This window comes from Aricia agestis, chromosome 4 (genome assembly GCF_905147365.1).
Source record: "Aricia agestis chromosome 4, ilAriAges1.1, whole genome shotgun sequence".
Classification (NCBI taxonomy): Eukaryota; Metazoa; Arthropoda; class Insecta; order Lepidoptera; family Lycaenidae; genus Aricia; species Aricia agestis.
The window spans coordinates 19,791,476-19,912,601 of NC_056409.1; the positions used below are offsets into that span (position 1 = coordinate 19,791,476).

Here is a 121,126-nt window from a genome sequence, read left to right on the forward strand (position 1 = left end):
CTCGACACATCATTATGCAAGTGTAATTCAACAGTACATGAACATCTTTATAGTAGTATTACTGCTATATTTTAGGGATAATATGGGTTTTAACTGTGGTAATAATTGTTGCTTCCCCGTCTTCTGGTAACTACAAATCGTCCTGACACTTAACCGAACACCACCGGAAATACGGACATTTCCCTCGTCCCGAAGTAAATGTAGACCGGAGTATTTCTAGCTTACTCTAACGGATATGAGGTTTGAACTAATCGTATCGACACTTACTTCCATCGTTCCGTGGAACCGATGCGACCGTCATGGTTTGCGACTCAATTCAAAAATATACTTACATCGATTTATTAATACATAACACATAATATAATATATTTGTATATATTATTAAATTTATTCTATAATAATTATAAACTAATAGAGATAATCTAACGAGACGACGTCCCTAGATTGTTCACATCGATAAAGTATGTAGATTACTCATCTTTGTCATGGAAATAATAATTTACAATTTAAAAAAGCATCTTAATTCAAAGATCGGAACAAACACGTAATACATGTAGTTCATAAATGAGATTACATAGTGTCAATATCAATATCATCTGACTGACCAACACTCAACAGCAAAAAACTGCTAAAATGCAAAGTTATCTCTTATATAGTACGATACTTTGGTATAAATACAACCTATAAAAATAGGAGTAACGAAAGTAACAGGTGGAATCGCATGCCATTTATCCGTGATGTCGGCCGTCCGTGCGTACGTGTTACTCTGCGTGCACGCCCGCCAATGTGCGTGCATGCCCGCTGGCGCTACGTACGGCGTCTAATGCGAGACGTGGAAGCACTGGCACTAGGTGTGCGGGTGTCAGGAAGCGGCGGGCGCGGGGGCGCCGGGGGTGGGAGCGGCCGGCCACACCGGCCCGCGCACAGCCTCGATGTAGTCCTTTATCAACGTCGCTATCTGGTACGCCTGAACATCATACATAGATCTTGTTAGTAAAAATAAAATCCGAACTTCAATCATAATAAGCTAAATTTTAAGACAAATCTTATAAATGAGCTTACTTCCTTCCCCGTCCATATGTCTGTCAAATTTTATTACAATTGGTTTATAAATTTCGAGGGCTATTCGATGCGAACAAACATTTTCTCTTAATAGTATTATCTCTTTGTAGTTCATACCTGATCCGTAGACAGCACGAGTTTGGCGTGCTTGGCGTCTGCGCGCGTGACGAGCAGCAACGCGCGCGGCGCCGGCGACACGGCGAGCAGCTGGTCGTGGTCGTGCGACACGAGCGCCGCTCGCGAGCCGCGCCGCAGCAGCGTCAGCCCGCGCGCGTCCACCGCCAGCCACAGCGCGCGCGGCCAGTTTGATGTGAACGATTGCTGCAATATGAGTCGTATGATAGAGTGCGGACGTGGAAATCTTGGTATTTCGTACATTTTTACATTCGAACCTATGAACAGTTCTAAGTATCTCCTTCTTTTTATGTATGTCTTATATTCATAAGGAACAAACTAGGAGAATGTTTCTCAATTCGTCCTTATATTATATGATTTTTTGTTTGTTCGCGGATAATTTCGTCATTTATGAACAGATTTTGATGATCCTTTCTTTGTTGGAAACAAGACATTTCAAAGGTGGTCCCATGATAAGGAAATACTGTTTGAAGTTTATATTTTTTTTCGTTAAAATTATTATAAACTATGTCCATGCATTTACGTACTTATGAGCGCTAATACACCGTTCTCACTCACCATGACGTCGAAGATAGTAGCTCTGGTGAGGGGCCAGGAGCTGGCGAGAGTGAGTGCCCGCTGCATGGCCGCGTGGGGGGGCGTGCCGCGTAACGCCAGGTGGTGGAGGCGGACAGCGGGGGCGGGCAGCGCCGCCAGCCGCGCCGGCAGCACTGCGCCCGCCGCCGCCGCGCACTCCTCCCCGTTACACTCGCCGGACACAACTTGTGCGTGTAGAGCCGCTAGCATCACCTAGTAATAGATAATAATTTAAGCCCACTTGTTCGGCTTAGGTTAAGGGCTCCCACACATGACTGCGAATTCGCATCGCATTGCAAATATCTGCGATATAATACATAATAAAATGACATTGCGAGGCGATGCGATGCAAATTCGCTGTTTTGTGTGGGAGCCATAAAGTTTTATTTGAATTAAATTTATGTCCTTCTCGTTTTTCATGTGTATGACATGTCAAGAAATTATATTTGATATCATTGCTTTCTCCTATATAACGATAGCAATAACCAAGACGGGTCCTAATATTTATTATTATTGGGCCATATAGTAAATTTAATGTTAATAGTTTTAGAAATGCGCCGTTTGAAAATGGCCAAGCACACTTATGTAGTATGTTTCCGCACACAACAAACTGCAGAACAACATTGCTAATGTAGTAAGTTAAATAAGATGAAAAGTGTGTAGTTTGAAGTTGATGAGGTGACAGTTATTACTACTTTTGCTCGTATGATTTCTACTTAGTATGTAAAAGCACGCCATAGATACTACATTCCGTTAAGAATAAAAGCCAGATAGGATAGAACGAAAATATTCTGTAGCGTTTAGCAGAAAATCAAACACGAAATAACCGTATTAACGTAAACGCTTACTTAGTTATGCCGATGACACAGCCTATGGACGATAACAAAATAAATAATTTTTAAAACTTATACCATTTTATAACTCTTAACACTATAAACGAAAATCAATGCTCACTTTAATTTATTTATGACCAAAGGTTGAACAAATTAAAATCCTGAAAGTCCACCAAAGATTCAGAGCACAATAACCCTTGCAGTCTCGTCGACAAGATGGGGGACCTACGTAGTTTGGTCGCGTTACATCAAACCCAGCTGACAGATCACAATTAACATTGAATTGTCATGATCCGACCAAATGCCGTTGGTCTGTCAACTGCCTATGAATCAATTTCCTCGATGGTACGAACGTGATACTCACAGCCTCATCAGTCTCAATGGGCAGGCGGTCGTGTCGCACCGCGTGCAGCACCTGGTAGTACAGCAGCTCCATCTCCGCCGCGCACGACGTCTGCAGCGGCCGCTCGCCCAGGAACAGACGCTTCTTGAACACCAACCTAAATATACGTAAAAACTCACTTATTAAACATTTATAACGTCTAACGACACGAAATATGCGAACTTGGTAAATTATTAACACAAGAAGGTTTCAAAGTGGCGCAGTTATCTTCTTTACTACCACTTCCTTACTAGTTACACTTCTTTAATAATATTATTTACGCAGATAATTACTATTCAATATCACTTTGTCAGTCATGTGATGTTTCCAATATACTAGGCAAAGACGAGAAGCAACTTTTAAGCTTTGTTCATATATTTTGTATTAGTAAGGGGGTAGAACGTAGGTGCTTAAAGCCTTGTCAAAGTATACCTGCAAGCTGCGGCGGTGGCGCCCGCCTTCTCCCAGCGGGCCAGCACGTCGCACACCCGCTCCGCGCCCGCCAGAGCGCGCTCGCCCGCACCCGCCGGGCTCGAGTTAGCGCACACCTCGTATAACGCGTAACCTGTACAAAATATAAAGATCAGTTGAAATATCTATATATTAAAAATAGACAAATATTTTTGAAAGTAAATTAATACCAGTGGCAGAGTCAGTGAGTCCGATCTTGTCCCTGAGCATGGCGATCAGATGATCGGCGGTGGCGGCGGGCCCAAACACCAGGCCGTGCTGCTTGCCGTCCAGCAGCAGCACGCGCGCGTGCAGTGGGCGGCGGGCGGCGGCGCACAGCAGCTCCTCGCGCGACGGCGCCGCCAGCCGCCGGCCCACGCCCGCCGTCGCCAGCGCCACGGCCTCGGCGCGCCGCGCGAACTTGCCCGCCTCGCCGCCCTGCGCTGCGCCGCGGTACCGCAGGTGCGCCACCAGCAGCCGCCGCAGCGGCTTGGCGGGCGGCAGCGCGGCGCCGACGGCCGCGCACAGCAGTGCCCAGTGCCGCCCCGCGACCGCCGACCCCGGCTCTGGGTGCTCCGTGGTCTGTTTGATGAGTTGCGCGTACAGCTCGCACAGCAGCGTGTCCTTCTGCAGGCAGCGCTGCAGCAGCGCCTGCGCCAGCGCCACGCGGTCCTCGCCCTCGCCCTCGGCGCTGCCGGAGCTGTTGTTGTTGGCGAGGTTGCTCGTGCTGCCCTCGTTGCCGGTCAGCCCCGCGTGACTCATTATGTCCTACAAAAATTAAAAACCGTGTAAATACCCATATCAATATTTTTAAATGATTTATCATGCAATAATTGTCCTGGAGTGGAAATAAATTAATTGAATTACCTTGAATATTTGCATGGCAGCGACCTCCTCGGCCTCGTTGAGGCGCGTGAGGCTGTGCGGGATGGAGCGCGCCCAGCACCAGTAGGAGGCGGGGAAGCCCTTGTAGGTCTCGGCCTGGGGGTCGGCGGCGACGTCGAGGCGCACTCGGTCGAGACGGTGCTTGCTGAGGCGGCGCAGCGTGTTGCGAAGGAAGCCCGAGGCGGAGGCGTCGGTTGGGCGACGTAACAGCGCGCTGTCGACTAGCGCGCGGCGTGCTGCTCGCAACGCGGACGCGAGGCGGGCCCGTTCGGGCGCCGGCGCACGTCGCCCGCCCTCCTCGCTCAGCCCGCTGCCCAGGCTCGGGCTGTACGCAGCCATCAGCCACGCCGCCTCGCTCTTGGCCGCGCACTCCAGCACTATGCATCTATAGAGAATACATCGTAAGCAATATTGTCCACCTGGATACATACATGTTTATAATCTGCATAACGGCCGATTTATACGGAGTAAGTAACTGGCGTCAGTGCACAGGCAAGACAGCGCTGACCGCACACTGCCATCGTGTAAATGATTTTCGAGACAGTTCAGTACTGTCGAACAGCGCATATTTTTCATATTCTCGACTACTAACCGCGTGTAAACAGTAAAAGGTAGGCGACAGTTTTTTGGCGTCAGCACTGTCTAAGCACTGGCGTCAGTTACTTACTCCGTATAAATCGGCTATAATAGGAAAACTTGCAGCTTGTTCTTATCTCGAACCAACTACAGTCAGTTGATTCACTGTTCTATTTTTAAGTGTCTAGTTAGTTTTATACGTGGGAGAGCCATGCTTCGGCACGAATGGGCCGGCTCGACCGGAGAAATACCACGTTCTCACAGAAAACCGGCGTGAAACAGCGCTTGCGCTGTATTTCGCCGAGTGAGTGAGTTTACCGGAGGCCCAATCCCCTACCCTTTTCCCTTCCCTACCCTCCCCTATTCCCTTCCCGTCCCATCCCTACCCTCCCCTATTACCCGATTCCCTCTTAAAAGGCCGGCAGCGCAGTGTTGTAAAAGTTACCGATTTATCGGTAGATCTCCCGATTTTGGCAAACAAATACCGATAAAACGATTTTAGGGTATAATCCCCCGATTTACTCAATTTTAAAACATTATAACTTAATTTATACTCATTTTGTAGTTTGTAACACCAAATTTAACATTTTTATTATTATTATTTTACTCCCCAAGTTAGGGTTATTCCCCAAGGGGCAAGGCATTAGATTGGCCTTTCAATAAACAAGCAAATTTAGGCTGTAATTCATACTCACTAAAGTTGAAGATTATTGTAGGGGAATATATATTTATTAAATACGTCGATATGAATGCGACAGGTTTCAAATTTTCAATTTTCATTGTTCAATTTTTCATTAATAAACATTCGTCCGATACGCAACTTCCCATATTGTATTAACGCAAATCAAATGTCTAGTTCAGACCCAGACAGTGATTTGCCAACCACTAGTAGTGGTACGTTCGAAACAAAAAGAAAAAGATATACCTACTCATGGGCGTACCCAGGTTCTGGGCCAGGGGGGGGCAAATTACCCAGGTTCTGGGCCCGGGGGGGTGGGGCAAATCAGATTTTTCATAAGCTAGATGTTTATAAACAATAAAAAATTAATAATTTTTAGTTGTAAAAATATTGTATTGCAAACAAATGGCAAAAATTCGTTTGCAATACGTTCTTAATTTTTAATTTTTATAGATAAAAGTACTAGATAATATACTTAGTAGGAAAGTCAACATGATCCAGGAGGGGGCAGCTGCCCCTCCCCTCGGTACGCCCATGTACCTACTTACTACAAAAATATAAAAAAGAGTGGGAAACACGCCCGGAGTTTGCTGGGTGGTTACAGGCAAACAGTAATATTAAAGATGCAAACTACGCCTATTGACTAAGCTGCAAGAAGGAGGCTAATGATTAATAACTTTAACACGTGTTTTAATTTGATTTATTTAGGTAGCAATCTCCCGATTTTTAGTTGGTAGCAACACCGATTTCATAAATGTCATTTCTGCAACAACGCGGCAACGCACCTGCAGCTCTTCTGATGCTGCGAGTGTCCATGGGCGACGGAAGTTGCTTTCCATCAGGTGACCCGTTTGCTCGTTTGCCCCTTTATTTCATAAAAATAAAAAAAAACCTTTTGCCAAAAAAAAAATCACTCACGAAATGACTGTGACAATGTTTTTTGACATAACAACTGACCTCAGGCCATCGTGCTGGCCGTGATGAGTAAGGCTGAGCGTGAGGCCGTTGTCGACGGGGTCGAGCAGCACGGCGGCAATGTTGGCGTACGGGTACTCCGCCAGCACCACCTTGTCTGCCGGCCGCACCAGCACGACGCCTTCCGAGCCCACGCCCAGCAGCACGTTCGGACCTGACCGCAAATATATTTTTTTCAAGCGCCCATAGTAAAATATCCATACTAATATTATAAATTTGAAAGTGTTCCGATTTTGTTGAAATTTGGTGTGTAGATACTCTGAGTCCCGGGAAAGGACATACGATACTTTTATCCCGATAAATGTACGGTTCCCGCGCGCTTTTATTTCGTTTTAGTTGATAATGATGTTTCGGCTACTTTACCTTCTGGTTGCAAACAACAGTGGTTCTGAGCATAAATTAATTAGTGTGGTATATAAATCGTTGCGTCCTCTTTACTAGGCACAAAAATAGCAACGTCTTTTTAGCCATAATTCATTTTTGATGTTTGCGAAAAAATGGCTCTTGTGGCATACCGCATACTCCTATAGCCATTTTTTCGCTTTATTACCACATACGACAATATTACTCACATAGCCTACACAACTAAATAATTTCACTCACCGTGAGCCCAGTAACCCTTATACGTAACAGGGAAGAGCGTAACCCCGTACAGCGGGTACTGCATCACGCACGACAGATACAGCGCCTTCGCGGTGAGCTCCGCCCGCCCCGCGCCGTACTGCCGGTGCGCCTGAGCTAGGATCGTGGCCTGCGAATATACAAACGTAATTAGTAAAAAGCATAATAATTGTTGCACGTAATTCTACATTTTATGAGCCTGCCCTACACTATCCTACCGCTGGGTAGAGGCCTCCCCCAAGTCATCTAAGGGTAGGGAAGGGGATTGGGCCTCTGGTTTTTCTCACTCTAACCCTACCGCAATTCTACATTTATCTGACAAAATAAGCTGAGGTTACATGAAGGCGTTAGTAGCAACTGGTAAGTTGCAGTTCGAGATAGCTCGCTAATAAAAAATAAATTCCTTGCATTGTGCACGCAGTTGGCCCCAGTCCCGCAAAAAAGCTATTGAATCAGTTTTGTTGTCATTGTCTCATTGTCATTTGGCATAGTATTCTGGTAAATAAAGGTCTTTATTAATCATCAATATTTTAAAATGTCTATTAAGTAGCTTCTTCTTCTTCAGACAAACGAAAGAAACTAAATTTTGACAGTTTTACCGGAAAAACATTGGAGAAAAGGTTTCTTTCGTATCTCGATATCTTCCGCTTTTGAAAATCTATAAGTCAAGCATGACGAACCGCTTTTGACATTTCGTTTCTTGATTATTTATAGCCGAAGTGCCATAATAAAAAAATGAATCAAGAAACTAAATGTCAAAAAAAAATCTTGTCTTTGTAGTGGACAAAGACAAGATTTTTTTTTGACATTTAGTTTCTTGATTCTTTTTTTTGAAACTCACTCAAGTCGACGGGTGGCGCCATGCTCAGGAAAAAGATATGTAGACATGGGAAAGAAACTGCCATTACATTCTTCCGAAGAATCGACTGGGCAACGGCGTGCTAGCTATGCAGATGCAGGTGGTGAGAATGTGTGGCGGGATAACTTACCCACTGATGCGACGATCGCGTCTTAGCTATCCTTGGCGGCAGGAACTGTTCGGGCTGGGCGTAGTAGGCCCGCGTGTGAGGCGGGGGCGGAGTCGGCGGGGGCTCGCCCAGCGCCACCTGCGCCTGCAGACCCGCCAGCTGCAGAGCCACCTTCTCCGATACCGGAAACTCGTCCAGCTGCGTATCAATACAGGAATAAATATGAGCCCCAACAGAAAGATGTTCCGTGGGGCTAGAATAGGGAGAAGAGCGGGGTGCAATGCTCTATCAGGCTGAAGCCTAGTAGTAATTTCAGATAAGGTAATTGACACGTCGACCTCTGAAACTTTAATAACGCAATTCAGGATTGGGATCTGTATTTTAACAAAAAAATATAAAAAGAACAAATGAAAAAACATGTTTTGATTGTACGGCAAGGCTATTTACGATACTCGTCCGACTCGGTTTTGGAAACATACGAGCGGCAAACAAAAAGGTGTCGTATAGTGATGAATTTGCTGGCTAATTCAAGTCGGGTTCCTGATAAACTTGTATCTGTAAACTTCATATCAAATATGAATTTACCTTTACAACACTATGCACGGCCTGTGCGTACAGCAGTGCCACTTCAACAGGATCGTGCGGCAACTCGCGTCCGCCGCGGAACAGGCGCCGCTTGAACACGAACCTGTTGTCCGCGGAGCCACCGCCTGGACCTTGCTGCCTATGACAAAGAAAACGATGTTACTAAAGAGTTTCCAATAAGGAAAAAAAGCGATATCTACTTGGCTCAAAAATGCAGGTTTTGACCACTAATTGGCTCTAAAAATCTGTGTACAGAGATACATACATCTCCCAAGCCGCAATCACGTCATACAGGTAGTGCGTCGCTCGCACGTGCTCGTCCGCGGCGCCGCGCTGCTGGTACACGGCCCAGCCCGCTCGCGCGCCCGCACCGAGTCCCAGTTTATCCGCGAGTCGCGCCGCAGCCGCCGCCGCGGTATCCGCAGGGTGCACGTCGATGGCCTTCGTCCGACCGTCCAAGAAGAAGAACCGGCATACTATGGTGCCGAGACGACGCATGGCCTATAGACAAAGGTTTCTGGTCAAAGATAAACCGGTATTACGTATCTTCTGACAACAACAGGCGATTGACAACAGAGATCGCACAACAGCTGCTGTCAAACCCTAGCTTGCAGCTCTATAATATAGCTGTTGCAAGATACGTAATCGCCCTGCGGTACTGCACTGCAGTTTAAATCTGCGGCTTACGTTAAGCCTCCTAAAAGTCTTCAAACGTGTAATTATTTGTGTTTACGCCTATTGATTAGAGTCAACGTTTCAACATAATTACGAGTATGTCAGCTAATTTCAACAACATTATAAAATACACTCACAGCAATTTCCACCGTGCTGGGCGGTAGTTGTCGCGGCGCCGCCCCCCTACAGTTATCCAGGCACCACTGCGCGCAGTGTGCGGCGCGGGCGCTGGTGGCTTCGGGCGAGCGCGGGGAGGGGGGCGCGAGCGTCGTGCGGGGGGAGGGTAGCACGGCGCGGGCACGTAGCCACGCGCAGTAGTAGCGGGCGAGGCCGCGGCTCGGCTGCCACGCCACCGCGCACAGGCACAGGATCAGCCACACTCGCTCCGCCCACTCTTCCACGGGGCACTCCGTTACCTAAACAGGAATTAGTACATTTGAAAGTCTCAAAAATTAAACTAGTGATAGCGCTTATGTCAACGACTATACTGTAATATCAATTTCCTTCTTTTCTATCCTCAGTAGAGGTGATTTTGATAAATACTAAACGCAAACGGTGTATGTTTTGTATTGCATAGCTGTAGTAGTAAGTTGACAGTGTTGTGCTGCGTCAAACGCTCTGAGACTTTATTAATTATTACTACTGTAAAGCTAGTTCATCATCACAACTCACCTGTCTGACGCACTGCACCAGTATTTCGTCTCTCAGTTCCTCCCTTTCCAGGCCCTTGCCTATAATCGACTGTATAACTTGTGTCTCCTTGTCAGCTGTTAGCTCGCCTCGCATGTAGCGGCATAGGTCCTAAAATTGTATTCACATTATGAGTTAAACTTATTTTGTTTACATTTTCTGCGGGTTCTTATAGATAGACATTATATTTTGAGTGTTGAGTGATTCAATCTTGCCGGTCTAAAACGGCTCCATTAAGGGAATAAAACTATGTAAGTGGGACACATAGTACATTAGGTTAAAACTCTGAAAAAACACTTACTCTGAAAATATTGACGGCAGCAGTGACACAATCCGGGTCGTGTAGTTGTATGTGTGACGTCGGGATGTTGTTGCCCTTGTGGTAAGTTATCATTTCCTCCTTCGTCAGCAACTCCATAGACTTACTCTTACGCGTGAGCGTCGCCATTATGGTACCTGGAAATAGATTTTATTAGAACAATAAGAAATAAGGTAGCGTCGATCGCGAATATTTGGTTGAGCTACCGTTTAAATAAAACCAATTTTAGATGTTTTATACCTGTCACAAAAGAACAAAGTTTTCTCCATAGTTGTAGGTAATTCTCTGCAAAATTTAATTTAGAAGCATACGCAACTATGGCGGAAGAAAGATCAGTGATGAATTTTGTAGTCTATTTACATCCAAGATGCCTAATTTATTGACTTTTTTCAACAATTTTATTCGTGTTTCAACTGCTCGGAAGTCGGTACTTTCAGCACTTACCCTCAGGCGATCGCGGGTGATCATTGAAGTACATCTTGGCGAACTCTTTGATGTCGTTTGTGGTATCCGGTGGCTGCTCGGGCGCGGCTGGCTGTTCCATTTGGTTGAGTCGCCGCTCCACGCGCTCTTTACGACGCGCGCTGCGTTCAGAGTTCTACGACAAGAAATATCAGCTTGTTGTAATGTTTCTGTCGGGATAGCGAGATGATATTCTCGGTCAGGCTGAAACTCATGTCATTTGAAATGTTGCATGTTTTGCCGATTATATTATAATATAACCCGACTAAATGGCGTAGGATGGTACTTACATCCCCGTTGAGCGTTAGCGGCGGGCTCATACACGAGTCGGAAGGCGGTGGGGAGATCACTTCTGGTGACGTCATCGCGCTCGGTAATGGCGGCAGCGGTGCTTCCGGTTCCGGTTCAATTTCTTTCGCATGGAATCTTATAGAAATTTTTCACATTATAACTTTCGTATGCATAGCTAGTTCTGTTTGCTACATTCAACAAGATTCGTGCAAACTTAGATGTTACGCAACTTTAAGACTAATCGGGCTGCGGGTCTCAGTGCCATTCTTAGCCTTCTTTTTATGCATTGAATGTAGCTTACTTTTATAATTTTATATAACAATGATGTTTAAAATCCATAAACATTATACATTATACCAGAGACTAGATCACTAGGCATACATTATATATTTTCTCTATGATGATATATAAACATTATACAAAAAAGCGCATAAAGTGTTAATAATAAAATATAATCATTATTTACATACCCATTACTATTTGTGATAATAGGCACCGGCGGTGCGGGGGGCGGGGCGGGAGCGGCGGGCGGCGCGGGCGGTGACGTCACCGGCACGTCGCCGTTCGGCCGCGGAATGACAGATTCGTATATCGGCTCCTTGCCGCTGATGACTGGCTTGGTTATCTTGCCGTTCGGTATCACGCCGTTTGTCAACTCAGGCGGCGTTGCTTCTGTTTTATGAGTGTGTTTGTTAATATGTGAGATAGCATTGCATATAACATGTAAGTTTAGTACGTATACGTTGTAATAGCATATGTAATGAAGGCAATGAAGTATTAGTAACAGTGATGACTGATGATTCAACTCTAGTATAAAACGTATACTACGCAAAACGTGTGTTATTCGAAACTAAACCGATTCATAGCGTTCTACCCATGAAAATATAACACAACGGACATTTCTTATTTACAGACGCTTTCTTCTTTCGACGTGGTAAAGTCATTGAACAGAAAAGAACAACTGAAAATCAAATATCCGCTGTGAATTTTTCTTGCTTCCTTTAGGCTTACCTTTTGCAACAGGCGGCGGCGGCGGCGGTGGCCCAGCCGGCTCGGGCAGCGTACAGGCGGGCGGGGAGGGGAACATGGGGGACTCCTCCCCCATATCTTCAACCAGCGGGGGAGGGGGGAGTATCAACGACGACGACATAGAGTCTCCGTTTGTCGAGGGCTCCTTTGGCGATAAACCATTTGACAGGGAACCGTTCATGATCGATGACGTCATACTGTTGCTGCCGACTGGGGTAGCGGGGTGCAGGATCGATTTGAGCGGGAGTGACGAGGGAGGGGACGGAGGGATCGCCTCGGATGGAGCACCGTCCGGTTTCCGCTGGTCCTCGGTGTGTTTACCGATGTCGTTCATCTCTTCGGCTAATACGTGTTCAAGCTGCAAACAAAGTATAAAATAAATTTAACGTACGTACGCTCTACGCCACTACAAAGCAGCGGCGGCATGGGTCGTTAGAAAATGAAACCTATAGCCTACGTCATACAACATATTATCTGAATTTTTGTCAGTGACGTCCCTGTGACGGCGGCAGTGGACAAACTGCCTTAGTCTGCAATCTCACCTCCTGGTGCAAATCCGTAGCTAACCGCTCCATGGACGCGTCAATTTCCGCCAACGTCGGCGCACGTGCGGGCTGTCCGTCCGGCGCGCCGCGTTCCGGCACGTCGGCGAGGAAGTCGAACAGGTTGTCGAGGCCGAGCGAGTCGCGCCCGCCCGCCACGCGCACGCGCTCCGCCACGCTTTCGAGGTGCGCACGCTCCGCCTCCGCCTTCTCCGCCATACTGTTTGATAAGTAGTTACATTTAATTGAAGTATACTTAAAACCACCTAAAACTGGCGTTATTTATTTAATTTGTACACATTTATCATCACAGGACAAACTAATACAATAGATAGGTGTTTACTAAAACTGAAATACTTATTTAATAAACATAGCTGATAGCTCAGAGTACACAGCATTAAAATGTAGCCAACACAAAAATGTTTATAAAGCACATTTTCGTCCAAAATCTGAGATGCATTTTCGTATACTTGTGTGCAGAAAGTGAGCATGTATAACTAGTTTTTATACAGCGTTAGTTTTTGGCTAGTTGCCAAGTTTTCTACAGCAATAACCTATCATTACCTGTTCCTTTCTTCTCGCAACTTCATCTCGTCATTCACGCGTCGCATCTCGCGCAACGCGGTCGCGACTTCACGTGCGAACGCACCGCGCAGATGGCGTTGTAGCGTGAGCGCGGCGCGACGCAGACGCAGGAAGGCGGTGCGCTCGCACCAGCCGCGCCACGCCGCTTGGAGTACCACCGCTGCGGAGCGGCACCGCACGTACGAGCGACGCTGCACGCTGCCCTTATACCACTGATGAGCAAAAAAGTACGCAATATAGTGAAAGAGGATCAATTAAAACTATACATTACCCAGGTTTAAATGGAGATAACAAACAAAGTGAGAAAAGCATACATATATCTATATATCTATATCTATTATGGACGCTTCACACCACGTCAGTCTGGCCCCGTGCTAAGTACCTAAAGGACTTGTGTTACAGGTACCAGACAACGGAAATATATTTAATACTTTTATACTATACATATATTTAAGATTTTTATTATATCATACATATATTTAATACACATCCAGACCCGGGAACATTGAAAACTTTTTGTTCCGTCGGCGGGATTCGAACCCGCGACCCCCGGCTTGAGCTACCGACGCGCTCACCACTGAGCCACAGAGGTCGTAATACATACTCGTAGTAGCCATAATTTTGTACATATAATAAATTAACGTTTACAATAAATTTTAAAGTTTACTTACTCTTTGTATACGCAACGCAGAATTTTGTAGTAGCGCAGTTCTTTTGGCTTCGAGAGGGCCATGAACGGAACTCCTCATGAATATTTTCGTCTTTCCTATTTGCCAGTCGTTCTTTGGTGCATTTACTAGCTCCATGATTGCTCTGAAACAAAATAAGTTTATTAGGATCATTTGCATTATCACAAAATCTTAAGAAGACGTTTTTATACTTAAAAATAATATGTAAATGGTAAATTATGTGTTCAAAATTTCTAAGGATTATGATTTATGTCTAAGTCGATGAGACGATATAGAGGCCTGATAACCGCATGTGCAAAGCTCTGATTGATTTTTCAAAATCTTACATAACTGTATAAGTACTAATTAAAAAAAATCTCTACTCACGTGACATCAGGCTGGGCGGGGCGCGGGTGCGGCAGCAGGCAGCGGTAGCGCGCGCAATAGAGCGGCGCGGGCAGGTGCACCGGGTATCCGTCGCGGCGTATACGCACGATCTCGTCCATGCCGAGGTACCGGAGCTGTTCCAGTACCAGCTGCTCGCTGTACTGACCGGCTACTTTGTGCTCGTTGGGTTTAATGCAGCGTACGTACCTAAAAATATATCTCTACTTTGATTACTGTACTAAAAATAAAGAATGAGAGGGACTGTATTATCGGAATAATTTTCGTACAAATGTTAGTGTCTAAACACACTAGGCCGTAAAAACATGGTCGGAGTTCGGCATGATTACGCCTGCAATGCGCTACGCGTACAATATAATGCGACGTTATTTCGGCATGGTGTGTCATGAGTAATTTGCAAACACATTGCAAGCGAAATCATGCCTAACATCAGCCGCGTATTTTCGGCTTAGACCCAGTTTCATCAAGCAATGTTAAAAAAATAATGGCTTGTTAAATCAGTTAACGGCCTGTTAGAGCTATCGAGCGTTCCACCATACGCTAATGTCATGTCAAATCGCCTAACACGGTGTTAAATTTTAATTCCTACTGGGGAGGTCCGTTAAATATATTATAACAGGCCGTTATAATAGTCAAAACAACAACTTTCAAAGACAATATCCAATATGTGTCCAATATCAATAAAAAATCTGTTTTGACTTTTGAGTGTTTCCGACATGTTTCGCCACATCATTACATATTATTTATTATTTTTCATGTTATGCATAATTATTTATTTTCATTTTGTCAAAAATTCAGGCCTCGGATTTTCCTTGACATTGCAAATACATTGACTTGTATCAAAATTACCAAACCGAAATAAGTAAATAAAAGTTTGTATCATGATTCATGTTTTCAGCTTTGACAGATCATAATTATTAACCTGGTAAATTAAAAAGAACTATTGTAGTGTCACAAATGCATGCGATCAGTGATATTTTAATTTGGTCGCATTATCTACCAGATGAAGTATTATACGAATAAAGTGAAAATGACACATTGCAGCCAACATGTCGTATTAAACTTGTACATTCCAATTTTGGTGTCATTGGCACAAAAGGTTGACTTTATTTAAAGGTTGAATATAAATGGTTGAAAAACCCACCACACATCAGTAGCTTGCAGCATATCGACAAGCGACTGCAGTTGTGCGCGGAAGGTGTCGACGACGGTAGGGCGGCCCTTGGACGTACCGCGCTGCGTCGTGCTCGTACCAGGACTAGATAATGACATGTCCTACGAAAGAAGAGACATAATATTATGAATAATTTATACTCGGCTTATTTACTTCTGATATCCACATAAATTGAATGACCAGTTGACCACCATTCAGCAAAAGACAAACCGTCTTAAGAACGTGCGCCCAATCATTGGCTGATTGCGTGCAGGATTTGGATTAAAAACAGCCTCCTTAAAAATAGATTAGACGATCAACTGAGGTGGTCTAGGAACGTATCTCGCTGCATTTCTATTACAATAGGGATGATGACAAGGTCAAGGATTAGAGTAATTTTGTTAGTAAAATAAAGAAATCACGGTAAAAAATAAGTGTTCGCAAAATTTCAGCTCGATAGCATTTGTATTTTTTTTGTTGTGCGCCTTCAAAGTTCGATATTCAAGTTGATTTTTTTTTTCAAATAAATTTCTTAATATTTGTATACCATTTGATAACTTATGTAATTAAAAGCAGTTTTGTTATGAAACCACTTTCATAAAAACAATATTTAATATACCTATCGAACAAAGTTCTCTCCCGATGTGTACAAACTACGAAAGAGTGACGTCATAATTTCGTAGCACTTTGTATGGAGCGTTTCGGGCAGGTCTATTTTATGAGATGTTTGAATTGTCATTTATCTTGGTGAATTTTAAAGCTATAAGTCATTCTTTCAGCGATGTTTCTATTTTTTAAGGGTCTTCCAATTACTAATAAGAAAAAAAATAGTCTATTGTCAGCATAATAATAATTATACTCACGTGTCCAGGCGGCGCCAGATCTTGCACGTAGTCAGCCAGCTCCCTCACGAAGGGGTTAGCGGAGCGGCTGAGGTGGTCTATGAAGGCGTCCTGCTGCGTGTCGCGGTTCTTGTCTACGAAGCCGTGCACGCTGTACGTGACGGTACCCGCGTAGTGCTGCACGCCAAACTCCTCCTCCCACTTGCGACGCGAGCCCTTCACGAAGCTTTGATGCTCGCCGAACTCGCCCTGAATGTTAGTGAGGTATGCGCCGTCTGATCCCTAAAAAGATACAAGTAACTTTGTAAATATAAATTGCTGTTTAAAACAGATAACACAAAAATAAACAACGTTTAATAAATACGGTTGTGATGTATGTAGAAATTCAATCACTAACCTATTTGTTTTAGTACTAGTAAGTCTCTTTTAGTTGCGCACAAACAGACGTGATTTTGTAAACGGGAGGGAACTAAATTCTTGCGTAAATGACATGTAAATGATAGGAAACGTATTAACGTGCTTCGGCGACAAAAAATTTGAGTTTTTCCTTACTTTGGGCATGTGGCACTGTTCGCTGAGCAGCTTGAGCAGACTCCGCGGCGGCTTCTCCAGCAGCTCGAGACATGCCGCGTTGTCCGTGAACTGGATCTGCTTGTACACGATGCCTTCTTGTCGATACTGTACAATTAATTCACAGTTTTATTATAAAGCAATATGAATATTATATAATAAGGCAATATTTTCCGTTTATAGACCAGGGATGCAATTGGTAACAAGAGAAGTTACAAGTTTGAATTAACTGCCCGCTGATGTTGCAAGTATCCATAATAGGTTTTTTTTTTGGGTTTTTTTAGCGGCCCCTTATAGGGGACCTCTTGTTCCCCCCTCCGAAGGGAAGAGACAATTATTTACATGTTTCATTTCATCCCTTAAATTGTTGACAATTTGTTTACATTGATTATTCTTACACTTATTTTCTTTTGGTATATAGGGTATCATCCCATTTTCAAAATTTTTCTTTTGGTATATAGGGTATCATCCCAGTTTGGTATTATATTCACAAAAGTGGTGATCTGATAAAGGATCCATAAGTAATCGAGGGAACTCCTCAAAACTTATAGGGAAACATGTGGTGACTTCGGTTTCGTGAGAAGTATTCTAAGCATATGCTACCAACAAGTAAGATTTTCCACCGAGATATACCTGGTATACCGTGGTTCGGAAGGTGCTGAGAGAACTCCTGATTCTTTATAGATACAAGTTTGGGAGTTTCGGCGTTGTATATACCAAATCGGCGGCTATATACCAAAAGAAAAATTTTGAAAATCGGTTAACAAACGGCGGAGTAATCGTTGAATATAAGAAAACAAACATAACACCTCCCCCATTTTGAAAATCGGTTAAAATTGTAGCCTATGTGTTATTCTGATGTATAAGCTATATTATTGTAAAGTTTCATTAAAATCCGTTCAGTAGTTTTTGCGTGAAAGAGTAACAAACATCTATACATCCACACATCCATACATCCTACATCCAAACAAACTTTCGCCTTTATAATATTAGTAGGATTCCCTAAATGTAAATTACCTAAAATATTTTTTCAATTATTTCAAAAAACTTTCATAAATTTCTCCTATAACTATAAGTTTCTAAATGAATACTCACAATCTCCTGCTCCAACGCGAAGACATAATTATTGAAGAACATGTGGAGCTTCTCGTTGGCGTAGTTAATGCACAGCTGTTCTAGGGAGTTGCTAGCGAAGTTCTCGAAGCCGAATATGTCGAGGACGCCGAGCGAGCGTCGCGCGCCCCGCCCCGGTGCGGAGCAGCTGTTGACGTGGCGGACGAGCCACGCGAACGTGCGAGCGTATAATGCACGCGCCATCGCGTGACGGTTCTCGCGCGCCTGGGGAATAGACAACAAGTTTTTATTATTGTTAGTGATAGCTAATGAATACAAATATCTTACTACTGTGCAAAGCCAAAATAAGGATACAGGATTATCCTTTCACAGCTGTTAACGATTTTGTTGTATACAACAAGTTGCTAAAAATTAATGTATGCAGAAAGATAGCTGCCTTTTTTCTTTTTTATAATTAATTACATTTAGAAAAGTTGCTGTACTAGCTTCATTTAATCTTTCGGGCTGAATTTTCTTAGTATCACTCAGCCGACACGCACCTCGTGCAACCGCAGCGGTATATCGGTGACGTTGCCGCGCACGTTGATCTGCCGCTCGAGCAGCACGCGGCGCGCGGTGGGCGGGGCCAGGCCGAGCAGGTTCGCCACCGCCTCCACCGCCTCGCTGTCCTCCGCCGCCAGCGTCGTCCGCTCGCCGTCCACATCCTAGACAAATATATAAATAAATATTTAGCAATATTACTAATACTGTATACAATGGATACGCTATAAAATGTTTTTTCATTGTTTGATACATTCGAAAAGTTGTTCGAAAGACAAAGACAAATCATTATCACCTTATTTGTAACATAAGTTTTTAGTAGTTATTGTTTTTGGTATTTAAAACCACGGAAATTTGGTATTTAAAACAAACTGTTTGGATTAAAAAATAAACAATTACAAAGTAAAGCATTCTGACATTTAAACTTTTTGAGAATACAAGTAAACTATTTCAGACGAAATCTGCGGCACGGAAACAAGTGTCGTCATTTTCACATCATTATACTGCGTATTCAAACAATAATAGACACAGCCACTCCACTCACCTGGAACTGTATATTCCCCAGCCACAGTATGGCGGCCAGCACCTTGAACAGGCCCTCGCACATGTGCGGCGGCACCTGCAGCACTGTCAGCGCTAACTGCAGCGCCTCCAGCTGGCCGGCCTCGCGCCGCGCCTGCGCCTGCGCATCCTCCGGCCGCAGATACGTGAACTGCACGCCGTCGCGTAGCCGTAAAGTGTTGCGGAGCTCCGCGTTGTGCTGGAATAAAGTAAAATGGCGTTATAACTTGTACTTCATAACTTTAAATTACACTAACGATTGTAACGCAACATAAGTAATTGATATTATTCTAAGGGTGGGTTGCACCAACTTATTTAACTATAACTTTAACTTTAACCATAACAAAATGTCAAATGAACTGTCAAATCCTTAATAAAAGCACAGAATAGATAATAGTACAAGTACAGAAGTCTCACTGCTTTGATGTTCACAAATGCCGCCGATTTATTTGCCTACATAAGTATTATTAACAACGGACCGCACGCGAGCAGCCGACATTGAGCTCTCTGGCGCCGCGCGAAGGTCGACTTTATTTCACACCTTGTGTGTGTTGTTGACTATATTCCGAAAATAGGGTTGTCAAAATCAAATAAGTATAAATACCACGCAAGGTATACATACGGAAACTGAGGTAAATGAATACCGAACATATAAATCAATTTACACAGACACGACACCTGATTTTCTTTTGATGTAGGTAATTAGGTATGGATTATATTATTATGTATAATGTAAGTATATGCAGCTACCACCTACCACCTATTTTAAATAAGCATATTTATTATAATTAAGTATAAAACATTTGTGTGTACTTATATTTAATAATATTATTATTGTCATAGATTTAGGTACCATGACAGTAATATAAATTTGCCTTTTTTTCATTGTCCCAACAATCGGCTGCAATGCAGTATTTTTTTTGATAAGTTTTGCCAATTAAAATATGACACTGCGTAAGAGGCGCGCGCGTGCGCCACGAGTCAGTTCGCGGCAACCATTGAATCGCCCCGACGTCGGGGAGTCTCGTATGAACTTGTAGCTCGGCGGCGGAACGGCAGAGTGACACCCCCCTGGTAAAAGTCCATAATGGATGCCATATTTAACTATAACCTTAACCTTAACTATAACTACGCCTCTGGTGCAACCCACCCTAAGGTATCTAAAGTTACTTTTAATAAGATCATAATTATAGGAACGGTAGTCTGTAAGTCTGTGACGCATCATGAAACACGTAAAAAACGTATAAAAACATCACGATATTTCTCTCAAATATATAAATTAATCTTTTCTGCTTGACGACCGTAAAGTAGTATGTGGCGGTAGCGGTACCCACAATTTGCCTAATAATCCTGCATGGCGCTATCGAAGTTTTGGAAAACGGCAAGTTATATACATTATACAACGTCTGAAATGACGTTTGTGGGCTTATCCGAGCATGCTATCTCACTTGGTCGGAAGATCTTCCTTTTCCACTCTCATTGCTAAAACAGTATAGGAGTTGGGACCTACCTTGGCGCCTTCTACCAGGTGGTAGAACACGTGATAATTAGTCTCTCGTGGTGCAGGGCCGGTGATGCGGGCTCGCTCCAGCAGGAAGTCGCGCAGCACGGCGCCGCGGATGCCGCCGCGGTGGTCGAGTCGCACCTCCACGAACTTGCCGAAACGGGACGAGTTGTCGTTGCGGACCGTCTTCGCGTTACCTGTGAAGTGTAAACTAAATTAGGTCTAATGTAAGGGTGCAGTAAGGAGCTTTCTCGAATATATACGCGAGGTCCCAGTTTTAGAGAAAGGTCCTTTAACACTGGTGATTTGCATGCGAGTTCCAGGAGACGCGATTGTGAGACGATCTCGACATGCCTTATCGCCAGTGTCCTAAATCCTATTCCCAAAAAACTATGCGTACATCGTACTATATAAATATACCATGGACAAAATGTGTTACAATATTATGTTTTATCGAATGTCGAAAAAACACATTCAACGCTTTACGTAACGCCAAAACCTAGGCCGTTTATCTACAAGTGCAGAGTAAAAACAGAGCAAAATACTTGTAAATACTACAGCCCTATAGCTGTCTATAGACAGTAGACTGTGAGTGCGGTGAGGCATTGTCTGGGCCGCTTTTGTTTGACGCGATCCAATTCAGAGCAATTGGAAAACACAACGAAGACGGGCGAATAGTACGACGTCACGAATCACGAATCTTTTCATATTTTACAGACGCGACAAAAAAAGCGCAGCAAAAGTAAATTATATATTACTCTATTTATGCTACAAAAAAAATACGAATTGCTTAAGAAGGGTGGGTCTCCGTGATCCATGGACAAATTCGATAATTTAGCGCTAGCCGCTCTTTCTTGTCGACAATGCACAATTGCACATATTATATGTGTACATATTATTGCTATTTCGAGGCACGCGATAGCAATATTTTTGTGCGCGAAAGAGACTAGCAGCCATGAGTTGTACGAATTTCTGCGTTTCCTGCGACCGAACTATGTAGCAATTGCCATTAACTCACACTTTGACGACGTACGCGTAAGGTTGATTTTGTTTCAACATTTTTGGGAGTACGTATTATGGCCGAAGCCATCCCGCACATTACAGTGACTCACCGAACGCCTCGAGCACGGTGTTGGCCTCCAATATCTGCTGCTCGGCCCACGAGGCCTGGCCGCCGGCCGCGCACAGGTACTGCAGGATCAACTTGGTGGTCTCCGTCTTGCCCGCGCCGCTCTCGCCAGATATCACCACCGATTGGTTCTTCTCGCCGTTCTGGAATATTCCCATAGATTTTGTAAAGAACACTGCGATTAGGTTAAACATATTGAAAAATCTCGTTGCAAGCTTCAAGACAACTTTGGTTTTTAAACCACTAGGCAACATAATAGCTTGCAGAAGTCCAGGGGTTCTTATTGTTTCAAGCCTTACAGTCAAACAAAGAGAATTTCTCCATCCTGCGGCGATCGGACTTTGCATAGACAATAGACATTTGAGTGGTAAGTATTGTAGTCTGATAAGTGATAGATTACCTGTAACGAGCTGTAAGCGGATTCTGCCAGCGCGAACACGTGTGGAGGTAGGCTACCGAACGCCTTGCCCCGGTAGTTTTGCATGTGCTCCTGAAAAAATGCAATTCCATATTTTATGTTCATCACATAGGAATTATTCCAAAAGACGAAGCTGTGGTACCAATAAGCTACGGTAAAAATTCATTCCGAAATCTATTGTGACGCTCGAGTAATTTACCCATTGTAAGCTCTAGAGTAGGTTTTGAAACGAATTGTAGTACTTGTGGTCGTGACACAGCTCTTTCTGAATAGGCGGCCGGTAATCCTTTTTTTTTATTGGGCTCATGCCTAATGTATCTAATAATCAATTTATCTTAGCTTTTGCGACTAATCAGTAATAAGAATTGTTAAGTAAGTTTACAAACCACGGTCGGATACGAGAAAAGTTAGTAAGTACGCATCCACCTAAAATCTAGATTTATGCCCCAATTTCCAAATGAAACAGGTCAGAACCCGGAATATGAAAAACATTTTTGATAGAGTATTCATATGCCCCTCTAATTAACGTCACATGTAAATTAAATTCCAGCGAGATTTTTAATTAAACATTTCTGCTTTAATTCTAATTTTGATATTACACGGAAACGGTGTAACGATGGGTGGAATGGAATTTTTTATCGTTGCAATTAAACGTGTACCCATGGGCGTACCCAGGTAGGCGCAGAGGGGGGGGGGGGGGGTTTGAGGAAGTTGCCCCTCCCCCCTGCAAGATAAAATAAACGTCACTGGCAAGTGGGAATTAAAAACGTGTTAACTCTTCGCAAAATGAAGTGTTGAAAACAAAATATATTTTTAGTCAGATTACTTCCCCTACCCTAGCTAATATCCTGGGTAGACACGTCCATGCCATGCGTGTACCTGGTTACCAGCTTTAAAAAAAAGTCGGACTAACCAAAAGAAGGAAATAGCTGCAAACTTCAGTCTAAGCTATATTTATTAGACTAAACTTTAGAGATAGCCCAACTATCATAAAACAGGTAGATGAAAGGACATTGCACTTCTTCATTTCTCCCTGACAACCCTACGCACGTATAGCGAGTCTCCGTAATCGTGAAACCTTTTTCCTGTTTACTGGAACATTAATAATAATTATTATCAATGTCTGTTAATATGTAATGATGCAATTCAATAATTGCAATATGGACATGGTATATGTATCGGTAATACGGAAAAGGGTCATTTTTGTTTTTAACCGTTGATTAATTGCTTAATTATTTTACATATAAAACTATATTAGAAAAAAGTTATACAAGATTTATTTTTCTGGCATAGAGGAAAAGTCACATCACACATGAAAGAGAAAGAAAGCGGCCTCCTACGTAGATATTATAAGTAAGACAGTAGCATAAAACTAATACAATCTCAAGTAAGTATCACAATTCACAATCCAATATTAAAAAAAATATCAATAAATATTTCATATCCGCTATTGAAGATATAATAATAGCTCCCACACCGGTTTCGGTGACGGTGGCCGGTTTCATTGAAACCAGGCCAGCTACGCAGGAGTAATTTTATAGTGACCAAGTGTGTGCGCAGTACACAAGAACACTCTCTATTCCTTTACTCTCATGACCCAGGGGGACGGCTTTTTACATGCCCATCCGACGCATGGAACATCTTACCTGTCAGACAATCAGGTGATCAGCCTGCATTGTCCTAACCAAACTTGGAAATAACACGGGAATCGAACCCACGACCCCCGAGTCAAGAGCCGCGCTCTATACCACTAGACCACGGAGGCGTATTGAAGATATACTATACATTGCAGTCTACATTATTCGCTTTCTTCCACATTTCTCAAGGTGCAACAATAGGAGTAAAAACATTGAAAGTGAAGAGGAACTGAGGTTTCCGCGACACTTTCCTACAATGGTTCCGTATTGAGGATATTGAATAAAAATACGTACATACTTATTCTAGAATATGTAGTTTCCATGCTATTGGAGGAACGGAAATAAGACCTATATGCAGAAAAATTGAAACCAGCGAGTCTGGGAAATGTGATATTTTATAAGTTGACTCGTAATAGTTTTGCACATTAAAGTTTCTGCTAGAATGTAACATCCTTCAGCGTTTTTTATTATCCACCTAATATGTACCTATTACAGTTTGGTTACATAATTTAAGTAAGCTAAAAAGTATCTGTTAGTATTTAGTCCTTATTTACCATGCCAAACTTTAGCAAAATTGTTCAAAACTAGATTTTGTGAGATAGACGATAGTAAACACACTCACAAACTTTCGTCTTTATCTAATAGGAAAGCAACAGCACAGACAGTAAACAAAAAGTTTTCAACGCTTCTGCATGCTTCTGTCAAAATTCTGATAATTTAACGTGTACATTGTACAACATGTCGCATTATTTATTAGTTTATATAATGTGCTTTGCGCGCATGACAGACAAAAGATCGACAAAGAGAATAACTAAATGGAAAGGCCCAGTCGGGAAAAGAAAAGTTGGAAGACCTAGAGATAGATGGGTCGACGAAATTAAAGATATAGCCGGCAAGGATTGGATGGGAGTGGCATCAGACAGAAAAACATGGGAAAAGTTAGAGGAGGCCTTTATCCGTAGAGGAGCCATGCCAATAAACTAAATGAAAAATAAAAAGGATAAAAGGGGTATACTTACTTAATAAAAATATTGTGTTTTTTAGTTTTGTATATAAAATATATTCTATTTAAGTTAACAAGTGTGTAAAGCATGGAAATAAATGGCTTTATTATTATTATTATTATTATTATGTGCTTTTACCTCTACGGCTAGGGTTGCCAACTCTCGAAAGGACTCAAAAGTATAGTTTTTAATATATGAGAAAGAACATAGTATCAGGACCATTTCTCTCTTTTAATTTCATAAAGAAGTCATTAATAAGCCCAGTGTTAATCCAAGCGATTTTCTTCGAACAGATAATATAATTGTCCTATCCAACTTCATCTTACAATTTTTCACTAAGTCAATATAATATTATGCAATCATTATTAGTTTTTGAAAAACCGGAGAAATTATCGGTCTCCGGGAGGACGGGAGGTTAAGAGGATTCCACACCGCCGTTTTTCCATACAAACGCTGTCCCCTGTTTCCTCCCTGGATAATGCCGGTAGAGTTATGATTTTTTCCTGAATATCTATTGCCACTATTAGCATGTCCCTATGTTTTCTTTTTTTTTCACAATTTAATTATTAAAAAAGATAAGAACGTCAAAAAACCCAAAAAAAATGTCCAGATTTTCCTCTGTGTTCAAACACCCAGAAAACAAAACTGGCTAGAATATACAAAAAAATAAAACATAGGAACACAGCTCAAGCCTTGCTTTAATTCTTAATGAAAAAATTACTTAAATCGGTTAAGTTTTGGAGAAGGAAGCGGACAACGAATCGAAGATTTTCTATTCTTTTATTAGAACTTTTGTCGTGTTGTCTCTATCGCGCTCTGCGGTGGGAGACTTGAGATTGGTGAGACAGCAATACATTTTCAAATACCTATTTTCAATTTCTCTCGCCCCTGGTGTATCCTCTTAAGCATTATTACCGGAGTCTCCCGGGCAATCCGGGAGGGTTGGGAACCCTACCTCTACCTCTGCTCTGACTTTTGCGTAATATACTCCCTATTTAAGTTTATTACTTTTAAAGAGTAACAAGTTTTGATAAACAATTATTACTAATTGACTCACCGTGTTATAACATCCCAACTCCTTATATGGGTTGACCGCAACCAGGATAGACCCGGTGTATGTCTGTATGCAGTTATTAAGGAAATTCTATAGTAATTAATTACACATAACACGTCTTGTCCCTACGGACCCTACCATATTTAGTCAAACAATAATATTATCTAATTTAATTTTATTAATCGAAAAGAGCTTGTTATTATGTATAACTTGTTATTATGTTCTTGTCTTTTGCCTTAAGTTATGTTCAGGACGCAGGCTATAATAATATTGTTAGTGCGATGAAAAAAGAACACTGGCTAGTGGCTAGTAGAATGTAGAGTTTGAAAACGAACACACAAGTCGCATTCAAATATTCTTTTTTTTTTTTATAATAAAAATAAATATTTAAATATCAATACAAAATATGACAACTTTTTCTAGCAGATAGTGTCCAAACTCCATTGTTTTTTCTTCAGCTCAGAAATATATATTTTACTTGGCCTTTGTTCCGGCTGGTATCGTTGACTCCAGTCAGAAATTACAACTATTCTAATCTTTTCAACCATATGTGCTGTCATGTCAGAGACATAATAACGATAGGAGAAAAACCGTCAGAAAGGAGGTGAGAGTCAAAATGACTTCTAGTATTTCAGCTTGAGATGACCATTCGATATGTCGTAAACACTCGTTAAGGCTGGCCGCATACACACGTTTTCCGTATTCGATTTCCCGATGTGGAATTACGATTGGGAATTTGGTGAGACTAGCGCAAACGCGCCGGCTCGCACTTGAAACGTACGTGCCGAATTCGTTCCGTTCGGGAAGAGCGAACGTGTGCGCCTAGTTTTATGTACTTCCAACTGCATTCGGATTTCCGAATACGGTAAACGTGCATATGCGGCCACTTTCCAGCCTAAAACTGTGTGCCGTTGTCCAAAGGATACGTATATGAGGTCTCGCAGGTACCGGCGGCGCAGGTTGTCGTTGATGGCGTGCTCCGTGATCTCCGGCATCATGGTCATGTCGGGCACGCCCTCCGCCCCCGCCCCGCCCTCCGCCTCCCGCTCCTCCATGGTGCCTGCAACAACATATTTAAATACTGTTAGTACGATACAGGTAGTATAGTAGACATGGCAAAAAGCGATGCCAAGAAGTGAGAGAATTTTTTTAGTGAGAATCATGGGCGTACCCAGGTTCTGGGCCGGGGGGGGGGGGCAAATTACCCAGGTTCTGGTGGCAGGGGGGGGCAAATCACCCAGGTTCTGGGCCAGGGGGGGGCAAATCAGATTTTTCTTAAGCTATGTGTTTATAAAGAATAAAAAATTTATAATTTTTAGTTGTAAAAATATTGTATTGCAAACAAATGGCAAAAATTCGTTCTTAATTTTACTAGATAATATACTTAGTAGGAACGTCAACATGATCCAGGGGGGGGCAGCTGCCCCCCCCCCCCTCGGTACGCCCATGGTGAGAGTCAAAGATTCGAGGCTACTTGTTTGTATAAATAGGTTTAACTTTAAAATTTTTGGTTGTCGGCAGTCTGACAGGCTCTGGCTAGTAGAGTAGGCATAGAGAAGCTAGCGTTTACGGATACTATAATGATAAAATGGGCTTATCACTTTTACACATTATTTGTATGATAGTAACTTTGTTCTTCGTTTGTGCAAAGAAAACGTTTATCACAGGGGAATCGCAAATTTTTTGGTAATTAAAAACTTTATCTTTTTTCGAGAGTCAAAGTACCTCTACAAGATAGACCCAACAAAATTCGTCAAGCGACTCAAACGTGAAACCGTGAGTTACTAGGTAAACAAATAATAATTAAACTCCCCCTCAGATAACTGTTGCTATATCTAGCAGCAAATTCCTTAATAATAACGACAAATGAGCGCATCAAGCACAATTAAACGAAGCGAACGTTTTTCTAGCAATGTATACGCAATTATTGTTGGCTCACTCGAGCAAATCTGTGTGGGATATTAGTTTCCAACGGTAATGTACTTTTAAACGGCCACGCTCACTTGGGACGCTAGTCTTTTCCGCTCTTTACACTGGATAAGTAGCCAAATAATACGCCAGAGTCTGTGACTCCACCTGTAACTTAGGCCGATATAAATAGTCAGTAATCAAGATGCATCTCGGACTCAAGACACGGTTCAGGCTCTGTGATTGGTTGGCTGTCAAAATTTGGACCAATCACAGAGCCGAACCGCGTCTTGAGACGGATCGCATCTTAAGTACTGACTATATACCGGCCTTAGTGTGACAGTGCACGTGTGTCAGCACGTGAAGGTGTTGTTTTAAGCTACGCACACGTTATGACGGGACGCAGCGGGGAGAGCCGCATCGTTCATCAAGTTTTATCACCCATCGCGTGCTCAGAAAAGTTGTATTAAAAATGCGCCTCGTCACAATGTGTGCGAAGCTTTACAATACAACAAATATAGAGACTAACATAATAATATATTATATAATCAATACCGTTTATCTCTGACCACAAGTCCAAAATCAGCTTCTTGTAGAGATTTATAGACATGAAAATGTAGCTTTGTAGCCACTAGTGATCATCAGAAAAAAGGTCCTGCAGTAGTGGACAAACAAAATGATTGTTGCTAACTAATAAACACAAATACTTTCTTATCATTACAAATTGTCACAATTTAATTACATTTCACCCCAAGCTGTCCAATCAAACCACAATAAAATTTCCTCTAACACCGATACTGATATCCCAGAATAAACAAGGATAATAGTGATGTGGCAGAGGTCCATGACACTGCTACTCGTATCGATAAAATTGGACTTAATGGCAGCAGCTAGACACATAACACTGGCGCGTCCACACTCTACAGTCTCATGCTGTTCATAGTTATTCTGCCTCTGAATTGCAGCAATGAGTAAGTAATGTTCTCCACAAATAAAGGCACTATCAAAATAGTCTAAGGGTCAATTAACATTGCGACATCGCCAGGCGTTGCGATGCATTTCGAGCTATTGTAGTTTGGAACAGGCAGCCTGACACCGCGAGCGGCAAGTCTGTTAACTCAATGTGTATCTTCATGTGTAGTAAATAAAGTTCCATTTTTAAATGACTCATTTAAAAGTCCATCGCATAACGCATTGCATCGAACACTTTGCAATGTGAACTGACCCTATGTCATCTAGACGCATATAAACATTGGCGCGGGCGTCGACAGTCTCATACAATTCATAGTTGTTTTACCCCTGACTTTCATAAAGTAATCCTTATGTCATTTACATAAAGGTGGTGTCTAAATAAGTGTAAAGGGCAGGACGAACAAGTTTGAAGTTATCGAACGGATGTGTCACTCGCGGATCGTACGTCGCGCACCCTCGCAATATCGACTTTAGTTTTATCGTTAACAATTTTAGTACTAAGTACCATAAGAGTTAAGACATTCTGTCAATTGTGGTACTGGTGCTTCGATAATAGCAATGTGAGACATCGATAATATTTACTGTAAAAAGTAATTAATAACGTAGCTATGTGTATTATTATAACAACAATAATAATACTACTTATGTGAAATAATCACACTGTCCAATGTCCATTTATCCAGATTCCAGGCCCATTATAAACCTATGTAGCCTGATATAAAAATAAATAAATAAACGTATAGACTTGTAAAGAGAGTTAGAGTCTTAACTAGATTATCGACATCGGTTGTGCATGTTACAGACACTTCATAATCAAAAATCAAATCAAATCAAAATATTTTTTATTCAGAGTAATTTTTTTACAAAAATATTTCTGAACGTTGATACTAAGGTGCCTACCACCGCGCCGGTTCGGGAACTAACCCGGCGAGAAGAACCGGCGTAAGAAACTCGCACGGGGATATCTTTTATTATAAAAAATGGAAAATTACAATTTAAACATATACAATGTGTCCCGACACCGGTGTCCGATCCTTTAATGTCATGATCTATGGCATATTTTATCGACAAATTGGTCCTCAAATTTTATCTCTCTCCACGGTTGTAAAATGGCAGCCATTTTAGTTTTTCTCGGGCTTTCACACTAATCTGACCAGTACTTCTCATGTAAATATCCTATGAAGATAAAAAAGGTCTCATTTGATAGCTATAGGTCAGATTAGTATGAAGCCAGAGATTTTTTTTTCAAAAGTTAGTAAAAATAAATATTTGAAAGCCAATTTGTCACTAAAATATGCCATAAATCATGAGTTCGATTTTTTTTCCCGAAAGCCCGAGAAAAACTAAAATAGCTGCCATTTTACAACCGTGTGAGAGAGATAAAATTTGTCGATAAAATATGCCATAGATCATGACATTAAAGGATCGGACACCGGTGTCGGGACACATTGTATAATACACCAAGGCTTTAAATGAATATGTCAATGGGCCTTGGTGCACTATATTATATGTTTAAATTGCAATTTTCCATCTTGTAAGAGATGGCCCCGTGCCGTAATCATTTATCATGGATATCCAACTTGAATAATTAAACTAAAGAGTGGCCTTAAGTTAGACATTAGAATGTCGCACCGACAAAATAGCTTTTGAATTTTCTTGCTTATAGCCTTGTCTTTAGTCCTTAACATACTCTTGTGCACAACACTATAGTAGGTACATCTGAAAGCTGAAAGCAAGAACTATTATGAACTATTTGCTTGAACATTGCCCAAGTTTACACAGATGATATTATAACCGCACTTGTTACACAAAGTATAAAGGGTTTTTAGAGTTCTATTCAACGCTTGTTGTTATTTGACTATGAAAGATTTATCAAAAGCCAAATACAACTAATAACCAGAGCGCCTAGCCAAGACCTTTTCTTTATCGCTTCTTTACAAAATCGCCGATTAAAATGTATGGAATTGACATAACATTAATCGAATGTCGACTTAATTTTATCGAACGCTTAAGTCAATTTCATACATTTTGATCAGACATTCTTTAAGGAAGCGATAAAGAACGTGTTGACTAAAGGGCCTGAGCTATCACTACACAGTATAAAACAAATCGTTTAATAGGGACAGACGTATACGTCCCTATCAGCGGATTTTGATGTGGTTATTTTCATGGATTAATTTAGGAGATGGGTTTATAATATGCATTTTAAATATGTATATCGCATAATAAATTATGTGTACCTATAATGGCAAAACAACGTTTGCCGTCCCAGCTAGTAACTAGGTACCACAAAGTTTCATCAGTAGCTACTAGCTTAATTAAATAACTTCAACGTGGTCACAGAATAACGTGGTGGAGAAAAAACATGTTTCGCCATATTTGTACTAGATCAGCTGCCATCACAGATAATGTTGATAAAGGACATTAACGAGGCTTTAATACCTTATCAGGTACAGGAAGGACTTTTATATTATTAACGATATTTACACAGTTAATCCATACTTGACATTATAAATGCGAAAGTGTGTCTGTCTGTCTGTTCCCTCTTCACACCCATGACCCAAGCCGCTGAACCGATTTTGCTGGGAATGGAGACGCTTGAGTCCTGCGAAAGGACAAAGGATACATTTTATACCGGAAAATGTACGGTTCCCGCGCGACAAACAAATTTTGGCGCAACGCAACGGAGTCATGCGCACAGTATAGCAATATGACATATTAGGGACTAGGAATATTGCTATACTGTGTCATGGGCGTCATCTAGTAAGTAGTAACTTATAATTTATGTGCTTTTCAACCTTTTTTATGATGAGACCCTGGTTAGAAAAAATATTTCGCGACCTGAAAAAATATTTAAAAGGCTTTTCTTCTTTATCATGAGTATTATTATTAAAATTCTTAATACATCAATCTTTTTCGACTCGTCCTCTAGCGACCTAGAGGTCGAAAAACGCTAACTTATACGGTAAATTCACTTTTCAACCTATGAGATAGATTAGGCAGCAACCTTTATTATTTTAAGTTAACCGCAGTGGAAATCCTGAATACAATTATGATAAATGCGAAAGTCTATCTGTTTGTTTTCTTGTCACGCTAAACCGCTAAAACGATTTAGATGAATTTTGCATAGAGCTACTTTTAGTCCTGGAAAATTTGAGCGCAGCGAGGCTAGTTGCGGGCAGCGTCTAGTATTTTTGAGAGCTCAATGATTGAAAGTACAGTATCTTTTCTGACTGTACAAAAGCACTGAACTATCATTTGGATTACCATGCGTGCAGCGTGTGTGATGGTAGCAAGCAAAACAACTTCATTAAATGTAATTATGAAGACTGAAGTTTCTGATCATTGATCAATCATAAGACGGAAAGGGGCGTCCCCCTTATGTATTATGTATTTGGAAATACATAATATATGATTATACATCAGTAATCCATCAGTCATATTAAGATAACGGATGTATGTAGATTGTAGCTAAGATTCATATAAGGAAAGGCAACTCCTTATATGAACCTATATAATAAAGCAAAGAGTATTAGCCAAACCTGCCTCCTATCACTTCCTGTATATTCTGTAATTATTTTTCATATTAATTTTTTGGAAAAAAAATTGGTCTTGGTGTTACTTTTTTGCAAGACCAAAAATGTAAAACCATGAGCAAAATTGGTCTTGGTCTAGCAAAAAATCAACCATTTGAGAGTTGGCCTCTATGACAGACAAACAGACGGACAGACAACGAAGTCAACGAAGAACAAAATTGACGATTTTATAAATCATTTTTGTACTTGATAATAAGCCCCGAATTGTTTAATTTTCTAAACATAGATACTACATTATATTTCCAAGAATTCGATCTGAGCGAAAACCCGATATCGTAAAATTTTCTCGATAGAAAAAAATCACAAAAATGCATCTAACTTTGACGATTTTTTTCATATATTGCCAAAACCATGCATTAAACTGAGTTAATATTTTTACACATCATATAAAATTCTATCACCGAGGGTTCGACCAAGCATATTTTTAATATTCTTTATATTTTTTAAGATATTTAAGAAAAACCACTTTGGAGCTTCACCGCTAAATTTGTCTCACCTCTCAGTCGCCAACAGTCGCGTTCGCGCGCGCCTGAGGAGAGGATGTACTTCTTTTTCTTTACTCCGGATTGAGAAAATATTTAATCGAAACCATGGGAAACAAACAAAAATTAAATAGACGCACTAAAAGCATCCTTTACAGGAGAAAACTGGAGCCGATGAACAGTTGTAGAAGGCTTTTTAATTTAATATAAAATATGTTTATTTGTTTACAAATATGATAATATCATGACAAATAATTTGTCAACCCCATATGTTGCGGCCGCACATGCGTAGTGCTTCGTGCTTGAGATGATACCATTGGACGATCTGCGTGTATCGTCCAATGGTATCGTCTCATAGCACTAAGCTTCGTGACAATAGACGAATCAGCGGCCGCGGCAATAGAGATTGAAAAAATAAATCGGCTTTAAATCGATATAGTTTTGACAAAAAATAGTGTATGACAGCGATTTGAAAATCGATTTAGTTTCAACGAATGTCGTACTCGATACTATGGAAATATCGAATAAATTTCTTCGGAACAACGCTACGGTCTTGAAATGATAAGATTAAATTGTCAAACAGTGATAACATTATAATATTATATGCAAAATTCATTACTTCGACCATTCGCTTGATAATAAATAATAATAAGAGTATGAACAAAGGTGACGGCACATTTATGTAAGGATTTAGAAGAGTACATAATATATTATAAGGTCTTTTATACCTATGATATTGCCGTTTTGTTTGAAAAATGTTCTTTTTAGGGTTCCGTACCCAAAGAGTAAAAACGGGACCCTATTACTAAGACTTCAATGTTTGTCTGTCCCTCTGTCTGTCTCCAGGCTGTATCTCAAGAACGGCTTTAGTTAGACTTCTGAAATTTTCACAGAATGTGTATATCAGCTGTTGCCGCTTTAACAACAAATACTAAAAATAAAATAAATATTTAAGGGGGGCAATACAACAAACCTGATTTTTGGCTATTTTTTGCTTGATATCAATAATAACTATTGCCAGGCACTTGAAAATTTTACAAAACCCTTTATTATATTTGTACTTTAATAATGGATAGTAAAATTAATATTGAAGGGGGCTCCCATTCAAAATTTACAATTTTTGGGCTATTTTTAGCTCTATAACGGTACGGAACCCTTCGTGCGCGAGTCTGACTCACACTTGGCTGATTATTTCGAACTTACTTATTTTTGTTATTCAAAGTAATCACCCGTGCAATCAATGCACCTTTGCCAACGCAGTGGCAGTGTATGGATGCCCTTCTTGAAAATATCAGCTGGACGGCAGACTACACAAAATCTTTGACATTCCCGGACACGTGATTTTAGTATATCGAGATGAAATTTGAGCTGGGTTTTTTATCAGCACCAGCATCAGAGACGATTTTAGTGATACCATGGCGGATAACTCCGTCGTTAGTTGACGGATTTGCAAAATTCTTTTGTATAAGATGTAGTCCGAATTTCGTAACATGTTAACAAAAGTGGTGATCTGATGGTGCAATTCATGATAAATCGAGGGGAACCCGGAAAACATTGTTTTGCCAATTAATTTTTTTTATAGTATCAATATAAAAAGTAAATAAAAACCTATTGTCAGGCCTAACGAATGTACATAGCATTATAATCGGTTGAACCGTTTCGGATGAGCTCGGGCACAAACACTGTGACCCGAGAATTTTATGTACATATTTGACTAGATGACCCGGCAAACGTCAGTTTGCTATATAAATTATTTCTAGTATCAATAATATATTATATCAAAAAGCATATAAAAAAATATCCTCAAGCAATGATATTCTACTTCGTATCGCTGTCTCTTTCTTCGCCTGAGCTATGACGAAAATTCGATTTTTTCCAGATTGTTCGAAAAAATAATTGAAAATGTAAATAATCGAGGTATTTATTGCAATCAAGACATGTGGTAAGAGATTCCATGTGTTTTGTTTACTTTCGAGTCATAATTGGTACATTTTCGATACACGCACGACGTCATTTTCAATTTATTTAGGTAAGACAAGACGCAGCACGTTCGTGACTGCACTCGATGCAGACTAAACAACAGACGGCCCAATTGGGTCGTATTTGAATTTCACAATGCGCGCGGTAGTAACATATCTGCTTTGAGTTTTTCATCATTGTCCTCAAGCCTAACGAATGTATGTATGCAAAATTTCATTGAATCGATTGAGCAGTTCGCTTACAAATATTGTGACATGGGAATTTTGTATATTTTAAGCTGACAAATGTTAATATATTTTACGCAAATACACACAAAAACTAACCAAATTCGGACGTGGACGAAGACATGACTATTGGCTAGTAAATTATATTAAATAAAGTTATAATATTTTTGTAACAACTACAGCAGAATCGATCCAGTTGTGTCAGAGCCTATTCGATTTCGATAAATAAACATATTATAATAAAGTATTACTAGTGTATAAGGCAAAAAGTATTAATTTGATTCTCAAAGTACAGATGGTAAATGTGACTGGAACTTCTCAAAATTTTATCTGATATATTTGGTTATACTACGTTCGTACAAAAAGTTGTTACGAGAATAACTACACAAATTTATAGCCGCGGTGACATTTTGAATGCGTTGGGCGAGTGCGGGGGTATGAAGTGCGCGGGTGAAAACCGATTTTTTTCTGACATAGGTCGCCCCCTTAATAAAAGTGGGATAGAAAATGTGAACTATTTCTAGAAGCTTTTTATGAGCATATTATAAGCTTTCTTGCTTTCAAAAGTTTCCTTCTCCAAACAGAAGTTTCAGCCACGATCGTATTTTTACATTATTCCAGTGGCCATCCAGCGCTGGATTGGACTAGCTAATAGCTATACAAAAGGCTAGGAACATCGACGCAAACAAGTACAAAATAAAAATACACAATTAATCACAATATTTATTATCTGTCCACGGTATGTTGTGCGACCATAAAAGTGTCTCGTTATTTGAAAATATCTTGCTTAACTATTAAACATCTTTGTCAACCCTCATTTATTTTTAGTATACCTTGATAGTTATGAAACACTCAGTACTGTATATTTATATACTGGCCATAATTATTTCTTATACTGCGAAATAAAGTAGCAAAGTATATTTTTTTTATGAGGCCTTTACATTGCCCCATGGGCCACGAATCACGATGGATCAAATGATCAATACAAGCAATTGCGAAGGTGAAGAGAGACATAATATTAAAATATTAATATTATAAAATATAAGAGCGTGTCTGCCTGTCTGTTGTGTCTTCACGCCCAAACCACTGAACTAGTTTTGCTGAAATTTGGTATGCAGGTACTTCGAGTCCGGGGAAGGACATAGGATACTTTTATTCCAGAAAAATGTACGGTTCCCGCGCGACAAACGTGTTGCGGGCGTCATCTAGTATATTATCCTACTAATATTATAAAGGCGAAAGTTTGTTTGGATGTATGGATGTATGGATGTGTGGATGTGTGGATGTTTGTTACTCTGTCACGCAAAAACTACTGAACGGATTTTAATGAAACTTTACAATAATATAGCTTATACATCAAAATAACACATAGGCTACAATTTTAACCGACTTTCAAAATGGGGGAGGTGTTATGTTCGTTTTCTTATGTTCAACGATTATTCTGCCGTTTGTTAACTGATTTTCAAAATTTTTCTTTTGGTACTCGTATGTAGGGTATCATCCCAATTTGGTATTATATTCACAAAAGTGGTGATCTGATGAAGGATCCATAAGTAATCGAGGGAACTCCTCAAAATTTATGGGGAAACATGTGGTGAATTCGGTTTCGTGAGAAGTATTCTAAGCATGCTACCGACAATTAGTAAGATTTTGGAGATCTGGTATACCGTGGTTCGGAAGGTGCTGAGAGAACTCCTGATTCTTTATAGATACAAGTTTGGGAGTTTCGGCGTTGTTTTAAGAACGGAAAGCATACAGCATATGCTACTATGCAAATTACATTCATCATCATCATCACTACCATAATATTATACCATGCATCGTCCCACGATTGTGAGCCTTTTCATAGTCTTTTAGATCGAGGCTCGAGTTTGTCAAGCGATAATTTAAAAAAATCTATACTTAATATTATAAACCTGAAGAGTATGTTTGCTTGAATGCGCTAATCTCAGGAACTACAGGTCCGATTTAAAAACTTATTTCAGTGTTAGACATCTCATTTATCGAGTAAGGCTATAGGCTATATTATATTATATTATCACGCTAAGACTAATACGACCGAAGAAACTCAGGAAAATGTGGTAAAAACGGGGAAAATATAAGAAAGGGTTTATCTCACGAACTACTAGAGCAATATTTGGCTCTTATATAGAGTAGACCACGTGAAAGGAGTATTTATAGCTATTTTTATTCGAAAACGTACGGTTTCTGTGAAATTCCTAATGCACGCGGGCGAAGCCGCGCGGGACGTCTAGTAACGTCTATAAAAGCTCATGATCGACGTCGAGTATGTTATAGGTGGCTTAGCAATCATGGTTATGCATTAGGGTCCGTCGTCGACAGGACCCTTTAGGAATTTCAAATTAAAAAAAAAATACGCATGTAGAACTAATTACAAACGTGGTTTTGACTTTTGACGAAAATCCTCCATGGGCGAGTAAACAAAAGCTCGGAGTTCCTAGCTTTTACACGATTACTCTGGAAATTGCTGGTTCTAAAATAATATATTAAGCTCCACTCTACATGAAGTATTTTAACGAAGAATTTTATATTTGGTTCAAAATATTTTTAGAGGAACGAAACTTTACGTTTTAATTTCAAAACTTTACTTGCGATATAAATTTATTTCATTATTCAAGTATTTAAGTGTAGGCAATACGTAAGGTGCTAATTTTGTAATAACTAGTAGATACTTGATACATACCGAAGCTGATACCTACACATAACATTTTTTGTACAATCATGGATAATTGGACTGCGATATGTAATAACAGATTATGCGACACTTGAGAGAATTCGAGAAAATAAGCTTCAAAGATTTTAAACTTAAAATTGTCGCTGTGAGCTTATTATTTATGTTACGTGTATGATTTTTTTACTGTAAATTAAGATGTATATAAAGGTCAGATAAATATAGAATATATTACTGTGAAGAATATACTTTAAAAGATATAGCTATTTTTCCGCTTAATTCGTTAATGTCTTATAGCTATACGAGCTTTTGCCCGCGGCTTCGCTCGCGTTAAGAAGTATTATTATATACAAACTTTCATCCCCTATTTGAACCCTTGATTGGGGTTGGAATTTATCAAAATCCTTTCTTAGCGGATGCCTACGTTATAACATCTACCTGCACACCAAATTTCAGCCCGATCCGTCCAGTGGTTTGGGCTGTGCGTTGATAGATCACTATGTCAATCAGTCAGTCACCTTTGAGTTTTATATATAAAATATAGAATATAGATATAGATTCAGATAAATTAAATTGGTCAATAACATACTATACGACATTATTGTCGTTTGATTCTTTAATACGATTTATTTCGGGTGAAATAAAGTGCAATAAAAGATTAAATCCAAATATTTTAATGAAAATTTCTCAAATTAAACAAAAATTATACACTTTTTCTAAGATGATACTGTATGTCTTTCATGATTACGAAAATACACATAAATTTGAATGGTTTTTATAGTCAAATACCACAAAATAACATAATTATTTGCTTGTCTCGCTATCCTTTATGAAACTAATATAAATCCGAAAGTGTGTCAGTGTGTCTATTTGTTACCCCTTTACGCCCAAACCGCTGAACCGATTTTGCTGAAATTTGGCATGAGGATACTTTGAGATCCGGAAAAGGAAGTAGCATACTTTTTGTTCCAAAAAATGTACGGTTCCCGCGCGATATACGAATTTTGGCGCAACGGCGTTACGGGCGTCATCTAGTTTTTTAATAATTAAAATGGCACTTTTTCAACATAAAAAAAACAAAACAATTAACGCTCAATGATAAAAAAATGAATATAATCAATTTTTTATTTTTCTAATCTTCATCTTCTATATCAAAATCTGCTGCCATTTTAGGCGGTGTGTTCGTAATTGCGTTTGTAATGAATAAATTGAAACGGATTATCTACTACTTCTGTGGATATAATTCGTTTATGCATTTTAAATTCCTGTTTGTGTATTTTGTAACAGTAACTTAGGCGCATAATTCTTTAATACGTAACTAAATTGTGCAAAACTTCTAACAAATTTTGACATGTCGCTTAATTTACCCCTTATTATAAGGCACTAGGATTGACTTTTGAACACAAAATTAGCTGAATACAAAATCAGCTAATGATGCCTGGAATCGATCTGCATTCATAACTCATTTTTTGAAATTTTGTCGCTTGATTCGTTATTACATAATGCCGTCCAATTGATGCCGACTACCGGCGGCTTTTCAGTCAGCGGTCATTTGACTCCATGTGGGAATAGAAAAGCCTACAATTCACTATTTTAAATATACTTATAACTAAGTAATGTAATTTTACTCATACAGCATGTTTTATGCCTAAAGAATATTAAAGATTAGCCGGGGAAAAAAATTGCTTAAATTATTATGCACGATATTCGCGTAGATTGTAGAAATTATGTGTACTTTTACTATGTAGCTAATCAATTTACAATCTCAAAAGATATGAATCACAATTTACTACTGTTAGCACTGCAGAAAAGATAATAGTACAAGTAGGTACTGTTAGCGAGGAAAATAATAAACGGCCAAGTGCGAGTCGGACTCGCGCACGAAGGGTTCCGTACAGTTATAGAGCAAATGTAGGCTAAATATGTGTTTTTTGTATGGAAGCCCCCATACATTTTTATTTTACTTAAATATTATTAATTATTAAGGTTTACATATATTTAGAGCCTTTGTGAAAATTTCAAGTGCCTACCTGTTGCCATTATTGATATCGAGCAAAAAAGCCAAAAAAAGGCGGCAGAAGAAATAAGTACAAATTCTGTGAAAATTTCAACTCTCTAGCTTTTACCGTTCTTGAGTTACAGCTTGGAGACAGACAGACGGACAGACGAACAGACATCGAAGTCTCAGTAATAGGGTCCCGTTTTTACCTTTTGGGTACGGAACCCTAAAAACGCACAGTTCCTACCGGATTTTATTTGGCGCGTAGGAAGTCGCGGGAAACAGTTAGTAATTGAATAAAATAAATGAAGTCACCAGACTGGCCCTTTGAACTTGATACCGCAGATAGAGTTACTAAGCTCCGGATAGACGGGTTTGACCCTCACATGCGACCTACCTAACACCTGGAACTTGTAATGATGATTTGATGCTAATTAATTGTTATACACTATTAATTTAATTGATTGCGACAGTCAATAAGAGCCAGGTGGTCGTTCATTATCACCTGGTGTAAGAAACCGCGGCCCATGGTCAACAACGTACAATTTGTTTATAAATAGTATAAGAAGTTGCGACCTACTCATTGCATCGGGAAGAAAACCACTGAGGGAAAGGAAGGGAAACCATAGAGGGCAAAGAAAACTTATGTCTACTTATAGACTCTAGAGTGATATGCATTGGGATGGTACTAGATAGCTGAATATGTATTTAAGGGTAAATTCTAATACGAGCAGAAGTTCGACTCAAAAAATCGACGGCAAAAAGTTGGGAGTTAATGACAATTTTATGATAACATAACGTACGTATGCAAGCTGCAACCTGATTATATCACTAAAGAAATAGTCCCATTCTATTTTATGTATAAATCATAAAAAAAGTTTATTCGTGGGCGGACAGGCGGGCGGCGTCGCTTGGTTGTAGGACCGTCGACCGCAAGGAGTTCTCTGGAACCTGTAGGCTGTATGGCGTGGGCTTTGACTAATTCCCAGCAATATCAAAGGCATTTCTTACACAATCGTAATCGGACTAAATTATAGGCTTTACTTAGCACTCTACATCTAGGAGGTACAAAAAAAAAGGCTGTAATTACTAGCTATAATAGCTAGTAATTAGTCTTGGGAGCAATGTAAGAAAATAGGAGCAATTCCTTCCCAAATATGTCATTAAAAAAAATATATATATAATTCAAAATATTTATTACATTAAACTGCAGAAGTTCTAACATCGTTTTGTAAATTCGTTTATTCGCAGACATGTTCACACGGAACGCCCATTTCTTATGGGGGTAGACGCAAATATCCGTAAAGTAACTTTTCATACTTCTTTATTTCGTATCATCCTCATCCATATTAGAATTAATCTACCATTTTCAGGTGCTTCTGATCCTACTTAATCTTGCGTACAAATTACAATTGAACGCAACGACCGCACAATTAGTAGAACTACGAATGTACACGTATGTGTGTATGTGTCCGTAAACGTGTGTCAGAAATCAGAATAATTCAGAAATACACTTTGGAATTTCTCATAAAATCCTTCAAAAGGCTATGATTTCAGACCACCTGCAGATAAGCATGACCTTGTCGGACAGTGGACATCGGACAGGTGTATGCTAATGTGAGCGAGAGATTTAATGTCTGACAGGTGGGAAGAAAGCTGCTGACATCAAGGCAAGATCAAATACGACGAAGTAGAGTCCTATTATATCCTTGCAAATTAGGTTGATTCAGTTGACTCAGAGGTTTCTTGATATAGGAGTTTATCTTTATATAGGAGGAGAGGAGAGGTTCTTTATATATATTTATATAGTTTTGTTGATTGGTCAACGTGCTTGACCAATCAACAAAACTATTGAACCGATAACAAGATTGAAAAGCGCTAGTTAATAGTTTCCTATTTATTTTATTTTCTGTCATAAAATACTAGGCACCGGGCAGAAGACAGCCGGTTATCTTATGCTTCTGAAACTAGCAAGTGACAAAGCGTAAAAGATCGATATGAAAACCGTAATATAGTAGTTACACTAAACAGGCTCATATTATGGTCTCTTAATTTGATTTCACAAAATTTTAATTACTACTTAATACAAAAAGTCACACTTGAAAATAATTACGACCAGGTTTATTTACATCTTTATCACCATTACGTTATCTTCTAATTATACAGTCACCACTCACCACACATAATATCTCAAATCACAATGCATAATGCAATCAATTCTAAATTGTAGAATATGCATGATCGTCATCTTTACACGCATGGGAGAGTATACCTTACGATCAAGAACATACGGACGGGTGTAGATTGTGAAATTATAATTGTCCCTTTTCTTTTCGTCCGTAACAATGAAGGGGGGTAGTTAAATATTATTACGGTGTTCTCACGTTGGGTACCGAGTGTATCGGAGCAAAAACTATTCCTTGAGAACCTGCCAACTATTTTATCGTACATCGCTACATCGCGAGGCCGAGTAGGCTTCATTTGAAAGTCATTGTACAATATTATCATTGTTTTAAATAGCACCATCGCTGCCTTAGGAGAAACATAAGTGGTAGAGACAATACAATAATATTATTACAATAGATATTATTGTCAAGTGACAATCTGGTAGAGAGTCTCCATTAGTCAAACATGGGGTATGTTATGCTGACATCTCTTTGTTTCTCTCGCATTTACTTCAATGCCTTCACTTAATATCAACAAAGTTGGCGCTGGACATTCCCAAAAGTTGCTATTGCACTAAGACTAAATATTTATATGTTGACTAGACTTTCTTACACTACATGCTTGATTCTTACAAGGTAATGAGTATGTGAGCGTGTGCGCGATTTATCGGTGCTGTCAAACATTTTTTTATGGACACTTCACAGTTCACACCATAAAGTTAATATACATAGCGGAATAGAGCAACAATCTCGAGCTGTCAAACGAAACCGAAATTGGTTTCATCTGTGTGTAAAAATATGTGTACGTATACACTTACACATGCATGATTGAATATGATTTCTATGAGATTAAATTGTCAACGTGCGGCACGTGCCGACTGGACGTCAAAAAAAGAGTGCTGCTGTCATGTATCTTTTTACCACGCAGTGTTACTGATAGTGACATCTCTCTTGCTCAGGCCTCTGTTTCTCTATTACGCTAGGTATATTAACTTTAATATGGTTCACACCTACCGCGTGACATGTCAGTTTGACAAAGAGCTGTTCTTGTCTGGTTGAGCGCCAGCTTGCGATGGTTCATAAAAAATAGATCTCCACTCTCCAGGCCTACCAAATTATGATTGTCATTTGTCATACTGATTAAGTCATAACTTCTAAGCACTCATAACCATTACACTTTAGAGCAATTACAGTAAAAGGGGTAACGGTAGAGCTGCCCAAACTAGCTCATTACAGTAAACAGGGCCATGCGACACTTGACAGTCGCACAGTCAACAAATCCCATACAAAGAGGGCCTAATGAATAAACTGTCACTTGTGACATTGTTGTGCAAATAAGGCCGTTTTCGCACGGAGCGGATACGACGCGCGATCAAATAATATTTACGTAGAGCACGTAGAGTTTTGGTTGCATTTTGATACGATGCATATCTCCAGTCAGACATCAAGCAGATTGCAAGAATTTTTACCTTAATACTAGTAGCCTCTGTTTTGCATCAAAAAATATAATATGCAAAATCATTATTCATTACTAAATAACGTTCACAATTGAAGTCTGTAAGGAAATAAAATAAGCCTTTCTTAAAAAGAATTATCGAACTGGCTATAACATCGTGCCATTGAATATGTATTTTTAAAATCTCTCTTACTTAAACACAAAACCTCTACTGGTTTTGTGTTTAAAAATTCATGTTCTACTCTAAAGTTTCACGGACTACGCTCCGTATGAATGTAGCTTATGACATTCTGTGGCTGTTTCATCTGTTTGCGTATGATAAATCCGTCACCGTACATCACCGTCAGCTAATGACTTGGCGTGACTGACGGCGATCACTAATCACATCCACTCTACTATACATTTCGTTAAATGTACCTCTACATATTGTTTAAGGAATAAGAATGAAGTCCCGTTATTATGATGAATCACAATGGATTTTTCCTTACGTACGCCTCAAGTTTTGTGCCCAAATATACAGTCGAAACCGTACCTTACAAAACAAACAAGCAACATAGTACAAACTATTAGTAACATACTACATTTACGTGATTAAGGTAAACTTTTCGGGCTTCTCTAATACATTGACATTTGGCTGAGATTTACTAATACAGCGTTGTTAAAATAGTCTTTCTGGATTTAACCTACAACAATAGTCTTTCTGGTGCCTCCAGAAAGGTATATATTGTAGCCTAACAACAAGATAAAGATACCTTATTCATAAGATGGCGGCGTTGAGCGAGTTTTTGCAGCAACCGGCCGACCGCGCGAGCATTCCTTGACCTAATGTGGAAGACAATACCACCCCGCCAAGATATTCGGGAGCGGGTCTACTTTGAACCACTTCTGCTTTGGAATTTATTATCATTTCGAAGTCTCTTTGAATCAATATATTCATGTCGGGACTTAAAAATTCTGTCGAATTGAACGCTCTACGTTTTTGAAATACAGCATAGACCGAATTTTAAAGCATTAAAATTTAAAAATGTAATTATCCTGCTCTCTCTTTCTTACAAAATTATTGACCAAGACGATAGTAATTTTATTAAAGACCAAAACAATTTGATCCTTAGAGGACAAGAGGAACCTCTAAAGGACGGCCCTTAATTGGGCTTTGTAGCAATACAAGTGTAAGAAATATCCACAGCCTAACATAGATCCTCCTCTTTCTTGAAAGTCACTCAGTTCAAAATTACCGCTAACAGCAAGCAGAAACAAAATAGCAATCAAAGTTACTTCTTCAGATTTAATAAGCGCCAATACAATGCAAAAGAGCGGGCTGGACTAATGCCAAACGTTCTGCCCTTATTGGCTGTATTGTTGTTTGATGAGATTTCGAGTGATTGCTCCTCGAGATTCCAAGCAAACCACGTGCGAACCTAATGGCATACTGTTTTGTGAGGATAGGACTGATAGGTTTACTTTGGTGACTTGTCCAAACTCCAAAGTGTGCAAACTGCCCAACAGTAAAAGTTTCGCTGAGCGATCTTAAATTTTTGCGCGGTCTATACTATTAAGTAGTATGTTTTCCCTCGTATTTTTAGCTATTTCAACGGTACCTACGCCATTGGAGTGTAAAAACAGCAGGTATGCCATTGGAGTGCGAAAACACCAATGGCCGAATTTCTACGTGTTTTTTTTATGAAATAAGGGGGCAAACGAGCAAACGGGTCACCTGATGGAAAGCAACTTCCGCCGCCCATGGACACTCGCAGCATCAGAAGAGCTGCAAGTGCCTTGCCGGCCTTTTAAGAGGGAATAGGGTAGGTGATTGGGCTTCCGGTAAACTCACTCACTCGGCGAAACACAGCGCAAGCTGTTTCACGCCGGTTTACTGTGAGAACGTGGTATTTCTCCGGTCGAGCCGGCCCATTCGTGCCGAAGCATGGCTCTCCCACGTATACTTATATTATACCTGGTCAAGCCTGGTCACAGAATATATATATATTCGGTGACCCTGGGCTATAGATGTATTTAAAGGCATGACACAATAAAAGGTACTAGAGATCGCCCAGTGGTCGAAATTCGACCTTACTTGCAACGACATTAGGACTACTACCTATATTTTGTAAAAAATATTGAATTCATCACAGTTTTTTTCAATGCTTGTCTCTGGGACTCATATCAGCTGATCTCAGACTGGCCGTTTAAGCATTGTCTAATTATTATCTAAAATTAAATAACAAAAAAAACCACAATAATCCCTTATCCCATATTCCATTTTCAATTTGTCAACTTGTTGTCAACAGACTTCAACCATAAATAAAAGAGTATAATTCGTATGTATATATATAGGCTTGTCACTCAAAAATCTGTCATTTTTCCTAGTAGTAGTGTCGTAGTGTGTGTAACGTTTTATTTGTTAAAAATATTTAAGATAAAAGCATTATTTTAAAATAATATTAGCTCGATGCACTCCTTCACCATATAAACTATAACTGTGCGAAATTTCATGCACCTACGTTTCCCCATTTTTCGTAAAAAGGGTTACAAAGTTTTTCTGTCACGTATTAATATATACTATACTAGATGTCCCGCGCGGCTTCGCCCGCGTAAATTAGAAATTTTACAGAATCCGTAGGTACATTTTCCCATAAAAAATATTTCCCCCGTTTTTCCCACATTTTCCTGAGTTTCTTCTGTCGTATTAGTCTTAGAGTAATAATATAATATAACCTTCTCGATAAATGATGAGTCTTACTCGATAAATGATCTATCTAACACTGAGATAAGTTTTTAAATCGGACCTGTAGTTTCTGAGATTGACGCGTTCAAGCAAACATACTCTTCAGGTTTATAATATTACGTAGATATAGATTTTTTTTAATTATCGCTTGACAAACTCGAGTCTCGATCTAAAAGACTATGAAATGGTATAATATGGTAGTGATGATGATGATGATGATGATGAAGAATGTAATTTGCATAGTAGCATATGCTTTCTGTTCTTAAAACAACGCCGAAACTCCCAAACTTGTATCTATAAAGAATCAGGAATTCTCTCAGCACCTTCCGAACCACGGTATACCAGGTATATCTCGGTGCAAAATCTTACTTGTTGGTAGCATATGCTTAGAATACTTCTTACGAAACCGAAGTCACCATATGTTTCCCTATAAGTTTTGAGGAGTTCCCTCGATTACTTATGGATCCTTCATCAGATCACCACTTTTCTGAATATAATACCAAATTGGGATGATACTCTATATACCAAAAGAAAAATTTTGAAAATCGGTTAACAAACGGCGGAGTAATCGTTGAATATAAGAAAACGAACATAACACCTCCCCCATTTTGAAAGTCGGTTAAAATTGTAGCCTATGTGTTATTTATTTAATATTTTAATCAGCACATGAATTGAATAACAAAATTTTTTTCAAATTAATCGTAGCACCATCTGTCAGGACAAACTAAAATTGAAATAGAATAATATTGAATGCGATGATAGCGCCGCCGGATCTAATGTAAAACATTCCAAAATCAACAACTCCTTATAAATAAGAAATTAATTGAAAAAACATTTTCCAGTAGACCAAACTGTAAATCTAAACCATTCTCGAATCTCCACGAACACACACAAAAAATTTCATCAAAATTGGTCCAGTCGTTTAGGAGGAGTTCAGTCACATACACACGCACACAAGAAATATATATATTAAGATAGATAATGCGACAATGGCCCATTTGCACGGATGTCAGTTAGCGCGGGGCTTCTAACTCGGTAAGCTGATCAATTCTTGCCTTGAATCGTTTCAATGGGGTTGATTTCATTCATCATTATCAATACCTAAGCCTGTGTTGGTCAATCAAAACCTGCGCATACGCTAATTTACTTTACCTTTAAAGGACAAGTCTGTAATTTATCAGTGGCAAGAATAATATAAATGTTAGAACATGCAGAAAATAACATGGCACTTGCTTTCATAGAGTTTCCTTAGAAAGAGGTGCCTTCGACATCTAATAATAAAGTATAGAAGTACAATGAACCCGAAGGACTATAGAACTGTAAATGTTTATTGGCACTTATTTACGAACTGCAAAAAAATAATCTGAGGGCAGTTAGCGACATAAAAAGTTTTCACATAAACAGTCACCGCTAAGCGAATAGCGATAACTCCCCCACCGAAAGCGGCAGCTACTATAGGGAACGTTCAGAAACTATACAGCCCATGCCATAAAATATAAGAGTAGAAGTTTCAGATTTATGACACCAGTGGGCAGCACTTTCTTCGTGTAAGAGAACGTACAGGAACTATAATTAGGAGGTAGCACATGTTATGTCACATAACCTATGTGAACAAGAATACCCAACTACGTAAAAAAAGCCTACATCATCCGCGGCATCATCACAAAACTAATGACAACTCATTTGTTAAAATCTGACCAGTAGCTTAGACGCTACGAGGGCGAATACAATACAAACATAGAGTTCCAAATCAATAATCCTTAATCATTTTGACTTCACCGTAGTCGGTTAAAAATAGTGTACAAGTTTTTGGACACCAGTTCGCGGCACTTTTGAAGTAGACGTTCCCCTATCGCCTGTGCTATCGTATTCGTTTTACTGTGGTGTTATCCTGTAAAATGAACTAGAAGCTCGCCGGGTGTGCGCAACGGGAAAACTGCAAATAACTGCAGCTTGTTTACTGCCTCTTTTGTTAAATAAATATGGACGCCAAATAAACTATCCTCTCTGGTCATTTTAAAGATAAAACTTAAACGTGTTTTGTGCTCTATGTTGTTTGAGTCCTGGCGACTAAAAATTGTAGGTATTTTAGGGTTTCTCTTTTTTGTACAGCAGATTGTTTTGTTTTATAATATCTTCATTATTTGGAAATATATGACCGGGTTTTATGAGATATAATATTAATAGCTGGATAATATTGATCAGATTAAAATATTTCTTAGGAACTCCTTTAGATAGGGCCTTAGAATTTCTCAAGGTTTTATACCACATATTTCGTCTCTCACCCAATTACCTATTTAGTTAGCTCAAGTCAAGCAAACAAAAACCTACACAAGACCATGAAGGATTAAACGGTTTTCCTTACACATATCGTATAACTATATTATACCTACTTTTATAATAGTGTGTAGATCCGTTTTACCACGAATTAGGTGTAATAGAACGGATTAGCGCCATTACGGGGCCAATGAGACGGGTGATTAAGTTACACCGCCTAATCTATCCTTAGCTCTAGATAAAACATTTAGTTACATAGACCTGGGAATAAAGAGCAGAATTTAAGAGTTTTGTGACAAGTACTACTAAAATTAAACAATACATAATTATAATATAAAGAGTAGAGGTTCTGGTGGGCTTTCTGATCTGACGCCATTTCATTAGAAAATGGTCCAATCACAATGTAGAGCTTCAGTGATTTTGATGAAAGGTTCATACCTCTCATCTATCTTCATAAGATACTTTGAGTCCCGGGAAAGTAGGTATACATATAGCCTATAAGATACTTTTTATCCCGGAAAAATTTAAGGTTTTGTCGCGATAAATGAACTTCTGTATGGCAACATATTCTACAGTATGGCAACATAATCTATACTAATATTATAATCTACTTATACTTAATATTATAAAGCGGAAGAGTTTGTTCGTTTGTTTGAACGCGCTAATCTCAGGAACTACTGGTCCGATTTGAAAAATTCTTTCAGTGTTAGATAGCCCATTTATCGAGGAAGGCTATAGGCTATATTTTATCACGCTAATACTAATAGGAGCGAAGAAATATAGGAAAGTGTGGAAAAAACGGGGGGAAATTAATTGAAAGGGCTTATTTGAACTCGCTAATCTCAGGAACTACTGGTCCGATTTCAAAAATTCTTTCTGTGTTAGATAGCCTATTTATTGAGGAAGGCTATAGGCTATATTTTATCGCGCTAAAACTAATAGGAGCGAAGAAATAGAGGAAAATGTGAAAAAAACACGGGGGAAATTATTTGAAAGGGCTTATCTCACGAACTACTGGAGAAATTTTTCTGTTATTTGGCACAGATAAGAAGTAGACCACGTGAAGGATATAATATTGATATAGGCTATTTTTTGTGGACAAATTTGTCTGTGAAATATCTAATTTACGCAGGCGAAGCTGCGCGGAACGTTATATTTCGAGAGGTCACGACATCACGCGTAAACGGCTAAACCCATTTTGCTGAAATTTGGTATAAATATACTTTAGAGTCCCAAAAAAGAATATAGGATACATTTTGTCCCGGAAAAATGTACGGTTACCGCACAATATACTTTTATGATTTGCGCGTAAACTATTCAATCTATTTTGGTGGAATTTGGTATGGAGATACTTTGAGTCTCGGGAAAGGAGAAGGAATACTAATTTTGTCCCGGAAAATGTACGGTTCCCGCACAATAAACTTTATGATTATCGCCTAAACTATTCAATCTATTTTGATGAAATTTGGTATGGCAATACTTGAAGTCTCAGGAAAGGACAAGGGATACTTTTTATCCCGGAAAATATACGGTTCGCACACAATAAAATTTTATGATTCTCGCCTAAACTATTTAATCTATTTTGATGAAATTTGGCATGGAGATTGGAGATACTAATTTGAATCTGAGACAAGGAACGTTTTTGTCCCGGAAAAATGTGCGGTTCCCACACAATATACTTTCTGATTTGCGCGTAAACGACTCAATCGATGTACGGGAACAACTATAAACTAAAGTCCACGCGGACGAAGTCGCGGGCAACAGCTAGTGTTTAAAATTTAAATAATGGAAACTAATTGAAAGAAGCTGTGTATCACACACCGCTGTCTGTAAAATATATTGTAGAGTTGTAGACACAGTATGAAAATAGTCCACGAATCATGATTACTCCTTTAGTGTCTTTTCAAAAATGTACGAAGAGGTGTAGCGAAGCTTCTACACAATATACAAGTTGTAAAACAAGCATAGATCATATTCATGTAACCAGAAGTAATAAAATGTCGCAGACGCAAAAACTCCAGACATTATTCAGACGGCTGGGTCGAGGTATCAGCATTTTCCGCTCAGGCTGCGATTGCGATGTGAGCACTGGGCATGGCCGACCCATATAGCAGCTCATCACACGCCGGAACTGCATCGCAGCCTGATCAGGGACGTCAAAATTGCACATCACGATTGGCGATACGATTGATTGCATTTCATTTGAGGGTAGAACGATTTTTATGTACTTATTCCAAAAATTGGGTTTTCATATTGCTTAAATTAAACACGTGAAAGGTGATAATTATGGTTTGATTTTAGTGTCGCGCTGACCGCTGACTGAGCGTCGGCGCTGATACTAAAAATGAATACTAGATGACGTCCGCAATTCCGTTACGACGAAATTCGTTTATATATATATATATATATATATATATATATATATATATATATATATATATATATATATATATATATATATATATATATATATCTTAATATATATATTTCTTGTGTGCGTGTGTATGTGACTGAACTCCTCCTAAACGACTGGACCAATTTTGATGAAATTTTTTGTGTGTGTTCGTGGAGATTCGAGAATGGTTTAGATTTACAGTTTGGTCTACTGGAAAATGTTTTTTCAATTAATTTCTTATTTATAAGGAGTTGTTGATTTTGGAATGTTTTACATTAGATCCGGCGGACGGCGCTATCATCGCATTCAATATTATTCTATTTCAATTTAGAATAATATTGAATGCGATTTACTCCGCCGTTTGTGAACCGATTTTCAAAATTTTTCTTTTGGTATATGTGGTATCATCCCAATTTGGTATTATATTCACAAAAGTGGTGATCTGATGAAGGATGCATAAGTAATCGAGGGAACTTCTCAAAATTTATATGGAAACATGTGGTGACTTCGGTTTCGTGAGAAGTATTCTAAGCATGATTTTGCAGCGAGGTATACCTGGTATACCGTGGTTCGGAAGGTGCTGAGAGAACTCCTGATTCTTTATAGATACAAGTTTGGGAAATTCGGCGTTGTTTTAAGAACGGAAAGCATATGCTACTACGCAAATTACATTCATCATCATCATCATCATCACTACCATTTTATACCATACATCGTCCCATGGTTATGACTTATGAGCCTATAATGACCCTCTTATTGGTACTTTGCATAGTCTTTTAGATCGAGACTCGAGTTTGTCAAGCGATAATTTAAAAAAATCGATACGTCTTAATATTGCTTGAGAGTATATTTGCTTGAACTGAGAGTATGTAAGATAGTTAATTTATCGAATAAGGCTATAGGCTATTTATTATCACGCTAAAACTAATACGACCGAAGAAACTCAGGAAAATGTGGGAAAAACGGGGGAAATATTAGAAATTACGAACTACTGGAGCAATTTTTATGGCAATATTTGGCACAGATATAGAGTAAACCAAGTGAAGGGAGTAGGGACATAAGAGCTATTTTTATGGGAAAATATCCGGTTTCCGTAAAATTCCTAATTTACGCGGGCGAAGCCGCGCGGGACATCTAGTATATATATATATATATATATAAAGTCGTGTTTGTTACAACACTTATAACTCGAGAACGGCTGGACCGATTGCCATGGTTTTTGATTTGTTGGATTTGTTTCCGTCCCGAATAGCAGACTACATCATAAAAACAATGAAAACTCGATATGTGTAATGAATACTTAATCATTTCAATAGATGCTGATTTGTTTATTACATGTCAAACATTTGTTGTCCAATCCTGTCAAATAGTGTAACAACTATTTATTCTTTTGGAGCTTATGGCCTGGTTGCTGAGACATTTAAGCCACAACTTTATTTTTTTCTGAAGACATCATGTGGGCGTTCAGAAATTTATTTTTTGTAAAATGTCTACAAAGTTCAGGTACTGTTATATTTGTTTGTTTTAGACATTAATTTTCGAAAATTATTTATTAATTATTTAATTTTTAATTCCCGAAAATAATACCTAAGATTTATTCTACAGTAAAAACATAAAATCATCGGAAAGGAACGGAATTTAGGGAATAAAAAATCAATTGGTAAAGGTTATAAGATTAAGGAAAAAAATCTACAGGTTAACAAAAGTGTAATTTTCTTTTTATAGGTTGTCTATGATTTTTCTTGATAAGCAATTCATACGTAGTGGTACTCTTTGAGCTATTGTCTATGTCTCGAAAGTTCAGGCACTGTTAAAGGGCCCATTCACGGCAGGACTGCACGGCAGTCCTGCAGTGAATGGGCCTTTTTATTATATTTCGGATATTGAATTAATACGAGTTTAATTTTTTTTCCCAATCTGCACACATAGTTTGCAATATTTTTTTTCTGACATGAGTTTGAAGTACTTAATCATTATTTTTTATTCTTATTCTCATTCTGTATGTATGTTTTCATCATCATTCATCATAATAAAATACTTTTTTGTTTCTATATAAATATATTATTTTGTATCATTGTTTTACGTTCATCAAAGCCTAAATTAGGTAGTTCAGCTAAAAAGTAACACGACATTCAATTGACTGTTAGGCGGTACGAAGTTCGCCGGGTCAGCTAGTTTCAAAATAAATTAAAGCAAATAATTACCAACGGGCAACGAAACAATATCAAAGTTATTGACCCAGAAAAATGTGATATCTGTTTAAGCGCAAAAATAATCTGGAGGCGTATTTCCACATCCTCTAGGGATAATGTTGAACAATGTATCATTATTTTATTACTCCCTACTGCCTTGTAATAAGGACTACATTAGCTCGTGGTCAGTTCATTGAGCTCGGATGTAATAAGCCACTAGAAACAATTGCGTTGGTGTCCGCAGATTGAATAAAACGCTTAACCCTTGGCCGGCCGAGGGGGGTACTTCAGGGTCTCACTCGTTGATTTATGAACACTCGTAATCCCCGAGTAGCATCTCAGACGATTCGCGTATTGTATTTCAACGCCTTCTTCAATTGACGAATATAAAACGCACTTGACGGGGCGTGAGGACTGTCTACCACGTTTTTTATGTTTTATTTTCCAGGAGAATACGTGGAGGTTTTAATTTAGAATATTGCGTATATTCTACTTAATGTTAATGCCATGAACTTACCATTTTCACTACAGAGCTTACCAGAAGTGCCAGAACATCCAGTGCATCCGGCATGTTTGCGGAGGCGCGCGTTGATGACTTTTATGCAAACGTTAGAAAAAGATGCGCATCGTTGATGAACAGGCTCCAGGCAAGCCCCAACACTATCCTAAGCGCGTTGGCATGCAGGTGGGACTCCCCACTGCTGCGGCATTGGATAGGCCTGCATGCGCCTCAAGCTAGGTGCAACTTATTATGAAATATGAAAAAAAAACTAACCTTACTAACATAATTTTTAAGATAAAATATTGTAACTAACTTAATAACTAATACTTATGGATGTGTTGTCCGAAATAAATGATTATTATTATTATTATTATAGTTATGAATTTGTCAATAGCAAGTTTTGAGTATGCACTTAAAAATCCGAGAGCTGGGAGTAATGCATCGCGCGGAAAGGAAGGTATAGGCAAGAAAAGGAGCGGCGTGAATGGACGATTGTTGCACAAAGGACTCCGCTGCCTGTGGAAAAGTATTACTCGGTGGGAGGACGAGAGGATGGGGTAGGGAGGGCCCCGCGCTGCCGTCGGCGGAGTTAGGCACAGATGAGTCTTTTCACGTTGCTGCTTGGGCAATCATAGGTCATTTAGTTTGGAGAATGTCTAATTGAATTATGAAACGCTGCTGCCGAATTTGTCTGGATCTTTTCAGTAAACACTCTACATTTTAATTTAAACAATCGATTCTATTCGTAGATTTGTAAGGAGAAAAAATATATAAATGCTTCAGTAATACACTTTTAATACTTCAAATCCGTTTTCATACAGCTAGTTGATTGCTTTTAAGTCTCGTCTGGAAATAGAGATCATTAATTATTTTTAATCCAGCGCTGCAGCCGCAGTGGAGATCTCGTCTTTATGGTATTTAAATAGAACGCATTAATGGACAAGTTAGAACACATTAATATCATTCACATGCTATGATTTAGGGGATACATAATCGCTTTGAACGTTTTATGAAACATTAAGACGGTAATGTACAAATGAATTAGGATTTTTTATGCTCGACAGTTTTAGTGGTGCAATGAAAGACAATAATAGGTACAATTTAACGGTTTATGGCGAGGGGATGCCAGAGTTTTACAACTTTGTGCAATCGCGAGTTAGAATAATAAATATTACATAATTTTTTAAGAAATATTAAGTTTCGAAGTATCTACAATTTTCTGGGGCAAAAAAACGTTTTGCGGTATAGGATTATATTTCCCTACAAATTACAATAGAAAAATTAAGCCTTTTAAATTCTCTGTACCAAAAAAGGCCCTATGCCATGTAGGGTTATCTTTGCCTGCAATAGACGAAATCGGGGCAAATTACTCCATACAACATGAGTTGTCCAGTTAGGTAACCCTGCAAATGGCGCAGTGATAATTCGGCATGTGTTTAAATGCGAATGGGGTCATGCTGGCCCACTGATCCACTGACCTTTAGCCTGGAGGCTGCGCTACAGCGGGGCGCATAGTTATTAGTTGCCTTTCGGGATCCAGGTTGACACACATTTTAACCGCGCTTTGTAAATGCATTGTTTGAGCCAGCCTTAACTACGGAACCTGCTTTTTAAATCTCAAAACCATGATGCCTTATGTTAGAAGCAAACATATCATGATTGTCTTTCACTCGATGTGAGCTTAGATAGGTTTTGGCCCTTATTCTTAGTGTCTCAATGGGAGGGTCATCATTCGGTTATAATAGCCGCTAACTTGAGTGTCACGACAATGTGAGGTTCGTTAGGTTGGGACTTGGGACTCATGGGAGAGTTGGACTCTTACCTAGGTGTCTGAAACGCTCGCTAGGTTTTAAAATAGGTAGGATTAATATTACGCAAAGTCGGACTCGGAGCAGAGGGCAAAGGTACAGTAAATAATCCGACTAAAATCCGACGTGTTGGACACGTCATATCGAACACAACTTTTTGTTTACTGTCTGTGCTGGACGCTGGTACTGCTTTTAGTGTGAAAACATTGCAGTAATATATTAGAAAATAAAAACCGGCCAAGTGCGAGTCGGACTCTCGCACCGAGGGTTCCGACAGCTTAAAGGTATTATAGACCTGAGTATTTGGTATGAATTTCAATTTAATACCTCTACGCGTTTATGAGGAAATGGGTAGTAAGTTTAAAATTATTAAAAAAAAAAATATTATGTGATGTAACTAAAAATTTATGGTTTTCGTAATTTTTCCTTTATCTATGCTATAAGACGTTGCTTCGTACCAAATTTCAAGATTCTGAGTTCACGGGAAGCACCCTGTAGGTTTTGATTCCCTTGCAAGTGTCGAAAATTTGCGGCATAAACGGCTGTATCTTTTGATTGCGTTGGCTTAGAAGTTTGATTTTTTCACAGCTTCAAGGGACAGTAGACCTGAGTAATTGATATAAATTTCAGCTTCATACCTCGACGCGTTCCTGAGAAAAAGGGTCTTGACAGACGGACAGACGGACAACAAAGTGATCCTATAAGGGTTCCGTTTTTTCCTTTTGAGGTACGGAACCCTAAAAAAACGCTTATTTGGGGTGCGCCCACGACTTATGATGCAATGAAAGACAATAATAGGTACAATTTAACGGTTTATGGCGAGGGGATGCCAGAGTTTTACAACTTTGTGCAATCGCGAGTTAGAATAATAAATATTACATAATTTTTTAAGAAATATTAAGTTTCGAAGTATCTACAATTTTCTGGGGCAAAAAAACGTTTTGCGGTATAGGATTATATTTCCCTACAAATTACAATAGAAAAATTAAGCCTTTTAAATTCTCTGTACCAAAAAAGGCCCTATGCCATGTAGGGTTATCTTTGCCTGCAATAGACGAAATCGGGGCAAATTACTCCATACAACATGAGTTGTCCAGTTAGGTAACCCTGCAAATGGCGCAGTGATAATTCGGCATGTGTTTAAATGCGAATGGGGTCATGCTGGCCCACTGATCCACTGACCTTTAGCCTGGAGGCTGCGCTACAGCGGGGCGCATAGTTATTAGTTGCCTTTCGGGATCCAGGTTGACACACATTTTAACCGCGCTTTGTAAATGCATTGTTTGAGCCAGCCTTAACTACGGAACCTGCTTTTTAAATCTCAAAACCATGATGCCTTATGTTAGAAGCAAACATATCATGATTGTCTTTCACTCGATGTGAGCTTAGATAGGTTTTGGCCCTTATTCTTAGTGTCTCAATGGGAGGGTCATCATTCGGTTATAATAGCCGCTAACTTGAGTGTCACGACAATGTGAGGTTCGTTAGGTTGGGACTTGGGACTCATGGGAGAGTTGGACTCTTACCTAGGTGTCTGAAACGCTCGCTAGGTTTTAAAATAGGTAGGATTAATATTACGCAAAGTCGGACTCGGAGCAGAGGGCAAAGGTACAGTAAATAATCCGACTAAAATCCGACGTGTTGGACACGTCATATCGAACACAACTTTTTGTTTACTGTCTGTGCTGGACGCTGGTACTGCTTTTAGTGTGAAAACATTGCAGTAATATATTAGAAAATAAAAACCGGCCAAGTGCGAGTCGGACTCGCGCACCGAGGGTTCCGACAGCTTAAAGGTATTATAGACCTGAGTATTTGGTATGAATTTCAATTTAATACCTCTACGCGTTTATGAGGAAATGGGTAGTAAGTTTAAAATTATTAAAAAAAAAAATATTATGTGATGTAACTAAAAATTTATGGTTTTCGTAATTTTTCCTTTATCTATGCTATAAGACGTTGCTTCGTACCAAATTTCAAGATTCTGAGTTCACGGGAAGCACCCTGTAGGTTTTGATTCCCTTGCAAGTGTCGAAAATTTGCGGCATAAACGGCTGTATCTTTTGATTGCGTTGGCTTAGAAGTTTGATTTTTTCACAGCTTCAAGGGACAGTAGACCTGAGTAATTGATATAAATTTCAGCTTCATACCTCGACGCGTTCCTGAGAAAAAGGGTCTTGACAGACGGACAGACGGACAACAAAGTGATCCTATAAGGGTTCCGTTTTTTCCTTTTGAGGTACGGAACCCTAAAAAAACGCTTATTTGGGGTGCGCCCACGACTTATCTGCTCGAGGTTTGAAGGTTAGCGAAATGATTAATCAGCACATTCTAGACTACGCTAGCGTGCATGTTCAGTTAGGTAGAATTAGGTTAAACACTTTCATTAGGACACACCCGAATTATTTAATGTATTACGTCTCTAAAATGACACGAGACAGAATTACGTAGTTTAGCTGAAATTAGGTCAACTTTAATAATTTTCCGTGGCAAGTTAAAAAGTAAAACAATTTAGCTTTTAAAACTGTATCCTTTAAGAGGGTTTAAAACACAGACGGGTGCATTTATTTTGAATTGCAGGACTCAGGAACGAGAACACATTTTCGATGCGGAAAGAAAGGTGTGTACCGAATTACCGATTAGGTCACGTGGCCTGGGTCAAGTTTAATTTTTTTTTACTCAGTAAGTGCCACTACGTCGCTAGTTTCACTTCAAAACGACAGACATCAAGGCTCTAATCTCCCACGGGATATACAATGCAGTCACAATTGCAGAATCATCCACAGACCACATGTAAATCAGGACAACACCCTCCATTACCGAGCCGCTTCGCGTCTACGTTACCAACTCTACAAGCCGTCTCTACATAGCGCGCAGTGTATCACAAACCGGGACGCTTTGAGCATCCATTAAAACTCCTACTAAATTAGGATACAGGAGTTTTAAATGTTTAGCTTTGTTTGTCAACTGTGTAGTGTTTACAAACAGCGCGCCTCGAGTCAAGAACGACTCGTCAGGACTCAGGTTGGATACTTCAGAAATCATATAGCTGGTAGGCTTATTCCTGTCGCTTTTCTTTTATATTTTATACGTTTTTATAAGATTGTAAAGACTATCCTTACTAATAAAAAATAATAATACACATAACTGCATTTTAAAAAGATAAAATCGACTTCAAAATTGTACGTTATTGAAAATTGAATCTCCCTATCTCCAAAACTACTGAACCGATTTTGATGAAACCTCCATTATTCCCTAAGTTGAACAATACCTAGTACAACAAAAAAAAAAAAAGAATTACTGAAATCGGAATGGTAGTTCTAGAGATATGCGAACACAAACATAAAAACATGCACACATACATAGTACATACATAATTATTAATTACATACATACTAACATACACCTTTGAAATTAGGCGCATTTGTTCAGACGCTGATATAGACTAACATAATATACGAAATATTACATAGTATACGTGTCGAATTGATAACCTCCTTTTTTGAAGTCGGTTAAAAATATACGCGTTACAATGTATTCCTTGTCTGTAAACACACACTAGAAAAGGTCTTAATATTGTGTAACAAACTTTTACTCTACTTACAAGATTTTTTATTTATTTTTTCAAATTGTAAACATTTATACCAACAGAGAAGTTAGAAGCGGCCCGAGCAAGTATAGTTTTCACTGAGCCAGTACTGGCTGCCAATAAGATTGGCAGCCAGTATTGGCTTGGTATAGGTTTCAAGCCAGGCCAAACTGTTCACACGCGGCATATACCAAGCCAGTACTGGCTGCCAGTCTTATTGGCAGCCAGTACTGGGCTCTGTGAAAACTATACTTTAGATTTACTTTGCATAAACGCCGCCAACAACATACGTCACGTATGTAGATAGGATGACGTGACTCGTGACTCGTGAGGCAACTCCCAAGTGCACCTATGCATTAAACTGTAAAGTACTAAGTCGGCGGGATTTAGGTCAGGAAGTTAATTGACATCCCTCAGCGTATAACTTATCTTTAGCGATAATCTAGACTTCTACGGTCTTACCACAAAAGATTTAAACATCTATTGAACAGTTGTTTTGAGACCATTATTATGTACTGAATTTTTTTTCTAATCAACTGTTCAACAGGTGTTTAAATCTTTTGTAGTAAGACTGCTAGAATCTAGGATGCTGAACTGGTTTAGATAGCTTTAACTTTCAACTGTGGAGTTAGATATAAAACTGTCGAATACAATAATTAAACTAACCACTCTGATGAGATTTCCTGACTCAGGACTTCATTAGGTATTTGTGGTACTTTTGGTGGTAAAACCATTATGGAATACGTTTATGAACCGCTGATGTGAGAAGCAATCATCATCTATCAATATTTTCATCACTATCACAATCTCGTAACATAAACTAACGACTTTATGTTTCCCTCCTGTCTACGGCTTTTGCTTTTGTTATTTACATTTAAAAGACATACGGGAAAGGAAGCATCCCGCCAAAAACTCGCGGTAAAACGATAAGGCGCTCTCGTAAAAATTCCAAATTCAAAATGAAATGTGGCCACAGACTGAGTAAATAATTTAGTTGATATATCTGCAGTGTGGCCGTTAGTTACTTAGTATAGTTACTACACTTTTGTGACTTGATCCTTGTACACTTTATAGTCAAAACTAGCCTACTGACTAGTAAGAGTACACCGGGACTCGGGAGTCTCTTACTTTAAATAAGTACCGACTCTGCCTAGTAAAGACTAGTTGCTGGTAGAGTAGGTACCTATTTCCACAGGTAAGTATTTCATTTTAAGGACCACTACAGTTACTACCTTCTACCATCGCTACTGGGACATATTATAATAACATAGCACAAAGTCCAAAGAATCGTAACTACTAAATTTCATTACAACAAAATTCCTCCCTCACTAACATCAATAAAATCGCCCAAGAAACCGCTTACAGAGCATTCAATGAAAGTTGATGAAAAAGTCTCCACAAAACACAGTGACATAATGAAGAGGGTTCAGCGACCTCGGGCGGTGCCGGGGTGGGTGGCCTAGTTTACATCGCTGCGAATTTTAAACGCCCCGCTTTGTTACTTTGTGATGCTGAGGTAAATAAGGCGATGTAATCTAATAAAGTAATGCTGTTACATTTTGAGAGATTTATAAAAACGAAAGCTTCTCAAAAGTTTAAAACATTACTGATGGCAACAAAAACCATTGTTTACGTCTGGTATCATATTTTTTTAGAGGCAGATTTAAGGAACATCTCAATAGCTTTTTCTGTTCGTCAAGGGCATGCGTTATAGCGCAGTCAACAGCGAACGTGACGCATGCCCGCGACGCATGCCCTCTGACCGTATCCAAAAAACAAAAATGACAATGTTGGCGTTACCTTCGTTTACAGGCGTTGCGTTTGTTGACGCATGCAATTATTGAATGCGCCAAAACGAAAGATGAATGAAAGGAGATGACGAAAATTGAAAACGAAAGCGCATAGTGTGGCACAACGTATCAAATTTATTTGAAACGAATTTCGCACGTACCTTTCAGGTGGCGTGGCGCTTTCGCGCGGAATAAAAACGAACGTTTGCGCTAGTCGCTAGTTTCACGAATTTCAAATCGTAATTCCACATTAGTAAATCGAATACGGAAAAGTGAAAACGTGTGTAATGTGTATGCGGCCTGCGTAAATGCGTAATTTTCTTTGAAAAAGTGAATTCTTTACTCTATATTCCCTAGTCCAGGGCTCACCAATTAGTTTCGCTCGGGGTCCGTTTTAAGACATGAAATGGCCTCCGCGGTCTACACATTTTATATAAAAAAATTATTAAACGTAGTTCATTACGGAAATTACAAAGGTATTTTTTAGATATCTCATATCAATGAGAAAAGTAACCATTTTTTTGTATCTCTCTGAAGTTTGGAGTGAAATATTGGTGCAAGCTATATTGACATTAAATCCTGGAGATGTTGAAGTCCTAAGATGAACGAAGATCATCTTCGAACATGCTTGGTCCGCACGCAATGGGTCGGCGGTCCGGATGCGGACCGCGGTCCGCCATTTGGTTTATGTAATGTGAAAGGTATAGTAAATAATGTGTTGAAATGATTTCCGACACCCACAGGCGTTGAGAAATTGCGTAGGCATTTTATTGAATGCCACCCATACACCGGGCTGTATAATATTTTATTAATTTATACTTTTTATGAGCAATATCGTTCATTTCAGATTTACTACAGCTCCAATTTAGTTGGGAAACGAAAACGACTTACCTACGCATTTTGTCTCTATCCATACTAATTATAAAGAGGAAAGGTTTGTTTTGTTTATTACGTTATATTTGAATCCAATAAGCTCCAAAGGTGCGATTTAGATGGGCACAGATACAGAATAGACCACGGACGAAGAACATAAATTACTTTTATGGCAAAAAAATAATAATACTTTTCTCGCGGCATCTTGTTTTAACTCACTTTTTATTTTATTCCCAAAACCTAAACAATCTACTTATTATTTAAAAGCCTCCTTATCGTGAAAGGACTTTACTAAAACATTATTTTCTTACTTTCTGAAAAAAGTGATTCTTACTCTTCAAATATTAATCATACATAGAGAACAATTATTGTTTCTGAAACTATCAAGGTAATCGTCACTTTGCCGGAAGCTATAAGGATATGCATCGTGCGCGGTGTATCACAACCCTACATATAAGGGCGTGTACACACGCGCATAACAATCACTATTGTCTATTGTAGCCCTTACCTGGTATATTGGTCAATGCATATACACGAACGGATGAACATGTACGTAACAAGAATCGCAGTTATTAAGGAACTTCATACAAATATTGAATAAAAGGAATACCCGAGTTCGTTATGACCAGTTTACACTTATCTAGCCCAGTGATCGAATCCAGCTCGGGCTTATTGCTGGAATGATGTAAACGGGCACTGTAAGCGGGCTGGATTTCAGCATTCAGTGCATTCCAGTTCCCGTTAGTATAGCCTATTATTTAACTATTTATTAATCCAGGCTTTTATCATAAATCTGTTGACACCGAATATACTTGTCACATGAACAAACATAATCGTTTGTAATTGTCTATTACGGGACAACGAGTACATGCCTCATAAAGATTACAGACCTCCTCATACAGATTTTTTTTTCTTTTGACTTCACATTAGCGTACCAAATAAGTAAGGTAAAAGCACTAATGGTAGACTCGGAACTAATAGATGACACTTACGACAAAAATACCATAAAAATAAGAATTAGTCTAATTTTTTCTCAACACTATAAATTTTATAAGCTTCTCAAGCTATCTGTTGACGGTGACGACGCAATGCCGCGCCGTGCCACGATACGACGCCGCCACCGCCTTATGTTTTAGATATATTGTTTTTATTTTATTTTTTATCTTTTACATACGCATTTCCTTAGTGTGCAAATAAATAATGTTAAAATATGGAGATCATATTAATATTATATTGTCTTCAATTAAATCGTCATTCGTTTTTACATGAAATTAAAAACCGGCACAGTGCGTATCGGGTCACGCGCAAATCGCAATATAGGGCTCTGTACTCTGTAGTACCGCTAGGTTTTGATAATTTTTGTATGGTCAATGAATGCACATATTTTATAACGTGTTTTACACTACTAACAATACCATCTCAGTTATGTTTAAAAGAATTTGAACGAAAAGTTACTTTATTCTTCTTCGAATACATTTTTTTAGTCGATCGACTATTACTCAAATACAGTCAGCATAATATCTCCTACTCCCGCGAATTTTTCCAGATTTCCAGAAGCAACCTAAGCTAAACAGCTAAACCTGAGTCTGAAACCTGAGCTAAAACAATTTGTGCTAGTGGAAGGGAGGACACTGGACTCTAACGATTTTTTCCAATTTAAAACTTCATATTTCACAAGCAATGGATACCTAAATCCAAAAATGACCTTTGAATACTCGTGAATAATATTTTTTAAAAACGTACCCAACGACACCCCACACGATGGGATAGACGTGGAAAAAAATCGCCCCCGCTTGATGTGTATGGGGAGGTACCATAAAAAAAAATTAAAGATTTTATATACCATTTAGTCGGCATCACAGATAATATGCATACATGCCGAATTACAGCTTTGTAGGCCCTATAGCATCTGAGAAAAACCGCGGACAGGCAGACAGACACACAGACGGACGGACAGACCGAAACTATAAGGGTTCCTTGTGGACTACGGAACCCTTAACAGGGTTCCGTAGTTTTTGTTTGTAGAAAAAAAGTGATTTTTTGTTCAAAAATAAACACCTTTTTTTTTGGAGAAAAGTTTATTTTTTAAATAAACCCAATCAATTTTGAAACTGACACAGGTATCTAAGACTTTTCTGGGTCCCAGTGAACAAATCGAGACGCATCCCATCACTGTTGAAGGGGGGGGACGGGGTCCATACAAAATCCCGCATGGTCCTTTTGCACGTAAGTTTTGAATACATTTATTTGATTTTTTGTAATTTCTATTGATTTCATTGGATTAATGGTCATGTTTTTTACACTAATTAATGTTTATTTATGATTTTTTATCCATTTTCCCTAACAATATAAGGGGTGTCTACTATTAGTTCTTGAAAATGTAAAAAACCTAATAGATGACATGGAACTCATATCATCATTTTGCAATACATACTAAAGTTATTTTGTAGTTTATTCTACTGCAAATATCATCAATATTCCCTGAAAATATAATTCTATTAACAAGCTAACAAATTAGAACTACTGTACCTTAAAATTGACATATTAGACCTTGTCTGATCTAAAAATCGATTGCTTTAGTTTTTTAGCAGTAAAAAGAAGAAAAAGGAGAGCTGAGAAAAGAAAGAAGAAAAAAGAAGAGGCAAGAGAAGCATGGAGACTAAAGACTGAAAATAAATTTGCTAGGAAAAAATATAATATGAAAAATAAAAATAAAAGGAAAGATAGTTTTAGCATCGAAGAAGAATGGATAGAATCTGGAGACAACGTGGATAATATTTCATATGCATGTAGTTACTATGATGAAGCAAATGAAATCTTTTGAAAAAAACGGTAAATAAATACCTTATAATAGGAAAAATGTTAAATGTAATGTAATGTTCTATGTCAACTATTAGTTCATATTGGTGTCTACTATTAGTGATGTTCGTTTTCTGTGATGTCATCTATTAGTTGTTATGACTAAGTTTACAAAAATACAAATAATTTATTTTTTAATTGATTTGTCAGTGAATAATCATAATAGTTTTATTTTGTAAGAGTTACTGAAGACATGGAAGAAGTTATCAATCCTTTATTTTAATAAATATATATTTTAACATTCAAATGTTCCATGTTTCCTTAAAGCGTCTGCCATTAGTGCTTTTACCTTAATTTATTTTCTAACGGTCAATACTTAATATCAAATAATCATAACCTTATTCGAATATATCTGAATTGGTAATATTCCATACCTGTTATATGTTAAGCTGGCCAAAAACTGTTACGGTCTTCTCATTTTTCGATGGATCTGCAAAAGATAAATATGGAATTAATTCGACATCATCATACAAAGTATTAAATGGTACACAAGTTAATAAATTCCAAATTCAAATTTAGAAATGAAAACACAGATAAACTAAAATTAGACGATTGTTTTTTTTTCAGGTAGAGTACAACAGTAACAACAATTTTTTTTATGATTACTATCATGCAAATTTTTTGTGAGTAGCTTCATCATCACCATCACATGCCATCCTCATCACCTTGATGAGTGGCAGTCTTCCACAGTGCGTTTTTCGCGTAACTTTCTGCCGCGCACTGTAAAAATCTGGAACGAACTGTCACCAACAGTATTTCCGGACCTATACGACCTGCAAACCTTCAAGAAAAGAGCGTATTCCCTCTTAAAAAGCTGGCAACGCACCTGCAGCTTTTCTGATGTTGCGAGTGTCCATGGGCGACGGTAGTTGCTTTGCTTACCATCAGGTGACCCGTTTGCTCGTTTGCTCCCTTATTTAATAAAAAAAAATTGATAAGACGAATAACAATTTTATCTGCGATAAATCTTGAAAGTGATAGCTAACAGGATAATTAGGAACCCTAACCAGCCCTAAAGGATATGGACGAACAGTTTATAGACGGCCCCAATTTTATAATAAAAAAAAAAAAAAAAACCCTAACCAGCAGATTTTTTGTATATGTTTTTGGTTATATCATTTAAGAGTAACATTGTCCTACAAACAGAACGATCCATATTTTAGGACCATCAAATCAAAGTATGAAATCCTTTCTATCTTTCTATCTGTTAGCTCTACCACTTTCGAGATTTTTCGCAGATAAAATTATAATTGTTGTTCGTCTTATCATAGAGGAATTAAATGGCTGCCCCCCTATCATGAGCTCTTAAAGCCAGCCAGAATACTGACTGGCTCGCATTTTGGTACCATGACCTCTATTTTCCAGCCAGTCAGTGGTCACGTGACACAAAACTCACTTCTCCATTGTTAACTGAGTAATAATTTCGTATCATTTGGTATCATGACAACACTTCTGACATAAGCTCGCTTGCTTTTACGTCAAATACAGCAATTCAATAAACACCAACCAACGAGTAGCTTTTACTGAATAGTTTACATTTTAGTAATTTTATTACATACTTTTTAGTCTTAAATTATATTGCTATTTAGTTGGTTAGTTACTTAATAAGTTATATTTTAGTCTATAGCATATATTTTAGTGAAAATAATTCGTTATTAAAACCAAAAAACTAAACATTCGGAGTGTCCAAATTTTTGGAAAACGATTAAGTACTTAAGTATTCTCAAGTTAATCACGAAGTGATACATAAGTAAAGACGTAGAGACCTTAGTAATCCATTTAGTGTTAGTGAGGTTTCAGAATAATAACATAAGTGAGGTGTAGTATATTAGTACAATATACCTATATGTCTAGTCAACAATAAGGTTTGCATTTGTGCGATGAGCTAAGACTGCATTGATTTAGTACACAAGAAACACATACAAGGTATAAGGAACACAAGTGTTGTGTTTAATTACTGTAAAACAAGTATGAATTTTCACCAAAAACCTACAGGTACAATCTTATAGTTGCATTGTAGGTTTTTGTGTTATTTCACAAACTATTTCCTTGTAAACCTGAAGTATTTTGGTATATGCATGATAAACACTGCACCAAAGAGGTAAATTCAATATTAAGTACTTACTTTTAACAAGAATTTTCAGAACACAACCTTTAAAACTTTAGATGTATGTATAACATGCTCCGGATAAACATTGACACACCTAAACTAATAGAAAAGTTAAATAATTGATAATATCATAGAATCCCAATTAGCTAAATTCTCATATGAGCACTTTTTCATTTATAACTTCTTCTCTTGACTACAATATGGTATTATATGATGGGAATAGTGTAAATCACTAAATTTTACTCAAAAACAAAAACCTACATTATAGTACTTTTCCAAAAAAGACTTACTTAATAAGAATTGCATAACAAACATATGGAACTTATTGTTCATAAAACATAATATTATCATAGGAACATATATTATTATGTATTACCAAAAATACTTTTGTACTTACCTCAATAATAATAATAATTATTAGTTTTATATTAAATTAAAATTTAAAATACATGAGGACTTACTATGTACTTCTTAGGAACCTATCTTAGGAGCATTTCGTACAATCTTTTGATTGCAGTAGGTCTTTGTGTTATTTCACAAACTATTTCCTTGTAAACCATGCATGATAAACGCTGCACCAAAGAGGTAAATTCAAAGGTATTACTTTCTCAATAACAAGAATTTTGAGAACACAACCTTTGAAACTTTAGATTCATCTATATTCACGAATAAATATTGACACACACACATACACCTAAACTACTAGAAAAGTTAAATCATTGATAATATAAAATCCAAATTAGCTAAATTCTCATTTGCACTTTTTCATTTATAACTTCTCTTGACTACAATATGATATAATATGCAATGGGAATAGTCACTAAAACTCAAAAATATAATCCTACATTACTTAATATAGTACTTTTTCCAAAAAGACATAACAAAAATTGCATAACAAACATACTTATTGTTCATAAAACATAATATTTTCATTGGAACTTATATTATTATTACCAAAAATACTTTTGTACCTCAATAATAATAATATTAGTTTTATATTATTACATTAAAATTTAAAATACATGAGGACTTTAGTAAGTCCTCATGTATTATACATTTTAAAAAGATGTGGTCGTTTTAGGGACCTATCAGACAGAGTGGTCACGCGATGAAGCATTTGCGTTGGAGCAGTCAGTGTGTGACTGAGGAGCAATTCTGACACATTCAGAACTCCTCCTGTGTGAGTATATAGAGATACTCACACGGGAGGCATTCTACAACATAATACAACACAAAGAACACAAAACCCTTGACCGCTCTCTGTCTGAGATATCCCAGGCAATTTACCATAGTTGCAACTTGCAATGCAGTTTCTAATTGTTATTGGTTTGCCAAATAAAAGTCTGAAATTATAATATTGTTTTTATCTTTCATCAAAAGTTTGTATTTGAACTCCTTTAATATTAATAAATTAATATTTACACAAGGGATATTTGATTCATCTTCTTTGATTTTAAGTGACAAGACCTTGTTTAAGATTTCCACTGTATAAATATTTTTATAAGTATAATATAAAAGAGATTTAACACTTGCTTATCTGATATAGGTTGATAATAAGGTGTAAGACAAATATAGTACCTATTGATGAAAGCTGTGTATGAATATGTATCTAAGGTAGGTATATTTAAGTGAGAAAATAAATGAAAAAACATTTAAAAACGAGTATTTATTAAATTTCTTTTAATTTAAGCTTTTGAGTGAATATATATTATCTTCCTAGGACTTCGTCATCATTACACTTGCAATTCTTTATTATAAAATGTAGTACTTATAGTATCTCAGTGTTAGCAATCATCCTTTATCCTGAAAAATATTTGGTTCAGCGTACACAGTACTAATAATGTAAAATGCCTTACAAGGCACGAAAAGGGGATTATTAAACTTATAAATTGCCTGTTTATGTTACAATAATACCTATTTGAAAGCTCAAAAAAACGTAGGTGTTCAAGAATGAGTTCAAGTTCAACAAACTATGTTCAACTCATGACATCAACTCTGTTGTAATGCATGTAATTGTAATCCACGAGTTTGATGCATTTCTAAGACTTTTTTAAGGTAGATTATTTAGCATAGGTATCAAATAGGTATAGGTAATAATAAACTTATCAATTTCTTGCATATAACATAATCTCTTAAACATAATAACAATATCTAATTATCTTTTTTTTTTGTCTCCTTCTTCTTTTTTTTAATTGCCGACTCAGTTAGTTGCCAATGTCAGAGAATTCTTTCTCCTCTAGATCGCCATGCTTGTGATAATATAAACATGAAGGAGTGTTATTTTCTCAGTGTTTTGATAAAGGGCTTATAAAATACCAAAAAAATATAAATAAAACCATTTACACATTTATAATAATTACCTTTAAATACAATAAATCAGTGCAAAAGTAACTATTCCTACATTGACCACGTTATATATTAGAAAATAGTATATTTTATAATAAAAAATATCAATCTTTTTTTAAACTATATTTTCATCTTGATTTACAATTTTTCCGTTAGTCATTATGGCTAAGCCATTTCAATTCCTAAAAAAAAAACAATTCCGTTTGTCAAATTTGACGTTCGTGTTTGACATTTCTTATTCCAGTTCAGAGACAAATATTACAAGTTAAAACCATTCAGAAGTAAAAGCGGTAATGATACCGAAACAGAACCATTCACTTTTCAACTGATAAGTGAATTGCAAGGAAACTGCATGGAAGTGACAAAGTTAATGATAGAGGCCCTGGTCTCAGGTCTTATCAAAATGAAGTTACCCACAAAAAATTAGCTTGATATTAATAAAAAAAATGTTATAACTTAATAACATAATATATATAGAGCAGGATATAATAAAGACCTCGAGTAACGAAAACCTGGAAACAATTTCCTTTCATGTTCACTCTCGACGTCTCTTGGAGTCACGCCAGCGCGGCGCTATTACGTGGCTATTTCGACCCTATGTCTATAACATTAGCAAGAAAGTAATTTCTAGAATAACTGGCAAATCACCTCAAAGTCTAATATCACGGACGTAAAAAAAGTATTTTTACGTCCGTGTCTAATATATGTATAAATTATAATCTTATTATGTATATAAAATTCTCGTGTCACAAAGTTAGTTACCGTACTCCTCCGAAACGGCTTTACTGATTTTTACCTATAAGCATATTCAGTAGGTCTGAGAATCGGCTACTGGTTACTTTTTATATTGATAAGTGCATTTGTTGCATAAATAAAAGTAAATTATTACAACTCGAGACTGACGGCGACCATTGTTTGTACGGGATAGCGAATATGGACGTTGCCATGGTGCCATACTTATTTAGTCACTTCAATAAAATAATATGGACGAAATACTTTATAAGTAGGTATGGCAAAATAACGTTTGCCGGGACAGCTAATATACATAATATAATTATTTAAAGAGGTGTGGCAGTGAGAAGCGACTGTCTAACTTTCCGGTAACAGAAGACGAGATTCCTACAGTTATCCCGAAGAAAATAAGATAAAAAATTGAGCTTTATACTTTAATTAAAATTAGGTAGACCTTCAGAACTGGATACCTCCTAAAGTGACGGCGACCGAAACTCCATAGTTGCTGGTCGTTACTACCTCTATAGGTGTCATATACCAAGAGAAAAATTTACAAAATGACGAAATTCTGTTTGTCACTGGCATGGTTATAATATTCGTCATACTTACCTACGAGTATATAGAAGTCATATACAGGAGAACTTTCAGCTTTATAAATGACGAAGGTCTTTCTGGCGCTGGCTCTTACTCTACAATATTCGTCATAGACCTTATTGATTAAGCACCTATACCTGCAACCATAGTGGTTTGAGCAACCATAATAGGTGGCCAGTATTACTAACAACCACATAACAGTGTCATCCTTCCTGCGCCACCGGAAAATGCTGGTGTATCGAAACTTATTTTTAATAACGGGGTTATTGAACTGTGCTCGCCATTTGAATATAAATCAAACTGTTTACGTTTTGGGGTGAAACGTGTGGGCGTTCTTTGATGTTGGCAGACACCAGACTTGATAAACACTTCATTACGATTTACGTCCAAAACAAAATATCGAAAACCAATTCAATCCATTGTAAAAGATAATAAATGCCAAAGTGTACGTCTGTCTGTCACATCTTCTTGCCCAAAACGCTGCAGTACCGATTTTGCTAAAATTTGGTATGGAGATACTTTGAGTCCCGGGAAAGGACATATTATACTTTTTATCCCATTAAAATGTACGGTTTCGCGCTAATTGTGGCACAACGAAGATGCTGGCGTCTGCATCTAGTATTATATCCTACTAGTCCTACTAATATTATAAAGGCGAAAGTTTGTTTGGATGTATGGATGTATAGATGTATGGATGTGTGGATGTATGGATGTTTGTTACTCTTTCACGCAAAAACTACTGAACGGATTTTAATGAAACTTTACAATATCATAGCTTATACATCAGAATAACACATAGGCTACAATTTTAACCGACTTTCAAAATGAGGGAGGTGTTATGTTCGTTTTCTTATGTTCAACGATTACTCCGCCGTTTGTTAACCGATTTTCAAAAAATTTCTTTTGGTATATAGGGTAATATCCCAATTTGGTATTATATTCACAAAAGTGGTGATCTGAACTCCTCAAAATTTATAGGGAAACATGTGGTGACTTCGGTTTCGTGAGAAGTATTCTAAGCATAATATGCTTAGAATACTATTTTAATTGTATAAATAATTACTTAGTGGTAGCATATTATGCTACCACTAAGTAAGATTTTGCACCGAGGTATACCCAGTAGTACTAGCACGGCGATCAGCGGAAATGCGAAAGTATGGACAAACTGTGGAAATAAACCTAAGGTGCCGTTCCGATCTTTTTTCGTTCCGAAAAATTCAATTAAAATGCCACTTTATGACAGACTATAGTCACAAACTGTGGAGATAAACTTAAGGTGCCGTTCGGATCTTTTTTAGTTCCGATTAATTCAATTAAAAAGCCACTTTATGACAGACTATAGTTCTAAAAATTCAAATAATATCCTACATTATGACATATACTATAGTGTGTCATAAAGTGGCATTTTAATTGATTTTTTCGGAACGAAAAAAGATCGGAACGGCACCTTAGGTTTATTTCCACAGTCTGTCCATACTTTCGCATTTCCGCTGGTCGCCGTGCTACCGCTACTGGTATACCGTGGTTCGGAAGGTGCTGAGAGAACTCCTGATTCTTTATAGATACAAGTTTGGGAGTTTCGGCGTTGTTTTAAGAACGAGAAGCATTTGCTACTATGCAAATTACATTCATCATCAACATCATCATCACTACCATATTATTGGTACTTTTTATAGTCTTTTAGATCGAGACTCGAGTCTGTCAAGCGATAATAAAAAAAAATCTATAAGTACCTACCTACTTAATATTATAAACCTGAAGAGTAAGTTTTTTTTTTATGAAATAAGGGGGCAAACGAGCAAACGGGTCACCTGATGGAAAGCAACATCCATCGCCCATGGACACTCGCAGCATCAGAAGAGCTGCAAGTGCGTTGCCGGCCTTTTAAGAGGGAATAGGGAGAGGGAAGGGAAGGGAATAGGGGAGGACAGGGAAGGGAATAGGGTAGGGGATTGGGCCTCCGGTAAACTCACTCACTCGGCGTGAAACAGCGCAAGCGCTGTTTCACGCCGGTTTTCTGTGAGAACGTGGTATTTCTCCGGTCGAGCCGGCCCATTCGTGCCGAAGCATGGCTCTCCCACGTTTGCTTGAACGCGTTAATCTCAGGAACTACAGGTCCGATTTAAAAACTTATTTCAGTGTTAGATAGCTCATTTATCGAGTAAGGCTATTATCACGCTAAGACTAATACGACCGAAGAAACTCAGGAAAATGTGGGAAATATTAGAAATTACGAACTACTGGAGCAATTTTTATGGCAATATTTGGCACAGATATAGAGTAGACCAAGTGAAGGGAGTAGGGACATAAGCTATTTTTTGTGGGAAAATATTGTACGGTTTCCATAAAATCTCTAATTTACGCGGGCGAAGCCGCGCGGGACATCTAGTTATGTATAAAGACAAAAAACTTTATTAGGGCTTTCAATAAAGAGTTAAGTATATGCAAAACAGACGTCACCACGTTTCTAACTGGATAAACGAGGATTACTACGTACTAGTTAAACAGTCAGCACAAAAAAGGCTCAAAAAAGTACTCTCCTCCCTCGGTATTGAAATAAATAAATATTTTATAGAATAACATGACATGTCCAGGCGATAGCCACAACTCGAATTACAGGAAAAAAACAACAGAAAAGCGGTTTTCCGCCGTTCGCGTTGGGACGCACAAACTTTTTTCATTTCAAAGAAACTGACAATTAATTATCCAAATGAGTCTTCACTCTTCCGGCGGGCTAAGGTATGGTCGTGGACATTTGACTGTGTAACACTTTGGACTTTATCATTATTGTATCAAGATCGAAAACACACGTTAAACACGTATTACAGTAGGGGTTGGATCAGCTGTTACGCTTGTTGTCGACACGCGATCCCACCCTCGCGTGTCAGAAGATGTATGCGTAATGGACTATTCTGCCCTAAACCTTAGTGGCCATTACTGATTTGATATTTTTGTGAATAGACGTAGTTATGTCATAGGCATTAGGAAAATAGTACTATTTTCCTAATGCCTATGACATAACTACCATGTACCAATTAACACAACATATTCGATTTTTTATCCTTCGGCATATTTTCACTGATGTAAATGCTATCGGAGTTGCGACTTTTGCTGTGTACGTGTAATAAATATAGCTCCAGTATAAGGGGTCAAATATGATTTTGGAAATTCGACTTGCACGGTGCAGGCTGCGTGCAATTTTAAGATCGCTCAGCGAAACTGCTTATTATTTACTTTTAGTCAGTGGGACAGTGATCTTGCTGCATTCCGCGTACCTAGATTATATCTTTAGAATTTAAAAAGTTCAAGCGTCAAATAGATAACCATAGAGTATAGAGTATAGAACATATGAAGTTCATGGTAACAGCCTACAATAGGTCATTGTCAATCCCCACGTGCAGATAACACTACCGAGAATCTCAATCAGTATCAGTAGGTTACTACTTAGTACTCTGCATACATTATGACATTCCTGAGGCGTGCGCTGGCTCATTAAGCCATCACATACAATATATCATTAATGCAATTGCCTCTTCCGCTACAACCGTACGGTAGCCGACGGATCCGGTATCTCATCTTATTGCTTGGCAATAAGGTTGAAACTCAATCCGATATACCGACTGTACACAATACATTTAAGGTGTTATTTTTATCTCCTTTGTTAAAACTTTAGAAGGCAAAACGAGCGGATGGACCACCTGTTTGTGTGATTACCGTCAACAATGTAACAGATTAATATTAGCCATTAACTAAAAGTTGATATTCTCATTCAAATAGGATTAACAGTAGACAGTAGCCATTAACTAAACGTTGCTATTCTCATTCTAATATACGCTATTTCTTTGAACGTGACATCAAAACTTAAATCAACAGTCTCTGATTGGATTGAAGCAAAAATCTTTTGTAAAATCTACATTCACCCCCTTACTAATAAAGCATTTATACAGCAAATATCTTTACAAGATCTGTTTGCCTTTATCTGACACACTAAAGAGATACACGACAGACAAAGCTGTTCTTCAATAGTTACACCGTACACGCTGCGTATTTTTTTTATGAGTGCTAAAGTGTATATCAGTAAACTGTCCAGTGAACCTAAAATTTAAGGGTTGACTAGATATTTTCTGCTTCCACGTCCTGACTCTTTCTTTAATTGTATCTACCGCTACGTGTACTGAATGACTGATGATACAAGTCCAATGCTCGTAAAATCTGCAAGACTATTAGCCAATACGATGGCATGCGGGTTTTTGTGTCCGTACATCCATGTATCGCGTGTACCTCCCCAGTATTCTCAACTAACAAATACCTCCGCTCAATTATTATTTATTATATTTATACGGTAACCGATATGTGCACCGTAAAAAACTGGCTTAGCACTGAACCGGATGAGTTGCGATGGTTCCGCAGTTTTTTTATTAAATATTGACCGAGCTTTGCTCGGTATTCGATAAAACACGAATAAAATGACATTTTCTAAAAATGATTCCTAGCTAGATCGATTTATCGCCCCCTAGAATTTTTAAGGGGTTTATTTTCTTCTTTTTAGAGAATTATTGATCTTAATTCTTCGGCCATTAATCCATCGCTGCTTGTCTCTTCCATTTACACGCGAAAATTATCATGTTCGTTTTGTGTACTTGAGAAAATGAAATGTAGTTGCAAATAAACTTTATTATTATTATTTAAAACTATAAATACATTTTTAACGACAAAAGTGACAATAATTGGTAGACCAATGGCTTAAGAGGGCGACTGACGCAAAAAATCAAACATCGTCCTTCTCTCTTCACACCCACGCCCGTTTTTTCATATTATGCCAGGTTAAAAAGGACGACGCGGCATCATCGCAAAGTTAGTCTTTTCTTAATAACTCGATAAATATACAACATTTTAAAAATCTGCTAGGTCAGTTTCTCAACATTGATAGAATTTTTAGAAGACACGTTGTATACGTGTTAAAATATTAACTTAGTGTAATTCACGGTTTAATGTTATAGCAATATATGAAAAACTCGTGAAAATTAGATGCATCTTTGTGATTTTTTTCTATCGAGAAAATTTTAAGATATCGTGTTTTCGCTAGGTCGGATCCTCGGAAATATAATGTAGTAACAGTTTGGGGCTTATTTTCTAAAATTCGTCGTTCTAAAAATCGTCAATTTTGGGTTAGTCGCCCCCTTAATTTCTATGCGTTTAGTAATCAAGCGAGACACCAATACAAAAAAAAAAAAAACGACTCCTGTCATAATATTCAGGCCTAATTTCACCAATGTTGCAGCTTGTTAAAATGTCATGTCTTCTCTTTCATTAATATGAAAAACGAAAGAGTTAACGTGAAACTAATTCGAGCATTCAGTTTAACAGTCGTTGGTGAAATTGGGCTTAAACCTCAGACATCACACCGGGCATAAGTGTTGTAAGTTGTAACTGAGGAACTCCAATAAACAATGAGCGTATCTCTTGCGTTTTTACAATCCGCTTACATAAATGTTATTCATGGTAAAACATTTTCAACCTAATTAATTTTTTAGGATTAAAATATGTATTTGCAATATTATTACTACACAACACACTATAATTTATAATATGTAGTCCTATTTTTTAAACTAGAGGCTAAGGGTCGTCCACAAACAACATAAGAAATGGAAACTGAAGAGATCCACTAGCATCTAGATTCTAGCTAGTATCTTCCGTAAGTTGTTTTGTTTTGCTAAGCTCCACTTGCGCAGATCCAGGTTAAAGTTAATACTGGGTTAAATAGTATGTTGTCTCATACATTCCTCATAAATTTTACGAAAGAGATAACGTTTAATCCGGGGTTAACTTCTGCGCAAATTATTTGTTTTCCTTTCTACGAGTTCAAAATGTCAGTTCCTATAGTTTGTATCGGTTGTCGCATGTCTCCTGTCGCTGGTTATTTTCGATATCGTGGACTCGCGTGGCCGGGGGCGACAACCGCGATACTCACATGCTAAACGTTCATTAGATATAATAATTTATTAGTATAACATTAAATTGATCGCCATTAATTAACCTTATGTGACAGTTTTGTTTGTCACTTAATTGGTTTTCTTATTTTCATTTCCACTATTAGTTGGCGCTACAGTTCAATGAACCGTCAACATTTTGATACAACTGGATGCTTAATCTTTTCGCGCCAACATGGTGATTGGTGGTAGTACAAAATGCTTGTTTGTTACATTCCTAACATGATCTAGTAGTAAGATAGTAGTAAAACGCCCAGACTGACACATGACAGTAAACTGTAGAGCATTTGCATAGTAACGCGACATCCAATCTAAATACCAACGCTCTCCGTCACGGCCAATCAACCGCCTGAGAGTTATTACTTATTACACACTAGCTCGAATATCAGATTATGTATGCATTTCCCCTCCTAGCCCACTGGAAGACACGGTTCATATTTTTTTTGCGCTTGAACACCTCGGAAAATGACCCCTAAATGATAAATCATAATTGGGCCCCCTTATGCTGGGTCACGATGGATAATTTCAAACGTATCAACAAGTTAGTACATTTCAATAATTACCCTGATCGCTATTAGGTTTTTTATTTGTAGACTAGATAACGTGGTTATCACTTCCCTCGTAATATAAACTTTTACTGGACTTCCCATGGACTTCCACTAATATTTCAAGACTAAAATCAAATCGGTTCATCCAGTTCTAGCGAGACTAAAGTAACAAAATTGGAAATAAATTTCCACTGTATGAGTAGTACAGATCTAGACATTAATTATTTTACACTAGCTGTTGCCCGTGACTTCGTCCGCGTGGACTTCAGTTTGTAGCGCGCGATGTCAACAAAATTGGTGTCAAAAGCTTCTATAAAAATAAACCTTGGTACCCCTTAAATCAAAACAGCTGTGCAGTGTGAACATAATATTTCATTTTTTAAATTAAACATTATATATTATTATTTAGCCCCGCAATTACACAACTTTACCCATAAACTATTTATCATTGATAGGTTTAAGATTACGTCACTGCATAGATAAAGTACTGAGTTATTTAATAACACAGAATAGAAATAACAATCGAAAATAATCGAAACCTGAATATAAGATGATACCACATCTTATAGAAAGACTTTTAAACAAGCGTCAGCGCGATGTAGGAGACGCACGGCGCCATCTATTATGAATTTTTGGAACCAACTTTATTTGAACAAATTTACGCATTTTCACCCCCTTAGGCTTTAGACTTAATACAAAATTTCATTACAATCGGTTCGGTAGTTTTGGCGTGAAAGCGAGACAGACAAACAGACAGACAGAGATACTTTCCCATTTATAATATTACTTAGTATAGATTTAACAATCTATCAGTAGAGAAGATGTGCGAAAACAACATAATCTGCATTGGGTGAACTGATGCTAATAACGGGGTTAGCTGCATCGCTGACATGCCGCAGGTAATGCGGTACACCCTATACAGTCTAGACTCTAGACTCTAGCCACGCGATTCAAATTTTGTCCTATAATTATACAGTCGCTGTCATCATCAGCTGGAGCTGCTTATTTTTTATCCCGGAAAAATCTACGGTTCCTTTAAACGAATTTAGGCGCAACGGAGTTGCATTGACGCACGCAACTCCGTTGCGCCTAAATTCGTAAGTAATATTTGTTATTATACATAGGTATATCGTAATTCGTATCTCATGGAGTACCTGTAATTAAATTGTTTTGACTAACCCTACTGTATAGTGTACAGGGCCTCTATCATGAGCTCTTAACGTTTCTCTTTACGTCCTTATACTGACTGTATAAGGACGTAAAGTGAATGGATTTAAGAGCTCATGATAGGCCCCCAGGATACTTATACTACGCAGTAATATTATTAGTGACATTAATCAGACGACCGTTACCAACATCTCAGCTGGTACAAAGAAGTATTGTTATAACAGCCATCGACAACAATGTGCCCATACATATTGCCCATTGGGTTTTTTAAATACCCCCGAACCCGATATTATAATACTTATTACTAGAAAGACGGAGTATGAAACCGCCCAGTAGCTTGGAGAAATATAAGAATTGCTTTTTGATGGCTAAACTGTCAATTACTTAGCTCATAGGCAAAGAGAATTAATAAGAAAGTGAGTGTATTTCTTTACGCTTAAACCACTAAACCGATTTTAAAGAAATTTCACATGAGGAATGAGGATACTTCGAGAATTCCGAGAAAGCGAATAAATAGTATTTTTTTTCGGCAAAATGTACGATACCTGATTTTAACTCAACAAAGCTGCAGGCAAATTGCGCACCTCAACTTGTAAGCCTTGGCAATATTCTTGTATTTAAAAAAATAATATGACTTTGCTAACTAACAAAGTACTTAAATGCTTACAAATTTAATAATGTCCAACTGGCCGATTCTGTATCGTACATTTGTGAGTTAATCACTGAGTTAGTAACGAAACTGAGGAGTGAGTAACGGAAAGTCTCACTTTTGTATGCAAGTGAATACAAGAGTGGCTAGATCGAAAAAATACTGTATGTACGATGAAATAAATCATTTGGCACCTAATACTCCTCAGAGCCTAAACCACTTCATAAAAGAACTACAAAAACATTCTGCTCGACACTTAACAAGGTCCTTGCATTCCCATTTCCCACGATTATTACTGGCGTAACAACTAAAATGGTTATAGAAACAATTAGCTGTCAAACACTATTGTGTCTGAATCACTAGAAAAATGTAGTCTACACTTCACCATGCTACTCACCGTCGACATTTTTAACGGCAACACTTTCTGTTGTCGCTTTACTTAGAGCCTAGAGCATACTTTAAACTTTAAAGAGTAAGTAATTGCTGCACAGAAAACCAAAGAATGAAGAAACATGAAGTGAAGTGCGTTTTGCTCGAAAAAACTTTACCCACTGTTGAGTAGAGCCAAAAGGTAGAGAAGTAAAGCATTAACACTATACTGTACTCGCCGAAACATGGCGGTAGCGGTCATCGACTCCCTGGTCATTTTCTATATAAACCGCGAGTGACAATGAAGTGTCAGATGTTGTCAATCGCGGCTTTGTATAGAAAATGACAAGTTTTTGACAGGGAGTCAAAGGTAATACAGCAAACAGGTCTAAATTACAGCTAATAGTGTTAAGCCAATACTTCAAGATGTCTATTACTCTAACATCATATTATTATATAATATGTATAGGATAAATGAGAGTATTTTGGCCGCGGACGGGCCGTACGTTCACCTTACGACCCCATTACACGGTACACCCAATCCCACCTGCTTTATATGGTAACAAAGCTCACCCCGTACTCTATTCCTGTTTGTTTAGGAGCTTTATTAGGCTTTATAGCTTGTCAAATAAATACATAAGAGGTTCTTTGGATCATAGGTTTATACTTTATACATACTTTGTATTTGCAAATAGCAAATTAATATCATGGAATAAAATATAGTCAATTTTTAACTCGTGTCGATGTACAAAATATTGTTAATTGATACTTTTATCAACCGACTTCCAAAAAAAAACCCGTTACAAGTTACGAACCCAAATATTAATTCAGGCTATACAAAACAAACAACGCTCTAACTTTGCTTGTTAACGCCGAAAGCGCTAACGAAACACAAACAAATTAGTAGCGAGAATTTTATGAAGTTAAATAAGAAAGATAAAAACATCATTATGAGGGGAAAATGCAAAAAAGCGTGCAGACACTCGACCGAGTTCACGCAGATGCACTCGCCGGGGTAACGAACCTGCGCCTTCTCTAAAATCGCTTACTTCATAGGATTTTATTAAACCTTTAGGTCTGTTTTACCACTTTCTGATAAAGTGTCGAACAGGCTATTCACAACTTTTTTGACAGATTCTCCATACTTCATCTGTCAAGTTAAGTGGTGGATAGCCTATTCGGCACTTATCAGGAAGTGGTGAAACAGGCCCTTAGCAGTTTTTATTATTCGTAGCCTTTAGGCTTTAGCGCTACGAATAATAAAACTTTAGCGTTAACTGGCACTTGGCAGAATGATAACATGACAGGTAAGCAACAGGCGTTCGGCAGCGGATATTGCACAAATTAAATTCAAAATGTCTGTCAGAATTTTTACTATACGAAATTGTTGGCAGGTCACAGCAGATTTGTGCCGAGTTTGAACAAATCGCCCGCTAAAGATGTCTTCTTTATGTTTATGTTTAAATTTTAATTTGCAGGGAGTAGGTTGTAGATATAGATGGCAGGTGTATGTTTTAGGAGTTCATTCTTCATTGTAGTCATGACTCATGGTAGGACGTAAGCTTAGGTTAGGTTGTAGGTGCAGGTTGTCGGTGTAGAAATTGGGCACTGCTTTGTAAATACAGAAACGCAAGTCTGTCCAAGTCAGCTACTGATCCTTAGCCTAACCTACTGATCAATCTTTGCAGATTTGGCAATAAAGCTCTACGACACTTAGGGCCTGTTTCACCACTTCCTGATAAGGCTATCCACCAATTAACTTGACAGATCAAGTATGGAGAATCTGTCAAAAAAGGTGTGAATAGCCTATTAGGCACTTTATCAGAAAGTGGTCAAACAGGCCCTTAATATCCGCTATCCATCTAATATTCATACTGCTAACTGCATACAACAGAAGGAAGCTGATATTACGACAGTACAATGCCATCATATCAGTGATGAGACTGATGACTCACTAATATTCACTTTCACTTGTTCTTGGTAACGACCGTAATATTTCCTGGAATGTTCAGAAATTGTCATCATACCCATCATGGAAACATTAAGGGCGTAATAAGTTTTTTGGATCACATAATAGTATAGGCTCGTTACGCTAGTATTTCAGAACGAACGGGTTGGTTCTGCCAAAACTTCTGTAAAAACATCACGATTTCACAGAATTACTTGCTTGCTTAATGTTTGGTGATTTGAGGTGATTTGGCGAGTTTTTAGAGGCGGAAGATGATCCCTCACTGTTTTTATAGACTGGTAAGTGAATACGTACTTGTCTTGTGTTACGTACGTCCATCTTTAATGGGAACAGCTTTACCAGTATGAAATGGTCCGTCTGGCCTATTTCATAGTTGCAAATGGTTAAAAGTATTATCATAATATGGACCACCTGCATGATCTATATTATGTGTGTACAAAAGCTAGTACCTACCACACTTCCGAAACAATTTTTATGTGCTTAGCTTACAAAAGGAGTAAAATAATTTGATGAAGTACCATCGGCGACATTTGTATTCCCTCTTAAAAGGCCGGTAACGCACCTGCAGCTCTTCTGACGTTGCGAGTGTCCATGGGCGACGGTAGTTCCTTACCATCAGGTGACCCGTTTGCTAGTTTGCCCCCTTATTTCATAAAAAAAATGGATTCATAGGCAGTTGACGGACCTAAAGTGCTACAAGTACCCTGTCAAGACTCAAGCCCCATAAGGACACCGGTGACCGCGACAACAATAGTATAACAATAGATTTCCAATAATCCGCTATCGAAGGAATGAACGTGGACGGGGCGCTGCTGGTGCTGGTAAAGTAGAACTGTCAAAAACATGTCAAAAATGGCGTTTTTGTATGATGGCAGCGTTAGTTCCTTTTTTCAGCACGTTCATTTAAAGCCTTGTCGAGCTGAGTCAAGTCCGAAGTCGTCACCTGTCGGCTGAGTTTGACAAAACGCGACCAAAATACGTTGGTCCGCCATCTGCCTATCAATCAATTTCTCTATAGTACAAGTTAAGACTGGCCAAAAAGCGAGTGGCATATGGCGCACATGTACATGTATGTCACATATATCGACATGTCAGTCACGTGTCTTATATCCCGGGCCGCAACTTCAAGTATCCTCTGAGGATGTCATTGAATTCATTATATCCGACTACATTCGACTACGGCCTACATTCGTTGTAACTTATTGTTATTGTGTTATATTTAATTTTATTTTTGCCTCTTTCATTGAATGACAGGAGAAGTATTGTTCCAATGAAGATAAATGTAATTTGTTATTACTTATTAGTTATTTTATTGTAAAAACTGTATGCTCGACCTGGCAGTTGCATGTCGTGGTCCCAGGTATTATATTGTAAGTAATGCATTTATTATGTATTAACTTGTTATGACGGAACCGAAATAATTGAATTTAGTATTACTACTTGTTTCGTAATTTGCTGACCAATAAACTATTATTATTGTAAACTGTACCACTACGTAATTGAAATATCTTATCGTAGCAGAGCTCTGGAAAAACTATAAAATTAACTACTCTAAGTATAGTCTATAGCCAATCAATTGCTTTATTTACTAGTACAGTAAATAAAGCCGCGCTCACACTGTTTACACATGTGCTTGGGTCATCGACCTCGGCACATGTGACCTCTTTATGGACGTTGCCTAATTATTCTAGGTCAACGCACATGTTAGCCACTTTTCGCACATGACTTGTCGCCATTTTAAGGATATCGGAGGTTTATTTTTAAACAGAATTGTCGACAGAAATATCTTCGTCGCCCACCATTCGCCAGCTGATTACCAACTCTAGTGTATTAAAAATAGAGTTCTTTTTCACAAAACGTATTAGTTTCCTTGTACAGTCAAGATTTGTGAAAATTTAGTAGCTATCTTGTTTAAGCTCCTAGCTTAGTTTGCTAGTTAACAATATGACAAGAATCAAATTTCTATATCAGTGATTTGCTCTTGGAAAAAAAACTGTAAAGAGTGTAAAGGTACAGTTGGAACCGAGCGACACGCGATAACTCGACGACGTGTCGTCGCGACACTACTAGTTTGTATGTATTTCTACGAGAGTCGCTAGCAGCTGTGGAGGGTATTTCATAGAAATACATACAAACCAGCCTAGCATACGCCAACGAGATATCTCACTCTCGAGATAATTAAAAACTACTCGTCTCATAATGTCAAAATCTCGACATTATCTCGACAAAACTGTATTTAAACATGTGTTATTTCGATGATAGATCTGCGCGAGAAAAAATGTTTGTCATGCTAGGGTCAATAGAAATGAAGAGACAAACCATCACACATCGAGAAAACATGTAGAGTGAGATATCTCGTTAGCGTATGCTAGGCAGGCTGTAGTGTTGCTGCGGCCTGCGACTCGTCGTTTGCGGTTGCTTCATGTCGCCCGCTGCCAACCGGCACCTTAATTATTAAGCTTGTTTCCATTGTCGTTTTATTTTCCTACTAAGTATTATAGTATGTATGAAATTGGATGTTTCTGTGGATAACATTTATGTTGTGATAAGGGGATCCATCTGGTATATTTTAAATAAGTATGTATTATTTATTGATAAAACATAATTTAAAACACTTATTGTTAAATAGATTTGTTTATTACAAAAACCTTTAAAGTAAACATGTTCATAGGTAATAGCATGCATAATGCATATTACTTTATGCATGCCAAAAATAATTTTGTTGCAAATTACGAATCGATACCAAAAGTGTGTGAGCCAGAGGGTGGGCCGGGTGCAAAAATTTGTTACACGGTGCAGCTGTCTTCCGAAATGGTAGCATGTTTAATACTTTTATTGTTATTATTGGGCAGTTTTATACCTGAACCTAACCCTTTGAGATTAAGCTTTAAAAATAATATCTAGATGTCTCAAGATTGAGGACTTTTAGCGAATGTGCTCTTTAACCATACGTTTTTTTTAAACAGAATAATAATTTATGATCGGTTTCTAAGGTATTTGACTATAAAGTATTAGAATAAAATCTATTAGTTAAAACTTAAAAATTATATAAACAGCGTTAATTAGTATATATGTATTATTATGTATGTAATATATTTTGACGTCAGCCAATGACAACAGCTACTTGATGAGAAGATCAACCACTATAGTGAAATACCTTAGAAATTGCATCTCGGGCTTTTTTGTGAGATCTAGTACAAAATATATAATTAACTGTTTTTGTTTAAGGCCCAGTAGATATAAAATTAGCAGGTCGATGTCTGTCAGTACGAATATCGACGTAAAGATTATTAAAATAACATTCATATCAGCTCGCCTTTAAGAGTGGCGTTTACGCGCTCGCCGCGTGCCTTGATAATAGCAAATAGGAGAAAAAACCTTTTGTTTTCAGTATTACACAAATCAAATATGTATAATGTATATCAAATCGTTTAGGTTAGGTTACGACAAATGTATAACATTTTTTGTTTTTTCTAGAAAGTGTGTAATTCAGCCATAAAATGATTTAATTATGAAAAACAGTCATCTTTGAGATTTTTTTCTATCGAGCAGAATTTTTTAAATTGTGTACTGATATACTTTTGCGTATAGGAAATTTTCTCAATTTTAAAACGGTACTTTTTTATACTTAAATAATGACATTTACTTTACTAAAAACATTATTTAAAAAACCCATTTTACGTAGTTGCGACAACCACAGCGCCTTAAGGGGAGTCCACACCGCCCTTTTTTCCATACAAACGTTGTCCCCTGTTTCCTCCCTGGATAATGCTAGTAGAGTTATAATTTTATTTCCTGAATATCTACGGCCACTAATACAATGTCCCTATGTTTTCTTTTTTTTCATAATTTAATTATTAAATAAGATATGAACGTTCAAAAATCCAAAAAAATGGCCAGATTTTCCGCTGTGTTCAAACGTCCAGAAAACAGATTTGGCTAGATTATACAAAAAAGCAAAACATAGGAACACAGCTCAATCCTTTTTTTAATCTTTAATGAAAAAACTACTTAAATCGGTTAAGTTTTGGAGAAGGAATCAGGGGACAACGAATCGTTGATTTTCTGGATTTTCTGCAGTTGTCTCTATCGCGTTCTGCGGTATAGGCTTGAGGTAAGGGAGACAGCTATAGATATTACACGTACTTTTTTTTCATTTCTCTAGCCCCTGGTGTATCCTCTTAAGGCTGCGGCATGCAGCCGCGCTACTCGCGACTCGTTTTAGTATAGAAGTCGCGCGGCTGCTGCACTACTCGCGAGTCGCGATTTAATGTGAAGGCAGCCTAAATGCTTTTTAAAAATTTGTATCATATCTAGTTATATATTTCTAATATGATTTATTTTATAACCTAGTCATAAAGCCAAAGAATAAAAAGAATATTTAAAATTGAATCAAAGATTTACCTCGAAAAAAAAAAACAAGTCACAAGGTGCGTTACGAGTTGAATACGAGACGAGAGTACGAGATAAATAAAAAATGAGGCGCGTGGACACCTGTTTCTTTGCTGTATACACCTGTCCTTTTGGAATATAAAAAAGTAAGGACAATAATACGGTCCGTTTGGAGATAATATTACCTTCAAAATCTAACAGGATCTTTATGCCAAGGAAGTTATGTTTAGGGTTGATTTGAATTCTTCAAAATATTGTAGCCCTGACGCCTGCGCACTCAGAGTGGTTTAATGATTATTTAGTAACTTAATGTAATAAAGAATCTGATCGAAAATGTATGGAGTTAATGTCAAAAGCTTAATTAAGTTATTATCATATCACTCAGAGGAGTCAGGAGTGCCGAGTGTCACCAGTCACCGCAAGGTGTGGTGTGACTAATTTGCTATTACCACAAGATTACCACGTAATACGTCTAGACGTATTCTTAACTGTTAAGCTTATTGTAATGCGAAATAATGTAAATAAAAAAATTAGGCTTATAGTCTCGGTTACAACGTTTTATTTTTAAATTAGCTGTTGCCCGCGACTTCGTCCGCGTGGACTTTAGTTTATAGTTGTTCCCGTACATCGATTGAATCGTTTACGCGCAAATCAGAAAAGTATATTATGTGGGAACATAATATTTTTCCGGGACAAAAACATTCCATGTCCCAGATTCAAATTAGTATCTCCAATCTCCATGCCAAAATTGATTAAATAGTTTAGGCCAGGGCTTCCCTAACTGTGCGTCGCGACGCCCCGGTGCATCGCAACATTGTCCCAAGGGCGTCGCATGTCAACACAACCAAATCGAGTAAATGCCTCGCCCATTATGTCTTTCATATATCCCGGGCAGTGTATATCCCCGGTTTCACAAGATATGCTCAGAAAAGCAAGCGCATCGTTCACTTTAGCCAGCCTTGCTCGCTTATGCTTGTATTTGATTTGGTCATTATTTCCTAGTAACCAAAGGTCCAAATAGTGTTTTACGATAACCTATGTTGGGTAGGCTAGTTCTAAAATTAGAAAGTATTTTTGGGGGCTGAGGAGGGGCGTGGTAAAGAAATGGCAAAGTCCCAAGGGCATCACAGTACAAATAAGTTTGGGAAGCCCTGGTTTAGGCCATAATCATAAAAGTTTATTGTGCGGGAACCGTACATTTTCCGGGACAAACTTAGTATTCGTTGTCCTTACCCGAGACTCATAGTATATCCATACCAAATTCCATCAAAGTAGATTGAATAGTTTACGCGCAAATCTTAAAAGTATATTGTGCAGTAACCGTACATTTTTCCGGGACAAAATGAATCTTATGTTCTTTTTCGGGACTCAAAGTATCTTTATACCAAATTTCAGCAAAATAGGTCCAGCCGTTTACGCGTGATGTCGTAACCACGCGTAATATAATGTTCTGCGCGGCTTCGCCCGCGTAAATTAGATATTTCACAGACAAATTAGTCCACAAAAAATAGCCTATGATTATTCACGTGGTCTACTTCTTATCTGTGCCAAATAACAGAAACATTGCTCCAGTAGTTTGTGAGATAAGCTCTTTCAAATAATTTCCTCCGTTTTTTCACACTTTCCTCTATTCCTTCTTTTTTATTAGTCTTTGCCTGATAAGATATAGCCTATAGCTTTTCTCGATAAATGGACTCTCTAACATTGAAAGAATTTTTTAAATCGGACCAGTAGTTCCTGAGATTAGCGCATTCAAATAAGCCATTTCAAATAATTTCCCACTTTTATACCACACTTTTCTCTATTTCTTCACTTCTATTAGTTTTAACGTGATGAAATATAGCCTATAGTCTTCCTCAATAAATGGGCTATCTAAAACTGAAAGAATTTTTCAAATTGGACCAGTACTTCCTGAGATTAGTGCGTTCAAATAAGCACTTTAAAATAATTCCCCCCGTTTTTTCCACACTTTCCTCTATTTCTTCGCTCCTATTAGACTCAGCGTGATAAAATATAGTCTATAACCTTCCTCGATAAATGGGCTATCTAACATTGAAATAATTTTTTAAATCGGACCCATAGTTCCTAAGATTAGCGCGTTCAAATAAGCCCTTTCAAATAATTTACCCCCGTTTCTTCCACACTTTCCTCTATTTCTACGCTCCTATTAGTCTTAGCGTGATAAAATATAGCCTATAGCCTTCCTCGATGAATGGACTATCTAACACTGAAATAATTTTTCAAATCGGACTGGTAGTTCTTGAGATTAGCGCGTTCAAACAAACAAACAAACTAACAAACTCTTCCGCTTTATAATATTAGTATAGATATGTCTTCTCAAATCAATCAATGTTTCTTGACCATAATTATTATTTCTTTCATAGTTTTCCTCATTTCCTAAGGTCCGTATAAATAGTCAGTACTCGAGATGCATCTCGGTCTCAAGACACGGTTCAGGATCTGTGATTGGTTGGCTGTCAAATTTTGGACCAATCACAGAACCGAATTGCGTCTTGAGACCGGGTCGCATCTTAAGTACTGACTATTTATACGGGCCTAAGAGTTCTAACTTTAGAAGTCAGCTCAAGTATGATTTTAACTATACTAGAGCTAAATGAGAAGTAGATAATATTGTAGAATTAATAATTTCATCTCCTCCGAATCTGAGCACAACAAGAGTTTCCGCCCCCCGGTACAGTAACAAGTTGCCTCGGAAGACCACCTGCGCCTGCGCAGCCGGTTTTATTACGCAATGTTGTTAGCTTAATTTATTGACCAATTATTTGATTCCGTACAAACGCTACTGTGCTTATTGAATAGAAATAGTCAATAGACACCTGCCTAAGAGGTCCAATAAAATTTGAATAAATAATTTCCGTTATTTTCGTAGAAGAAATCAGTTTTTAAAGTTTGTTGAATGATAATCATCTTTTACCGTGTGATGACTAGTTTGAAAAAAGGGTGTTTAATTCATTTCTAAATAAACCTAGAACATTTATTGTTAGGTTTTTTCGCCACAGAATTTTTTGATTCGGTCGCCACGCTCAAAGGCCAAAGCCCGCGTAAAAGATATGCAATAGCCTAAAAATATTATTACGTACAACCTCCGGTTTTTCGAAACCATTTTACCACACGGGTTTTTTAATAGACCCTGACTTACTAACTCATCAACTTTGGACCTTTCTTTGAGGATTAGGAGAAGTATGCGTATGAGTCAGAACTCAGAAGTGTATCACGATACAACTGGACAAGGTTGTCGAACGTCATTTCAGAGAAGTGAGTCACTTCATGACCTCCGTGGAATCCCTCTTATCTCTCTTTATACCTCGATAACTTTCACGATTATTTTGATGTAGAAAGGAATTACATATTGATATCATAACCCTCCTTTTTGCTTCGCCGTAGTCGGGTAAAAATGTAGATACGGGAAGCGACAAACAGTACTATTATAATATTTTATCCTCATTCCTCACTTTCAGGATGTTTTTTTGTAATTTTTCTATATAAACCGCGATTGACAACATCTGACACTCCATTGTCAATCGCGGCTTACATAGAAAATGACAAGTTTTTGACAGGGAGTCAATGACCGCTACCGCCATGTTTCGCCGAGTACAGTATAGTCAGACGATTAATGACAGTTTAAGTAACCTGTTATAGCCTGTAATACTTTTGTCTATCAATTCTATGTATAGTTTTTTTTTTTTTATGAAATAAGGGGGGCAAACGAGCAAATCGGTCACCTGATGGAAAGCAACTTCCGTCGCCCATGTACCTTCGCTCGCAGCATCAAAAGAGCTGCAGGTGCGTTGCCGGCGAGGGAATAGGGTAATATGGGAGGGTAGGGATGGGAAGGGAATTATAGGGGAGGGTAGGGAAGGGAATAGGGCAGGGGATTAGGCCTCCGGTTAGTGAGTTAGTGAGACGATTAACAAAACTATACAAATTTTAGCTCCAAAGTGAGTATTAACTACTAGGCCCACCCTAGTGCTTAGTCCCTGAAATTCCAGCATACCTACACCAGCATACCTACACGTATAATATGCGAAAGGCCTAATGTTGCCATTTGTACATAATGTTATGTTACAGACTTACAGTTTTGAGTCCAGCAGTTAGTAGTACATTTACTTTTGCGAATGTTACTCAAAATTAATTAACACAAATTGCACGCCGCTTTGACGAGTGCACTCAAAAAAGTTACGTGAACACGACGCGATTACGACATTCGAAATGTTCAATAAATAAAGTAGGTAGCCGGTAGGACTACCGATGCTATTTAAAATCATAGAATTATAACGTAAGTATTGATATCGTTGTTTATAATGTGTATTGGGTAAGTGAACTTGGTTAGATCATAGATGGTTTAGGTTAACTTGGTTAGCTGGTCCTATTCGTGTTTCTAGCGTGTTTCCAAACTATCTGCGCTTCACAGAAGCTTGCTGCTGAAGGATCCCTTTTCTTTAAGATTCAACACAATCACAGCTGTTCGTAAGTCGAAACAAGCCTTCCTGCGTACCTGCTTTTTTTCTAGGCTGTTCTAGGTACCAAAACATTAAGCAATATTCAAACAATAGATTGAGACAAAAAGTTTTTGTTTTAAGTCTACCATGGACAATGCAGCCGATTGCTTAGGTCGGAGGTTCCCAATCTTTTTCAGCCCGCGGCGCAGTTACATTTTCGATATTTTGTAACGGCGCGGCGCCCTTTTTTACCTAGCTATTACAAAAATATACATATAAATAAACACCTTTAATGATTATTATAATTAGGTTAAGCAGGTGAATATAGGTTTAGGATAATGATGGAGGATTGACTCACGGCACCCCTCTTGCCTTTCCACGACGCACCAGGGCGCCGCGGTGCACAATTTGGGAACCCCTGGCTTAGGTAGTAGGAACAGCTGTTAAGAAGTCGGCATGATTTGGATTTTAAATTCTGCAAAAATCAACTTGAGTTGCAGTTGTTACAAAGTTCTAATAAAAATTTGATGTAAGCACTAAGCCACTTCACTTGTTTGCAACAAGGAGGAAACGTTACGTCCCATTTAATCAGAAGTAGGAACTGGAAATAAATCACTTCAAAACAATACAAGCGTAAAATTATCGATAAATTATGGGTTATTTACCCGACGGGCACAAAAAGTGTAATACAGATTACAGGTCCAGCTCAGACTAGTGCATCTAAGATAACACAATTATAATATAGGACTAGTGTAAAAGAAGTCGACCAAATTTTTATACGATTTACGGAACAAAGTTAACTAAGTTTGCAATCGAATGAACCGTGTTTAATGCGGTGTGTGTATTCGTTTGCAAGCAATCCCCAAAATATGGCTTCGTAATAACATAACGACGAATTCGATCGTGCTTCAACCCTCGCAGTAATGTGTTTTAGCCAGCCAGCGGGCTGCCAGCCGTCCCGGGCGCTCCGGGCAGGGCGGGTGGGATCGCAACGTTTCACGCACAATTCAATTACGGTAAAATCGTTCAATCCAGTCTCCACTCTACCGAAATTAATTATTTTAATATTAAAACTACTACTTACATTCATTTGCGAAGAAATAAACCAGAATATCTGAAGATAAATGCAATGTATCGATCACAGTTCACAATAATATTGTTCAGTGAAAATCCGAGTAAAACGTATTTAAGTCTAAAGAAAGTAATGGAATTGCAACACAATTTAATTCAACAATAAAAATCGACACCACAATAACTGAATAAAATTCATTCACAATAAAATTCATACAATAACGACAGGTCTCTTCACAACAGACCGCAAAGAACGACTGATTGAAAAACTGTCTAAAATCTAAATGATTGAACCGCGACCATTTGCGAATGAAAGACCGGTGAATGAATGATATGAAATGACGTTGACTTTGACGTTTTTATTTTTTTTATTTTACGGTCTTGTACGCAAAAGTAAAGAAGTTTTTACCGTTATGTTGGCAAACTTGCATATTTTATTGCATCATGTTGGTAGCGATACATCACAAAGTGAAGTGCGAACCGATTGTCAATGACAGTCAATGTCAAATCGTGAGTATCACGAAATCGCAGGAATTTTTATTTTGTTAATTTGTTTTTCGTTTTCTCATAGTTTTATCACTTTAGTCGTTGGATATGGAGGAGGATCGTCTCTTTGACGAACGAGTCTCAATAAGAGAATCTGCTCGTCCTTTAAAAAAATACGGAAGTACGTGTAATCATATGAAGAGGAACGAGGAATACATAAAGCACATAATGACTAAAGGGGATACGTTACAAGGCATAGCTCTAAAATATGGTGTCACAGTAAGTAATCACTTTAATTGTGTTGACTATTATCAGGTCAGCATTGGTAATTTTACTCACAGTTTACTATATCTATGCCTTGACTTTCAGATGGAGAAAATACGACGAGCAAACCGCTTATTCGCCTCAGACAGTTTATTTTTAAGAGAGTATTTATTAATTCCTGTGACCAAAGACTCTCCCTTCTACGAGAATGGTGAAAGAGTAACAGAATTGGGTCCACCCACTCACCGAGCTTCAATAGCGGGGATGCCCACAAACGACTTCTCCCCTGGAAGCCCGGATGAGAAGGAGACTTTTGATAACTTCCTAAATAGACTAGATTCATCTATTGCGAGTATCAAGAAACATGTAGAAAAAACTAAGGAGAATAGCGAGTGAGTATTTTTTATTTTATTATAAGTACAATAGAAGTATCATCTAATTATTCTAAATCATAAAAACACCAGCTTGTGGGCATTGTGAATCATAGTATAATTTCAGAAATTGGAGTTCACAGGATAAATAATTACTAATTATTTGTTTTGTACCTAATCAAATCAATGCAATAAAAAATGGGGTAATTACTTCTCTTGTAATAATAACACAATTTCTTCAACTTTTAGTTTGGAAATAAAGTATTGTGTAATATGTTACAAAAAATTTAAAGGCGTAAAAAGGGTCACTTCCTGATGTTATATATTTCATGCATTATCAATTTGATAAGGTGATAAGAAATAACCATTTTATTTAAATTATCTACGTTAAATCACTGCACATGACAAAATTATGAGTTATTATCAAATACCAACAACATCATCAGCTTTACTTACTTATAAAATATATTATTCCTATAATCTACTTCTTATAATATCTTCTTTATTTCAAAGTTTTTGTAGTGGCATGAGAATTGTTTCATGATACCACCATGTCAAGAAGCTTTTATCATATGTTGTTTAATGATAAAGATGTCACACTTTGATTCATTATATTGAGTTGGCTAGGCATGAGGTCAATGAACCATTAGATAAGTAGAATGTTTACAAACTGTACCTATTTAGCTGTTGTATTATGACCCTAAATATGTGACTAGTTACAAAATTTGACTTCTCGTCAGTTGCCCAATTTTTACTACCTATTGAGCGGTCTTGTTTTTTTTCTGCATTAAATTCGGGCAGTATAAACTATATAATTGATGACCCTTTTTTATGTAACCTTGAATTTTGGTTTGAATTTTAAAATATTCTTTGTGTGACTTTATAATTAATATTTTTATTTTTTATAATTAACATACACTTGAGTATCTTAAAGATATTTTTAAGATACTCAAGTGTATGTTAATTATAAAATTATTTTAATGTGTATACATTCAAATAATTACTTTAACCTATCAATCCCCAAGTAGCAGCTGACTGCCAGCATAACAATTGAAAATCTATCGTGTCTGCGATACCCAAATGAACGGATTAAAGAGTTTTGAGGAAACTGACCATAGCATACAAAATTTACTCTGTCACAAAAATCACTGAAAATATTTTACAACTACATATCTAGATGTTTCTATGCTACATTTATTAGATAATAGTATCATGACTGTTGTATAACACCTAAAACAAACAGTTTACTTGAGTGTTAACAAAATATGTTTCTTGTAAACGAAACAGATACTTAATATTAATTTGTAAGGTTATTACTTATTTGCTTTAAATCTTAAACATTACAATTTCATATTATGTAGATTATTTTTTTACTTTTAAATTATATGGACTGCATTTTTACTTATTGTGATTTGCGATATTGATATTTGTTGATTTGGTCAAGTCACCAAGCCAAGCCAATGTATCACAATTCACAACTTATTGTATACCATTCAATCAGTGGCTCACAATTTCCTAAAGCTAAGTCATCCAGGTACTTATTTGTGTAAGACACTTTTAATTTGAGATATATCATTCTGTTAATATTTTCTTCAAACATGCTTCAAACTAATATTAAAAAGGCAAAAGTTTGTGAGTGTGTATGTTTGTTACTTCGATAACGGCTAGAGCTTCGATAAAATTTGGCATAGAGTTAGTTGACATCCTGGATTAACACATAGGCTACATTTTACGCAATTTACTTTCACCAAAAAACTGCGGATAACAACGCGGGGCATACAATGATATAATAATAAAAAACTCAAAGCAGATATGTTACTACCGCACGCGTTGTGAAGCTTCAAATACGACCCAATTGGGTCGTCTTTTATTTAGTCTGTCTCTTTTACGTAAATGGCATTTCGTATCTTTTGTTTCACTTATCTGTCAAATTTGTCAATGTTGTTCGGAAGAGAGTATGAACGTAACAGATCTGTATAAATAGAATATCATTGGGGGTATAGCAATATATTATGATGTAAAGCTAATTTGGGGCACTTATAATCGGATCATGTCCTACTCCTCGTTGATAAAAGTAGTAGCACATCCTTTTGGCCGTCAACACACAGGGATTTATCACTTGCCATCATCATCATCAGACGGTGTATAGTTATTCTTCAACTAATATTATTTTAATGATCACTTATTTAAAGAATAAGTAATTATTTTATCCTTATTTTGCATACAGTCCTGATTGAAATTTGAAAGTGATGGAAAGTTCCAATATTCAATTTTACTCAAGCCTTTTGTTGTCAGCGTATTTGACGCCGTTTTTTTGTGAGGCTACGGTATTCATTTAATTCAGTCGACCTTTTATAGATCTCAGGGTCAAAATAGTCGTAGCAAGTACGTGTTGACGTAAAACCAACGTTCCCGCCGTAGTGTGTTGACTGTACAATTAAGTCGTTAAATACATTTTTCAACCTTATTGTCATAGCAATAAGGCTTGTAATGTGCTACACTTTTAAAGTACTAATAGTACACGAGTCAGCGCCTAGATCACATGACTGTGATGCAAGCACCTTTCATATTTTCGCGTTGGATGGCTCCATTTGAGTTCTGACTGACATAGTTACTGATGTAAATGTTACGATTTGAATATGCTAATAAAATGTTAAAAGATCTTTCCTTATAAAAAATAATAACAATCGTTTTTTATGGTTCCGTACCTAAAGGGTTAAAACGGGACCCTATACTAAGACTTCGATGTCTGTCCGTCTTGTCTGTCTGTACAAGAAACGTGTTTTTTTGGCCTTTTTTGCTCGTAATCAATAATCGTGGTAATAGCTAGGCACTTGAAATTTTCACAAAATCCTTAATTATATTTGTATTTTAATAATTAAAATAAAGTAAATATTGGGGGGCTCCCATACAAAAAAAACACAATTTTTGTCTACTTTCGCTCTATACCGGTACGGAACCCTTCGTGCGCGAGTCCGGCTCGCACTGGGCCGATTATCCTAAACATGATTTCCAGTAATATCGAGTAAGGCTTTCGCTTCCGAGTTTAAAATGGTTTACGTCGCTTTAAATTAACTTTTCAGGACTATTTTACAGATTCCGACAGATGATGCTCTAGTTTTGGAACTCTTTTTCGCTTCAATCTCAAGCTGTGCTATTTGCACCTGCGTTTGACACAACATTCGAGATAAAATAATATAGATCTCTATGCGGGTCCTATAAGCAGTTAAATCAGTATGCTAAAGACACAAGGATATCTTTGAAATTCAAGATAAAAATAAATAGTTTAAACCGACTAGCTGATAGCCGATAGGCCTACGCCGAACCAAACGATATTATTATTTAATACTTTATACATAACCCATACTTAGGTACATAGTTGTCAATTAATAACATTTATCGCACCGTTGCGTGACGAAATTCGGGCATAGAATGCGATTAATTAAGTCAGATGTTATTGAGTGTTAGTTAACTGCTAAACCGTTGTTTATTTAACCTTGACTTGCTTTTATCCCATTCGCTTTCTTTATTTTTATGTACAGTCGAAGACAGGTCGGGTGTATAACTTTGAACCCTATTACAAAGCACTAAGCAGTAAGGTCGAATTGTGGTTTATATTTCTTCGACTGTACGTTAAGGAAAATGAGTGATTGGTAAGTTGAACGATCTCATATTTTATTGTGTTACATAATGACTCTGAATGTAGATCTATTCAGATCGTTTTCTCGTTGGAAATGGTAATGAAAATTTAAAAAAAAACATACGAAGTGTCTCTGTCCCTAAATTAAAAAATAAAAAGATAAAAAATCAAACTCTCTTCTATCAGACTGTCTCGGGTGCATGTTTTTGTCACGTGTATATTTGAAGTTAACTCCAATTTGTATGAAAACAGCGCCTACTCTTTCTTCAGCGACAAAATCTTAGGTCACTGGTCTACCGTTTACCTCTTTTCTATATTTGCGCAAGGGTTTGACACTTGGTTCGCTAGTTCTGTCAGCGGCGGTAGGAAGGTCTAGTTAGTGAACGTCTGTACAAACGCGGAAAATACCTCAATTATGTTAATTGAAAAAATTGCGCATTACTCATAGTTCATAACGTGCTCATGCTCAATGCTCATAGGACATAGACATATTGGACGTATTATGTTATATGTACCTTGTTCTCTTAGTAGTTGTAGCTCATATATTCGTTTATCGCGCGGGAACCGTACATTTTTCAGGGATAAAAAGTATCCTATGTCCTTTCCCTGGATTCGAATTATCATAATAAATAGAACAGCCTTTTCCTTAGTGGGCGATAACGCCCGCTTGTGGGCGCTGAAGGTCTAAAGGGAGGTGTGAAACCCAGAAAAAAAATGGGGGCGTTGTGCAGAGGCTTGGGGTTTAATGTAAATGGGGGCCTCCCCCCCATCCCAGGAGGGTTTCCTCTGGAATTAATTTGTTCTCAAAGCGGGCAGTAGACAAAATAAGTTTGGGACCCCTGATATAGAACCTAAAATGCTACTTGGGTAATTTGGTTGGATTAATTTCGGCGCTAAGAATTTGCGGGTAAAATATAGTGACTCATAATCTACGAATAATAAAAACTAAGGAAAAGTAACTCCGTCAAAAAACATGCTCCACAATACTTGTCAAAAAACGTGTACCATATGGCGGCTCTCGACATAGGCGAACGCGTTGGCCAACGCGTCTGCAGACGCGTTGGCCCAATGTGTAGAACGGGCGTTCGCGCGTTGGCCAACGTCTAAATACCTACGGCCAACGCGCGAACGCCCGTTCTACACATTGGGCCAACGCGTCTGCAGACGCGTTGGCCAACGCGTTCGCCTATGTCGAGAGCCGCCATTAGGTACACATTTCAATACATTTGCAATATTTAGGTGACCTTGAGCGGTGCTAGGCTGAGGTTACATGACAGATCAAAAGGAACCAAATTTAAAACGGTAATAGTATGGGAGTTACGATTCCTTAGTTTTTATTATTCGTAGCTCATAATTTAGTCTTTTTACTTGATTTGCCTAAATGTTCTTTGTTCGAATGCAGTTGGCCAGGTGCCCACTACATCGATTCGTATGAAAATAGCAGTTTGCTTTTATCTTATCTCTAGCGTGTATTTAAAAGAGTAAACTAACTGATATGTTACATACAATTTGAACCAATGTGTCGAGAAAAATATTCCATAAATTGTATGCTGATATCTACAAAATATTATTAATATCTTATTATAGTCTTGAAATATTCCTGGAAGTCAATTTAAATAATATAAAAATTATGTATTAAAATATGAAAATTGGATAACATGGAATTTTGTAATAACTATAGGAAGTTAAATCTTAATAATGCTGTTAATGTGTAAACTATTTATTTGACGTTCATAAGTGTTACTGTGTGACCTACATGAATAAATTATTTTGATTTGATTTGATTTGAGTCCATGGAAGAAGTATAATAAGTAGGGAAGTGATACAAAGTTCACAAGATCATCTAGTAATATTATCCATATATCTTAATATATATATTTCTTGTGTGCGTGTGTATGTGACTGAACTCCTCCTAAACGACTGGACCAATTTTGATGAAATTTTTTGTGTGTGTTCGTGGAGATTCGAGAATGGTTTAGATTTACAGTTTGGTCTACTGGAAAATGTTTTTTCAATTAATTTCTTATTTATAACGAGTTGTTGATTTTGGAATGTTTTACATTAGATCCGGCGGACGGCGCTATCATCGCATTCAATATTATTCTATTTCAATTTAGAATAATATTGAATGCGATTTACTCCGCCGTTTGTGAACCGATTTTCAAAATTTTTCTTTTGGTATATGTGGTATCATCCCAATTTGGTATTATATTCACAAAAGTGGTGATCTGATGAAGGATGCATAAGTAATCGAGGGAACTTCTCAAAATTTATATGGAAACATGTGGTGACTTCGGTTTCGTGAGAAGTATTCTAAGCATGATTTTGCAGCGAGGTATACCTGGTATACCGTGGTTCGGAAGGTGCTGAGAGAACTCCTGATTCTTTATAGATACAAGTTTGGGAAATTCGGCGTTGTTTTAAGAACGGAAAGCATATGCTACTACGCAAATTACATTCATCATCATCATCATCATCACTACCATTTTATACCATACATCGTCCCATGGTTATGACTTATGAGCCTATAATGACCCTGTTATTGGTACTTTGCATAGTCTTTTAGATCGAGACTCGAGTTTGTCAAGCGATAATTTAAAAAAATCGATACTTAATATTGCTTGAGAGTATATTTGCTTGAACTGAGAGTATGTAAGATAGTTAATTTATCGAATAAGGCTATAGGCTATTTATTATCACGCTAAAACTAATAGGACCGAAGAAACTCAGGAAAATGTGGGAAAAACGGGGGAAATATTAGAAATTACGAACTACTGGAGCAATTTTTATGGCAATATTTGGCACAGATATAGAGTAAACCAAGTGAAGGGAGTAGGGACATAAGAGCTATTTTTATGGGAAAATATCCGGTTTCCGTAAAATTCCTAATTTACGCGGGCGAAGCCGCGCGGGACATCTAGTATATATATAAAAATGGATTTCTAATTGTGTAAGTAACGCTGAAACTTGAAAACGGTGTACGGATTGGGCTTATTTTAGTCTTAAAATATTCGTAGAAGTCCAGGGAAGGTTTTGTTACGGTACACGGTATACGGATATGTGGTGCCATCTAGCGGCAAACCAGCGAAACTGATCAGGGGACACACTACACATAAATCCCCTACTCGAAACTAGATGGCACTAGGTGGTACATGCCCGAGCCTCCTAGAAGGCCCGATTCACGTAAACAAGTAAACAAGTATGGGAACATACTTGTTTACTTGTTTACGTGAATCGGGAACTTTCTAGAATTCGTCTCGCCATATAAAAAGCCGCAGGTAGACGGCCCGGCGATTCAGTTCAATCTGAGCGATCTTCGAGGCGACAACAAGTGATCAATAGTGAGTGCACCAGTGAAACCTGCGACTTGGCTACGACCTAGGACAGTGATAGTGCTTAGTGATTGGACCTAGTGATTAGTGTTTGGACTTAGTGCTAAGTGGTGTGACCTAGTGTGTGCTTGTGTGACCTAGACTTAGTGAATAAAGTCTTCAAGAGAGTCAGCAGGTCTTTCTCTCCAAATCCTTCGAACCCTAGCACGTAACAGTTTTAAAGTGACACGAAGTTCACCGGGACAGCTAGTCTTTTTATAAATCTAGTAAATATTTTAAATCCAACTCAATAAAATGGCGTTTTAGTTGGTGTTCGGGACAATACTAGACTATATCATACTAGGTAACACGTTTCTAATTCCCATTTGCCAGGAAAATTGACGTTTATCTGACTTGATTTGACTTCAAGGGGGGGGGGGGGGGGGCTGCAGCCTGCAGTCAGTAACAAGTAACATGTAATTTTGAATTTTCCCTATGTTCTAATTATACCAAACTGGATCAACAGGAAAGTATTAAGTATGTTTACAGACATCATACATGTCATTCGTTTGAGTAAGGACAAATAGTTTAAATTAAAATGATATTTAATTTATTATCAATGTTAAGTACGCGTAATTTTTACTCATAAACAATATTTTTTACCAAAAACCAACAAAATTGAAAATTATTCTCCGTCATTATTGAGACGATAGCGAGCTGATGATCGTGATTAGCAACAATTACAACTTTGTTTAAAAATGACTGAAAGAACTACATTAAAATCGGTTTACGGCCGTTCCCAATATTTGATCTATCTCTGGTTTTGCCCTACTAGAGATAGGAATAGCTCACAATTGACATAAAATATATGTCTCTAATGTCTAATGTGAGTTATTCCTATCTGTAGTAGGGCAAAACCACAGATAGATCAAATATTGGGAACGGCCGTTATTCATTTGAAAATTACGATGCTACATATTTAAGACTTATAACAACCGTCGTCTTTGTTAGGGCCTAAAAACTTAAGAATTCGAAATAAATATACTTCGAACATTATCGACTACATTCTACATGACGTAGACTATTCAAATTTACGCAATATACGAGTATTATAACCTCTGAATGGTTTAAGCTCCTGTTGTCTAAAGAATAACTGAATTCGCACTGCAATTATTATTTACTAAATGTCGCCTGCAACTTCATTGCGCCAAACATTATTATCGCGCGGGAACCGTACATTCTTCCGGGATAAAAAGTATCCTATGTCCTTTCCCGGGACTCAAAAATCAAAATATCTCCATATCAAACAGCAATATAGTTTAGCGGATTCTATAATTGGGCATGAAGTACAGAAGACTTTCGCATATTTTGTAGTATGGATAATATTCTCCTCACGCGCGGAAACGTCGAGAGAGACAAGCTCGATATTGGCCAACAGTGTGAACAGGGAATATTGTGTATAATAAAAGTATTTTGATATAATGTACAGGCGAGTGCGTCACTGGCGCTTTTTACGATACGAACGATGATGGATGGTGAATCAAAAAAGTATTTCGCAATTTGATTTATGAAAAGTTTGCTTCAGTTCAACTGTATCCTGTTGAAGGTACTGGAAATAGCTCGTGGTAAATATTGTAGAGCCGGTCCGAGACGGTGCCACGTCGTATTCGAGTTTATTACTTCCGTCTTCCACAATAGATGATTATACTTAAGTCTATGTATGACCGATTTATCGGTCCTGGTTGGCTTTGTGACCGTGCCTATGATCGAAATGATGGGGTGTTAGGAATAAAATCCACCAGTGTAACACAGAGTTTATTATCTTACTCAGAACAATAGTAATTATCGACACTTCAATCAATACACAGTAATTTCACGATACTTTAAATGGACCAAGTTGACGACTCAACGATTGGAAGCAAAAGACCCGAATATTACTCGTGCAGCAACTTTTATACTAAATTTTCTAGCGCCATCTTAGTTCCTTTAGGTTCCGCTTCCGGTTAGAGGAAATATGGCGCTAGTTGTTTCATAATTTGGCAACTGGACATCTGGTTGACCACTATTTTCCTTAAATTGCCAACAGAGGCAAGTCACGGTAAATGACCAAATTCGTCTAAAATTTTGTGACGAGTTTGTGAGTTGCAGAAAAATTGAGTCTAATCTAGATCAAAGTTTTAAAAAAATTGTAAAATTTTGCTTCTTAAAATTATATCTTAATATATAAAACTCAAAGGTGACTGACTGATTGACATAGTGATCTATCAACGCACAGCCAAAACCACTGCACGTATCGGGCTTAAATTTGGCATGCAGGTAGATGTTATGACGTAGGCATCCGCTAAGAAAGGATTTTGATAAATTCCAGCCCCAAGGGGTTCAAATAGGGGATGAAAGTTTGTATATAATAATACTTCTTAATGCGAGCGAAGCCACAGGCAAAAGCTCGTGTAACTATAAAACAATTAAAACTTATGACTTGTAACGAATGTTATTGACTACTTAAAACTCAAGTATCCTGCAGATTACTGAGTTTCTGACTTTAGCGTTTTTCCTGTCCCCCTAAGGGTCAATTCAGACCGCAACGCGACGCGTAGATGCATTTCTAAATTTGTACTAAATTAACAGATTTCAATTGCGTGAGACGTCTTGCAATTCTGTCAAATCCATACAAAATTAGAAATGCATCTACGCGTCGCGTTGCGGTCTGATTTGACCCTAACTGCACAGTGGTTACACAAATTATTAAATACTCTTTCAAACAATACAATGGGTATGACCTTACACTCAACATAATATCCAATATCATTTCCAGGTTCGTGAAAGACCTGGAGCAGAGCTACCCGCGGTCGCGGCCGACGGCGCGGCTGCGGCAGTCGGCGTCGATGGGCGCGTCCACGTCGTACAACGAGGTGGTGCCGCCGCCGCTGCCGCCGCCGCCGCTCACGCAGGGCCGCCGCGTCGACCGCTCGCTGCGATGCCTCGAGCAGGTGCACGACGACCTGTTCCAGTTGTAGCGCCCGCGGCAGCGCAGGTGTGTATGTGTGTGCATGTGTGAGTCAAGGAGTCATACAGCTCTTGCGACAGCGCAGGTGTGTATGTGTGTGTGACTCTATTCACTCCGAGTACAATGGGATAAGACTGGCCATAGACGGACCGCAAGTTGCAGTCGGGAACGACTGCTCTAGAGCGGTCGCGTTGAACAAATGCTCGGACCGCTCAAGAACTGCTCGAGCGAATGTGTATTGCGGACATGAATTTAGTATAGAAACTGCAGATCGCCGTGCGGCAACCGCATCTTGCAGTCAGTCCCGACTGATGCAGTCCATCCATGGCCGGCCTAAGAGCGCTCGGGACAGCGCTGGTATGATATACATATTTTGTGTGAGTGGGCGTGGTGAGTGCATGCGTGCGTATGTGTAGGCGGTGATGCCACGCCTATCGCTTACTTAGCTTGTCTAGATCTAACAACTATAATATCTTTCAGTTGCTTTTGCAACCCCATAGGCCATAGCATACTTACTCGAAATACAAACGCATACACACACTAATACTTCGCGCACTAGCTCGGGGTATTTACTAAACATGTTGCGGAGGGAGTGGTGTCACACTCTTCAACCATAGACTTCTCGGAGTTCACTGCCGCAGTACCCACAATACTGATGCATTATGCACGCACGCACGCACGCACGCACGCACGCACGCACGCACGCACGCACGGACGCACGCACGCACGCACGGACGAATACGCTCTCAGTATTCGCGTGAGCGTGCATTTCGCAGTTTTTTAGGGTTCCGTACCCAAAGGGTAAAAACGGGACCCTATTACTAAGACTTCGTTGTCTGTCCGCCTGACCGTCTGTCCGTCTGTCTGTGTGTGTCTCCAGGCTGTAACTCAAGAACCGCTATAGCTAGAATTCTGAAATTTTCACAGATTGTGTGTATCTGTTGCTGCTATAGAAACAAATACTAAAAACAAAATAATATTAATATTTAAGCGGGGCTCCCATACAACAAACGTGATTATTTTGGCCTTCTTTGCTCGTTATCAATAATGGCAATAGGCACTTGAAATTTTCACAAAGGCCTGAAATATGTATGTACTTAATTATTATTAATAATAATATTTAAATAAAATAAAAATTTAAGGAGGGCCTACAAAAACAATATTTGCTCTATAACGGTATGGAACCCTTTGTGCGACAGTCCGACTCGCAGTTGGCCGATTATTTTAAAGTAGATATATTTAAATATACCCACAGCTATATTTGGGCTAAATATTATGATTGTCACTACATGTTTTTTGTGTGTGTTTCCAGATATGCGCGTCTACAATGAGCTGAGCCGTGCTGTGATAGCAGGGTCACGGCCGCTCTAGTTACTGACCACCCGTGTACATAGGTCCGTATGTATAGAACGTTTTATATTTAACCATAGTTTATATAAGAGTATGCTTTACGCCATGGTCTGTTTGTAATAAATATCTTTTTATTTACCATTAGTTTCATTTAATTTGAGCAATACTTATATTTCTGTATCGCTTAAAAGTATTTTTAAAACGAATTGTCAGTGAAAGAAGTTATTGCGCCTTCTGTACCTTTTGTTTATTATATTTTCTTTTATTATTGTTATAAACAATGAGTTTCTAAAATACTAGAGTAGCAATGTCTTACAAAAGATTCTCAGAAATGCGTAACCACTTTTTTGTTCAAAAGACAATGTCAAGTCATATATTATTCGTTATGTCATTATGTATGTGAGATATGCCTGCAGGCATCTTCGAAGTGGCAACGCGTTGCTACCGTAAACTTCCAATCTAGTTACGTTAGTAACATAGAATATCATTGGTTATAAATATCTACATGTGAAAACCCATATCTCAAAATGTATCTCACAAAATGTGTGTACATGTTAATATATAATCATAAGAGATAAAAATGTTTAAAAATTAAGACAAACATTTCCTTTTTAGTTGATAAATAAATCAGGGTTCGGAAGCAATAATTTTCCAATAATTCCATTTTGGTTTATAAATATTTCGTAACCACTGACGCTTAAAATATTATATAACCTGTGACTGATCCTACTAATATTATTCCAAATAACAGTTCCATTAGAGATATAATTAATAGAAAAAGTAAAATATATTAACCAAAGAAAAGTCTTCTAAATTGTAATTGTTGTTTCCATGCGCTTTTATTTAAAAGTAGAATCTTATATCTGTTCACAAAATATTTAATATGAATTAGGTACTTACTATCTGATAAGTTGATTCCTAGGCAGACGGCGGACCTGAGTAATTTGGTCGCGTTATGTCAACCCATCCGACCGATCACAGCTAACGTTGAATTGACATAAGCACATGACGTAGGTCCGTCAACTGCCTAGGAATCAATTTCCTCGATGGTACATAAAACACATAATATTATTAACAATAATTAGCATACTGCATAACTTAGCAGTCAGAAGAGCCTTTTATTCTATAACATACAGTGTGTTAGTGTAAACACCGTTATCCCTGAAACCATCAAATGAGCCCGTCAAAATGAACAACTTTTTCTATGAGAACAATGTTGGAAACTCAAAAAATCCGTCTTCATACCTATACAAATTGCCGATCCGGGCATCCGTATGGGTATGAAGAAGGCCTTTTTTTGAGTTCCCATTGAAATTTTTTTTCATTTTGGCAGGCTCATTTGATGGTTTGATGGATAGATATAGATTTATATGCATCCGCCTGAACTCGCGCTTTTGCCAATACATATAAATTCAGCGTAAATACCACCCGGTCAAAACATCTGTAGAGTCATCTGTTAACTGTAGGAATATGGTGGCTAGCCGCTAAGGAATATCTTTTGAACGAATGGTGTTATGCTCGGGGACGATGAAGCCTATATTGATTCCATTGGCATAAATACCGATGCATTTAAAAACTACCATAGCGCGATTTACGATTGTGGCGTAAGTTGATCCGCCATATTACTGTCTACAGATATTTTGACCCGCAGGCTTAGCATGGCCACCATAGAAATGTTTATTCTCACGGTAAAGTGACGGATTAACAAAGGAAATCTGCCAGTTTAGCCGCAAAAACTGTCAGCGTTTCTATTCTTTCGCATTTTTACTGTGGCTATGCTAAGCCTGTAGGCTGTTGTTCTTTAGACTTATTACTTATCAGTAATCAATATAATACAAACGTGAAACAATATCACCTCATATTCTCTTTGTCGCGGAAAAAGTTTCATGCCACCTGCTGGCCGATTCTGTATCGTACATTTGTGAGTTAATCACTGAGTTAGTAACGAAACGGAGGAGTGAGCAACGGAAAGTCTCACTTTTGTATGCAAGTGAATACAAAAAGTGTCACTTTCCGTTACTCACTCCTCCGTTTCGTTACTAACTCAGTTATTAACTCACACATGTACGATACAGAATCGGCCACCAGGTAGCGCCATCTCAAATGAGAAAAATAATGTAAGGATTTGATAACAATAAAATAATATAAATATTATATACAACAAAAGCTTAAAATTGCCTTTATATTTGTTGCACTGTTTGTGAAATTGTGATTAGCTAAACATACCTCTATAATGTATCCAAAGTCCATGTATAAAACGAAAATTTTACATTGATATTAGTGTAGGTATAGTGTAAAGTATAATAATTTATACTGTATTCTATAGATCGCCAGTTTCACCAATGCCTATTAAAATAATTAATCATTGATTAAATAATATCACGTTCTCTTTCGTTTTTATTGTAAATTAAAGAGAAAGCCTGATATTTCGACAAGCGATTCTAATTAACAGTGAAATTGGGATCTAGCCACGCCTGTAACTATGAAAATGTATCTATTTTAGGTAAATGCGTTAGTGTATTACAATTTGTAAACTTATAAATTTTATCATTCGACCCACTAAATTAGTGGTCCCCAACCTTTTTTTCATGCGGGCCACAAACATGTTTTGGTCTTGGTGTCGCGGGCCGCAACAAAAAATTTTTAGGGTTAAAAAATAATGTTAAAAAAAATGTGCGGACGAATGGTTTCACATCTTTCATTACACGAAGGACAGCGCATGACATGGCACATCATAATATTTTCTTGATGTGAAATGTCATGCGCTGTCCTTCGTGTGTATGTTGTCGCCACTGACCTCCATTATACAAGTACGCTGGACTTATGATACCCTTTGAAATGACAGCTATTTTTTGTGCCTATTTGAAGCGGAATGAGCGCCCCTAATGCGGGGGAAGAGAACTAAATCTGACGTAAAAATGACGTTTGAAAGTCGCCATATTGGCGCTGATAGCGGTAGTGAGAGTACATGGAACTAATACTAGTGATGGCAACTGTTGTTATTGGTTGTGGTTAAGTCAAATTTAGTTCTCTTCCCCCGCATTGGGGGCGCTGATTCCGCTTTAAATAGACACAAAAAGCAGGTGGGTATCATTAGTCCAGCGTACTTGTATAATGGAGGTCAGTCATGGCTGTCGCGCATCGCCGTATCGCAGCTATGTTGTTTGTCACAACAACGCGTTATACTGTTCCAACAATGAAAAACAACGTATAACTCCGAAACAATGGGACTTCGATCTTATATGTCATAAAGTGACTATGTAGTATGTGACAAATACATACTTTAGTATGTGTTTTTAGCCAACTGCATAACGCAGCAATTGCGCTGCGTGGCAATGCTTCTGACACTTGCTGCTTAAGGCCAGCTTGCGCTAAATTCGGTATTCGGATGGGTAGAAAATGACGTGTCATCCCTACTTGGTAAACCTGTTTCTGCTCCTGTAAATATCCGTGGTGCCGATTATTATGAATAACATAAATAATGTAGAAAGCTGACGTCTGCAGTGTTATGAAGTTGGCTACGAATGTACCACCAGAAAATTTATACATAGGCACACCTATTTCATTTTGTTGGGTTATATCAAGACATATCATCTGAACAAATAACGTAGGTCCGCCATCAGCCTATGATTGTTTTTCTCTATTCTTTGATTAACCTTAGTGTTGTTCAGTTTTACATTATGAAGTATAATTTTAATTTCTATTGTAGATTTAAAAACGGAACAAAATATTATACCGTATGTAAACTATAATACCCTCATTTTAACGATGTTAAAGCCAGGCGCGGTCGCAGCCTGAAATTTTGGGGGAAGGGGGGGGTCACTCAGTAGTCACTACATTATTTTTTTTTATCTGCGCCCTTGGACGGTTCTGGGTTTTATTTTATTTTCAATTTTACCTTAGATTTTGGGGGGGTCATGTCCCCTGTGCCCCCCCCCCCCCCTTCGGCCCGCGCCTGGTTATAGCAGTGATAGGGAACTACGTGATAGCGCGCGGTATGGGTCAAAGCTACGGATAGCAGAACTTTTTTTTATTTATTTTTATATAAGGCTTCGTAAAATTAATGAAGGAACTTCTCATTGACTTACTGCTTATATAGACAAAAGCTACTGTATACTGTATTGTATGATACATAATATCGTAGTGTCATCCCTTTCAAATCAATGTAAGAAAAAAGGGGTGACACTACGATGTTGCCACTTTTTAATTTCTTCACTTTCTTGACAGACTATAATTTATGCTAAAACAGAAAAATAATTTACATAGAAAAAAAGTAATGTGGACAATTTTACGTTTGCCAGAGTCAGCAATGAAAAAAAATTCTTAGCTATATAATATTTTATTCTTGCTCCTTTACTGCTTTACAATCTCCGGCAAGCTGTAATTTTTTAATTTAGTTTAAAAAAAAATGCGTAGCAAGTTTCATACGTTTAGCTATTTAAATATATAAGCTTTTTATTTTCTTGTCTTCTCTGCTATCTGTACATTTGAGGTTAATATCATGTTATAGATCAATAAGGCACTAATTAGTAAATATGTAGAAGTGTTTATATGATAAATGTTGAGCTTTATTAAACATGTAATTTTTTAATAAATGTTTATTAGTGATTAGGTAATTCTATGTAAGTATAACGAAAATATTGACTGTATAATATTTAATCTAACAGAAAACTGAAACTCCACTTAAAATAGGGGCTTCTTAATTTGCAGGTTGTTACTCTCACTTCAGTGAAGAGTGGCAAGTATAGCATGTTTTGAGCGCCGATTAAATAAACCGAGTTTCAGATTTAGTCGTTACTAAACAAAACTATGCTTTTTTAGTTTGAAAAATATCGATTCCAAATAATTTAATATTGTTTTAGTATGACGCCTTATTCCTTATACATATTCATCTTATATTAGGTAAATATTGTTTCATATCTTTATTATTAAGAAAAAAATGTACATTCTCGAAGGAGTGATTTTATAGTGGTTCCGTTTTTTTCCTTTCAGTAATCTTAAAAGATGTTAGTTGAAAATGTTATAATTACTTATTGTAATTTCTATAGACGAACATCTAGTCAATAGAATATATTTAATATCTTACATTGTTGGATCTTCAAAATTTAATTTTGTTACTTATTACATTAATTAATGTATCGCCTTTATAATTATAAATATAAACGCCGTAATTCTTTGTAATTTCTAACTGCTACCACATAATATATTTTTGTTGTTAAGTTTTGTTAATAACTGAAGAATCGTAAAGTTATAAGCAAGATTAACTATAGTTTGTGCGTTTTAAGATGATATGGGTGACACTTCTTATATTCCTTGCTACGGGTTTTTTTTTACAAGAAAACAAAAAAAAAAATCAAAGTTTAATAAATTATATTCCATCTACAAAAACAAATGTTTCCTATAATTATAAATGAATAAAAATGAAAAGTTGCTAAATGCTAACTTATTAATATAAAATTATAAATTTTAACTGTGAAAATTATTGTTACAAAAATATTTGAAAAATGTCAGATGAATGAAATGGAACTTATGCCAATAGAGATTGACACTGTTGAATCGAAATCAAATCGATAATAAAAAAAAGGGCGACCATTTTAAATCGCCGGCGCCACTCTGAAACGTCAGTACGAAATCGATAATTTCGATTGCAATTCCTTTACGAAGTGATTCGATATTTTTAAATTATCGATTAATTTTCTTAGGTAACTTCCCTACTATTGTCAATTATAATGTGTCACGCATATCATCATAAAACGCATGAACTATAATGAAACAATAGTTGCAATAATATAATATTATCCATGACTTTAGCCAACAGCCATATTTACAGCTTAAAATATATTTTATACATATATTTACAAAAACATTTTAACAAACATTTGTATTTATTTTGTTGCACATTTCAGTTTCTTGGTTTTAACACGTAAATACACTTTTCAGTTTAGAGTACGGTTACAAGGTCAGTCTGGCATCAGTTTAGTCCATCAGTCTGAGACTGACGACCGGAAAGTACATAATAAAAAAAATATCAGTCAGTTAATCAAACGGTTACACGATCATTCTCCCGTCAGCCTGGATCGGACCGATGGACTGAACTGCGCAAGTAGGTACCTAAAATTTCGATATCTCGAGTCCGATTAGTTCCAAATTGAGCCACAGTACGATCGTGCGCTAGTGTAGCTGGCAGGACTACCAAAAGCTGTTGAGATCGAATTAGTTAAAAATTGAGCCGCAGCACGATCGTGCGCTAGTGTAGCTGTCAGTACTACCAAAAGCTGTTGAGATCGAATTAGTTACAAATTGAGCCGCAGCACGATCGTGCGCTAGTGTAGCTGTCAGGACTACCAAAGTTGTTGAGATCGAATTAGTTACAAATTGAGCCGCAGCACGATCGTGCGCTAGTGTAGCTGTCAGGACTACCAAAAGTTGTTGAGATCGAATTAGTTACAAATTGAGCCGCAGCACGATCGTGCGACGTGCGCTATTTTATTGCTTAAATGCCAAAAGCTGTTGAGATCGAGTTGATTTGATTCTGATTGTGTCGGGAGTAAGGCTGATAATTCCAGACTGACCGTGTAACCTTATGTCTTATTCTTGCCTATTAAAAAAGGTGGTAGCGGTAGGACAAAACTGCTTATAAGCACCTCATGTATGCTAAATTTCGATTCCTGCTCGTGTTTCACAATATTTTTATACTTTGTCACGCTTGTGAGTGTTTTGTGAAAGTCTACAGGCTGTTAAAGCTGATAATATTATGTATTTGTTGTATATTTAAATGTTTCCTTTGTATTGAAGATAAATAAAACTTTTAAATACGAAAAATCGTCTCTTATTGAATGGTGCTTTCTCTATTTTGTTTCTTTTCCAGCATGAATCATGACATATTTTATCCAAATATACGTAACACGGTTTCGGGTTTAGGAATTAGGATAATATTATATAGTAAATCCAAAATAGTTATGTCTTCCTAATTTCTGCAATTATTTTGGTATCGTACCAAAATAATTATTTCCGTTTAAACTTCACAGCGAGAAAAAGATTCAAATTTTGTTTTTTTTAACTTACCTACCAGAAGACTAGTTCTATTTCTAAGAAAAGAATATTTAACTACTTGGAAAATATATTTTAACTGATTACATTCAAGTTCTACGGCACTGGTCAGAATTTCCCCTAGTAGGGTGCCCTTACTATGGGCGATAATATAGCGTTCGCTTTTTAACGACTAGACACGTGCAATGTGCATTTTTATATACTTAACTACTTGTAACAAATTTTCTTACCCTGGACGTTCACGAATATTCCAATACGTTTACTAAAATTTCGCAAATCGGTTCAGCCGTTCTCGAGTTTAGGCGAGTCTTACAAAATACAATTTCAAAATAGTTACAGGATGTAACGTTAAAGGTACTTTACTCTTTAGGGTGTTTATTGTATAACTGTGTATGGGTCCCTAAAGAGTTCGCTTTGAAAGTAGCAGCACTGAAAGAGCATGTAGGGGACACATCACACAATATATACTAACCCTAAAGTACTATCACATAATTTTGTTACACCCTTTAAAATGGGTTCGAACGTAACTAGTACAGAATATCTCAAAAAGTTATTCAGAACAGTTTTATTCGGAAATTAATAGGTGGTAACATTCTATTTCTTACCCAACTGAGTTACCCAAACTGCCGTCAAAGTGTGGTCGTGACTAAATATTGCCGTGAACAGAATTTTATAACGCCGGAGAGCTAGGGAGCGGAAGACAGGACGCTGTAAAGTTTTGTCACCTGAAAAAACCTGACAATTCCCTCTCTCCACGTGGCTTCTTACTTACGAACGGCACATGTCTACGGCTGCCGTCGACAAGTGCCGTTCAAGATCAATAATATTATTCCCCTTCACAAGTTCGCTTTGCTATAATAATGTGCATTGATTGGTCTGTCCATTCTTGGTCTGTCCTGACTCCTGAGCCAAAATTGTGAGTCCACATTATGTTTAAGGTATATACTTGTGAGTTGTGTTGCTTTTACTATTGAATAAATTTTAAAGCATTTTTGATATCATGATTCATTCATACACTTCTTTAATTTTTTAATTCCTACCTATTCTTTCATAGTAATGATTGAATCACCATTCACCAGTGTCATGAAACGGATCGCTTAATATTATTACGATTCGATGTGATACGTATCTAACCAATCCTTGTGCCTACAATCGCAGGATTCTGGGCACGTTCCATAAGTCCGCTATTCCTGATCTAGAGCATGGAATTACCAACTACGTTGTACATGGCTCTTATATACCGCAAGCTTACGTTTATTTCTATTTTAAAACTAACTTCAACCTCCCTCTGGAACGTATTCAGACGTCGGAACTCGGAAGACGGCGAATAATACGTTATAATAAGATTTTCCTGCTTTAATGGTATTAAAGATATAAGGAAATTAATTAAAGGTTGGGTATTTTTACCTGGCCAGTTAAGGGCTCGTATAAATAACGAAGGAATCACCGCTAAGCTTAATTGAAGAGCCCAACAATGGCCCTCCATCAGCGCCGGCCCAGACGTTTTTAATTCCGTCGATGTGATGCGTCTCCGAGCGAGGATCCAATATCGTAAGCGTGGAAGTAATTTGGGAACACATTCCGTAAATTACTTCACTGTCAAAGAGGATTACGGCAAATCGCCTTAAGGCGCAGACAGCTGCCAATTTGACATCTTTGTGCAGTTTTCTAGACGTATGTATTTCATTGATTGGCACAAAAAAAATATATGTGATTTTTGATTATATTTGGAAAAGCTTGTCCGATTTAAATAATAAAATAATGTACTCCTACTGGATGAAAAAAAATACCAAAATACCAAAGTCACATCTTTCGGGAACTTTAAACTTACTTTAAACTTTAAACAGTTCTAACTAAAGTAACAATACAATCTCTTAGACTTTAGCAATGCCTTCAACTCCGTAGATCACGATATACTATTACTTCTTCTCAGCTCACTCAACCTATCTCCTATCGTGCTCAACTGGTTCCGTAGTTTCCTTCAGGGACGCCGGCAGCGTATCAAAGTTGACAACACATCGTCAACTTGGTGCGATATTTTCGCCGGTGTCCCTCAAGGCAGTGTCTTATCTCCTCTCTTGTTTTCAATTTTCATTAATTCTATTTCTCGCCATATTTCCTCTTCCTATCATTTATTTGCTGACGACTTACAGATCTATATCCATGTCCTACTTCCCTTACTATCCAACGGTATTGCTCAAACAAATGCTGATTTGAATGAAATTTTGAGGTGGAGCAATGCCTATGGCTTAGTCCTAAATCCTAACAAAACACAATGTATAATCATTGGCAGCCGACAGCTAATTGCGAAGGTGGACTGGAATACCTTGCCCAATATTGTCCTTGATGGGATTACCATTTCCTACGGCTCCTCAGTGCGTAATCTTGGAGTCTATTTTGACCGCACTCTCTCTTGGAATATTCAGATCCAACAACTCCGCAAAAAGATGAACGCTGCCACTGCTTCCCTTAGACGACTGAGCAACTTTTTGCCAATCGCAACAAAAATAAAACTTGCTACTACTTTACTTTTCCCTATTCTCGACTACGCTGATGTCTGCTACTGTGACATAAATGAAAATCTTCTTTCTTCGCTTCAACGCCTTCAAAACTTATGTATTCGTTTTATTTTTGGCCTTCGAAAGTTTGACCATGTTTCTAATTATCGATCTCAGCTCGAATGGCTCCCGATCAAGTTGCGTCGAAACTCTCACATACTTCACTTACTGTATAACATCCTTTTTAGTCCTTCTACTCCTAACTACCTCAAAGTAAAATTCAATTTCCTCGGTCATGACAATCCTATACTTCGCTCTGCAAACAAACTGACTCTTGCGTTTCCTTCTCACAATACTTCATTCTACGATTCTTCTTTCACCATCTCCGCTATTCGTCTCTGGAATTCCTTGCCCGATTTTATAAAAAAATCGGAATCAATTAACATCTTTAAGAAACGTTTGAAAGCACACTACCTAGATCAGGCTCAGTCCTTGTAAAACTCTTGGTGTTTTTTGTAAAATTATTTTAATGTTCCTTTATTTATAATGTAGGTTTTTAATGTATATATGTATATATGTATGTGTGTATGTATGTATGTATGTATATTTATATATATATGTATGTGTATGTATGTATGTATGTGTGTGTGTATGTATATGTGTTGAATGTGATGTATTACACATAATATAATAAAATATATAAATATATTACTATATATATTTTATAAATATATGAGGATATTTTTTTTCTTTGTTTAAGTTTAGCACTTTAACATTATTTTCTGCCACCATATTTTGGTTGCCTGGAAGAAACCGCTGAAAGCGGTAAGGCCGCCTATTTGCTATGTTCCTTGCCTAATGTTGTTTTTTTGTTATTTTATATTGTTTATAATGCAAATAAAGAATTTATAAATATAAATAAATATGCTTTAAAAATTTGTTTATTTGATACCTTTTACAAAAATCCAAAGATTGCCCGATTTAATTTTCGGCTCTGACATCTAGATTTCCCACAATATTTATTTTTCCTCTAACAAACGAAAAATATATCCACGCTTCTGAGTGAACATTTCACATCTCTCTCTCGCGCATGAAAACCGACAGTGTTCGCTGAGGCGCGGTGCTATGTGGACGTGTGACGGATTTCGCTCTGCCGATATTGTGATTTTAGTGTAATTGAAGCGTTTAGTTCTTAAAATTTGTATATAGGTATTTCTCATTGTTTTATAGTATATTAAGTTTATTCTGTAAATATTTTTCTATAAATATTTGAAATTATATGAGAAATTATATTGCGCGTCTGTAAAAATGGGTGACAAGAAAAAGAAAAGACGTCCAGCAAAAAAGCGACAGCTTCGTGAAAGCCACAAATACATGATGGAAGTAAAAGTAAGTTCAATTTTATCTACTTTCTAGTTGCGTACGTCTTTATTAAAAAAAAAACGAACAATTACGACCCCGAATCAAAATATTTCGTCACTCTCAATGTGTTTTAGGATAGCCAGGATCGTTGTGTCAAATAAAACATAAAAAAACTGTATTACGATTGATTACGATTTACGAAAATCCTCTAAGATTCGAACCATAGACCTTGGAAATTGACATAATAATGTTATCACAATCGTTGTGATAACATTATATCAATTTCCAATCGGCCTATGGTTCGAATCTTAGAGGATTTTCGTAAATCGTAATACAGTTTTTTATGTTTTATTTTATCACTGATAATAATTTTGCTTTGTATCTGAACATTTATGTTGGAGTTTTGCACTCCAAAATAAATGTTCAAAAAGTTAAAAAATCACCACTCATAAAGTTGATTATTTCGTTAGCCTAAATAAGTTTTAGCGTCGCGCGTCGGGGATCGTTCTGATAAATCAATATTCAATCGGTCTATGGATCGAGTTTCAGAGAATTTTCGTAATACTTTTTATGGTTTTTTTTATCACTATTAGCACAGAATAAATAATAGTACAAGTACTATAATTAGGTACTATAAGTTCATTTTGCTTTGAATCTGAAGTTTTATTTAGGCCTTTATTATTTAAATTTTTATTTCAGGCGGCGGAAAACCATGGATAGTGCAATTATTGATAACCCAAATGAATCACCAAATTCCAATTCAGATCCAGCGGCAGGTAGTATGTTGGAAAGGTAATATAAGTTTATTTATCTACTTATTATAAGTTGTAACCAAACGTCCTTCACGACTACGAAACACAGCGCAAGGGCTGTTTCACGCCGGTTTTCCTGTGAGTCCGTGGTATTTCTCTGGTCGAGTCGGCCCATTCGTGCCAAAGCATGGCTCATTCATTGTATTTTTTATGATCCAGTTTATCTATTACAAGCTATTTTAGCCTTTTTATGATATTATTATGATTTAATTTTTTTCCAGTCGACCGAAAACGATGGAATTAGATAATAACACAGTGGAAAATGTAGCAAATGCCGATCGCAATATAGCGACGGGTAGTATTTTAAAAAGGCAAGTATATTTTTACAATTACGATAGGCTAGGTAAATATAGATATAATAAGTTTATTACTATTTGAGCGCGATGCGATTGCGCGATTCTTTCAGCTCTATTCAAGGACATGCTCCGTAAGGGCCGGGACACAAAATCACGGCACGACGACGCGACGTCCTACGGCGCCGGACCGTGTTTTTGTGTCCCGGCCCTAATAGGGTGCGGCTTCACTGCGGAGTAGGGGTGAGCGTTATTTCACGTCACTATAATAGTTACAATAACTAGCTACATACAGTAACCGAATAACTAGTTTCGAGTCGTATTTATATAGTAGAGTAGTGATTTTTGTAACGTTTTTATTGCATTGGGTGGTATGAAGTACCGTCGAGCGATCGTCGCGTTGTTTCGTTTGGAGTCGCAGCTAGCGCCCGCCGCCCACTGCACCGGTCGACCTAGCGAGCGACAGCGAGTTTGCTATAGTCCGCGCGGAACTAGTTGGCCGCGCCGCCGGTATGTGAGCATACCGGCGGCGCGGCCAACTAGTTCCGCGCAGATTACCTAGCAAAAATATTAATTAGTTTATATCAATACTAATATTATAATTGGGAAGAGTTTGTTTGTTTGTTTGAACGCGCTAATCTCAGGAACTACTGGTCCGATTTGAAAAAAGGCTATAGGCTATAGGCCCGCGCGCGCGCCTCATCCCGGCGTCACCCCCTTTCATTCCCCCGCGCCGCGAGTGACCTTTCTGCAACGATTTTAAATGGGATAAAATAATAATATTATCGTAAATATAATATTATGGCAAAGCAACGTTTGCCGGGACAGTAAAAAACGATTCCTGAATTTTGTTTTATTTCTTGCTGTACTTATGTAATTGTAATTTTAATGTAAATTGTAATGTAACAGAAAAAATGTTTATGAAAAAAATTGAATGTTTTTACGCAGTTGGGTTTTGTCATTATTTTATAATATAATAGGTATTTTATAAAAGAATAACTGTGTTTTATTTACCATAAGTAAGCCTTACACGTCTACCGGGGACGGGAGAGATCCACCTGTACAGCACGCAGGTATGCCTGCACATGTATACCGGTATGTGTGTGGGACCTGGTCGCCTGCGCAGGTCCAAAAAACTGCACAGGTATATTCCCTCACACATTCCGGTCTACCTGCGTAACGTGTATGGCTTACATTACTACCACAATAGACATAACGAATCAGTATAATATCGACTTCAAACTTTTAAAGATTCCCGCGTATCCTCGAGGACAAACGTGCATTTTTTGTAAGGTTCAAGCATTTATGCACTTTAGTTTAATGATTATAAAGTTTATTTTCAAGTGCGTTAATATTACCTCTCCGCTGTGCTCCGTTCTATCTGCATTCTGCACTAATCTTCCGCACTCTTATAGTTCGCTCACGGAAGTATAGTACATACTCGTAGTATTTATTTATTACGCGCCATCTATTGAAATCTCTATGCGACAGCTCAATATTAATCAAACCTATCTTTTAGAAGTTCCCGGTTTAGCCGCTAGCAAAGCTGGCGCTGTCTTATCGGACAATTAGGGGGCGTGGCTTAGAAATGCGAATCCTCAAGGTCATTGGCAGTTGTCAGCGTCTTAACTCATTTATTTTACCTTATATTGCGCCAGTAATCAGCCATATCTTAAGGTAGGTACTTATAATCAGAATTTCCAGGAATCGAATTCCTGTTAAACTAAATTTTCACCAAATTTTCTCATTTTTACTATATTTCCTTCTGGGATAGATTTTGTGGCGGTACCCACAATTCGCCTAACAATCCTGCATCGCGCTATCGAAGTTACTAATCCCATGCTAAGTAAAAGATATTATTTCAACAATATTTCAACATTGCTTACAACAATGTGTTTCTTAGTAACATAGAATATCATTGGCTTACAAAACCTCGGTAAGATTAGCAAAATCCTATTTATGTATTCCAAATTAATTATTGGATATCTTGGCTCTACAGAGCGGAATTGGGGTTAATTTACTTACGATATACGATTGGCTGTTGTGAGATTAATTCAAATTCCCCTTTTATTGATGCGCTAAATAATATTTATTAAATCTTTGTACACACATAGTTCCTTTATTCCACGCCAGTTTGAATCTCCAAAGTAGAATTATGTCATTCTCTTGGGCAGAGTCCTGTCGACGCTGCTGTCGGTGAATTTGCAGGAGTCGTCGCTGAAGGCGTCGTAGAAGAACTTGGTCTTGTCGAGGAGCTTCGACGAGGAGAGGTAGCTGTCGATGGCGGCCTCGGCGCTGTCCGTCAGCAGCTTGGTGCGGGAGAAGATCCACGCCAGCTCTGCGATAAAGAAATTACAGGTTAAATTAGGTTGATGATTGAAATTAGGTTGAAAATGATTATGATTCGTCTACCTAAAGAAAAAAGGCCCTTTAGGTCTAAATTAAACTAGGAATAGGTAAGGGAAAAGGAAGTCCGAAATTGATAATAAGAGAAATATTGGCTAACAAAACTTACCAATCTTGCCTTTGCCCTTGGGATCGGTCATGCAGGAATACTTGATGGCGTAGCTGTTGTAGTCCACCGCCAGGAACGATATGGCCATCTTGTAGTTGGATTTACCGTCTGGGCCAAAAAGAAGTTCACGTTAGTTTGATCCAAAAAGACAATCAATATTTTGAAGTTTTAGTAAAGGTCAAAGGACCATACCCAAAAACACATAGTTGACGATGCCCTTGAGATGGTCGTCAGTGGACAGGTCCAGCAGACCGTCGTACACGATGCGCTTGCCGTTCTGCACCTCGCTCACCTCGATCACGTAGTCGTTATCACCCCTCTTGGTGTAGTTGGTGGCTACGCAGTTGCCATACTTCTCGAGATCATTGGTGTACCTCGCTATTTCATACCAAGTGCCTTGGGCGTACTGGAATTAGAAATAAGTAAACCTTTTATTTTTAGCATAAATGATCTTATACCACCAAGAGGGATAACTCCCACACCGGTTTCGGTGACGGTGGCCGGTATCATTGAAACCAGGCCAGCTACGCAGGAGTAATAATGCCTAAAGGAGTGAGCAGTGAACACATTGAGACAGGCCGTGCCGGGGCTCAGCGTGCCGGGGCGCATCGCAAAAATCCGCCTCCATACAATTTGTATGGAGGCGGTTTCGGTAGAAGCTAAAACACGGTCAAGTAGATTTTAGTAGAATATAGCAACGTTTTTGATATATCGAGTCACGAGTGATTTAAGAGTGATCACACTGGAGCTATCCAAAGTAGGTACTCAAAATCCGTCAATGCCATGCGGCCCGGCCCGGCACTAGTGTGCTATAGCGCATTTTGCGCTACGCTGAGCCCCGATCCGCCCCGAGTCCCGACTTTTTACATGCCCATCCGACGCATGTATCATCTAACTTGTCATACAATCAGGTGATTAGCCTGCATTGTCCTAACCAAACTTGGAAATAACATGTTTTTTAACGTGAGAATGGAACCAACGACCTCCGAGTCGAGAGCCATGCTCTAAACCACTGGACCACGGAGGCGTTACCACCAAGGGTGACTAAGCTTCCTGGTAATTTAAATTGCCACGCGCCTACAAGGTTTGCAGCTAGCACGAAAGGCTTGTTAGCTAGTCCTTAATGGTCTTTATGAGAAACATCCTCACCGAAGCCAGGTCGAAGTTTGTGACGAGGTCTACTTGTGGGCAGTCCTGGGCCCGAGCAAGGACCAGCAGGGCAGCGGTGAACAACAGAGAGATAAACATCCTGACAGTCCCACACTTGATTTGTGCCGGTGGACAAGTTACGACTGCCTTTATACTTAATTCTAGGTTATTGAATTAAATTAATTGCATATTTGCCATTTTTGGTGTACTGTAAATACCTAATAATAATAATAATAATAATTTATTTATCATCAAAATTAATTACAGTACATTGCTCATAAAATAACTTACAGGTATAAAATTGACAAAATATAATTTTGATATATAATGTACACGTCTTAATGTAATTCTTCTGTGTCCGAACTAGATAAATCTGTATTTCAGACCACAGTGCTCTTCAGTTTTCCAAGACTCTATAATTACAAACGAACTGTAAGCTACCCTATTTAAATCATATTAATAATTATTAATTTTCTAAAAATATATTACTACAATAATAAATATGTTTACAACTTAAAAATTAGTTTAACATCTTTTACAAAATAAAGGACTTAAATAAAATATTGTCAATTATCACAAATAAAATTAATAATACAACCATTGGAAAATAATAATTAACAATGGAAATTATGTACTTGGATTTAATTTAAATAATTTACTAGTTATTTCATAGTTATTAACAGTTTTTCCGTCTCCTCATACGTCTACCTAATCGTATTAAATATTATTTAGAATATTTTTACAGCGAAGTTTTATTATTGACTAGATGTCCCGCGCGGCTTCGCCCGCGTAAATTAGGAATTTTACAGAAACCTTACATTTTCCCATAAAAAATATTTTCCCCGTTTTTCCCGCATTTTCCTGAGTTTCTTCGGTCGTATTAGTCTTAGCGTGATAATATATTATATAATATAGCCTATAGTCTTACTCGATAAATGATCAATCTAACACTGAGATAAGTTTTTAAATCAGACCTACAGGTCTGGTTTAAAAACTTATCCAGTCAGGTTCCTGAGATTGACGCGTTCAAGCAAACATACTCTTCAATGTTATTATATTAGGTAGGTATAGATTTTTTTTATCTATGGACGCTTCACACCACGTCAGTCTGGCCCCGTGGTAAGTACCTGATGGACTTGTGTTACAGATACCAGACAACGGAAATATATTTAATACTTTTATACTATACATATATTTAAGATTTTTATTATATGATACACATATTTAATACACATCCATGACCCAGGAACTTTGAAAACTTTTTGTTCCGTCGGCGGGATTTGAACCCGCAACCTCCGGCTTGAGCTACCAACGCGCTCACCACTGAGCCACAGAGGTCGTCAAACTATTTTTAGAAATAAAATAAAGATTTTTTTTTAATTATCGCTTGACAATCTCGAGTCTCGATCTAAAAGACTATGAAATGGTATAATATGGTAGTGATGATGATGATGATGATGAATGTAATTTGCATAGTAGCATATGGTTCCTGTTCTTAAAACAACGCCGAAACTCCCAAACTTGTATCTATAAAGAATCAGGAGTTCTCTCAGCACCTTCCGAACCACGGTATACCAGGTATATCTCGGTGCAAAATCTTACTTGTTGGTAGCATATGCTTAGAATACTTCTCACGAAACCGAAGTCACCACATGTTTCCCTATAAGTTTTGAGGAGTTCCCTCGATTACTTATGGATCCTTCATCAAATCACCACTTTTGTGAATATAATACCAAATTGGGAAAAGCAAAAACAAAAGTCCGTTTTTCTAACCAAGTCAAATATATTTTTATCGACAATTCAGAAACCAAAGAACCAGAAACAATGAATATCTGAAAGAAAGCGCTGTGGTTGCTCCTCTGCGTTACCGTCTGCACAACCACACAATGACGAAATACACTATCTACTACAATAACATAAGCCCGAAGCTTATGAGAGCCCCCGGCCGGTTCCGCCGTAACCGCTATGTCCCTCGGCCGCCGCCGCGCGACATATTTTTTGATTCCGCGTAAGTTTATACGTTTGAAAACTTCTAAAGTATTGATCGAAATTGTATAGTGTAAAAGACAATTATAATCTACATTTAATGTCTTAGCTTCCAAACATGTTTATTTGGATAAGGGTTAATGTTGTAAATTGTTAAAATCGCTTCGTAAATAAGCCATTATTTTTCGTAAAAAGTAAAGAACAAAAATGGCTATTGTGAGTTATCCCTAAGAAATAGACATATACCATCGCGGACTTTTTTGTTTACCTTA

The 121,126-nt window shown here is 37.8% G+C and overlaps 3 protein-coding genes across 3 annotated transcripts; 1 reads left to right on the top strand and 2 right to left on the bottom strand.

The window, feature by feature from the left end:
- Positions 1-408: 408 nt before the first annotated feature.
- On the bottom strand, positions 409-91,006 carry LOC121725936 (myosin-I heavy chain). The gene is made up of 36 exons (XM_042113135.1): positions 90,774-91,006; positions 64,738-64,793; positions 26,806-26,939; positions 25,883-25,945; positions 22,167-22,256; positions 21,750-21,909; positions 20,644-20,834; positions 19,117-19,332; positions 18,572-18,736; positions 18,054-18,296; positions 16,941-17,066; positions 16,410-16,670; positions 15,538-15,668; positions 14,376-14,582; positions 13,992-14,133; positions 13,300-13,532; positions 12,736-12,955; positions 12,176-12,551; positions 11,635-11,836; positions 11,164-11,299; positions 10,856-11,009; positions 10,394-10,548; positions 10,075-10,203; positions 9,540-9,818; positions 8,993-9,228; positions 8,728-8,866; positions 8,164-8,340; positions 7,157-7,304; positions 6,536-6,707; positions 4,306-4,708; positions 3,630-4,206; positions 3,421-3,553; positions 2,971-3,106; positions 1,756-1,986; positions 1,180-1,383; positions 409-967 (listed from the first exon to the last, which is right to left on the bottom strand). The coding sequence occupies exons 3-36, from the start codon at positions 26,932-26,934 to the stop codon at positions 863-865; spliced, it is 6,669 nt and encodes a 2,222-aa protein (XP_041969069.1). The 5' UTR covers positions 26,935-26,939; positions 64,738-64,793; positions 90,774-91,006; the 3' UTR covers positions 409-862.
- A 245-nt stretch (positions 91,007-91,251) lies between these two features.
- LOC121725943 (lysM and putative peptidoglycan-binding domain-containing protein 2) lies at positions 91,252-103,327 on the top strand. The gene is made up of 4 exons (XM_042113142.1): positions 91,252-91,525; positions 91,616-91,902; positions 101,648-101,866; positions 103,152-103,327. The coding sequence occupies exons 1-3, from the start codon at positions 91,355-91,357 to the stop codon at positions 101,847-101,849; spliced, it is 660 nt and encodes a 219-aa protein (XP_041969076.1). The 5' UTR covers positions 91,252-91,354; the 3' UTR covers positions 101,850-101,866; positions 103,152-103,327.
- A 14,030-nt stretch (positions 103,328-117,357) lies between these two features.
- On the bottom strand, positions 117,358-119,000 carry LOC121726150 (bilin-binding protein-like). The gene is made up of 4 exons (XM_042113381.1): positions 118,869-119,000; positions 117,912-118,125; positions 117,720-117,827; positions 117,358-117,542 (listed from the first exon to the last, which is right to left on the bottom strand). Exons 1-4 carry the CDS (start codon positions 118,965-118,967, stop codon positions 117,358-117,360), a joined length of 606 nt encoding a protein of 201 aa, XP_041969315.1. The 5' UTR covers positions 118,968-119,000.
- Positions 119,001-121,126: the final 2,126 nt, after the last annotated feature.

Coding starts and splice junctions, on each gene's coding strand:
- LOC121725936 (XM_042113135.1), bottom strand. CDS start 26,934: ATGGAGGAGCGGGAGGCGGAGGGCGGGGCGGGGGCGGAGGGCGTGCCC. Junction 17,067..18,053: donor TCGCGTTGGAGCAGGAGATT/GTGAGTATTCAT, acceptor TTAATTGTACAG/TATCGACAAGAAGGCATCGT. Junction 3,554..3,629: donor ACTCACTGACTCTGCCACTG/GTATTAATTTAC, acceptor TATTTTGTACAG/GTTACGCGTTATACGAGGTG.
- LOC121725943 (XM_042113142.1), top strand. CDS start 91,355: ATGGAGGAGGATCGTCTCTTTGACGAACGAGTCTCAATAAGAGAATCT. Junction 91,526..91,615: donor CTCTAAAATATGGTGTCACA/GTAAGTAATCAC, acceptor CTTGACTTTCAG/ATGGAGAAAATACGACGAGC. Junction 91,903..101,647: donor AAAACTAAGGAGAATAGCGA/GTGAGTATTTTT, acceptor TATCATTTCCAG/GTTCGTGAAAGACCTGGAGC.
- LOC121726150 (XM_042113381.1), bottom strand. CDS start 118,967: ATGTTTATCTCTCTGTTGTTCACCGCTGCCCTGCTGGTCCTTGCTCGG. Junction 118,126..118,868: donor CAAACTTCGACCTGGCTTCG/GTGAGGATGTTT, acceptor TTCTAATTCCAG/TACGCCCAAGGCACTTGGTA. Junction 117,828..117,911: donor CGTCAACTATGTGTTTTTGG/GTATGGTCCTTT, acceptor TTTTTGGCCCAG/ACGGTAAATCCAACTACAAG.